Here is a 129,498-nt window from a genome sequence, read left to right on the forward strand (position 1 = left end):
CCAGGCTGTCTTTTTTTGCACAGCTAGTTGCCTCCAGGAGGCCACAAGAGGGAGACAAGGGACTGCAAAATGGAAAATAAGCATCCACCAACTTTACAGACAACTTCTCCTTGCTCCTACAACCTCCATCCTTGCACAGCTTGTTATTCTTCTAGGTAACATAGTAACAAATGCAAATTGCTGCTCTCTTTGTAGGCAAGCAAGGCTTTGTTGCAACTGCAATTCTTACTCCTTCTTGAAATGTAGGGACGACAGTACATTCCATCACATCCATCTAGTGTACACAGGTAGGTCCATTGTGGCGGGCGGGCGGGCGGGCGGGCAGGCGGCTTTAATGGCTGTTTGCTGTTCCCCTACTCCACTCCACTATTTGACTGTGGTGCTGCATCAATCAGTGGCTGGCTCAGGTGCAGCTCTTTAACTTACCTAAAAGGGAGGGCGGAGAGAAGACAAGGAAGGTGAATGAGCTGTTCCAATGTGAAATGCCGGAAACACAGACATACAGACGACACAAAACAAGAGGTGGCAATGTATTCATTAATTGCATTTAATCAATTAGCTCATTATCACTCATGCATTGTCCAACAGGTGTTGAAATAATGGGATTAAAAGGGGAGATCCCTTCAGAAAGACAGAAACAATGGCAAACACAAAAAACACTTTTGGAATCTGATTTTAGTCAACACATAAGGAAAGGGTGCACCGGTCCTGGAAATACTGCAATACCAGGTCAATGCGTGGAGTGGACAGAGCAAGCTCTATTTCCATCTCCCTGTTCTAAAAATCCATTTAATATATGGTCCCCAGATAGGGGACGTATCAGATATTAAACTGATAAGAACAGATTTTTTTTTTTTTTTTTTTTTTTTTTTACTCAGATCACAAGTCTCAAAAACTAAAATCACCATCTTTTTCTCTTCACAGATCTCAAGACTCACGTCATCATCGTAAAAGGTAAGTACATTTATACATTATTTCCCCCTAAATATCTATTCTACACTCCCATTACAGAATTCCATTTCTTTTGCTTCCATTTTTCTTCTGCTTTCTCTATTCCTAGTTCTTTCTTTTCTTTCCAAAAATAGATAAATAAATAATTTAGGCTTAGACGTATGCAATCATCAACAGTTAAAGCATCCCTTTTAAATAGTAAAATATTCCTGGACCTCCATAGCGCCATTTTAACTGATGCTAAGATCAGCCAAACTATTTGAAACTCATTTTCCCCGATTCCAATTCCATAAAATATCATGTTAAAATTAAAATAGTTAACTTTACTCACCATGCTCACCAACTTACTTATCTTTTTCCACACTTTTTGTGCAAAATCACAATTCCAGAAAACATGCATTGTGGTTTCATCATCAATACAACCACTTCTAGGACATTGGCTATTCCGATTCAGTCGTCTTTTATATTGGAAATCCTTTGTTGGTAAACAATCCTTTATCATACACCATAATAGATCTTTGTGATCATTAGACAAACAAAGATGGTTAACACATTTCCAAATGTTTTTAACTACCTGGGGAGTAAACCGTTCAATCGGGCTGCAAATGGTTCTACCCTCTAAGACTTTTAATATTTTTTTATGATTAATAAAAACCTCTTTTCCTTCTTCTGCCAGATTGAACTCTCTTATAATTTTCTCTAAGATTAAATAGTTCTCTGGAGGCAACCACCTATATGGTCTCTTTAGATCTATATTGATCCATTTATACTTCCTTATAAAAAAAACAAAATTATATATTACAAAGGCTCTCAACTTTGATTCAGGTCCACATAGGATACTAATACACTGTGATAAATACTTACAAAATAAAAACTGTCTAAGATCAGGGAAACCCTTACCACCATTTCCTTTTGATTTATATAACTCTACTCTCCTTACTCTCTCCATTTTTGAACCCCAAAAGAAATTAAAACATACCTTAATAATTCTTTTCATCATAATGTTTGAGGGCATAAAAACAGCAGATACATATAAAATCAGAGGCAATAGAACTTGTTTAATCACTAAGATTTTCCCTTCCATTGATAGGCACCTTAGTTTCCAAAAATCCACCTTCTTTTTAACCCTTTCCAAGAGAGATTCCCAATTTTTTATACTTCCACAGTTTTGTGAGAAATGAATACCTAGAATTTTCATATCTACTACAGTTAATAATTTACATTCCCTTTCCAACTTAAGATTCCCTATCAATAAAACCCCTGATTTTTCCCAGTTTATTTTAAAACCAGATGCACCATTAAACCATTCAACTACTCGTAATACCCTATTAAACCCTCTCAAACTTCTAACTAAAACCGTAATGTCATCCATATATGCCACAATTTTAACTCGCTCATTTTTATTCCCTGGTATAAAAACACCATCAATAACTTTATCCCTTCTTATTGCACATAAAAGTGGTTCCACGGCACAAATAAAGAGTATTGGCGACAAAGGACACCCTTGCTTCACTCCACAATTCATTTTAACCTTTTCCGATAAAAAGCCATTCACTGAAATTTTACTGAAACAACTAGAATATAAACTCTTAATACACTTAATAAACATATCAGGACAACCAAGCTTTTTTAAAACCTGAAATAAAAACAAATGGGAAATTCTATCATATGCTTTTTCGAAATCTAATGAGATCAATGCCAAATCCTGATCACGATCTTTAAAATCCCATAATACATCTCTAATCAAGAGTAATGAATCTGTAATTTTTCTCCCTGGCACAGCACATGTCTGATCCTCCTCAATTACCGATGAAATTACTTTTTTCAAACGATTAGCAAATAATTTTGCATAAATTTTATAATCCATGTTTAGTAACGTTATAGGCCTCCAATTCTTTATCATTTCTTTATCCCCTTTCTTAAAAAGTAAAACAATTAACCCTTCAGACCATGATATTGGCATTTTAAAAGAGGATAGCACCCTAAAAATGATATCACAAAAATCCACACCCACCAACTTCCAAAAGACCCTATAGAACTCTATCGGTAAACCATCCAAACCAGGTGTTTTCCCATTTGAAAAGCTATTAACTGTATTATAAATTTCATTTTCAGTAAAATCTTCAGATAAAAGACCTATTTCTTCTTTATTAAAATTTTTATCTAGTTGACTAATAAAGTGGTCCCTTAAAGAACCATCACTCTTTTTTTCAGAAAATAAGTTATCATAAAACTCATGTGCCTTTTTCAATTTACCTTCCAAAACCACCTCTCCCTCCAACTTGTCAATATAATCTCTCTTATTGATGATTTTTTTAAAGAAGAACTTTGAGCATTTTTCATCACATTCCAAAATTTTTACTCTCGAATTAAATATGATTTCCCTTCCTTTTTCATACAAACTTCTATTAATTTGGCTTTTAATGCCTTCAATCTCATCATCCATAATTACACCACTCTTTTTCAAGACATAAAAACACTGGAGTTTCGTATTTAGAGATTCATATAATTCCACTCTCTCTCTCGCCTTTCTTTTACTAATACGAATGAAAAATGTTTTGATCTGAGATTTTACGAACTCCCACCATTCAAAAACATCCTTAAAACTGCTTTTCCTACACTGCAACTTTTTATAGAATGAACCAAATTCCGATTTTACGTTCTCATCTTCTAATAGTTTTGTATTCCATTTCCAATGTGAAGATTTTTTGCTTTCCATTCTCTCACATTCTAACGTACATTTGATCAATCTATGATCGTAAAAACAGTTAAAATCAGTTTTAAAAGATGACCCTTTAAAATGCTCTGATACAAAAAAATAGTCTATTCTAGACCTAGAGTTTTTCCTACTCCATGTACATTCATCTTCTTTCTTTTTGCCACATATTTCCCACATATCTTTTAAATTACTTGATGAGAGAATTCCTTTTAAGCATGATACTGAACCATCTTTCTTATTTTCCAGATGGCAGTTAAAGTCTCCTCCAATTATAATAGGGTCCGAACCTGTAAGGAACAACTGCAGAATTTCAAAGAGCTGGATTCTCTTACTCTTCTCTGTGTATCCATACACACAGAAACATTTGATTTTTTTATTAGTCTTCTTCACTTCTATCATCATTATCCTCCCCGGATAAATCTCTTGAATTTTCTCCACTTTCCACTCCTTACTACATAAAAAACCTACTCCATCGCTCTTTTGCTCATTACCTCCTGAAAAAAAGGCTTTTCCTTTCCAATATTTTTTATAGAACTCATAACACATACTTTTCTCTATATTACATTCTTGTAAAAAAATGAAATCATAAGCTTCATTATTAAAAAAGTCATATAAAGCAACTCTCTTTTTTGAATTTTTTAACCCCTGAACATTCAGGGAAGCTATACTGATCATCTTTTAATGACAATTCCAGGGCTATCTCCCCCGCCCTCATCAGTGGTAGAAGGATACTCGTTTATCCTCAAAGCCTCCGAACTAACAGAGCTTAAGGGTGACACGACTTCCAGAATTTCTATCACTCTTCTTTTTTCACCACTAATGTTTCCACGTTTCGCCTCTGCTTCATCATCTAAACATCTTTTCAAATTACCTAATGTCGTTTCCATTACCTCTTCAGTAAGGCCCTCCTCTTCCACAGGACTATCTGAAGGGGTTTCCCTCACTACAGTGATACCTTCTGTTTGTCCAGATCCCCCAGCTTCAGATCCCTGGGTTATCACTACTTTAGGTATTTTTTCCACTTTTTCTTTTACTTTTTTCTTTTCCTCTTTTTCCTTCCTAGTTTCTTTTTTCTCTTGCCTCTTTTCTTTTCCCTCTCGTCTCTTCTCCTTTCTCTCCTTCTCCTTCCTCTCTTTCTCCGTACACTCTCTTTCCTCCTCCTGAACCTCCTCCTGAACCTCCTCCTGAACCTCCTCCATTACCTCTTCAACTTGCTGTGGTTCAGGTATTTCTTCCTTACGTTTTGGACAATCTGCCTCTTGATGAATACTCATCGGGCAGTCCATACAGCGTTTACAGTTATCATCACTGTGGCCGTATTTCTTGCAACTTCTGCAATAGGGAGGCATCCCTGAAAAAAATAAATATCCTCTACTACGATTTATAAACACCACAGGCGGGGGCCTACAGACTCCTCCTTCTTCCTGTGGATCTTTTTTAAACGTAGCATAATATACTCGCTTTCCATTCCACACTCCGAAATCCGTCATCCCATGTTGCTTTAAGGAGAGTTTTTCACAAAAATTCCAGAGGTATGATTCCACCTCTTGGTCCGTTATAAATGGACTATACATTTGTATGGTTAACAATTTTGCCTGAAATTGAAACAATGGGGCAATTTTTATCCCCTTAAAAACATCTCGCCCCTTATTAGCTTCATAAAGGGTGTATGCCTTTTCGCATAATGCATTTGTTTCCAAAGTCACATCATAAATTCCCCTAGAGAAGAAGGTTTGTATACAAAAGAAGTTCTTCTTCTCCAATTCCATAACTGGTATTAGTATTTTGTCATAAAGGTACCTTAGATTTTTTTCTTGTCGGACTTCTGGGGACACGAAGAACCGAATAGTATCCTTTAAGCCATACTTATCATCAAAGAAGTCAGGCCGATTATCCTGAAATCCTCGCCATTCTCCTGGTGTTCTCCTTCCATAAGCCATATTCCAACGAATTTTTTCTTCCTCCACAGCACGAAAAAAAGCCCTTGAAAAGAGCTCGATCGCCTCCTGATTCCAATGGAAAACACGAAATCCACACGTCCAGCGAAAGAATCCCTCCACGAATAGGTTCCAGATCCTCCAAAGAAAAAGGCACACCAGCTTTCAGCCACCCCTCAATAGCAGCAGTTCGGTCCGAAAACCGAAAAGGCCGAGCAGGTAGGTTTCCACCAGTGCACCTTGCCCTCTGACTTCAACCCACTACAGATCGAAGCCAAAAGGCCGAGAAGCGATAACCAGAACGGGCCGCGCGTTGCCCGAGCCTGCCCGATACTGCTGTTCAGCCCTTGCAGCGATTCAGCCTACTTCTAGGCAATTCCATGGGGCCCTGCAGGCTCACACACTCACAGCTACACGGGAGGTGAATAAAGGCCGGAGAGGAAGCCAGACAGGATTTGCTTCTTTTGCTTGCACCACAATGCAGTGCTGAAAGAGGAGGAATCTACATAAAAACGCCTTCCTGGCAACGCCCAAATGCCCTGCTGCCATGCAGATAAACACTGGCAGCGGCAGCCAGTGCATGCCCACAGCCACCCCTTGTTCCTTCACACCTTGTATCAGCTGTAATCCAGTCCAGTCCAGTGCTGCCTGCTGAGCAGCACTGACCAACACTGCCTGGGCCCAGGCTTTTATCTCTGAGGCCCCATTATGATGTCAGAAAGCTGGCTCTGGCTCCTCAGGGCTCCACTATGACACGTGCAAAGTTCCGTCTGAACTTTATATAAGACGGTGCGGCTCAGTCAGTCACTCAGTGTTGCCTGAGAGGGCAACACTGCAACAGCCGGCCGCCAGGCTGTCTTTTTTTGCACAGGTAGTTGCCTCCAGGAGGCCACAAGAGGGAGACAAGGGACTGCAAAATGGAAAATAAGCATCCACCAACTTTACAGACAACTTCTCCTTGCTCCTACAACCTCCATCCTTGCACAGATTGTTATTCTTCTAGGTAACATAGTAACAAATCCAAATTGCTGCTCTCTTTGTAGGCAAGCAAGGCTTTGTTGCAACTGCAATTCTTACTCCTTCTTGAAATGTAGGGACGACAGTACATTCCATCACATCCATCTAGTGTACACAGGTAGGTCCATTGTGGCGGGCGGGCGGGCGGCTTTAATGGCTGTTTGCTGTTCCCCTACTCCACTCCACTATTTGACTGTGGTGCTGCATCAATCAGTGGCTGGCTCAGGTGCAGCTCTTTAACTTACCTAAAAGGGAGGGCGGAGAGAAGACAAGGAAGGTGAATGAGCTGTTCCAATGTGAAATGCCGGAAACACAGACACACAGACGACACAAAACAAGAGGTGGCAATGTATTCATTAATTGCATTTAATCAATTAGCTCATTATCACTCATGCATTGTCCAACAGGTGTTGAAATAATGGGATTAAAAGGGGAGATCCCTTCAGAAAGACAGAAACAATGGCAAACACAAAAAACACTTTTGGAATCTGATTTTAGTCAACACATAAGGAAAGGGTGCACCGGTCCTGGAAATACTGCAATACCAGGTCAATGCGTGGAGTGGACAGAGCAAGCTCTATTTCCATCTCCCTGTTCTAAAAATCCATTTAATATATGGTCCCCAGATAGGGGACGTATCAGATATTAAACTGATAAGAACAGATTTTTTATTTTTTTTTTATTTTTTTTTTAAAATAACCATTCAGTTAGATACGAAGCGAAAACTTAAGTTTTTCAATCTGAATAATCAAAAAAACGATATCGCTTATATCAATCATCTCTATGGTTACTCTTTAAATTTGTTCTTTTATTTAATTCCAAAAGAAAGACAATGCATTACAGAAATAACAGATGACAAAACAACATTATTTATAGCGGATTAATGCTTTCCACTTTTTGAATTTCCAAATCCCTTCGGAATCAACATTGCCACCACCGCGCTGCTTATCCCATAAATATTTGACATATAACCGGGACAAAAATATCTTAACACAATCATTTACAGACACAACCTTTCTTTTAAATACCAAAAGATTCCTCACATCCCACAGACTTTCCATCACACATACCATTATTAACCATAATATTCTATCTTTAGCTCTACTACATGCACCCATCCCAAACATTGCCACCTTCCAATTCACATATGTTACACCTGCCAACTCTTTACACAAACCCCCTACTCTCTTCCATACTTCATAAGAGAAGTCACAATCCCATATTAGATGGCGTATGCTCTCACTAGCCCCACACCCCTCCCTAGGGCACACTTCATGTCTAATGAGATCCCGCTGCTTTTGGACTTGTCTCACAGGCAGTATATTATGTAATGACATCCACACTACATCCCGTTGGCGATTTGACACCCCTACAATATCCAAATTCTTCCATACTGCATCCGCTTCACCTGACCGCAGCCCATCAATATTACATGCAAGCTCATTCGCCCGCATTCTTTTCATCACACCATTCTTATTCTTGAAATCCACCATAGGTACAGATAGTAAATCATACTTCCTCACAAACCATTCAATCTTCATGTACCACACAGGACATTTAAATGCCACAGGCACTCTTGCATCCCTCTTCACCCAATTTAACCCGAAAAGCGTCCATCCAGCCAAATACCTCATCATATACGCAGTTTTGTTATTCCGCTCAATCAACACCATCACTACCTTCACATAACTCAACCCCAAGAAAACCTCAATATTTGGGAAATTCATTCCACCATGCTCGCACAATTTATATAGATACTCCCGCTTCAACTTTTCCATCCTGCATCCCCAAAAAAAAGTAAAAACCATTTTCTCTGCTTTTTTTATTTTCCTGGTTGAAAAGGGAAAAATCACTGCACAAAAGAGCAGGATTGGCAAAATAACTGACTTAATGATTAAGGTTTTACCAGAAAACGTCAAACTACGCATACGCCAGAAATTCAACTTTCGCTCAATCCGCATACCACATTCATCCCAACTCTCGTTCCCCTTTAAGTTTTCATTGAATAAAATACCCAAAACCCTAATTGCGCCTTGTTCACACTTTACACCATCCATTCTAACATTACTGTCACCAAAACACTTAAAAATGCTTTTACTCCAGTTCACTCTAAAAGCGGACGCACTACAGAAAAGATCTAACACCAATCTAGCCCTAGTCAAACTAGCTAGAGACTCACTCACAATGACCACATCGTCCATATAAGCTAGAGTTTTCACCACCTTACCTCCACTACCAGGTATCAGCAAGCCCCTCATCACCTTCTCTTTCCTAAACATACACAACAAAACTTCAATTACGCTAATAAAAAGAACGGGGGACATCGGACAACCTTGTCTGACTCCCGATTTAATTCTCACTTTACCACTCAAAAACCCATTCACCAAAAATTCGCTCGTCACTCCTCCATACAAGCATCTTACTGCACTCACAAACTTGCTATGAAAACCCATTTTATTCAACACACCAAACATAAATTCATGTGACACGCGGTCAAACGCCTTCTCAAAGTCCACAGCTAGCACCATACACTTTTGCTTTCTGTCCATGCAATCCCCAATCAAATCTTTTAACAGCAACAGGTTGTCAGTCATACGCCTACTTGGTACCGCACACACTTGATCCTCCCCCACTACCTGACCGATCACTTCACGCATTCGATTTGCTAGAATTTTGCTATAGCACTTGTAATCACTATTGAGCAAAGAGATAGGTCTCCAATTACCCAGATTCCTTTTATCACCCTTTTTATGTATTAACACAACAACACCCTCTTTTATAGATTCACTCATTATCCCATTGTCCCACATAAACTGACACACTTCCACTAGGTCTGCTCCCATTATGTCCCACGCTTGCACATACAATTCCACAGGAATACCGTCCTTCCCTGGAGTTTTATTTTTACTAGCACTCTTGACCACTTGCATAACTTCATCCATTGTAATTCCCTCTGATAACATATCAGAATCCTCCTTCCCTAGCACATTCTCTAATTTATTCATGGTATCATTCACCAAATCTCTATCAGTCCATTTGTCACCATACAGCTCGCGATAGAACGACTCCACTTCATTCATCACATCCTCCCCATAAACACAGTCACCCCCACTATTCATAACAACATCCATATCATCCTTCTTCCCACACATCTTTTTGAAGAAAAATCTTGTGCACTTCTCATCCTTTTCCAGATGTTCAATCTTAGATCTATATATGATTTCTTTCCCCCTCTCATCCATCTCTTTCTTAATCTCACTTTTGACCGCACAAAGCAAGTCACCCACATCATACCCAAGCATACTAAGCTTCCTCAACCACTCCATTCTCATATTCAGCTCTTTATATTTATTCCTACGAATTGCAGCTTTTTTATATCCCCATTTTTTAAAGAATTTCCTAACTTCACCCTTCATCCAGTCCCACCATTCTAACATATTCGCAAAATTTCTTTTTTTCCACTTCCATCCCACATACGCACGCTTAAAATCATCCATCACTTTTTTATCTTCAAGCAACCTGATATTCAGCTTCCACACCCCTTTACCATACTTTAATTTTGTATTCCCCTCAAAAAAAGCACTCATACTCACGTGATCAGTAAACATCACATCATCTTGGCGGAAAGATTTACATACCAAATTTTTGAAAAACACCCGGTCAATCCTGGATGTCACCCCACCCCCCTCTGCTCTAAAGGTTGCGGGCGGCGGCTTACCTAAAAACATTTCAGATGCGTCTACAAAAGAAAAATCATTAATTAAATTATTTAACATTTTACCCGACACATCCATCTTAGCCCCTTCGGTAACACAATTGAAGTCCCCCACCCACACAGTAGGGATCCTACCAGGCAAAAAAATACTCAATTTTTCTAACAACTCTACTCTATCCCCTTTACTTGTTGGCCCATACACATTTATTACCCTGACCTTCCACCCTCTATAGCTTATAATTGCAGATAAGCATCTACCCGCCTCCACCACAGTATAACTATCAAATTTATAATCCTTATTCCCCAATAAGATTCCCACACCATCATTTTTATTTTTAACCGAGCCTGACCATATACTTTGGCCATATTGCCATTCTTTTTCATCTAATGCATCAGAGATGCCACATTCTTGCAAGCAAAAAATATCAGCCCCTAGATTTTTAAGGAAATCTAGTGCTGCAATTCTCCTAGGCCTAGATTTAATCAGCCTGACATTCAGGGATAGGACATGACATGTGATTTTGGCAGCCATGTTTTAATCTGGAGATGAAAACGTTGAACAACAAGCCCATCTTTTCCTCAGCCTTTTCCTTCTTGAGGCTGGCAATCCAACGCAAAGATAGAGCCTTCCAGATCCCCTAGAAAAGGAGTGTCAAAAGAAATACTAGTCACAGGATACACGCCGTCCCTCTGTGGACTCGCACTTCCTTCACTTGATGGTGAAAAGTTTGTTCTCTGCCTTTTTGGAGCCATCCCAAACTCCTCTTCACCTGGTCTCACAACAGCTGTTGCAAAATCACCCTGCTCTCCAGCCACCTCATGAGCCTCCTCTGCCTCCTCCCACACAATCACTGGGGTTATGGAGACTGAAGTCTCAACCTCACCTTCACCTTGCAGCCCGGTTTGCTCATCAGAAAGAGGGGGAAGGTCTTCTTCCACAGGTGATATTTCCATCACTCCACCCTCCGCACCTGCAACTACAATTTCCTCAGACAGTGGACTTTCTGCCTGGATAATTGGACCAGCAACCTCAGGATCTTCAGGTCTCCCAGCAGGCCTCTGTCTGGCCATATCTGCATAAGAACGCTTAGGACAATTCCTGAAGGCGTGTCCTGTCTGTGCACAGAGGTTGCAAACGATGGGGTTGGTACAAACCTTTGACTCATGGCCCACCTGGCCGCATTTCCCACACCTTTTTCCTTGATTACAGGACTCCAGTATGTGTCCAAAGATCTTGCAGTTCTTGCAAAAGAGAGGGGGGTTAGGGAAGAAAAGATAGCCCCTGTCCCTGCCAATAGAAAAGTTCAAGGGGGGTCTGCTTAGCCCATCAACCCCTTCTGGATCCCTCTTAAAATTAACAATAAATTTGTACTTGCCACTCCAGATTCCAGCCTCGTTGAGGATCTTGTTGGAAAAGACCACAGACTCACAATGGCGGAGGAGGAAGGCCTCAATGTCCGACCTTGGCACATGGGGATTGTACATGAAGACAACCAAAGGGACATTCCCATCTTCATAGAGGAGAGTGAAAACAAGACCATCCAAAGCAGCATTGTTGCGGTTCTTCTTCAAAGTGTTGTAGAAATTTAGGCAGTCGCTCCTAGAATTAAGCACAAGGGTATAATGACCCACCTTATGTTCCTGGAGGCAGAGGATGGCAGGGCGAGGGATCTTCAGAGCTCCAAAAATAACTTCGTCCACCAGACGTCCAAGAGGAAAGCGATTCTCCAATCCAGCTGTAGCATTGATGCGGATTCCAAACTTGACCCGGAGATCTCCGGTCCTGGGATATACGATCTGAACGCCCATGATCGCCTTCTTTGTCTCCTGGCTCACCCCCTAAAGCAGCAGGTGGCTTAAGCTGGTAAACCAGCGATGCCACAAGGCCAAGGGCGAGCACACAGACGGACCTCCTGACCAACCCCTTGAGATTAGCCAAAAGGCCGAGAAGCGATAACCCGAACGGGCCGCGCGTTGCCCGAGCCTGCCCGATACTGCTGTTCAGCCCTTGCAGCGATTCAGCCTACTTCTAGGCAATTCCATGGGGCCCTGCAGGCTCACACACTCACAGCTACACGGGAGGTGAATAAAGGCCGGAGAGGAAGCCAGACAGGATTTGCTTCTTTTGCTTGCACCACAATGCAGTGCTGAAAGAGGAGGAATCTACATAAAAACGCCTTCCTGGCAACGCCCAAATGCCCTGCTGCCATGCAGATAAACACTGGCAGCGGCAGCAAGTGCATGCCCACAGCCACCCCTTGTTCCTTCACACCTTGTATCAGCTGTAATCCAGTCCAGTCCAGTGCTGCCTGCTGAGCAGCACTGACCAACACTGCCTGGGCCCAGGCTTTTATCTCTGAGGCCCCATTATGATGTCAGAAAGCTGGCTCTGGCTCCTCAGGGCTCCACTATGACACGTGCAAAGTTCCGTCTGAACTTTATATAAGACGGTGCGGCTCAGTCAGTCACTCAGTGTTGCCTGAGAGGGCAACACTGCAACAGCCGGCCGCCAGGCTGTCTTTTTTTGCACAGCTAGTTGCCTCCAGGAGGCCACAAGAGGGAGACAAGGGACTGCAAAATGGAAAATAAGCATCCACCAACTTTACAGACAACTTCTCCTTGCTCCTACAACCTCCATCCTTGCACAGTTTGTTATTCTTCTAGGTAACATAGTAACAAATCCAAATTGCTGCTCTCTTTGTAGGCAAGCAAGGCTTTGTTGCAACTGCAATTCTTACTCCTTCTTGAAATGTAGGGACGACAGTACATTCCATCACATCCATCTAGTGTACACAGGTAGGTCCATTGTGGCGGGCGGGCGGGCGGGCGGCTTTAATGGCTGTTTGCTGTTCCCCTACTCCACTCCACTATTTGACTGTGGTGCTGCATCAATCAGTGGCTGGCTCAGGTGCAGCTCTTTAACTTACCTAAAAGGGAGGGCGGAGAGAAGACAAGGAAGGTGAATGAGCTGTTCCAATGTGAAATGCCGGAAACACAGACACACAGACGACACAAAACAAGAGGTGGCAATGTATTCATTAATTGCATTTAATCAATTAGCTCATTATCACTCATGCATTGTCCAACAGGTGTTGAAATAATGGGATTAAAAGGGGAGATCCCTTCAGAAAGACAGAAACAATGGCAAACACAAAAAACACTTTTGGAATCTGATTTTAGTCAACACATAAGGAAAGGGTGCAACGGTCCTGGAAATACTGCAATACCAGGTCAATGCGTGGAGTGGACAGAGCAAGCTCTATTTCCATCTCCCTGTTCTAAAAATCCATTTAATATATGGTCCTCAGATAGGGGACGTATCAGATATTAAACTGATAAGAACAGATACTACACTTGATCTTAGCCAAAAGGCCGAGAAGCGATAACCCGAACGGGCCGCGCGTTGCCCGAGCCTGCCCGATACTGCTGTTCAGCCCTTGCAGCGATTCAGCCTACTTCTAGGCAATTCCATGGGGCCCTGCAGGCTCACACACTCACAGCTATACGGGAGGTGAATAAAGGCCGGAGAGGAAGCCAGACAGGATTTGCTTCTTTTGCTTGCACCACAATGCAGTGCTGAAAGAGGAGGAATCTACATAAAAACGCCTTCCTGGCAACGCCCAAATGCCCTGCTGCCATGCAGATAAACACTGGCAGCGGCAGCAAGTGCATGCCCACAGCCACCCCTTGTTCCTTCACACCTTGTATCAGCTGTAATCCAGTCCAGTCCAGTGCTGCCTGCTGAGCAGCACAAACCAACACTGCCTGGGCCCAGGCTTTTATCTCTGAAGCCCCATTATGATGTCAGAAAGCTGGCTCTGGCTCCTCAGGGCTCCACTATGACACGTGCAAAGTTCCGTCTGAACTTTATATAAGACGGTGCGGCTCAGTCAGTCACTCAGTGTTGCCTGAGAGGGCAACACTGCAACAGCCGGCCGCCAGGCTGTCTTTTTTTGCACAGCTAGTTGCCTCCAGGAGGCCACAAGAGGGAGACAAGGGACTGCAAAATGGAAAATAAGCATCCACCAACTTTACAGACAACTTCTCCTTGCTCCTACAACCTCCATCCTTGCACAGTTTGTTATTCTTCTAGGTAACATAGTAACAAATCCAAATTGCTGCTCTCTTTGTAGGCAAGCAAGGCTTTGTTGCAACTGCAATTCTTACTCCTTCTTGAAATGTAGGGACGACAGTACATTCCATCACATCCATCTAGTGTACACAGGTAGGTCCATTGTGGCGGGCGGGCGGCTTTAATGGCTGTTTGCTGTTCCCCTACTCCACTCCACTATTTGACTGTGGTGCTGCATCAATCAGTGGCTGGCTCAGGTGCAGCTCTTTAACTTACCTAAAAGGGAGGGCGGAGAGAAGACAAGGAAGGTGAATGAGCTGCTCCAATGTGAAATGCCGGAAACACAGACACACAGACGACACAAAACAAGAGGTGGCAATGTATTCATTAATTGCATTTAATCATTTAGCTCATTATCACTCATGCATTGTCCAACAGGTGTTGAAATAATGGGATTAAAAGGGGAGATCCCTTCAGAAAGACAGAAACAATGGCAAACACAAAAAACACTTTTGGAATCTGATTTTAGTCAACACATAAGGAAAGGGTGCACCGGTCCTGGAAATACTGCAATACCAGGTCAATGCGTGGAGTGGACAGAGCAAGCTCTATTTCCATCTCCCTGTTCTAAAAATCCATTTAATATATGGTCCCCAGATAGGGGACGTATCAGATATTAAACTGATAAGAACAGATTTTTTTTTTTTTTTTTTTTTTTTTTTTTAAAACCATTCAGTTTAACTTAAAGCAACAGTACACAAACCATTTTGCATTTTAAGGCATAAGTTGCCTTAGTCGTACATCATCATGGCTATTTTATTCCAAACAATAATAATCAAGACACAGAAAGGATCATGAAGGACAAAAATAAAACAGAAATAAATCTTATCAATTAGCTATATTTCACCAACCTTCTCCACTTCTTAAATTTCCATACCCCCTCTGCGTCTATACCACCACCGCACTGACTATCCCAACGATAAACTACGTATAGTCTTGACAAAACCATCCTCACACACTCACCAATGGGTACCCACTTATGTTTGAAAACACCTAAATTACGTACATCCCATAAGCTTTCCATTATACACGCCATAATCAACCATAAGATCCTATCACTTACTCTGTTACAAGCCCCTATAGCAAACATCGCAACCTTCCAATCCACAAACTTCAACCCAGCCAACTCCTTACAGACGCCACCCATCCTCCTCCATACCTCATACGAATAATTGCAGTCCCAAAAAAGATGCCTAACAGTCTCCCGTGAATTACACCCAACCCTTGGACACACCTCAAATCTAACTAGCATTCTCCACCTCTGCACATCTCTAACAGGCAATATATCATGCAACGCCATCCACACTATGTCCTTTTGTCTATTGGACATACCTCTCACGCCTAACTTCTTCCAAGTATCCACGACATCCTCTCCTCGCAAACCCACAATATTACACACAACCTCATTCACACACAACCTTTTTAGCACAGCCTTCTTATCCAGAAACCCACCCATAGGCACTGCAATCAAATCATATTTCCTAATGAACCTTTCAATCACAACATACCATACCGGACATACATAAGCAACAGGCACAGTAGCATCTCTCTTAAACCAATTTAACCCATAAAGCATCCAACCGGCCATATACCTTACCATATACGCACTCTTATTTCCTTTCCCCAAGAGCCCCACCACTATTTTAATATAATTCAACCCAAGAAAGACCTCCACATTCGGAAAACCCAAACCTCCATTCTCACAAGACTTATAAACATACTCACGCTTCAACTTTTCCATTTGACTTCCCCACAGAAAAGTAAAAACCATTTTCTCTGACTTTTTGATTTTCCTACTAGCGGAGGGAAAAATACTAGCCACAAAAACCAAAATAGACAAAATCACTGCCTTAATTATCAACACCTTCCCTGATAAAGTCAGGTCTCTAAGTCTCCAAAAATTCAATTTCTTCTCAATCCTCTTGCCACATTCATCCCAACTCTCATTCCCTCTCAAGTCCTCATTAAACTGTATCCCCAACACTTTTACTGCACCCACTTCATTCCTCACTCCCTCCATACTTACCCTCCTATCCCCAAAGCACTTAAAGACACACTTATCCCAATTCACCTTAAAAGCTGATGCCCCACAAAAAAAATCCAACCATAATTTTGCTCTATTCAACCCAACCATACAATCACTCATAACCACAACATCATCCATATAACCCAGAATTTTAACGTATTTACCTCCACTCCCTGGGATCAAAAGACCTTTCACCACTTTATCTTTTCTTACCAAACACATCAAACTTTCGATCACACAAATAAACAAAACTGGGGACATAGGACACCCCTGTCTTACCCCAGATCTCACACATACTTTTGAACTTAAATTACCATTCACCAACACTTCACTTGACACATCCCTATACAAACACTTCACACCTTCCAAAAACCTCACTGGGAAGCCCATCCTAACAAGTACAGCAAACATAAACACATGCGACACTCTATCAAACGCCTTTTCGAAATCTAACGCAAGCATCATACACTTCTGTTTCCTACTCATACAGTCACCAATCAAATCTCTCAGCAAAACCAAATTATCAGACATACTCCTACCTGGCACAGCACAGACTTGATCTTCACCCACAACCTTTCCTACCACCTCACGCATACGGTTAGCCAAAATTTTGCTAAAACATTTATAATCCACATTCAGCAATGAAATCGGTCTCCAATTACCCAAACACTTCTTATCCCCTTTCTTATAAATCAAAACAATCACACCCTCTTTCATAGACTCACACAAAACCCCCTTATCCCATATAAACTTACATACTTCCACCAAATCCAACCCTACTATCTCCCAGGCCTTCACATAAAATTCCACAGGAATACCATCTTTACCAGGTGTTTTATTTTTCCCGGCACTCATTATCACTTTCTTCACTTCTTCAGACGTTACATCCTCATTCAACCCCACACAATCCTCCTCTCTAAGAACATTTTCCAAACCATTCAAAACCTCATCCATCAACCCGATATCAATCCACTTTTTGCCATATAGCTCTGAATAAAACGATTCCACCACTTTTAACACATCCATACCCACTATACGCTCCCCCTTCGCATTAACAATTTCATCCATATCATCTTTCTTACCACACATTTTCTTGAAAAAAAACCTTGTGCATTTTTCATTTTTATCTAAGTACTCCACTTTAGACCTGAAAATAATCTCCTTTCCCTTTCTTTCCAAAACTTGCTTTAACTCGTTCCTTGCCTCCTCTAGCAAATCACTCATATCAATTCCCTTCTCACCCATCTTCCGCAACCATTCTATCCTAATATTCAATTCCTTATACTGGTTACGTTTCCTAGCAGCCTGCTTATATCCCCATCTCACAAAAAAAAATTTAATCTGCCCTTTCATCCAATCCCACCATTTAAGCACATCCACAAAACTATCTTTTTCTCCCTTCCACAAATCATACTTTCGTTTGAACTCATCCATCACTTCAACATCCTCCAATAATCTAATATTCAACTTCCACACCCCTTTCCCAAAACAAAGTTTACTACTTACCTCCACCCATACCCGTAAACATACATGGTCTGAAAAAGGTACCTCATTCTGAACCATCTTATTACACACTAAACCCTTAGATATGCAAATACGATCAATTCTTGACTCAATACCCCCTCTATCTGATTTATATGTTGGCGGTGGTGGTTTACCCAATGACAATTCGGCTGCATCTATAAAAGAAAAATCAGATATAAGTTGGTAAAGCTTTTTCCCAGTTACATCCAGACCATCCCCATCAAAAGAACAATTAAAGTCTCCCAAAAAAAAGGTAGGAATCCTTCCAGGTAAGAACAGACTTAGCTTTTCCAACAGCGCCAGCCTTTTTGCTCTATCTATAGGACAATAAGTATTCACCACCCTAACCCTAACTCCCCTACAACATACCACTGCAATTACACATCTACCTGTTTCCACCACTGTATAACTCTCCAGATCCATACCCATATTTCCTAATAGGATCCCCACCCCATCATTCTTATTGGAAGTAGATCCTGACCAGACATACTGCCCATATGGCCAATCCCCCTCCCCCAGTGACTCAGATATACCACACTCTTGCAGGCATATGATCTCTGCCCCAAGATTCCTAATATAGTCCAGCACAACAGCACGTCTAGGCTTTGATGTAATTTGCCTGACATTCAAGGATAAGACATTAAGTGTAATTTTGGGGTCCATATTTTGATCTTTTTCCGTAGATATCCACCAATACCCCACTGTTTAATCAGCCTACACCTCCTGGTGGCTGACAACCGGACACAAAGATAGCTTTGTCCACGTCTTCTCCTAAAAAAGGAAAGTCCTCAGGAAAATGAGAAATGGGGTAGACTCCCCTATCCGGGCTCACTCCATCTTCACTCAGAGGAGACAACATGGTGCGAAGTCTCTTAGAAGATGAACCTCCTTCCTCCTCCTCAGAAGGCCTCACAAGTGCAGTTGAAAAGTCCCCTTGACCACCTTCACCTTGTTGGTCCACCAGAATTCCTTCCCAGGAAAAGACAGGTGATTTGGATAAAGAACCATCCACCTCCCCATCACCTCTTAACCCAGTCAGGTCGTCAGAGGGGTGAGGCAGGTCTTTCTCAACAGGTGCTACCTCCATTTCATCAGCCAGCGTATTTCCAGACCGATTTAACTCAGGGAGAGTCCCATCAGACACCTGGGCAGGCACCGACTCCTCAGTTCCCTGGGCAGCTGGGCCCTGAATCACATTAGACCTCATACTGCCAGGTTCACCTGCAACTACTTCCGCCAGAGTCCTAACCCTTCTGTTTTTAGCACGCTCTGGACAGTCTTTAAAGGCATGACCCACAATGCTGCACATGTTACACACAATTGGGTTTTTGCAATCCTTGGCCAGGTGACCGTCCTGATTACATTTGTTACATGTAACACCTTCTTGCGTACAATCTTCCTGAACATGGCCATATCTTTTACATTTCCTGCAAAACACAGGAGGCTGGGGAAAAAATAAGTAGCCTTTGTCCCGGCCGATGGCAAAATTCCTAGGAGGGTATTTCACACCCAGAGGCCCTGAAGGATCCTCCTCAAATCTCACAAAGAATTTATGCTTCCCTGTCCAGAGGGATTCAGCATTTAACACCTGGTGAGAATAGCTGACGTAAGAGCAGTACTTCTTTAAGAAGGAAGTAATATCATCCACCATCACATAAGGATTGTACATCAAAACAACCAGTGGAACATCGTTGTTATATAAAACGGTGAAGATAAGTCCATCCAACCCAGGGTTTTGCAAGTTAGCATTAATTGCGGCATACAAGTTGTAACAAGCATTCAAACTTTTAAGAACCAAAGTGAAGCGATTACCTCTGGGATCTTGAAGACAAAGGATGTCGTTCCTACTCACGTTGAGGGTCTTGAAAATGACTTCATTCACCTGGTGTTTCAATGAAAAAAGGTCCTTCTTGTTCAAGGGTACGTCAATGCCAAATCCATTCTTGATCCGGGTTTCCCCGATCCCAGCGTATCGAAGCCTAGCTCCCATGATCGCTCGACAGTTGATCACCCAGCCTACCCCCTTATAGCAGCAGTTGGCTTAAGCCACCGAAGTGGCGATGCCAAAAGGCCAAGGGCATGACATGCTGACCTCCTCTTGACACGGGATCGTGCCAAAAGGCCGAGAAGCGATAACCCGAACGGGCCGCGCGTTGCCCGAGCCTGCCCGATACTGCTGTTCAGCCCTTGCAGCGATTCAGCCTACTTCTAGGCAATTCCATGGGGCCCTGCAGGCTCACACACTCACAGCTACACGGGAGGTGAATAAAGGCCGGAGAGGAAGCCAGACAGGATTTGCTTCTTTTGCTTGCACCACAATGCAGTGCTGAAAGAGGAGGAATCTACATAAAAACGCCTTCCTGGCAACGCCCAAATGCCCTGCTGCCATGCAGATAAACACTGGCAGCGGCAGCAAGTGCATGCCCACAGCCACCCCTTGTTCCTTCACACCTTGTATCAGCTGTAATCCAGTCCAGTCCAGTGCTGCCTGCTGAGCAGCACTGACCAACACTGCCTGGGCCCAGGCTTTTATCTCTGAGGCCCCATTATGATGTCAGAAAGCTGGCTCTGGCTCCTCAGGGCTCCACTATGACACGTGCAAAGTTCCGTCTGAACTTTATATAAGACGGTGCGGCTCAGTCAGTCACTCAGTGTTGCCTGAGAGGGCAACACTGCAACAGCCGGCCGCCAGGCTGTCTTTTTTTGCACAGCTAGTTGCCTCCAGGAGGCCACAAGAGGGAGACAAGGGACTGCAAAATGGAAAATAAGCATCCACCAACTTTACAGACAACTTCTCCTTGCTCCTACAACCTCCATCCTTGCACAGTTTGTTATTCTTCTAGGTAACATAGTAACAAATCCAAATTGCTGCTCTCTTTGTAGGCAAGCAAGGCTTTGTTGCAACTGCAATTCTTACTCCTTGAAATGTAGGGACGACAGTACATTCCATCACATCCATCTAGTGTACACAGGTAGGTCCATTGTGGCGGGCGGGCGGGCGGCTTTAATGGCTGTTTGCTGTTCCCCTACTCCACTCCACTATTTGACTGTGGTGCTGCATCAATCAGTGGCTGGCTCAGGTGCAGCTCTTTAACTTACCTAAAAGGGAGGGCGGAGAGAAGACAAGGAAGGTGAATGAGCTGTTCCAATGTGAAATGCCGGAAACACAGACACACAGACGACACAAAACAAGAGGTGGCAATGTATTCATTAATTGCATTTAATCAATTAGCTCATTATCACTCATGCATTGTCCAACAGGTGTTGAAATAATGGGATTAAAAGGGGAGATCCCTTCAGAAAGACAGAAACAATGGCAAACACAAAAAACACTTTTGGAATCTGATTTTAGTCAACACATAAGGAAAGGGTGCACCGGTCCTGGAAATACTGCAATACCAGGTCAATGCGTGGAGTGGACAGAGCAAGCTCTATTTCCATCTCCCTGTTCTAAAAATCCATTTAATATATGGTCCCCAGATAGGGGACGTATCAGATATTAAACTGATAAGAACAGATACTACACTTGATCTTAGCCAAAAGGCCGAGAAGCGATAACCCGAACGGGCCGCGCGTTGCCCGAGCCTGCCCGATACTGCTGTTCAGCCCTTGCAGCGATTCAGCCTACTTCTAGGCAATTCCATGGGGCCCTGCAGGCTCACACACTCACAGCTACACGGGAGGTGAATAAAGGCCGGAGAGGAAGCCAGACAGGATTTGCTTCTTTTGCTTGCACCACAATGCAGTGCTGAAAGAGGAGGAATCTACATAAAAACGCCTTCCTGGCAACGCCCAAATGCCCTGCTGCCATGCAGATAAACACTGGCAGCGGCAGCAAGTGCATGCCCACAGCCACCCCTTGTTCCTTCACACCTTGTATCAGCTGTAATCCAGTCCAGTCCAGTGCTGCCTGCTGAGCAGCACTGACCAACACTGCCTGGGCCCAGGCTTTTATCTCTGAGGCCCCATTATGATGTCAGAAAGCTGGCTCTGGCTCCTCAGGGCTCCACTATGACACGTGCAAAGTTCCGTCTGAACTTTATATAAGACAGTGCGGCTCAGTCAGTCACTCAGTGTTGCCTGAGAGGGCAACACTGCAACAGCCGGCCGCCAGGCTGTCTTTTTTTGCACAGCTAGTTGCCTCCAGGAGGCCACAAGAGGGAGACAAGGGACTGCAAAATGGAAAATAAGCATCCACCAACTTTACAGACAACTTCTCCTTGCTCCTACAACCTCCATCCTTGCACAGTTTGTTATTCTTCTAGGTAACATAGTAACAAATCCAAATTGCTGCTCTCTTTGTAGGCAAGCAAGGCTTTGTTGCAACTGCAATTCTTACTCCTTCTTGAAATGTAGGGACGACAGTACATTCCATCACATCCATCTAGTGTACACAGGTAGGTCCATTGTGGCGGGCGGGCGGGCGGCTTTAATGGCTGTTTGCTGTTCCCCTACTCCACTCCACTATTTGACTGTGGTGCTGCATCAATAAGTGGCTGGCTCAGGTGCAGCTCTTTAACTTACCTAAAAGGGAGGGCGGACAGTAGACAAGGAAGGTGAATGAGCTGTTCCAATGTGAAATGCCGGAAACACAGACACACAGACGACACAAAACAAGAGGTGGCAATGTATTCAATAATTGCATTTAATCAATTAGCTCATTATCACTCATGCATTGTCCAACAGGTGTTGAAATAATGGGATTAAAAGGGGAGATCCCTTCAGAAAGACAGAAACAATGGCAAACACAAAAAACACTTTTGGAATCTGATTTTAGTCAACACATAAGGAAAGGGTGCACCAGTCCTGGAAATACTGCAATACCAGGTCAATGCGTGGAGTGGACAGAGCAAGCTCTATTTCCATCTCCCTGTTCTAAAAATCCATTTAATATATGGTCCCCAGATAGGGGACGTATCAGATATTAAACTGATAAGAACAGATACTACACTTGATCTTAGCCAAAAGGCCGAGAAGCGATAACCCGAACGGGCCGCGCGTTGCCCGAGCCTGCCCGATACTGCTGTTCAGCCCTTGCAGCGATTCAGCCTACTTCTAGGCAATTCCATGGGGCCCTGCAGGCTCACACACTCACAGCTACACGGGAGGTGAATAAAGGCCGGAGAGGAAGCCAGACAGGATTTGCTTCTTTTGCTTGCACCACAATGCAGTGCTGAAAGAGGAGGAATCTACATAAAAACGCCTTCCTGGCAACGCCCAAATGCCCTGCTGCCATGCAGATAAACACTGGCAGCGGCAGCAAGTGCATGCCCACAGCCACCCCTTGTTCCTTCACACCTTGTATCAGCTGTAATCCAGTCCAGTCCAGTGCTGCCTGCTGAGCAGCACTGACCAACACTGCCTGGGCCCAGGCTTTTATCTCTGAGGCCCCATTATGATGTCAGAAAGCTGGCTCTGGCTCCTCAGGGCTCCACTATGACACGTGCAAAGTTCCGTCTGAACTTTATATAAGACGGTGCGGCTCAGTCAGTCACTCAGTGTTGCCTGAGAGGGCAACACTGCAACAGCCGGCCGCCAGGCTGTCTTTTTTTGCACAGCTAGTTGCCTCCAGGAGGCCACAAGAGGGAGACAAGGGACTGCAAAATGGAAAATAAGCATCCACCAACTTTACAGACAACTTCTCCTTGCTCCTACAACCTCCATCCTTGCACAGTTTGTTATTCTTCTAGGTAACATAGTAACAAATCCAAATTGCTGCTCTCTTTGTAGGCAAGCAAGGCTTTGTTGCAACTGCAATTCTTACTCCTTCTTGAAATGTAGGGACGACAGTACATGCCATCACATCCATCTAGTGTACACAGGTAGGTCCATTGTGGCGGGCGGGCGGGCGGGCGGGCGGGCGGCTTTAATGGCTGTTTGCTGTTCCCCTACTCCACTCCACTATTTGACTGTGGTGCTGCATCAATCAGTGGCTGGCTCAGGTGCAGCTCTTTAACTTACCTAAAAGGGAGGGCGGACAGTAGACAAGGAAGGTGAATGAGCTGTTCCAATGTGAAATGCCGGAAACACAGACACACAGACGACACAAAACAAGAGGTGGCAATGTATTCAATAATTGCATTTAATCAATTAGCTCATTATCACTCATGCATTGTCCAACAGGTGTTGAAATAATGGGATTAAAAGGGGAGATCCCTTCAGAAAGACAGAAACAATGGCAAACACAAAAAACACTTTTGGAATCTGATTTTAGTCAACACATAAGGAAAGGGTGCACCAGTCCTGGAAATACTGCAATACCAGGTCAATGCGTGGAGTGGACAGAGCAAGCTCTATTTCCATCTCCCTGTTCTAAAAATCCATTTAATATATGGTCCCCAGATAGGGGACGTATCAGATATTAAACTGATAAGAACAGATACTACACTTGATCTTAGCCAAAAGGCCGAGAAGCGATAACCCGAACGGGCCGCGCGTTGCCCGAGCCTGCCCGATACTGCTGTTCAGCCCTTGCAGCGATTCAGCCTACTTCTAGGCAATTCCATGGGGCCCTGCAGGCTCACACACTCACAGCTACACGGGAGGTGAATAAAGGCCGGAGAGGAAGCCAGACAGGATTTGCTTCTTTTGCTTGCACCACAATGCAGTGCTGAAAGAGGAGGAATCTACATAAAAACGCCTTCCTGGCAATGCCCAAATGCCCTGCTGCCATGCAGATAAACACTGGCAGCGGCAGCAAGTGCATGCCCACAGCCACCCCTTGTTCCTTCACACCTTGTATCAGCTGTAATCCAGTCCAGTCCAGTGCTGCCTGCTGAGCAGCACTGACCAACACTGCCTGGGCCCAGGCTTTTATCTCTGAGGCCCCATTATGATGTCAGAAAGCTGGCTCTGGCTCCTCAGGGCTCCACTATGACACGTGCAAAGTTCCGTCTGAACTTTATATAAGACGGTGCGGCTCAGTCAGTCACTCAGTGTTGCCTGAGAGGGCAACACTGCAACAGCCGGCCGCCAGGCTGTCTTTTTTTGCACAGCTAGTTGCCTCCAGGAGGCCACAAGAGGGAGACAAGGGACTGCAAAATGGAAAATAAGCATCCACCAACTTTACAGACAACTTCTCCTTGCTCCTACAACCTCCATCCTTGCACAGTTTGTTATTCTTCTAGGTAACATAGTAACAAATCCAAATTGCTGCTCTCTTTGTAGGCAAGCAAGGCTTTGTTGCAACTGCAATTCTTACTCCTTCTTGAAATGTAGGGACGACAGTACATTCCATCACATCCATCTAGTGTACACAGGTAGGTCCATTGTGGCGGGCGGGCGGGCGGGCGGCTTTAATGGCTGTTTGCTGTTCCCCTACTCCACTCCACTATTTGACTGTGGTGCTGCATCAATCAGTGGCTGGCTCAGGTGCAGCTCTTTAACTTACCTAAAAGGGAGGGCGGAGAGAAGACAAGGAAGGTGAATGAGCTGTTCCAATGTGAAATGCCGGAAACACAGACACACAGACAACACAAAACAAGAGGTGGCAATGTATTCATTAATTGCATTTAATCAATTAGCTCATTATCACTCATGCATTGTCCAACAGGTGTTGAAATAATGGGATTAAAAGGGGAGATCCCTTCAGAAAGACAGAAACAATGGCAAACACAAAAAACACTTTTGGAATCTGATTTTAGTCAACACATAAGGAAAGGGTGCACCGGTCCTGGAAATACTGCAATACCAGGTCAATGCGTGGAGTGGACAGAGCAAGCTCTATTTCCATCTCCCTGTTCTAAAAATCCATTTAATATATGGTCCCCAGATAGGGGACGTATCAGATATTAAACTGATAAGAACAGATTTTTTTTTTTTTTTTTTTTTTTTTTTTTTTTTTTTTTTTATTAAACCATTCAGGTTTTTTTGAATAAAACCGAGAACTGTAGTTGTTCAAACCACCTCTCTATTTTTCAAAAAATCTCATCACTCTGGTTCATTATTTTATTTTTCCATCAAATACAAGATAAATCAAACAAATTCCTCAAACTAAATACCTCCATTTCAACATTCGCCATATCCCTTCCGCATCCATACCTCTTTCTAGATCCCATTTATAATAAAAATACAATTTAGCCAATACCATACTAACCACATCCTCCATCTCAAATACTTCTCTTTTATACACATTCAAATTCCTCGTATTCCACAATACTTCTTTCACACAAGTCAGAAAAATCCACAACACTCTATCCTTTTCACTACCCAAACTACACAAACCAAACAAGACAATTTCATACGTCAAAACCTTCAAACCAGTCAATTCTTCACACAACCCACTCAACTTTTTCCAAACATCCTTTGCATGCTTACACGACCAAAACACATGACTCACATCCTCATCATCCCCACAACCTTCTCTCGGACACCTTTCAGATGCAACCAAACCTCTTCTTTTCTGAACACTCCTTACAGGCAACACTCCATGTACCGACATCCATAACAAATCTTTCTGCTTATTTGAGACATTATACGTAACAATCTTCTTCCACACAGACTTAGACTCCTTCGAATTCAAACCATTTACAGAACACATCACATTATTCATACACATACTTCTCACAACATTCTTTTCACTCAGAAATCTCTCCATTCTTACATCCTCTAGCTGGAATTTTTTGATAAATTTTTCTACATACAAATACCACCCTGTGCACTGAAAAGCAATTGGTTTACATAAATTCCGTTTTTCCCACCTTAAACGCTGAATCACCGTTCCAGCTAAATACTTCGACATTCTAGAAGCCTTGGATTCTTTAAATAAAAGCTCAACAAAAAAACGTACACAATTAATTCCAATGAAAATCTCCAAATTTGGGAAATCCAAGCCTCCATTACGTCTGCTTTTCATTAGAATTTCTCTCCTTGCCTTCTCAATCCCGCTCCCCCATAAAAAAAGGAACAAAACTCTATTCACTTTTTTTAACATAGCAACAGCAGGAGGAAAAACCAAAGCAACATATAAAATCATAGGTAGAATAATGCTTTTGACAATTAAAACCTTCCCCGAAAAAGAAAGATCCCTCATTCTCCACATTTCCAACTTTCTCACAATCCTACCACCTAACTCATCCCAACTTTCTCTCCCTTTCAACTCATCATCAAACACAATACCCAAAATTTTCACACCATTCACCTGTTCCATATCAGGATCACTCACCCGTTCATTACTGAAGAAAAATTTAAATTTGCTCTTACCCCAATTTATTTTAAAAGCAGACGCAATACAAAACATATTTACAATCAACTTCACTCTGGACATATCATACACTGAATCACACAATACACAAATATCATCCATATATCCCAAAGCTTTCACACGCTTTCCATCACACCCGGGCACCACCAAACCTTTCACAACCTTATCATTTCTAATCATTTGCAACAATGGTTCAATCGCACAAATAAAAAGGATGGGAGACAACGGACAACCCTGTCGCACACCAGACATAATACTAAATGATTCTGAAAAAAACCCATTCACCTGCACACAACTCTTTGCATTCGCGTATAATTTCTTCAACAAACTCACAAACTGAACCGGAAAACCCATTCTCTCTAACACTTTGAACAAAAACACATGCGCCACACGATCAAACGCTTTCTCAAAATCTAACGCACACACAATCACCTTCTTATTCCGACCCTTACAATCCTCAAGCATGTCCCGCACCAACGCCACATTCTCATGCAATTTCCTTTTCGGTACCGCACATACCTGATCCTCATCAATCACACACCCAATAACATTCCTCATACGATTCGCAATCAGCTTGGCAAAAATTTTATAATCCGTATTAAGCAAAGTAATTGGTCGCCAGTTTTCTAACCGTCTCTTATCTCCTTTTTTATGCAACAAAACTACCATACCCTTCTTCATCACATCACACATATTCATCCCAGAAAACAACACTCTCATAACATCTATAACATCCTTCCCAATTATATCCCAATATTTCCCATAGAACTCAGCTGGTATTCCATCGATCCCTGGAGACTTATTTTTAGCCATACTTCCCACCACATCCTTTACTTCACCATCCATAATCTCACCAAGCAAAGACTCATATTCACTTTCAGGAACAAAATTACCCACAATATCCAAAAACTCCTCATCATCACCCAGATCACACTTCTTCAAATCATACAGTTGTTTATAAAAATCAGACACCACATCAATCACATCCTTACCAAACACCTCTTTATCATCCTTATCCAATAACACATTCATTCCACTTTTCCCACCACACATTTTTTTAAAGAAAAATCTAGTGCACTTCTCGTGATTATCTCTAACCTCCACCTTAGATCTAAATATTATTTCTTTCCCTTTCTCTCGGAACCACTCCTTAATATCTTTTTTTGTTTTTTCCAAATCGTGTCTTACATCCATACCCAAATTTTTACATTGTTGAAGGAACGTCATCCGCATATTAAAGCGTGAATATTCTAATCTTTTCCTTCTCGCTCTTCTATACCCTATCTGTCTAAAGAAACCACCAATCTTTTTTTTCACCCATACCCACCATTCACACACATTAGAGAAAGAACTTTTCTTCCTAACCCAAAACCCATATTTTTTCCCAAACCTAGTTTTCACCCTTTCATCACTCAGAAAACTAACATTCATCTTCCATACCCCTCTACCATAAAAGAAATTATTTATAACAAAAACCCCCAACAAACACTCGTGATCTGAAAACCACACTCTCTCCTGCGCATAATCTACACATTTCATTGCTGAAATAGAAAAAAAGAAAAAGTCCAGACGAGAATCTGTTCTTCCGTCATCGGCATGGTAAGTAAATGGACCTGGTTTCCTGGTGACAGCGTCCTGCAAAGCAAAGTCCTGCAAAATTTTATTCCACAAAACTCCAGTGACATCCACATTAGACTCTGTGGACCCAGCTCGGGCCTGCTTCTCCAGGATACAGTTAATGTCACCAACAATAATTACAGGAACTTTACCATGAAGAAAAAATTTTAAAGAATCAAAAAGTGCCAACCTATCAGTTTTCACAGCATGGCCATAGATATTAATTAGCCTAAACTGCCACCCCTTATAGGATAGTAACACACAGACACATCTTCCTTCCTGTATAATTTGAGTCTGTTTGATGACAAACTCATTATTTTTAAAAAGAATACCAATTCCATCATTCCTATTTGTGGAAGAAAAAGACCAAATTGCTTCCCCAAACTTCCATTCTTCTTTCCTAGGCATTTTTGACAAACCACATTCTTGTACGCAAACAATGTCACTGCCCTTAGAGGCCAAAAAGTCCAGGACTGCAGCACGCTTGTGAGCAGAGGAGAACACCCGTACATTTTGTGAGACAATTTTTAATCTCAAAGACATGCGGGCATAGTATTGTTAGTGCAATGGAAAGCCATGGAAAAAACCAGAACATATCACGTCCCAGGGAAATACATCGCTCTTTCCAAATTTGCCACATTGACTTCACTGAGGAAACCTTCCCCAGGAGAGCTGGGTACTTCTGAGGCCACCTCAGATGACTTAGGGCTAGAACTGGAGTCACTATCCAGCAAAGAAAAAGGATTTGCATGAGCAGAATCTTCCAATAAGCCTATCTTAAGTCTCTTCACCGCCTTTCCAGACTTCCCCCTTTTTGAGACAACTTTATGGAAGATTTCCGCACTAGTGGCACTAGGCATCCTGGCCTCCTTCTCGTCCTCCTCCGATATTGACCACTCCACTTTTGCTGAATCGTCCATTTTTGACTCTGGGCTAGAAAAGGACAAAATTTGCATACTTGCACCGTTATCAGGGTATGCACACCCACTAGGTGGCGCTGTGTCTTTACCTTCCATAGGTATAACCCCAGGTGTCTCATCAACAGTTGGCTCTGCAGGAGGGACCACACCCAACTCCATGCTGTCAGTATGTGAGGTTAGAACCTCTCCTAATCCAGCTTTCCCAGGGTCCTGAGAAGCAGCCACAGAAACATTGCCAGCTGGCTCTGAAATTACCTCAGAAGAGGCAGCAAGGGAACTTGTTGTTCTCACCTGTCTGCCCCATGTTCTTCTCTCTTGTCCTAAGAAAGGAAACACCTTTGGACATTTCCTACAGGTATGACCAGGCAAACCACAAATATCACACCTGGATGGGGAAATACATGCACTAGCCTCATGTCCTGTTTCCTTGCAATTTCTGCAAACTTTGCCTTTGCATGCATCTTTGGTATGCCCGTAGGAAAAACATGATCTACAAAAGCATGGCATATCTTGGTAGTACAGATATCCCTTATTCCCACCAATGGAAAAATTAGCAGGAGGATTCATCACTCCTCCAATACAGCTGGAGTCAGGTTTCAGCCTGACCCAGTACTTGATATCACCATTAAAGACTCCCCATAGGTTCTTCTGCTCCACACCACCTCTAACATGGGTACAGTAATGAGCTAAAAAAGCCCTGACCAGCCTTCTATCCAAAAATGGGTTATACATATGAATTGTTATACATTTCTCCACTGTAGAAAAAAGAGGTTGCACTTCAATGGATGTTAATGCCTCATGCATGTGTTTTTCCTTTAGCAACTGAAAAACGTTTAAACAGTAGGCGGCCTCAAAAAAGGATACATCATATGTAGCAATATTGCTGAAAGCTTGGATACAGAATACCTCTACCAACTTAACTCCAGCCAGGTCCAGAAGGATGTTCTCAATGATATGTCCAGTATCAACTTCGTCTCTCCTCTGCTCATTCACCACGAAACGGATAGTGTTACGCACAGCTGCCATCTTGAAATGGAATGCCCAACGGCACGATGATCGCTCCCAAAAACGTCGGATAGGACTCCACGAAAGACCGAACCCCCGGCCCAGACCAGGCAATAAACCTGATCTGAGCCAAAAGGCCGAGAAGCGATAACCCGAACGGGCCGCGCGTTGCCCGAGCCTGCCCGATACTGCTGTTCAGCCCTTGCAGCGATTCAGCCTACTTCTAGGCAATTCCATGGGGCCCTGCAGGCTCACACACTCACAGCTACACGGGAGGTGAATAAAGGCCGGAGAGGAAGCCAGACAGGATTTGCTTCTTTTGCTTGCACCACAATGCAGTGCTGAAAGAGGAGGAATCTACATAAAAACGCCTTCCTGGCAACGCCCAAATGCCCTGCTGCCATGCAGATAAACACTGGCAGCGGCAGCAAGTGCATGCCCACAGCCACCCCTTGTTCCTTTACACCTTGTATCAGCTGTAATCCGGTCCAGTCCAGTGCTGCCTGCTGAGCAGCACTGACCAACACTGCCTGGGCCCAGGCTTTTATCTCTGAGGCCCCATTATGATGTCAGAAAGCTGGCTCTGGCTCCTCAGGGCTCCACTATGACACGTGCAAAGTTCCGTCTGAACTTTATATAAGACGGTGCGGCTCAGTCAGTCACTCAGTGTTGCCTGAGAGGGCAACACTGCAACAGCCGGCCGCCAGGCTGTCTTTTTTTGCACAGCTAGTTGCCTCCAGGAGGCCACAAGAGGGAGACAAGGGACTGCAAAATGGAAAATAAGCATCCACCAACTTTACAGGGGAACAGCAAACAGCCATTAAAGCCGCCCGCCCGCCCGCCCGCCCGCCACAATGGACCTACCTGTGTACACTAGATGGATGTGATGGCATGTACTGTCGTCCCTACATTTCAAGAAGGAGTAAGACCCCATTTAGTAAAGACACATGACACCGAGGTTGGATGTGAAATGGCCACAGCAGCCGTTTATTAATTTCACAGTTTTATAGAAACAATTTAAATCCGAAACATTCGGATAACTAGTTAGGAATCCACCAGAGAATTCCTCCTAATAATTCACATGACCCAACATGGGTCAGAATCATAAATAACAATTAAACGTTAACATTAACCCGAGCAGAGGAAGTCCTTGAAGCCCCTTCAGATGTTCCTTTCAAGAACACACCGAATTAGCCATCTGCAAACCACCAATTACCTCCAGCCGTAAACCAGCTCGGAAGCACCGTTCACCTCTGCAGATGGCTCCAACCACTAGAAGTCCACTTCAAGGGGATAACACCCGATGAAGCCCTCAAGTGATATACCGACCACTAGAAGTCCACTTCAAAGGGATAACACCCGATGAAGCCTTCAAGTGATATACCTTCTACCAGAAGACCACTTCAAAGGGATAACACCCGATGAAGTCTTCAACCATGTACCTTTTTTGGGGGACGCATACCCCCGATGCGACCCCCCCACCATTTTGTACTGACTGGCCTCAAGGACTCCCCCCGCCACCGCGAAACAGGCCTTGACCACCTTAAGCCTGTGAGTTCCTCCACACCACCACCGCCCTTTCTATGCCTTCTGCTATCGCCAAGCTCCAAAGATCAATGCCAACCTCGGTCAGATGAACCCCGTCACTTCTCCAGAAATTCCCCACTCCTGACTCCAAATCCCTATGCCTCACGCAAATGCCCCCGTTCTTTGCCACAAAACGAGACACCGCCCGGTTAACTTTTATGCGAGCCTTATTGACTCTCTCCACCGATCTAGCTAACCGCCAATGCTTTCTTGGGACTATGTCCGACCACACTACCACCAACTTGGGATAAGATACCCACAAACACAACATATCATGTTTGATATCCCGCACCAACTCACGAAAAGGGCGGACTCCTAAATCATTCCCACCCACGTGCAACACTAGAACCTCCGGAACCCTATCAAGCCGCACATATGTCTGGAATTCCGCCAACACCCTGTTCCAAGACATACCTCTAAAACCCAGCCAATGCACAACCGCATCCTGTCGCGGAATGCGCAACTGGCGACCATCCGGGCGGACGTCCGCCCTCAAAGCCCCCCAGTGCACGTACGAATGACCCATCAACCACACCAGACAAGGAGGCGAATCTGAAACGGAAAACACAGTTAGGCACCACCATATAACATTTTCAAACATAAACAACAAAATTACAACATATGGGGGCGGACATAGGACTTAAACCTCTTAGACTCCCAACGACCAATACGCCTCACCCCCTCGTCATCCAACCCCCAGCGCCCCGCTTCCGTTGCTGCGCCAATCCGGAAGGAATGAGATGAATATGAGCCTGCCGCAACCCCCACTGCCGTCAAACATTTTTTAAATACAGCTCCAAACTGAAACCTGGACAAAAACGACCCGTCCTCATGACGTAACAAAGGCAAATCTGGAGACCCCCTGTTTCTCGTAAAACCCCGCATGCACTCCACTGGACACATGACCGACCCCGGGAGAGCGAACAAAACTATCAGTTTACCCTTCCCTACTTGGTCAGTTTTAGATCTACGCAACCATACCTCCAGCCGATCTGCAAAAAGGCTCACCTCCCCAGATCTCAGCCCCCCTGCCTGTTTAGTACTTGGCGACACCAACTCACCTATTCTAAATGCTCCGAAGAACGCTAACGAAAAAGCCAACCGGAACAGATCCATTTCATCTGAAGAACGACATACCGATGCTAATGAACCCCCCAACGAGCCAAGCAAAGCAAACGACACCGGCCTTCTACTATCCGCCTCCACCCTACCTCTGCGCAACCCCTTCAAAGCCTGCGATACCAGAAATTCCTTCGATACATCCCGCAAGCCCCGCAACTTAAGCCCAAACGCCACAGCAGATATGAACCGGTTCACCTTCGCTACTGAAAACCCCGCCTCCCAGGCATCCCCTAACCAATACAAAAGTGCCACCAACCTGTCTCTATCCGTATTGACGTCACCCAACTCTCTTACCCACTCCTCCCACTGCCTCCAACAAGCAGCATAAGCACTCCACGTCGTGCGCGCCAAAGACCTTTGTAACAGCTGCTCTACGGGACCGATACCAGATCCCAAAGATGCTCCGGACAAGCCAAACCGAGACGTTCCGCTCCCGGGGCCAATTGCCGAAACCGGTCCCACTGCGAGCGAGAAAGAGCATCAGCAATACAATTCCGTACACCCGGGACATGCACCGCCACCACCCACGCGTTCAACGACAAACACACCAACACTAAATGTCGCAACAATTGAACTACCGGAGGAGAAGACGCCGTGATGTTGTTAATGGCAAGCACCACCCCCATGTTGTCGCAGTAAAAACGGACCTTCTTATCCCTGAGCCTGTCCCCCCAAATGGTAGCCGCCACCACGATGGGAAACAGCTCGAGCAGGGCCAGATTCCGCGTGAGTCCACTGGACACCCAGCTAGCCGGCCATTGACCTGCGCACCACGGACCTCCCCCGTAAGCTCCAAAGCCACCCGCCCCAGCCGCATCCGTGAAAATATTCAAATCACTCGTATCCTGCGCTGGGGCCATCCATAGCGAGCGACCATTGTACTGGCCCAAGAAGTCATCCCAAACATGAAGATCAGCTCGGTGCTCCTCCTTGAGCCGCACAAAATGATGCGGCGCACGCACTCCCGCCGTTGCCGCCGCCAACCTTCTACCAAACACCCTTCCCATCGGCATAATCCGGCAAGCGAAATTCAACTTCCCCAGCAGCGACTGAAGCTCCCTCAGCGACATTTTCTTCCTTCTACAAGCCCGTCGAACCTCCAGCCTCAAAGCACCCAACTTATCCGCCGGGAGACGACACTCCATTGCCACCGAGTCTATTTCGATTCCCAAAAAACAAATCGTCGCTACCGGGCCCTCCGTTTTTTCTGGCGCCAAAGGGATCCCAAAATCCCTTGCCACCTTCTGTAGTGCATAAAGCAAATTACCGCAAACCGGCGAACCCCCCGGGCCAACGCACAAAAAATCATCCAAGTAATGGATCAACGAGTCGACCCCGGATGCCCCCCTCGTTACCCACTCCACGAAGCCACTAAACGCCTCGAAGTATGCACAAGAAAGGGAACACCCCATCGGAAGGCACCGATCCACGTAAAAAGCCCCATTCCAAAAACAACCCAACAGCCGTTGGCTTTCTGGATGAACCGGCAACAACCTGAACGCCGCCTCGATGTCAGTTTTTGCTAGCAGCGCCCCAGGACCCGCAGCCCGCACTAACCCCACCGCCTTATCGAATGAGGTATAAACTACGGAACACAACTCGTGATCAATCCCGTCATTTACCGACGAACCTTTGGGATACGATAAATGTTGAATCAAACGAAACTTTCCGGGCTCGCGTTTAGGGACAATACCCAAAGGGGACACAACTAAATCTTTTACCGGCGACTCAACAAATGGCCCCGACATGCGACCCAACGAAACTTCTTTTAACAACTTTTCCGACACGACTTCCGCATGCAAGTAAGCCGATTTTAAATTCCTCCGCGTAACCGGAACCTCATAAGGAGGTGGAGGAATAACAAACCCAACACGAAACCCTTCATAAAGCAACTTAGCCGCCGCCCTATCCGGATACTCATTTAGATAAGGGGCCATCCTTTCCACCCTCACCGGCGACACCCCCTTGACCAGTCCCGTGCTGGTTCCCTGACCTCTTTTTTCGCAGGCATTTTGCCGCCCCGTGTGATGCACCATTACACTCGGAGCACACGTGCTTGAACTTGCACGTGGCCCCGAACTTGCACTGACCTTCATTAAATTGCCAGCAAAACCCCGCCTTTCCCCCGCCGCTTTGTCCACTCTGACTAGACTGGCCTCCCTGGCCACCGCTCCCGGGAAAGGGCTGCCTAACCGGAGCCGTAACCCGTAACCAGAGAGCAATATCCTTCTGGTCCCACCGAATCGCCGGCCGAACCGCCTTCCGCTGACGGAATTGCTCATCATATCGCAGCCACGCCTGACCCCCATACGCCCTATGAGCCTCCCCAATGGCATCAAAATAACAAAACAGCGCCGAACAATTTTCCGGCGCCTTTTCCCCTATCACACTAGCCAATATGGCGAACGCCTGCGACCAATTAACGAACGTCTGCGGGATCAGCCTATACCGCCGCCGTTCCTCCTCGTCCTTTTTACTCTCATCCCGCTTGCTCTTATCCAAATTAAATTTAGCCAGCGGCAAGAGAGAAAAAATTTAAACATATTCGTCTTTCCAGATCCGATCGCGCACCTCCTGCTTTAAATGCGCACCCAACGGACCCTCAAAACAAACATACACCTCCCCCCGAGCACGATCGTCCATACGCACTCGATCGCCGTCCTTCTGTGCCTCGGTCTGTACCGACACCGCGACCGCCTCTCTAACCGCCACCGCAGGACGCGCCTGTAACGATCCCACGTCCCTGGGGCCTTCCCAAACTATCGCAGGAGACACTTCCGTTACTACCGGCGCCGCGGCCCTATCCAGGCGCCCCACCAGCTCCCGTAAGCAACCCACTAAATCTGCCAAACCCGCTCCGTCGCGTCCGCCCGCGCCACTACCAGCCCCCGATGCAATGCTAGCAGCCCCCCCGCCGACACCCGACATAAAAATCGCTGGATAAGACAATGATGGAGTTATACACTCACCGGGCTGCACAGGCGCTGTGTTCCCGTCAGCCGGACCATCCTGACCTCGACGATACACGTCCAGTTCACCTTCCTCCAGTTCTTCTCTCGCCGACGACTGTCCCTCCCAACGACCTCTTCGGAACGGGGATGAGGACGCGCTGACCAATGGGCCGGCAACCTGCCGCCCGACCGCCGGGACCCAGACTTCCGACCGGACCTGTTGCCTCGACGTCGCTGCAGCTCTAGGCGTCCGTCTAGACGATCCTGACGAAGCCTGCCCCCTGGCCGGAACATCACCATGCGGGGCGGCCGTACCTTGTTCTCCACGTCTTCCATCTGATGGGGGAGGGGTGACAGGGAGCCCAGCCTGCGACTCCCTGCTTACCGCCGGACCCCGTCGCGGCCTGGGATTCCTGCCAGGACGCAGGGCCTGGGAAGGGGCGGTCCTCCCAGCTGCCTGGCCTGCAGCGTCCGGGATCGGGCTCCCTCTGCGACGCCGTGTCCGCGGGACTACCTCCGGACTGAGGCGCTCTGGAGGTCGGGACCGCCGAGAGGGACGGGTCGACCCAGCCTGCATCGCCGTCACCCCCGGCACCGCTCTCTGCCTGCCCAGCGCAGGAGCGGTTGTTGCCGACTCCCCCCCCGCCGCCATAGCCATGCTCGTAAGGGTGCCGGGGGAGGGGAGCCTGTCCCTTTCAACAGACCCCGAACGCCGTGCCCGACGTGGCGAAACGGCGTCCGGGATCCTCGTTATTGCAGCCACGGTCTCCTCTAGCCATCCGGGACCGTGGTGCACAGCAGCGGCCCGCAGCCGCTCTAACATAATGGCTTCTGCCATTTCTTAAAACCGGGCAACGGGGAGCTTGCTTACTCTATGTTACTCCTCCCGCTGCTTCCGGCTCAATGCCGAGAAACAGCGGGAAGCGCAGTAACAGCCCCCCCCGTCCCCCTTAACTCCTCCCCGTCCCTCCTTCAGCTCCTTCCAACCCAACTTTCCCTCACCTCATTAACCCTTTCCCTACCAGGACGGTCATGCCGGCTTCCCTTAACCCTGCGGCTGCGTCCAGCCTCTTCTGACAACTTCTCCTTGCTCCTACAACCTCCATCCTTGCACAGTTTGTTATTCTTCTAGGTAACATAGTAACAAATCCAAATTGCTGCTCTCTTTGTAGGCAAGCAAGGCTTTGTTGCAACTGCAATTCTTACTCCTTCTTGAAATGTAGGGACGACAGTACATTCCATCACATCCATCTAGTGTACACAGGTAGGTCCATTGTGGCGGGCGGGCGGGCGGGCGGGCGGGCAGCTTTAATGGCTGTTTGCTGTTCCCCTACTCCACTCCACTATTTGACTGTGGTGCTGCATCAATCAGTGGCTGGCTCAGGTGCAGCTCTTTAACTTACCTAAAAGGGAGGGCGGAGAGAAGACAAGGAAGGTGAATGAGCTGTTCCAATGTGAAATGCCGGAAACACAGACACACAGACGACACAAAACAAGAGGTGGCAATGTATTCATTAATTGCATTTAATCAATTAGCTCATTATCACTCATGCATTGTCCAACAGGTGTTGAAATAATGGGATTAAAAGGGGAGATCCCTTCAGAAAGACAGAAACAATGGCAAACACAAAAAAACACTTTTGGAATCTGATTTTATTCAACACATAAGGAAAGGGTGCACCGGTCCTGGAAATACTGCAATACCAGGTCAATGCGTGGAGTGGACAGAGCAAGCTCTATTTCCATCTCCCTGTTCTAAAAATCCATTTAATATATGGTCCCCAGATAGGGGACGTATCAGATATTAAACTGATAAGAACAGATACTACACTTGATCTTAGCCAAAAGGCCGAGAAGCGATAACCCGAACGGGCCGCGCGTTGCCCGAGCCTGCCCGATACTGCTGTTCAGCCCTTGCAGCGATTCAGCCTACTTCTAGGCAATTCCATGGGGCCCTGCAGGCTCACACACTCACAGCTACACGGGAGGTGAATAAAGGCCGGAGAGGAAGCCAGACAGGATTTGCTTCTTTTGCTTGCACCACAATGCAGTGCTGAAAGAGGAGGAATCTACATAAAAACGCCTTCCTGGCAACGCCCAAATGCCCTGCTGCCATGCAGATAAACACTGGCAGCGGCAGCAAGTGCATGCCCACAGCCACCCCTTGTTCCTTCACACCTTGTATCAGCTGTAATCCAGTCCAGTCCAGTGCTGCCTGCTGAGCAGCACTGACCAACACTGCCTGGGCCCAGGCTTTTATCTCTGAGGCCCCATTATGATGTCAGAAAGCTGGCTCTGGCTCCTCAGGGCTCCACTATGACACGTGCAAAGTTCCGTCTGAACTTTATATAAGACGGTGCGGCTCAGTCAGTCACTCAGTGTTGCCTGAGAGGGCAACACTGCAACAGCCGGCCGCCAGGCTGTCTTTTTTTGCACAGCTAGTTGCCTCCAGGAGGCCACAAGAGGGAGACAAGGGACTGCAAAATGGAAAATAAGCATCCACCAACTTTACAGACAACTTCTCCTTGCTCCTACAACCTCCATCCTTGCACAGTTTGTTATTCTTCTAGGTAACATAGTAACAAATCCAAATTGCTGCTCTCTTTGTAGGCAAGCAAGGCTTTGTTGCAACTGCAATTCTTACTCCTTCTTGAAATGTAGGGACGACAGTACATTCCATCACATCCATCTAGTGTACACAGGTAGGTCCATTGTGGCGGGCGGGCGGGCGGGCGGCTTTAATGGCTGTTTGCTGTTCCCCTACTCCACTCCACTATTTGACTGTGGTGCTGCATCAATCAGTGGCTGGCTCAGGTGCAGCTCTTTAACTTACCTAAAAGGGAGGGCGGAGAGAAGACAAGGAAGGTGAATGAGCTGGTCCAATGTGAAATGCCGGAAACACAGACACACAGACGACACAAAACAAGAGGTGGCAATGTATTCATTAATTGCATTTAATCAATTAGCTCATTATCACTCATGCATTGTCCAACAGGTGTTGAAATAATGGGATTAAAAGGGGAGATCCCTTCATAAAGACAGAAACAATGGCAAACACAAAAAACACTTTTGGAATCTGATTTTAGTCAACACATAAGGAAAGGGTGCACCGGTCCTGGAAATACTGCAATACCAGGTCAATGCGTGGAGTGGACAGAGCAAGCTCTATTTCCATCTCCCTGTTCTAAAAATCCATTTAATATATGGTCCCCAGATAGGGGACGTATCAGATATTAAACTGATAAGAACAGATAAGGTTTCAACAAAGTTTTTTATTGGCAAAAATAATATATTTTACAGACTTTTTTTTAAAATTGAAACCACAAGATAAAATCAACAGCATAATACATGAATATTCATACATTTAAATGAATACAAAAGTAATAATAATAAGACCAGTAATACAGATGTTATAATAAAAGTACAGAACAATAGCAGGATAAAATTTATACAGGGCATAAAAGACATAAAAGAATAAAACCATTTTTATTTACAATGTTATGGTATTCCACATTTGCAAACACCACATGGATGTTGCTTCTTTTACCCCTAGCTGCTTTTTGTCCCTAAGATAATAAATATACATTTCACTTAGGGCATATTTCACACAATTTTTAACGTCAATAAAATCATGTTTAAAAAGCAGAATGTTCCTAACCTTCCAGATGGCATTCTTAAAACAGTTTAAAATGATCCAACAGACCATTTGCTGTTTAAAACTTGGGCAGTTAAAAAGACCATAAAACACGTATTCAAATTTAAGATCTTTAAGACCGCAGGCCCATTTCAGCAATGGGCCTACCTTCCTCCAAACCTCCTGTGCATATGGGCAGTTCCAAAACAGGTGCATTACCGTCTCGTCGTCACCACACCTGTCTCTCGGGCACTTGGCTCTCGCCACCAGTCCTCGCCTATGCTGGAATTCACGAGTAGGGAGGCACTGGTGAACGATTGCCCAGGCAAGGTCCTTGTGCACATTTGCCATAAATTTCCCGAAAACGTTCCGCCACACCACCTTGGACCTTGCCTGTGAGAAATTTGAAACTGCCAGTGTATCCTCCTGCCGCCTACAGGAGAGTGACACTTTTTTCTGGTCCCCCAATATGCCAGGCTCCAATTCTTGGAGACCTAGGAGCCTGACAGTTTTTTCGAGCACCGCATATTGTTTTGGGGGACACAGAAGCACAGGAGAATTCAAAGGGACACGAAACCATCGTTTAAAAATCATGCCCGTAGCGTACTTTAAAAAGTAGCTAAAAATACCATCAGAATTATACATTTTAAAACAGAAGCAAAAGTATTTAATGTAAAAGAAGTTAAAAAGGTTAGGAACATCTCTCCCGCCATTGTCCTTACATCTGTACATAAAATCACGTTTTAGTTTTTCCATTTTGGAACCCCATAAAAACATAAAACAGATCCTGGTCACTTTTTTAATATATAAAATTGTTGGAGGGAAAACCATAGCTACATAAAGCATTATGGGTAATAAAACAGATTTAATTATTAAAACTTTTCCCTCCATGGTGAGATTTCTCAAATTCCACATTAAAACCTTTTTTTCCATTTTGGCAATTACTGAATCCCAATTGGGTCTCCCATCGTTTTCTTGATTAAAAACAATTCCTAAAATTTTTATCTGATCCTGCTGCATGTTAACTCCTGGTGTCACAGAAGAATCCCATACACCAGTATAAAAACAGTCACACTTATCAACGTTTAATTTAAAACCAGAGGCTTCACAAAAAAAGCCGGTGTTCCTCAATGCCCGTCTCATAGAAGCGGCGTCTGGGCATAGGACGGTGGCGTCATCCATATAGCCTAGGATTTTTACCTGGTTCCCCCTTCCTCCAGGTATGGGCACGCCTCTGATGACTTTATCATCTCTTATTAGGGTGAACAGAGGTTCTATGGCACAAATAAAAAGGAGCGGAGACAACGGGCACCCCTGTTTCACCCCTGATAAAAGAGGAACACCTTTAGTTAAAAATCCGTTGATAGAAATTTGGCTAAAACAGGATCGATATAAAAGCTTAATACGTGTTAAAATAATTTCAGGAACAGCCATCTTTTTAAGAACCATAAAAAGATATTCATGGGAGACCCGGTCAAAAGCCTTCTCGAAATCTAAGGATAAAATAGCAAGGCTTTGACCCCTTTCTTTAAAATACCAAATGATGTCACGTAAAATATTCAGGGACTCAGTAATTGACCTCCCAGGTACCCCACATACCTGGTTTGGATGGATTAATTTATGAATAAAAGGTTTAAAACGGATTGTTATTAGTTTAGCTAAAATTTTACAATCAACGTTTAAAAGAGTAATAGGGCGCCAGTTTTTTAACTGGTCCCTCTCACCTTTTTTAAAAATTAAGGACACAATCCCCCTCCTCCAGGAAGGGGGCAGCTCTTCAGTAATAAAAACTTCCTTATACAATAAAAACATGTCATTCTTTAAAATTTCCCAAAAAGCATGATAAAATTCGATGGGCAGACCATCTTCCCCAGGAGCTTTCCCATTAGAAAAACTTTTAAAAGCAAATAAAAGTTCCTCCAAGGTAATATTACGGGATAAAACTTCCTGGTCTAAAATATCTAGCTTGGCATCAAGGGAATTAAGAACATGTTCTAAAAAGGAAGGATCAATATTTTTCTTGTTAAAAAGAGATTGGTAGAAATTAAAAGCAGAATTTAAAATGCCGACCATAGTGGTTTCTCCTTCAAGGTTTAAAATGACATCTCGTTTATCCATTACCTTTTTGAAGAAGAACCGGGAACACTTCTCGCCATCCTCGAGGTGCTTTACATGTGAATTAAAAATTATTTGTTTCCCTTTCTCTTCTATGGCATGTTTTATTTCAGCTTTAAGATTTAAGATATCATCATCAACATCCATACCAATCTCCTTCAATTTAAAAAGTACATGTAAACGTTTATTAAGAACATAAAACCATTGTTTTTTCTCTTTTGCTTTCTTCTTACCTGCTCGAATAAAAAAAGCTCTGATTTTGGGTTTAATGCCCTCCCACCAGTGTAGCATAGGCTGACTGGGCGCTCTATGGGACTGCCAACACTGGTAGGTCCGCACAAACTCCTCTTTAATGATGGGGTCCTCCAGGAGTGTGGTGTTTAGTCTCCAGGGACCCCTACAAGCTTTTTGCTCTCCCTCTAGCTCCAGGTGCACTGAAAGGAGCTTGTGATCAGATAAAATATTTGTTAAAAGCAAACATTTTTTGGGAATAAAACTATTAGAAGTGAAAATAAAATCAATTCTGGAGCTCACTCTTCCATTGGACCAGGTGGGGCCTGGGTCCGCAGGCAAGAGTTCCCTCCAGCAATCTTTCAATTTAAAATCACCAATAAAATTCTTGAGCAGGTAAGAAGTACGGTCAATTTTTCGATTAAAATCCCCACCCTGCCGGTGTTCTCCATCTCGCACACAGTTAAAATCACCACCCACCAGCAGGGGGGTAGACCCAACACAAAACAATGGTAAAATCTCTAATAGTTCTGCCCTCTCCTGTTTGGTAGGAGGGGCATAAACGTTTAAAACACGAATTAAAATTCCATTAAAAAGCAAATGTATTAAAATAGCTCTGCCGGGCATGATTTCAGTCACTGTTTGGATGGAGATAAAACGACCTCGGCAGAGCAATCCAACCCCCGCAGAGCGACAGTCATTTCCACCAGACCAGACTGAGGGGCCTAGTTTCCAGTCCATCTTTAGATCTTGATATTCCAAGTCATTAGGGATTCCACATTCTTGAAGCAGGCAAAGGTCAAAGTCCACAGTCTCTAAAAATGAAAATAAAGCAGTCCTGCGGACAGGGCTCTTTAGGGACCTCACATTTAGTGAGGCGACTTTGATAGGAACCAACATAGTCTTAGTTGAGGTCAGAATCCGAACCAGAAGAGTCGTACTCGGAGATCAGCTGCGAGTCTGGACCCCCTTTTTGAGGGGTCAATAAATCTTGGATGTTGGTAGGGTCAGAGCCAGATACGTGGGCGGCTCCAACCCCCACACTGCTCTCATCCGAACTCCGATAGGCAGCTTTCCTCCGAACTCCGGACTCCTCTTCCTCTCGCTGTCTCTTTGCAGAATGGCTCCTATCCATCTCCTCGAAGTCGCTCTCACCCATCTCTGGCCCCTGGCTGAAGATATCGCTGATGTCCTTCCTGGGCAGCTGCACAGGGGCCTGTGAGGTCCCATCACTCTTGGCAACCTTTGCCTGCTTACGGGGAGCCTTCATCGCAAGCCCCTCCACAACCGCAGTGGAGGAACTTTGCTCCGACCCCCCCGTTGACCGGAAATGGTCAAAACGAGGCTCCAATCCAGCATATTTTAGGGTTTTCTTAATGGAGCCCTCGTCTGACACAGAGTGTCTCCGCTCCATGCCCACACTCTTGGGACAGGCGTCAGGTCCTACTGCAGAACCTACGGAGCCACGACGCCTGTCGCTAACCACTGCCTCAACAGGGTCCACTGCAGGCGGAGCAGAGGACCTGTTTGCAGAGGTGCCGGTCAACTTATGTCCAGCAGAGTCAGAATTCCTCCTGCTCTGCCTGGACCCGGTGGAATCCCTATGGCCGTCCCTCGAGGCTGACATCGGTGGGCCCCCCGATGGAGCTGTGAAGGACTTTGGCCTGGACCCCTCAGTCGTCAATGCTCGTTTTGGGGCATTACCAGCGGCGTCTGCACATGTTGCAAACTGCCGCTCTGGCCCTGGTCTGGGTGGCCCAGATTTCGCTCTGCGGGGGCAATCTTTAAAAGCATGCCCAGTCATGCCGCACAGATTGCACAACACCTCGGAACTGCATTTTGCCGCTACGTGTCCAACCTGGCCACACCTGTTACACTGCACCACATGGGGCCGGTCACAATGCTCTCTGGTGTGGCCATATCTCAAGCAGTTCCGGCAGGCTATTGGCATCTGGGGGTAAAATAGGAATCCTCGATTCTTCCCAATGGCAAAGTTCTGGGGTGGGTGATGTAAGCCTCCAATGCCATTGGGATCCTGGCGGAACTTCACCCAATATTTTCTTTTGCCATTCCAGAAGCTCTGGGTGTTCAAGATTTTATGTGAGAAGCGGACCTCCCTGCAGTAACGACTGAGGAAGGTTTCAATGTCACACTCTGAGACAAATGGACTGAACATGCACATCACGAGCGGGACTTCTTCCTCCCCGTAGAGGAATAAAAAGTTCAGTCCATTTAGCCGCTCCTCACTCTGGTCCGCATCAGACAATCTTTTGTGCATGTTGTCGCAACATGCCGCGGCCGTAAAGGATACGGTGTACCGACCGCGGCTTTCCTGGTCGTTGAGACACAGGATGTCCGCCCGCTTGAGCCCCAGGAAGTCCAGCAGAATCACCTCCACAATGAAGCGAAGGTTCTTCCGCTGGCGATGGCCTTCTTCCACCTCGATGCGGACGGACTGGCGCAACCGGGTGTCCCCGGATGCAAATCCAAATGTGAATGGCATTTTCAGTGCCTGGGGGCTAAGCCTGTCCCTTATAGCAGCAAGGGCTCAGATTCCACAATTAAGTGGAACCCTCCCCCAAGGCCAAGGATTAGGGTACCCCAGACACCTACGAAGCCCGATAAACGCCCTCGGAACGCTCTTAGAAAAAACGCCTCAAGGCCGGTTGACCTCTTGGGTAAGGCGCGATCGCAACTCGTTGTCCGGGGGCTAAGCCCACTCCCCAAATAGCAGCAAGGGGGTGAAGTCTCTCTGTGAAAAGAGACGATCCCCCAAGGCCAAGGAGCAGGGTACCCCGGACACCTCCCAACAAAACCAGATGCAGAAATACTACACCTGATCTTGCCAAAAGGCCGAGAAGCGATAATCCGAACGGGCCGCGCGTTGCCCGAGCCTGCCCGATACTGCTGTTCAGCCCTTGCAGCGATTCAGCCTACTTCTAGGCAATTCCATGGGGCCCTGCAGGCTCACACACTCACAGCTACACGGGAGGTGAATAAAGGCCGGAGAGGAAGCCAGACAGGATTTGCTTCTTTTGCTTGCACCACAATGCAGTGCTGAAAGAGGAGGAATCTACATAAAATCGCCTTCCTGGCAACGCCCAAATGCCCTGCTGCCATGCAGATAAACACTGGCAGCGGCAGCAAGTGCATGCCCACAGCCACCCCTTGTTCCTTCACACCTTGTATCAGCTGTAATCCAGTCCAGTCCAGTGCTGCCTGCTGAGCAGCACTGACCAACACTGCCTGGGCCCAGGCTTTTATCTCTGAGGCCCCATTATGATGTCAGAAAGCTGGCTCTGGCTCCTCAGGGCTCCACTATGACACGTGCAAAGTTCCGTCTGAACTTTATATAAGACGGTGCGGCTCAGTCAGTCACTCAGTGTTGCCTGAGAGGGCAACACTGCAACAGCCGGCCGCCAGGCTGTCTTTTTTTGCACAGCTAGTTGCCTCCAGGAGGCCACAAGAGGGAGACAAGGGACTGCAAAATGGAAAATAAGCATCCACCAACTTTACAGACAACTTCTCCTTGCTCCTACAACCTCCATCCTTGCACAGTTTGTTATTCTTCTAGGTAACATAGTAACAAATCCAAATTGCTGCTCTCTTTGTAGGCAAGCAAGGCTTTGTTGCAACTGCAATTCTTACTCCTTCTTGAAATGTAGGGACGACAGTACATTCCATCACATCCATCTAGTGTACACAGGTAGGTCCATTGTGGCGGGCGGGCGGGCGGGCGGCTTTAATGGCTGTTTGCTGTTCCCCTACTCCACTCCACTATTTGACTGTGGTGCTGCATCAATCAGTGGCTGGCTCAGGTGCAGCTCTTTAACTTACCTAAAAGGGAGGGCGGAGAGAAGACAAGGAAGGTGAATGAGCTGTTCCAATGTGAAATGCCGGAAACACAGACACACAGACGACACAAAACAAGAGGTGGCAATGTATTCATTAATTGCATTTAATCAATTAGCTCATTATCACTCATGCATTGTCCAACAGGTGTTGAAATAATGGGATTAAAAGGGGAGATCCCTTCAGAAAGACAGAAACAATGGCAAACACAAAAAACACTTTTGGAATCTGATTTTAGTCAACACATAAGGAAAGGGTGCACCGGTCCTGGAAATACTGCAATACCAGGTCAATGCGTGGAGTGGACAGAGCAAGCTCTATTTCCATCTCCCTGTTCTAAAAATCCATTTAATATATGGTCCCCAGATAGGGGACGTATCAGATATTAAACTGATAAGAACAGATTTTTTTTTTTTCATTCAGATCACGTCTTAAAAATCATAAAATTCAAAATAAAAAAGACTTAGATCATCACAATGAAAACTGAAAACGTATAATTAACTTTTGTTTTCCTCTTTCCTTTTTTCCTTTTAAGAAATCAAAAAAACATTCCTTTTTTAACAGCAATAGTTCCTAACATATCCACTAAATGTTCCTGCAAATCATTACCATCCCATTCACAGTTTACAATGCACGCTAACCACGTTGGCACACCATACCGTTCAAGAAACCCTGGTAAATTTTCTCTTACACAGAGCCGCACCCTTCTCCGCATTTTTTCAAAATTAATTTTACTACGTAACTGCTCTACTTCTTCCAGTAACCTGTCTCTTTCTGCTCTTTCCTCTTCTGAAATGACACTTTTTTTCTTTCTCTCTGCTTTTTTCCTTTTTTTCTCATCACTTTGCCCACTTCCTTCCAATTTCTGAAGCTTTCCTTCTTCCAAACTAACTTCCGCTTCCTTTCTTTTGACTATCTTCTTATTTTCCTCTTGTACCTCACGTTTGCTTTTCTTTGGGCATGATTTGAATATGTGCCCCTCCTCTCCACACATATTACATACTTTCCCTTTCTGACATTCATTATACTTATGCCCCTCTTGCAGACATTTTGTACACATTACTTTCTCACACGTTTCTCTCTCATGACCATAATCTTTACAATTCAAACAAAACATATCCATTCCCAAAAAAAATAAATTTCCACATGCACTTCCAATCTTAAACCGCGCTGGAGGAAACAATAGGTTTCTAGATTCACCAATTCTCACAAATTTACAAAGAAATTTCCATTTCCCAGTCCAAAATCCAAAGGGGTTAAACACTTTCCCCTTTCCCACCACCTCCTCACAAAACTTAGTGAGAAATGACTTAATGTCCTCTTCCTCCACGTAAGGCGAAAACATCTTTACGACCACCAACTTCTTGTTTGGCACAAAATGTGGTGTTACCTTCACACCCACAAGTCTTGGGTCCCTTTTACCTTCCTTCAAGCGTTCCAAAAAATCTGAATAAATTTCTTCTGTAGCGAAGGTAACGTCAAAGCACCCTCTCCTCGGATAGTCCATCACCGCCAAAATGCACGATCTCTCCAGCTGAAAGAAATCCAACAAAAGGACCTTCGTGATGTACTCCAAATCCTTCCTTTGCCTCTCAGATTCCTCCACGAAAAACCGGACCGCATTCCTGGTTCGCATATGTTCGGGAATTTCCTCCATCCTGCTCCAAAAGAATTCCAGCAATCTCCAAAGAAATACCTTCAGTACCGGAGTACCAGGCAGGTGATCGCTCCCCGTTGCCCTGGACTAATCCTCCTCCCCAATAGCAGCAGAGGGGTGAAGTCTCTCCTAAGAGAAACGATCCCCCCAGGCCAAGGAAAAGGGTACCAGGGCACCTCCTGACCAAGAAACAAGGCAATACCCTAAAGTACTACACTTGATCTTAGCCAAAAGGCCGAGAAGCGATAATCCGAACGGGCCGCGCGTTGCCCGAGCCTGCCCGATACTGCTGTTCAGCCCTTGCAGCGATTCAGCCTACTTCTAGGCAATTCCATGGGGCCCTGCAGGCTCACACACTCACAGCTACACGGGAGGTGAATAAAGGCCGGAGAGGAAGCCAGACAGGATTTGCTTCTTTTGCTTGCACCACAATGCAGTGCTGAAAGAGGAGGAATCTACATAAAAACGCCTTCCTGGCAACGCCCAAATGCCCTGCTGCCATGCAGATAAACACTGGCAGCGGCAGCAAGTGCATGCCCACAGCCACCCCTTGTTCCTTCACACCTTGTATCAGCTGTAATCCAGTCCAGTCCAGTGCTGCCTGCTGAGCAGCACTGACCAACACTGCCTGGGCCCAGGCTTTTATCTCTGAGGCCCCATTATGATGTCAGAAAGCTGGCTCTGGCTCCTCAGGGCTCCACTATGACACGTGCAAAGTTCCGTCTGAACTTTATATAAGACGGTGCGGCTCAGTCAGTCACTCAGTGTTGCCTGAGAGGGCAACACTGCAACAGCCGGCCGCCAGGCTGTCTTTTTTTGCACAGCTAGTTGCCTCCAGGAGGCCACAAGAGGGAGACAAGGGACTGCAAAATGGAAAATAAGCATCCACCAACTTTACAGACAACTTCTCCTTGCTCCTACAACCTCCATCCTTGCACAGTTTGTTATTCTTCTAGGTAACATAGTAACAAATCCAAATTGCTGCTCTCTTTGTAGGCAAGCAAGGCTTTGTTGCAACTGCAATTCTTACTCCTTCTTGAAATGTAGGGACGACAGTACATTCCATCACATCCATCTAGTGTACACAGGTAGGTCCATTGTGGCGGGCGGGCGGGCGGCTTTAATGGCTGTTTGCTGTTCCCCTACTCCACTCCACTATTTGACTGTGGTGCTGCATCAATCAGTGGCTGGCTCAGGTGCAGCTCTTTAACTTACCTAAAAGGGAGGGCGGAGAGAAGACAAGGAAGGTGAATGAGCTGTTCCAATGTGAAATGCCGGAAACACAGACACACAGACGACACAAAACAAGAGGTGGCAATGTATTCATTAATTGCATTTAATCAATTAGCTCATTATCACTCATGCATTGTCCAACAGGTGTTGAAATAATGGGATTAAAAGGGGAGATCCCTTCAGAAAGACAGAAACAATGGCAAACACAAAAAACACTTTTGGAATCTGATTTTAGTCAACACATAAGGAAAGGGTGCACCGGTCCTGGAAATACTGCAATACCAGGTCAATGCGTGGAGTGGACAGAGCAAGTTCTATTTCCATCTCCCTGTTCTAAAAATCCATTTAATATATGGTCCCCAGATAGGGGACGTATCAGATATTAAACTGATAAGAACAGATTTTTTTTTTTTTTTTTTTTTTTTTTCATTCAGATCACGTCTTAAAAATCATAAAATTCAAAATAAAAAAGACTTAGATCATCACAATGAAAACTGAAAACGTACAATTAATTTTTGTTTTCCTCTTTCCTTTTTTTTTCTTAAGAAATCAAAAAAACATTCCTTTTTTAACAGCAATAGTTCCTAACATATCCACTAGATGTTCCTGCAAATCATTACCATCCCACTCACAGTTTACAATGCACGTTAACCACGTTGGCACACCATACCTTTCAAGAAACCCTGGTAAATTTTCTCTTACACAGAGCCGCACCCTCCTCCGCATTTTTTCAAAATTAATTTTACTACGTAACTGCTCTACTTCTTCCAATAACCTGTCTCTTTCTGCTCTTTCCTCTTCTGAAATGACACTTTTTTTCTTTCTCTCTGCTTTTTTCCTTTTTTTCTCATCACTTTGCCCACTTCCTTCCAATTTGTGAAGCTTGCCTTCTTCCAAACTAACTTCCGCTTCCTTTCTTTTGACTATCTTCTTATTTTCCTCTTGTACCTCACGTTTGCTTTTCTTTGGGCACGATTTGAATATGTGCCCCTCCTCTCCACACATATTACATACTTTCCCTTTCTGACATTCATTATACTTATGTCCCTCTTGCAGACATTTTGTACACATTACTTTCTCACAGGCTTCTCTCTCATGACCATACTCTTTACAATTCAAACAAAACATATCCATTCCAAGAAAAAATAAATTTCCACACGCACTTCCAATCTTGAACCGCGCTGGAGGAAACAATAGGTTTCTAGATTCACCAATTCTCACAAATTTACAAAGAAATTTCCACTTCCCAGTCCAAAATCCAAAAGGGTTAAACACTTTCCCCTTTCCCACCACCTCCTCACAAAACTTATTGAGAAATAACTTAATGTCCTCTTCATCCACGTAAGGCGAAAACATTTTTACAACCACCAACTTTTTGTTTGGCACAAAATGTGGTGTTACCTTCACACCCACAAGTCTTGGGTCCCTTTTACCTTCCTTCAAGCGTTCTAAAAAGACAGCATAAATTTCTTCTGTGGCGAAGGTAACGTCAAAGCACCCTCTCCTCGGATAGTCCATCACCGCCAAAATGCATGATCTCTCCAGCTGAAAGAAATCCAACAAAAGAACCTTTGTGATGAACTCCAGATCCTTCCTTTGTCGCTCAGATTCCTCCACGAAAAACCGGACAGCATTCCTGGTACGCATATATTCGGGAATTTCCTCCATCCTGCTCCAAACGAATTCCAGCAATCTCCAAAGAATACCTTCAGTACCGAAGTACCAGGCAGGTGATCGCTCCCCGTTGCCCTGGACTAATCCTCCTCCCCAATAGCAGCAGAGGGGTGAAGTCTCTCCTAAGAGAAACGATCCCCCCAGGCCAAGGAAAAGGGTACCAGGGCACCTCCTGACCAAGAAACAAGGCAATACCCTAAAGTACTACACTTGATCTTAGCCAAAAGGCCGAGAAGCGATAACCCGAACGGGCCGCGCGTTGCCCGAGCCTGCCCGATACTGCTGTTCAGCCCTTGCAGCGATTCAGCCTACTTCTAGGCAATTCCATGGGGCCCTGCAGGCTCACACACTCACAGCTACACGGGAGGTGAATAAAGGCCGGAGAGGAAGCCAGACAGGATTTGCTTCTTTTGCTTGCACCACAATGCAGTGCTGAAAGAGGAGGAATCTACATAAAAACGCCTTCCTGGCAACGCCCAAATGCCCTGCTGCCATGCAGATAAACACTGGCAGCGGCAGCAAGTGCATACCCACAGCCACCCCTTGTTCCTTCACACCTTGTATCAGCTGTAATCCAGTCCAGTCCAGTGCTGCCTGCTGAGCAGCACTGACCAACACTGCCTGGGCCCAGGCTTTTATCTCTGAGGCCCCATTATGATGTCAGAAAGCTGGCTCTGGCTCCTCAGGGCTCCACTATGACACGTGCAAAGTTCCGTCTGAACTTTATATAAGACGGTGCGGCTCAGTCAGTCACTCAGTGTTGCCTGAGAGGGCAACACTGCAACAGCCGGCCGCCAGGCTGTCTTTTTTTGCACAGCTAGTTGCCTCCAGGAGGCCACAAGAGGGAGACAAGGGACTGCAAAATGGAAAATAAGCATCCACCAACTTTACAGACAACTTCTCCTTGCTCCTACAACCTCCATCCTTGCACAGTTTGTTATTCTTCTAGGTAACATAGTAACAAATCCAAATTGCTGCTCTCTTTGTAGGCAAGCAAGGCTTTGTTGCAACTGCAATTCTTACTCCTTCTTGAAATGTAGGGACGACAGTACATTCCATCACATCCATCTAGTGTACACAGGTAGGTCCATTGTGGCGGGCGGGCGGGCGGGCGGGCGGGCGGCTTTAATGGCTGTTTGCTGTTCCCCTACTCCACTCCACTATTTGACTGTGGTGCTGCATCAATCAGTGGCTGGCTCAGGTGCAGCTCTTTAACTTACCTAAAAGGGAGGGCGGAGAGAAGACAAGGAAGGTGAATGAGCTGTTCCAATGTGAAATGCCGGAAACACAGACACACAGACGACACAAAACAAGAGGTGGCAATGTATTCATTAATTGCATTTAATCAATTAGCTCATTATCACTCATGCATTGTCCAACAGGTGTTGAAATAATGGGATTAAAAGGGGAGATCCCTTCAGAAAGACAGAAACAATGGCAAACACAAAAAACACTTTTGGAATCTGATTTTAGTCAACACATAAGGAAAGGGTGCACCGGTCCTGGAAATACTGCAATACCAGGTCAATGCGTGGAGTGGACAGAGCAAGCTCTATTTCCATCTCCCTGTTCTAAAAATCCATTTAATATATGGTCCCCAGATAGGGGACGTATCAGATATTAAACTGATAAGAACAGATACTACACTTGATCTTAGCCAAAAGGCCGAGAAGCGATAACCCGAACGGGCCGCGCGTTGCCCGAGCCTGCCCGATACTGCTGTTCAGCCCTTGCAGCGATTCAGCCTACTTCTAGGCAATTCCATGGGGCCCTGCAGGCTCACACACTCACAGCTACACGGGAGGTGAATAAAGGCCGGAGAGGAAGCCAGACAGGATTTGCTTCTTTTGCTTGCACCACAATGCAGTGCTGAAAGAGGAGGAATCTACATAAAAACTCCTTCCTGGCAACGCCCAAATGCCCTGCTGCCATGCAGATAAACACTGGCAGCGGCAGCAAGTGCATGCCCACAGCCACCCCTTGTTCCTTCACACCTTGTATCAGCTGTAATCCAGTCCAGTCCAGTGCTGCCTGCTGAGCAGCACTGACCAACACTGCCTGGGCCCAGGCTTTTATCTCTGAGGCCCCATTATGATGTCAGAAAGCTGGCTCTGGCTCCTCAGGGCTCCACTATGACACGTGCAAAGTTCCGTCTGAACTTTATATAAGACGGTGCGGCTCAGTCAGTCACTCAGTGTTGCCTGAGAGGGCAACACTGCAACAGCCGGCCGCCAGGCTGTCTTTTTTTGCACAGCTAGTTGCCTCCAGGAGGCCACAAGAGGGAGACAAGGGACTGCAAAATGGAAAATAAGCATCCACCAACTTTACAGACAACTTCTCCTTGCTCCTACAACCTCCATCCTTGCACAGTTTGTTATTCTTCTAGGTAACATAGTAACAAATCCAAATTGCTGCTCTCTTTGTAGGCAAGCAAGGCTTTGTTGCAACTGCAATTCTTACTCCTTCTTGAAATGTAGGGACGACAGTACATTCCATCACATCCATCTAGTGTACACAGGTAGGTCCATTGTGGCGGGCGGGCGGGCGGGCGGGCGGCTTTAATGGCTGTTTGCTGTTCCCCTACTCCACTCCACTATTTGACTGTGGTGCTGCATCAATCAGTGGCTGGCTCAGGTGCAGCTCTTTAACTTACCTAAAAGGGAGGGCGGAGAGAAGACAAGGAAGGTGAATGAGCTGTTCCAATGTGAAATGCCGGAAACACAGACACACAGACGACACAAAACAAGAGGTGGCAATGTATTCATTAATTGCATTTAATCAATTAGCTCATTATCACTCATGCATTGTCCAACAGGTGTTGAAATAATGGGATTAAAAGGGGAGATCCCTTCAGAAAGACAGAAACAATGGCAAACACAAAAAACACTTTTGGAATCTGATTTTAGTCAACACATAAGGAAAGGGTGCACCGGTCCTGGAAATACTGCAATACCAGGTCAATGCGTGGAGTGGACAGAGCAAGATCTATTTCCATCTCCCTGTTCTAAAAATCCATTTAATATATGGTCCCCAGATAGGGGACGTATCAGATATTAAACTGATAAGAACAGATACTACACTTGATCTTAGCCAAAAGGCCGAGAAGCGATAACCCGAACGGGCCGCGCGTTGCCCGAGCCTGCCCGATACTGCTGTTCAGCCCTTGCAGCGATTCAGCCTACTTCTAGGCAATTCCATGGGGCCCTGCAGGCTCACACACTCACAGCTACACGGGAGGTGAATAAAGGCCGGAGAGGAAGCCAGACAGGATTTGCTTCTTTTGCTTGCACCACAATGCAGTGCTGAAAGAGGAGGAATCTACATAAAAACGCCTTCCTGGCAACGCCCAAATGCCCTGCTGCCATGCAGATAAACACTGGCAGCGGCAGCAAGTGCATGCCCACAGCCACCCCTTGTTCCTTCACACCTTGTATCAGCTGTAATCCAGTCCAGTCCAGTGCTGCCTGCTGAGCAGCACTGACCAACACTGCCTGGGCCCAGGCTTTTATCTCTGAGGCCCCATTATGATGTCAGAAAGCTGGCTCTGGCTCCTCAGGGCTCCACTATGACACGTGCAAAGTTCCGTCTGAACTTTATATAAGACGGTGCGGCTCAGTCAGTCACTCAGTGTTGCCTGAGAGGGCAACACTGCAACAGCCGGCCGACAGGCTGTCTTTTTTTGCACAGCTAGTTGCCTCCAGGAGGCCACAAGAGGGAGACAAGGGACTGCAAAATGGAAAATAAGCATCCACCAACTTTACAGACAACTTCTCCTTGCTCCTACAACCTCCATCCTTGCACAGTTTGTTATTCTTCTAGGTAACATAGTAACAAATCCAAATTGCTGCTCTCTTTGTAGGCAAGCAAGGCTTTGTTGCAACTGCAATTCTTACTCCTTCTTGAAATGTAGGGACGACAGTACATTCCATCACATCCATCTAGTGTACACAGGTAGGTCCATTGTGGCGGGCGGGCGGGCGGGCGGCTTTAATGGCTGTTTGCTGTTCCCCTACTCCACTCCACTATTTGACTGTGGTGCTGCATCAATCAGTGGCTGGCTCAGGTGCAGCTCTTTAACTTACCTAAAAGGGAGGGCGGAGAGAAGACAAGGAAGGTGAATGAGCTGTTCCAATGTGAAATGCCGGAAACACAGACACACAGACGACACAAAACAAGAGGTGGCAATGTATTCATTAATTGCATTTAATCAATTAGCTCATTATCACTCATGCATTGTCCAACAGGTGTTGAAATAATGGGATTAAAAGGGGAGATCCCTTCAGAAAGACAGAAACAATGGCAAACACAAAAAACACTTTTGGAATCTGATTTTAGTCAACACATAAGGAAAGGGTGCACCGGTCCTGGAAATACTGCAATACCAGGTCAATGCGTGGAGTGGACAGAGCAAGCTCTATTTCCATCTCCCTGTTCTAAAAATCCATTTAATATATGGTCCCCAGATAGGGGACGTATCAGATATTAAACTGATAAGAACAGATACTACACTTGATCATAGCCAAAAGGCCGAGAAGCGATAACCCGAACGGGCCGCGCGTTGCCCGAGCCTGCCCGATACTGCTGTTCAGCCCTTGCAGCGATTCAGCCTACTTCTAGGCAATTCCATGGGGCCCTGCAGGCTCACACACTCACAGCTACACGGGAGGTGAATAAAGGCTGGAGAGGAAGCCAGACAGGATTTGCTTCTTTTGCTTGCACCACAATGCAGTGCTGAAAGAGGAGGAATCTACATAAAAACGCCTTCCTGGCAACGCCCAAATGCCCTGCTGCCATGCAGATAAACACTGGCAGCGGCAGCAAGTGCATGCCCACAGCCACCCCTTGTTCCATCACACCTTGTATCAGCTGTAATCCAGTCCAGTCCAGTGCTGCCTGCTGAGCAGCACTGACCAACACTGCCTGGGCCCAGGCTTTTATCTCTGAGGCCCCATTATGATGTCAGAAAGCTGGCTCTGGCTCCTCAGGGCTCCACTATGACACGTGCAAAGTTCCGTCTGAACATTATATAAGACGGTGCGGCTCAGTCAGTCACTCAGTGTTGCCTGAGAGGGCAACACTGCAACAGCCGGCCGCCAGGCTGTCTTTTTTTGCACAGCTAGTTGCCTCCAGGAGGCCACAAGAGGGAGACAAGGGACTGCAAAATGGAAAATAAGCATCCACCAACTTTACAGACAACTTCTCCTTGCTCCTACAACCTCCATCCTTGCACAGTTTGTTATTCTTCTAGGTAACATAGTAACAAATCCAAATTGCTGCTCTCTTTGTAGGCAAGCAAGGCTTTGTTGCAACTGCAATTCTTACTCCTTCTTGAAATGTAGGGACGACAGTACATTCCATCACATCCATCTAGTGTACACAGGTAGGTCCATTGTGGCGGGCGGCTTTAATGGCTGTTTGCTGTTCCCCTACTCCACTCCACTATTTGACTGTGGTGCTGCATCAATCAGTGGCTGGCTCAGGTGCAGCTCTTTAACTTACCTAAAAGGGAGGGCGGAGAGAAGACAAGGAATGTGAATGAGCTGTTCCAATGTGAAATGCCGGAAACACAGACACACAGACGACCCAAAACAAGAGGTGGCAATGTATTCATTAATTGCATTTAATCAATTAGCTCATTATCACTCATGCATTGTCCAACAGGTGTTGAAATAATGGGATTAAAAGGGGAGATCCCTTCATAAAGACAGAAACAATGGCAAACACAAAAAACACTTTTGGAATCTGATTTTAGTCAACACATAAGGAAAGGGTGCACCGGTCCTGGAAATACTGCAATACCAGGTCAATTCGTGGAGTGGACAGAGCAAGCTCTATTTCCATCTCCGTGTTCTAAAAATCCATTTAATATATGGTCCCCAGATAGGGGACGTATTAGATATTAAACTGATAAGAACAGATACTACACTTGATCTTAGCCAAAAGGCCGAGAAGCGATAACCCGAACGGGCCGCGCGTTGCCCGAGCCTGCCCGATACTGCTGTTCAGCCCTTGCAGCGATTCAGCCTACTTCTAGGCAATTCCATGGGGCCCTGCAGGCTCACACACTCACAGCTACACGGGAGGTGAATAAAGGCCGGAGAGGAAGCCAGACAGGATTTGCTTCTTTTGCTTGCACCACAATGCAGTGCTGAAAGAGGAGGAATCTACATAAAAACGCCTTCCTGGCAACGCCCAAATGCCCTGCTGCCATGCAGATAAACACTGGCAGCGGCAGCAAGTGCATGCCCACAGCCACCCCTTGTTCCTTCACACCTTGTATCAGCTGTAATCCAGTCCAGTCCAGTGCTGCCTGCTGAGCAGCACTGACCAACACTGCCTGGGCCCAGGCTTTTATCTCTGAGGCCCCATTATGATGTCAGAAAGCTGGCTCTGGCTCCTCAGGGCTCCACTATGACACGTGCAAAGTTCCGTCTGAACTTTATATAAGACGGTGCGGCTCAGTCAGTCACTCAGTGTTGCCTGAGAGGGCAACACTGCAACAGCCGGCCGCCAGGCTGTCTTTTTTTGCACAGCTAGTTGCCTCCAGGAGGCCACAAGAGGGAGACAAGGGACTGCAAAATGGAAAATAAGCATCCACCAACTTTACAGACAACTTCTCCTTGCTCCTACAACCTCCATCCTTGCACAGTTTGTTATTCTTCTAGGTAACATAGTAACAAATCCAAATTGCTGCTCTCTTTGTAGGCAAGCAAGGCTTTGTTGCAACTGCAATTCTTACTCCTTCTTGAAATGTAGGGACGACAGTACATTCCATCACATCCATCTAGTGTACACAGGTAGGTCCATTGTGGCGGGCGGGCGGGCGGGCGGGCGGCTTTAATGGCTGTTTGCTGTTCCCCTACTCCACTCCACTATTTGACTGTGGTGCTGCATCAATCAGTGGCTGGCTCAGGTGCAGCTCTTTAACTTACCTAAAAGGGAGGGCGGAGAGAAGACAAGGAAGGTGAATGAGCTGTTCCAATGTGAAATGCCAGAAACACAGACACACAGACGACACAAAACAAGAGGTGGCAATGTATTCATTAATTGCATTTAATCAATTAGCTCATTATCACTCATGCATTGTCCAACAGGTGTTGAAATAATGGGATTAAAAGGGGAGATCCCTTCAGAAAGACAGAAACAATGGCAAACACAAAAAACACTTTTGGAATCTGATTTTAGTCAACACATAAGGAAAGGGTGCACCGGTCCTGGAAATACTGCAATACCAGGTCAATGCGTGGAGTGGACAGAGCAAGCTCTATTTCCATCTCCCTGTTCTTAAAATCCATTTAATATATGGTCCCCAGATATGGGACGTATCAGATATTAAACTGATAAGAACAGATAAAGGTTTCAACAAAATTTTATTGACAAATATTCACATACATAGAATGCAATTTTTACAGAATAAAATTCAGTAATAAAATGCTGTTAAATAAAATTCCGTAATAATAAATTTGTTTATACATTCAATTGTCCAATAAGATTTGTAATAAAACGTTTTTAATACATTTCATTAAAAAACCTTTTTATAGCATAAAATTCGGTACTAAAAATGTTTATTTTTAATACATTTCATTAAAACGATAAAGGCAATATATTTTCAACGAGAAGAAGGTTTCTTTAAAAGTATGACAATGGCAGGATAAAACATCATAAAACAAGCAATAAAATCACAATTATAAATACATGGATAATTTACATAATAATTGTGTTCCATAGAGACAGACACCACATGGATGCCGCCTCTTTTGCTCCGAGATGTTTTTTGTCTCTTAGATAGTATACATATAATTCACTCAACGCGATTTTAACACAATCTTTAATATCAATAAACTCACGTTTAAAAAGAAGAATGTTCCTAACCTTCCAGATGGCATTTTTAAAACAATTAATAATCATCCAGCAGATCATCTGCTGTCTGAATGATGGGCAGGTAAAAAGGCCATAAAAAACGTACTCGTATTTAAAATCGTTAAGACCGCAAATCCATTTTAATAAAAGGCCAGCCTTCCTCCAAATCTCCTGTGCATAGTGGCAGTTCCAGAATAAGTGCATTACCGTCTCATCATTTCTGCACATATCTCTCGGGCACTTGGCTCTCGCCACCAGTCCTCGCCTGTGTTGGAACTCACGTGTAGGGAGGCACTGGTGCACGATCGCCCAGGCAAGGTCCTTATGCACATTTGCAAGGTATTTCCCAAAAACATTCCGCCACACTTGCTTGGACCTTGCCTGTGAGAGATTGGAAACTGCCACCATTTCTTCTCTGTGTCTACACGCCACTGACACCTTCCTCTGGTCCCCCAATATATCAGGCTCCAACTCATGGAGGCTCAGGAGCCTGACAGTCTTCTCCAGCACCACGTAGTGTTCTGGGGGACACAGGAGCACAGGAGAATTTAGGGAGATACGAGACCAACGCTTAAAAACCATGCCCGCTGCATATTTTAAAAAGCAGCTAAAAATGCCATCGGATTTAAACATTTTAAAACAGAAGCAGAAATATTTGATATAAAAAAATGTAAAAAGGTTAGGAACATCTCTCCCGCCATTGTCCTTACATTTATACATAAAATCACGTTTTAATTTTTCCATCTTGGAGCCCCACAGAAACATAAAACAAATGCGTGTTAGCTTTTTAATATATAAAATGGACGGAGGGAAAACCATGGCAACATAAAGCATTATTGGGATTAAAACCATTTTTATAATTAAAATTTTCCCCTCCATCGTGAGGCTCCTAAGATTCCACATTAAAACCTTCTTCTCTATTTTTGCTATCACTGAGTCCCAGTTAGAGGTCCCATTGTTCGCCTGATTAAAAACAATGCCTAAAATTTTAATCTGGTCCTTCTGCATTCTGACTCTTGGGGTCAGGGAGGAATCCCAGCCTCCTATATTAAAACAATCACATTTATCAATGTTTAGTTTAAAACCAGAAGCCTCGCAGAAAAAGGTGGTGTTCCTCAGCGCCCTCCTCATGGATGTTGAATCAGGGCATAAAATTGTTACGTCATCCATGTAGCCCAATACCTTTATTTGGTTACCCCTCCCACCAGGTATCGGGGCGCCTCTGACTACTTTGTCACTTCTGAGCATAGCTAACAGGGGCTCCATTGCGCATATAAATAGTAGGGGAGACAATGGGCACCCTTGCTTGACTCCAGATAAAAGAGGAACACCTTTAGTTAAAAATCCATTTACAGAAATTTCACTAAAACAGGACCGATATAAAAGCATAACACGACTTATCATAAAATCAGGCACCGCCATCTTTTTAAGAACCATAAAAAGGAACTCATGGGACACTCTATCAAAGGCCTTTTCAAAGTCTAGTGATAAAATAGCAAGATTTTGGCTTCGATCTTTAAAATACCAAATAACATCTCTTAAAATATTAAGGGACTCAGTGATAGATCTACCAGGTACCCCACAGACCTGGTTTGGGTGGATTAGCTTACTGATAAAAGGTTTAAAACGGACCGCTATCAATTTGGCTAAAATCTTGTAGTCTACATTTAAAAGTGTAATGGGACGCCAATTTTTCAGTTGGTCCTTTTCACCTTTTTTAAAAATTAAAGACACGATCCCCCTTCTCCAGGAAGGGGGCAGCTCTTCAGTGATAAAAACCTCTTTGTACAGTAAAGTCATATCCTCTTTTAAAACATCCCAAAAAGTTAGATAAAATTCAATAGGCAACCCATCCTCCCCAGGGGCCTTTCCCGCTGAAAAACTTTTAAAAACAGATAAAAGTTCCTCTAAATTAAGATCTCGGGATAAAACCTCCTGGTCTAAAATATCTAACTTAAAATCAAGGGAGTTAAGAGCATGATTTAAAAAGGATTTATCAATAGCTTTTTTACTAAAAAGGAGTTGGTAAAAGTTAAAAGCTGCATTCAACATTCCTCCCATAGAAGTCTCCCCTTCTAGGTTTAAAATAGCATCTCGCCTACCATTTACCTTTTTAAAAAAGAATCGGGAGCACTTCTCATCTTCTTCAAGGTGTTTTACATGGGAGTTAAAAATGATTTGTTTGCCTTTATCATCGAAACATTTTTTTATTTCAGCTTTTAAATTTAAAATATCCGAATCCACCTCAAACCCAACATCCTTTAGTTTAAAAAGCACATGCAAACGCTTATTAAGAACATAAAACCACTGTTTCTTTTCTCTAGCTTTCTTCCTACCTGCTCGGATAAAAAATAATTTAATTTTGGGTTTAATGCCCTCCCACCAGTGCAGCATAGTCTCGTGGGGCTTTTTCTGTGATTGCCAGCACTGGTAGGTCCGCACAAACTCACTTTTGTTTTCAGGGTCCTCTAGGAGCGTGGTGTTTAACCTCCAGAGGCCCTTACTCACTTTTTGCTCTCCCTTCAGCTCCAGGGACACACTAAGGAGCTTATGGTCTGAAAATATATTTGTTAAAATCATACATTTTTGAGGGATAAAATCATGGGAGGCAAAAATAAAATCGATTCTGGAGCTCACTCTTCCATTAGACCATGTGGCACCTGCGTCTCCTGGCAAGAGTTCCCTCCAGCAATCGCGCAATTTAAAATCTTCAATAAAATTTTTGAGCAGGTAGGTAGTGCGGTCTTTTCTATTTGCATCCCCACCCTGCCGGCCTTCTCCTTCTCTTGTGCAGTTAAAATCACCTCCTACCAGCAGGGGGGTAGACCCAACACAAAACAGTGGTAAAATATTAAAAAGCTCTGCCCGCTCCTGTTTATCAGGAGGGGCATAGACATTTAAAATACGTATTAAAAGTCCATTAATGTGCAGGTGGGTTAAAATAGCTCTGCCAGGCATAATCTCAGTGACGGTTTGTATCGAAATAGAATGGCCACGGCAGAGCAATCCCACACCTGAAGAACGACAGTCATTAGCACCCGACCACACCGATCTTTTTTCAAGTCCATATAGTCCATGCTGTTAGGGATTCCACACTCCTGCAGTAGGCAAAAATCAAAGTCCATAGTCTGTAGAAAAGAGAATAAAGCAGCCCTGCGAACAGGGCTCTTTAGGGACCTCACATTTAGCGAGGCAACTTTCAGGGGAATACAAGGCATAGTTATTGTTAGGCGTCAGTGTCCACCTCCGAGGAATCCGACTCCGATATAAATTGGGAGCCAGACTCCCCTGTATCAGGGGATGCAAACTCCAGGATTTTCCCAGGGTCAGAGCCAGATATATGAATCGACCCGACTCTTCCCCTGAACTCACTCTCATCCGAGCTGCGGCATATTGTCTTCCTCTTTATGGTGGGCACATCTTCTTCTCTTAGCCTTTTCCCCGTACTCGTCAGGTCCATCCTTGATTCCTCCTCCCCGTCACTGGATGTCACCTCCGACTCCTGGCTGTTGTCATCACCATCGCGAACTCCGGCCGCTGCTACCTCCGGTACGGCTGCAGGTATCTCCGGGTCACTCATCTGCTCAGGGCGCTCAGGAGCCTGTGAGGTCCCCTCCTTCTCTCTCGTCATCTTGCCTACTGCACCTGAAGCCGTCAATGCCCGACCCCCTGTTGGCGTAATAAGAGGGTCAGACTCGGGCTTCTCAGTCGGTCGGAGGCAGCTGGTGGCAGGGAGGTCCAGCGTGGAGCCCCTCCTTCTAGATCCCTTAATTGGATCATCACCAGCCACCACCTCTGCCCAGTCCTCCTTTGACGGCACCGAGGACCGGCGAGATTTCCTACCAACCGACTCAGGTATGGAGCTCGGGGCCTTCATCGCAGAACCAGAACAGCCCTGCTCCGGCCCTTTGGAATCCCCAGGACCACCCTCCACTCGTGACTTGGAGGGTCTTGGTCCTGGCCCTTCGGCGGGTGCCGTTTCCGGGGCATTACCAGCAGAGTCCGCACCTGTTGTGGACTGCTGCCCTGGCCCCGGACGGGATGGACCAGGCCTAGGCCCACCCCTCAATGACTGCGTTCTTTTAGGACAGTCTTTATACATGTGACCTGCCTCCCCACACAGGTTACATGTTGCTCTGGAACTGCACTTGGAGGCCACGTGCCCCAGGCCTCCACATTTGTTACAGCGAACAACACGGTTTTCACTGCATGACTCTTTTGTGTGCCCATATTTTTGGCAGTTCCAGCAAAACCGGGGCATCTGGGGGTAAAACAGGTATCCCCGGTTCTTCCCAATGGCAAAATTCGCTGGAGGGTGCACAAAGCCACGTATGCCATTGGGGTCTTGAAAGAACTTGACAAAGTACTTTCTCTTTCCGTTCCAAAATCCCTCAGCATTTTTTACTTCATGCGAGAAGTGAATTTCCTTGCAATAGCGCCCTAGGAATGTGTCAATGTCCTTGGCGGGGACAAAGGGGCTATGCATTACCACGACCAGTGGAATAGACTCTTCTCCGTAGAGGAGAGAAAAATGAAGCCCATCTAGGCGCTCATCTGTCTGGTCGGAACCAGACAGGGCTGCACAGATCGTATCGCAGCAGGCCGCGGTGCAGAAGGAGATGGTATACCGACCGCGGCCTTCCTGGTCATTCAGACACAGGATATTTTCCCGTCTGAGGCCGAAGGAGCCAAGCAGGATTTCCCTACTATGAATTTCAGGTTCTTCCGCTGGCGATGTTCCTCTCCGACCTCGATCCGGATGGTTTGTCGTAACTGGGTCTCCCCAGTTACAAACCCATAGGTGAACGGCATTCCTGCTTGTCCCAACAAGTTTTTCCGCCCTTCTAGGCCGTCCAGCGCAAGCTGTCCGCCTAGCGATCCTTTCCCGTTGCCTGAGGACTAGTCCGACTACCCAATAGCTGCAGGGGGGTGAAGTCAAGGCGATAAACCAGTGACGATCCCCCCAGGCCAAGTAGCCGGGTACCCCAGGCACCTTCTGACTGAAACCTCCTGTACGAATACACTTGATCTTAGCCAAAAGGCCGAGAAGCGACAACCCGAACGGGCCGCGCGTTGCCCGAGCCTGCCCGATACTGCTGTTCAGCCCTTGCAGCGATTCAGCCTACTTCTAGGCAATTCCATGGGGCCCTGCAGGCTCACACACTCACAGCTACACGGGAGGTGAATAAAGGCCGGAGAGGAAGCCAGACAGGATTTGCTTCTTTTGCTTGCACCACAATGCAGTGCTGAAAGAGGAGGAATCTACATAAAAACGCCTTCCTGGCAACGCCCAAATGCCCTGCTGCCATGCAGATAAACACTGGCAGCGGCAGCAAGTGCATGCCCACAGCAACCCCTTGTTCCTTCACACCTTGTATCAGCTGTAATCCAGTGCTGCCTGCTGAGCAGCACTGACCAACACTGCCTGGGCCCAGGCTTTTATCTCTGAGGCCCCATTATGATGTCAGAAAGCTGGCTCTGGCTCCTCAGGGCTCCACTATGACACGTGCAAAGTTCCGTCTGAACTTTATATAAGACGGTGCGGCTCAGTCAGTCACTCAGTGTTGCCTGAGAGGGCAACACTGCAACAGCCGGCCGCCAGGCTGTCTTTTTTTGCACAGCTAGTTGCCTCCAGGAGGCCACAAGAGGGAGACAAGGGACTGCAAAATGGAAAATAAGCATCCACCAACTTTACAGACAACTTCTCCTTGCTCCTACAACCTCCATCCTTGCACAGTTTGTTATTCTTCTAGGTAACATAGTAACAAATCCAAATTGCTGCTCTCTTTGTAGGCAAGCAAGGCTTTGTTGCAACTGCAATTCTTACTCCTTCTTGAAATGTAGGGACGACAGTACATTCCATCACATCCATCTAGTGTACACAGGTAGGTCCATTGTGGCGGGCGGGCGGGCGGGCGGCTTTAATGGCTGTTTGCTGTTCCCCTACTCCACTCCACTATTTGACTGTGGTGCTGCATCAATCAGTGGCTGGCTCAGGTGCAGCTCTTTAACTTACCTAAAAGGGAGGGCGGAGAAAAGACAAGGAAGGTGAATGAGCTGTTCCAATGTGAAATGCCGGAAACACAGACACACAGACGACACAAAACAAGAGGTGGCAATGTATTCATTAATTGCATTTAATCAATTAGCTCATTATCACTCATGCATTGTCCAACAGGTGTTGAAATAATGGGATTAAAAGGGGAGATCCCTTCAGAAAGACAGAAACAATGGCAAACACAAAAAACACTTTTGGAATCTGATTTTAGTCAACACATAAGGAAAGGGTGCACCGGTCCTGGAAATACTGCAATACCAGGTCAATGCGTGGAGTGGACAGAGCAAGCTCTATTTCCATCTCCCTGTTCTAAAAATCCATTTAATATATGGTCCCCAGATAGGGGACGTATCAGATATTAAACTGATAAGAACAGATACTACACTTGATCTTAGCCAAAAGGCCGAGAAGCGATAACCCGAACGGGCCGCGCGTTGCCCGAGCCTGCCCGATACTGCTGTTCAGCCCTTGCAGCGATTCAGCCTACTTCTAGGCAATTCCATGGGGCCCTGCAGGCTCACACACTCACAGCTACACGGGAGGTGAATAAAGGCCGGAGAGGAAGCCAGACAGGATTTGCTTCTTTTGCTTGCACCACAATGCAGTGCTGAAAGAGGAGGAATCTACATAAAAACGCCTTCCTGGCAACGCCCAAATGCCCTGCTGCCATGCAGATAAACACTGGCAGCGGCAGCAAGTGCATGCCCACAGCCACCCCTTGTTCCTTCACACCTTGTATCAGCTGTAATCCAGTCCAGTCCAGTGCTGCCTGCTGAGCAGCACTGACCAACACTGCCTGGGCCCAGGCTTTTATCTCTGAGGCCCCATTATGATGTCAGAAAGCTGGCTCTGGCTCCTCAGGGCTCCACTATGACACGTGCAAAGTTCCGTCTGAACTTTATATAAGACGGTGCGGCTCAGTCAGTCACTCAGTGTTGCCTGAGAGGGAAACACTGCAACAGCCGGCCGCCAGGCTGTCTTTTTTTGCACAGCTAGTTGCCTCCAGGAGGCCACAAGAGGGAGACAAGGGACTGCAAAATGGAAAATAAGCATCCACCAACTTTACAGACAACTTCTCCTTGCTCCTACAACCTCCATCCTTGCACAGTTTGTTATTCTTCTAGGTAACATAGTAACAAATCCAAATTGCTGCTCTCTTTGTAGGCAAGCAAGGCTTTGTTGCAACTGCAATTCTTACTCCTTCTTGAAATGTAGGGACGACAGTACATTCCATCACATCCATCTAGTGTACACAGGTAGGTCCATTGTGGCGGGCGGGCGGCTTTAATGGCTGTTTGCTGTTCCCCTACTCCACTCCACTATTTGACTGTGGTGCTGCATCAATCAGTGGCTGGCTCAGGTGCAGCTCTTTAACTTACCTAAAAGGGAGGGCGGAGAGAAGACAAGGAAGGTGAATGAGCTGTTCCAATGTGAAATGCCGGAAACACAGACACACAGACGACACAAAACAAGAGGTGGCAATGTATTCATTAATTGCATTTAATCAATTAGCTCATTATCACTCATGCATTGTCCAACAGGTGTTGAAATAATGGGATTAAAAGGGGAGATCCCTTCAGAAAGACAGAAACAATGGCAAACACAAAAAACACTTTTGGAATCTGATTTTAGTCAACACATAAGGAAAAGGTGCACCGGTCCTGGAAATACTGCAATACCAGGTCAATGCGTGGAGTGGACAGAGCAAGCTCTATTTCCATCTCCCTGTTCTTAAAATCCATTTAATATATGGTCCCCAGATAGGGGACGTATCAGATATTAAACTGATAAGAACAGATACTTGATCTTAGCCAAAAGGCCGAGAAGCGATAACCCGAACGGGCCGCGCGTTGCCCGAGCCTGCCCGATACTGCTGTTCAGCCCTTGCAGCGATTCAGCCTACTTCTAGGCAATTCCATGGGGCCCTGCAGGCTCACACACTCACAGCTACACGGGAGGTGAATAGAGGCCGGAGAGGAAGCCAGACAGGATTTGCTTCTTTTGCTTGCACCACAATGCAGTGCTGAAAGAGGAGGAATCTACATAAAAACGCCTTCCTGGCAACGCCCAAATGCCCTGCTGCCATGCAGATAAACACTGGCAGCGGCAGCAAGTGCATGCCCACAGCCACCCCTTGTTCCTTCACACCTTGTATCAGCTGTAATCCAGTCCAGTCCAGTGCTGCCTGCTGAGCAGCACTGACCAACACTGCCTGGGCCCAGGCTTTTATCTCTGAGGCCCCATTATGATGTCAGAAAGCTGGCTCTGGCTCCTCAGGGCTCCACTATGACACGTGCAAAGTTCCGTCTGAACTTTATATAAGACGGTGCGGCTCAGTCAGTCACTCAGTGTTGCCTGAGAGGGCAACACTGCAACAGCCGGCCGCCAGGCTGTCTTTTTTTGCACAGCTAGTTGCCTCCAGGAGGCCACAAGAGGGAGACAAGGGACTGCAAAATGGAAAATAAGCATCCACCAACTTTACAGACAACTTCTCCTTGCTCCTACAACCTCCATCCTTGCACAGTTTGTTATTCTTCTAGGTAACATAGTAACAAATCCAAATTGCTGCTCTCTTTGTAGGCAAGCAAGGCTTTGTTGCAACTGCAATTCTTACTCCTTGAAATGTAGGGACGACAGTACATTCCATCACATCCATCTAGTGTACACAGGTAGGTCCATTGTGGCGGGCGGGCGGGCGGCTTTAATGGCTGTTTGCTGTTCCCCTACTCCACTCCACTATTTGACTGTGGTGCTGCATCAATCAGTGGCTGGCTCAGGTGCAGCTCTTTAACTTACCTAAAAGGGAGGGCGGAGAGAAGACAAGGAAGGTGAATGAGCTGTTCCAATGTGAAATGCCGGAAACACAGACACACAGACGACACAAAACAAGAGGTGGCAATGTATTCATTAATTGCATTTAATCAATTAGCTCATTATCACTCATGCATTGTCCAACAGGTGTTGAAATAATGGGATTAAAAGGGGAGATCCCTTCAGAAAGACAGAAACAATGGCAAACACAAAAAACACTTTTGGAATCTGATTTTAGTCAACACATAAGGAAAGGGTGCACCGGTCCTGGAAATACTGCAATACCAGGTCAATGCGTGGAGTGGACAGAGCAAGCTCTATTTCCATCTCCCTGTTCTAAAAATCCATTTAATATATGGTCCCCAGATAGGGGACGTATCAGATATTAAACTGATAAGAACAGATACTACACTTGATCTTAGCCAAAAGGCCGAGAAGCGATAACCCGAACGGGCCGCGCGTTGCCCGAGCCTGCCCGATACTGCTGTTCAGCCCTTGCAGCGATTCAGCCTACTTCTAGGCAATTCCATGGGGCCCTGCAGGCTCACACACTCACAGCTACACGGGAGGTGAATAAAGGCCGGAGAGGAAGCCAGACAGGATTTGCTTCTTTTGCTTGCACCACAATGCAGTGCTGAAAGAGGAGGAATCTACATAAAAACGCCTTCCTGGCAACGCCCAAATGCCCTGCTGCCATGCAGATAAACACTGGCAGCGGCAGCAAGTGCATGCCCACAGCCACCCCTTGTTCCTTCACACCTTGTATCAGCTGTAATCCAGTCCAGTCCAGTGCTGCCTGCTGAGCAGCACTGACCAACACTGCCTGGGCCCAGGCTTTTATCTCTGAGGCCCCATTATGATGTCAGAAAGCTGGCTCTGGCTCCTCAGGGCTCCACTATGACACGTGCAAAGTTCCGTCTGAACTTTATATAAGACGGTGCGGCTCAGTCAGTCACTCAGTGTTGCCTGAGAGGGCAACACTGCAACAGCCGGCCGCCAGGCTGTCTTTTTTTGCACAGCTAGTTGCCTCCAGGAGGCCACAAGAGGGAGACAAGGGACTGCAAAATGGAAAATAAGCATCCACCAACTTTACAGACAACTTCTCCTTGCTCCTACAACCTCCATCCTTGCACAGTTTGTTATTCTTCTAGGTAACATAGTAACAAATCCAAATTGCTGCTCTCTTTGTAGGCAAGCAAGGCTTTGTTGCAACTGCAATTCTTACTCCTTCTTGAAATGTAGGGACGACAGTACATTCCATCACATCCATCTAGTGTACACAGGTAGGTCCATTGTGGCGGGCGGGCGGGCGGGCGGCTTTAATGGCTGTTTGCTGTTCCCCTACTCCACTCCACTATTTGACTGTGGTGCTGCATCAATCAGTGGCTGGCTCAGGTGCAGCTCTTTAACTTACCTAAAAGGGAGGGCGGAGAGAAGACAAGGAAGGTGAATGAGCTGTTCCAATGTGAAATGCCGGAAACACAGACACACAGACGACACAAAACAAGAGGTGGCAATGTATTCATTAATTGCATTTAATCAATTAGCTCATTATCACTCATGCATTGTCCAACAGGTGTTGAAATAATGGGATTAAAAGCGGAGATCCCTTCAGAAAGACAGAAACAATGGCAAACACAAAAAACACTTTTGGAATCTGATTTTAGTCAACACATAAGGAAAGGGTGCACCGGTCCTGGAAATACTGCAATACCAGGTCAATGCGTGGAGTGGACAGAGCAAGCTCTATTTCCATCTCCCTGTTCTAAAAATCCATTTAATATATGGTCCCCAGATAGGGGACGTATCAGATATTAAACTGATAAGAACAGATACTACACTTGATCTTAGCCAAAAGGCCGAGAAGCGATAACCCGAACGGGCCGCGCGTTGCCCGAGCCTGCCCGATACTGCTGTTCAGCCCTTGCAGCGATTCAGCCTACTTCTAGGCAATTCCATGGGGCCCTGCAGGCTCACACACTCACAGCTACACGGGAGGTGAATAAAGGCCGGAGAGGAAGCCAGACAGGATTTGCTTCTTTTGCTTGCACCACAATGCAGTGCTGAAAGAGGAGGAATCTACATAAAAACGCCTTCCTGGCAACGCCCAAATGCCCTGCTGCCATGCAGATAAACACTGGCAGCGGCAGCAAGTGCATGCCCACAGCCACCCCTTGTTCCTTCACACCTTGTATCAGCTGTAATCCAGTCCAGTCCAGTGCTGCCTGCTGAGCAGCACTGACCAACACTGCCTGGGCCCAGGCTTTTATCTCTGAGGCCCCATTATGATGTCAGAAAGCTGGCTCTGGCTCCTCAGGGCTCCACTATGACACGTGCAAAGTTCCGTCTGAACTTTATATAAGACGGTGCGGCTCAGTCAGTCACTCAGTGTTGCCTGAGAGGGCAACACTGCAACAGCCGGCCGCCAGGCTGTCTTTTTTTGCACAGCTAGTTGCCTCCAGGAGGCCACAAGAGGGAGACAAGGGACTGCAAAATGGAAAATAAGCATCCACCAACTTTACAGACAACTTCTCCTTGCTCCTACAACCTCCATCCTTGCACAGTTTGTTATTCTTCTAGGTAACATAGTAACAAATCCAAATTGCTGCTCTCTTTGTAGGCAAGCAAGGCTTTGTTGCAACTGCAATTCTTACTCCTTCTTGAAATGTAGGGACGACAGTACATTCCATCACATCCATCTAGTGTACACAGGTAGGTCCATTGTGGCGGGCGGGCGGGCGGCTTTAATGGCTGTTTGCTGTTCCCCTACTCCACTCCACTATTTGACTGTGGTGCTGCATCAATCAGTGGCTGGCTCAGGTGCAGCTCTTTAACTTACCTAAAAGGGAGGGCGGAGAGAAGACAAGGAAGGTGAATGAGCTGTTCCAATGTGAAATGCCGGAAACACAGACACACAGACGACACAAAACAAGAGGTGGCAATGTATTCATTAATTGCATTTAATCAATTTGCTCATTATCACTCATGCATTGTCCAACAGGTGTTGAAATAATGGGATTAAAAGGGGAGATCCCTTCAGAAAGACAGAAACAATGGCAAACACAAAAAACACTTTTGGAATCTGATTTTAGTCAACACATAAGGAAAGGGTGCACCGGTCCTGGAAATACTGCAATACCAGGTCAATGCGTGGAGTGGACAGAGCAAGCTCTATTTCCATCTCCCTGTTCTAAAAATCCATTTAATATATGGTCCCCAGATAGGGGACGTATCAGATATTAAACTGATAAGAACAGATACTACACTTGATCTTAGCCAAAAGGCTGAGAAGCGATAACCCGAACGGGCCGCGCGTTGCCCGAGCCTGCCCGATACTGCTGTTCAGCCCTTGCAGCGATTCAACCTACTTCTAGGCAATTCCATGGGGCCCTGCAGGCTCACACACTCACAGCTACACGGGAGGTGAATAAAGGCCGGAGAGGAAGCCAGACAGGATTTGCTTCTTTTGCTTGCACCACAATGCAGTGCTGAAAGAGGAGGAATCTACATAAAAACGCCTTCCTGGCAACGCCCAAATGCCCTGCTGCCATGCAGATAAACACTGGCAGCGGCAGCAAGTGCATGCCCACAGCCACCCCTTGTTCCTTCACACCTTGTATCAGCTGTAATCCAGTCCAGTCCAGTGCTGCCTGCTGAGCAGCACTGACCAACACTGCCTGGGCCCAGGCTTTTATCTCTGAGGCCCCATTATGATGTCAGAAAGCTGGCTCTGGCTCCTCAGGGCTCCACTATGACACGTGCAAAGTTCCGTCTGAACTTTATATAAGACGGTGCGGCTCAGTCAGTCACTCAGTGTTGCCTGAGAGGGCAACACTGCAACAGCCGGCCGACAGGCTGTCTTTTTTTGCACAGCTAGTTGCCTCCAGGAGGCCACAAGAGGGAGACAAGGGACTGCAAAATGGAAAATAAGCATCCACCAACTTTACAGACAACTTCTCCTTGCTCCTACAACCTCCATCCTTGCACAGTTTGTTATTCTTCTAGGTAACATAGTAACAAATCCAAATTGCTGCTCTCTTTGTAGGCAAGCAAGGCTTTGTTGCAACTGCAATTCTTACTCCTTCTTGAAATGTAGGGACGACAGTACATTCCATCACATCCATCTAGTGTACACAGGTAGGTCCATTGTGGCGGGCGGGCGGGCGGCTTTAATGGCTGTTTGCTGTTCCCCTACTCCACTCCACTATTTGACTGTGGTGCTGCATCAATCAGTGGCTGGCTCAGGTGCAGCTCTTTAACTTACCTAAAAGGGAGGGCGGAGAGAAGACAAGGAAGGTGAATGAGCTGTTCCAATGTGAAATGCCGGAAACACAGACACACAGACGACACAAAACAAGAGGTGGCAATGTATTCATTAATTGCATTTAATCAATTTGCTCATTATCACTCATGCATTGTCCAACAGGTGTTGAAATAATGGGATTAAAAGGGGAGATCCCTTCTGAAAGAAAGAAACAATGGCAAACACAAAAAACACTTTTGGAATCTGATTTTAGTCAACACATAAGGAAAGGGTGCACCGGTCCTGGAAATACTGCAATACCAGGTCAATGCGTGGAGTGGACAGAGCAAGCTCTATTTCCATCTCCCTGTTCTAAAAATCCATTTAATATATGGTCCCCAGATAGGGGACGTATCAGATATTAAACTGATAAGAACAGATTTTTTTTTTTTTTTTTAAAACCTTCAGGTTTGGATTGATTATTTTTAAAAACACTCGTTCATATCCTGTCGATACTTACTATCAGTATCCAAGACATTCTGAACGATTCCATCCAATCATCATCAGGCTTTTTCATTTTAGTTTTTTAAATTTTCATATAACACAAAGCAAATACAGAAACAATATCAAAAATTCCACCCCTCCACTACACTCTCACCATATACCTCCACTTCAAAACCTTCCAAATCCCTTCTGCATCCACCTCCCCCAACCTTTCCTTATCTACCAAATACACTGTATACATCCTATCCAATACCATTCTCAAACATCCTTCCACAGTTACATCTTTCTTTCTAAACACATACAGGTTCCTAACATCCCACAAAACCTCTTTTATAATTGCTAACATGACAAATAATACCCTTTGATTTTTCTGACTTACACTCGCAAGCCCAAACAAAACTATTTCCATACATAACCTATTAATCCCAACCAACTCCTTAAGTAACGGACCCATACCCCTCCAAACTCCCTGTGCCACCCCACAATTCCAAAACAGATGAACTATACTTTCACTCCCACCACACTTCTCTCTCGGACACAAATCACTCCTCACAACTCCACGATTTTTCTGAAACTCTCTAACTGACAACCCACCATGCAAACTCTGCCATACAATCTCTCTCTGTCTATTTGTAATACCATCTGTCCTCAACCCCTTCCACACCTTACCAACACACTGACCTCTTACCATATTTATATTACATTGGACTTCCATATCTTTTATACACTTAAACACACTCTTCTTATCTTTCAAACATTCTTTCTTCACCGCTGTCAATCCAAACTTCCTCATAAAATTCTCAATAAACTCATACCATTTAGGACTCACAAACGCATACGGCTTCCTTAAATCTCTTTTCATCCATCCTATTTTTCCCAACACCTTCCCACCCAAAAATCTCACCATGCATGCAAATTTCCAATCACCTCCCAGCATCCTCTTCACTGCAAACATCACATTCACCCCTAAATACACTTCAATATTAGGAAAATTCATACCCCCATTCACCCAGTCCTTCAACACAGTCTCTCTTTTCACTCTCTCCATTGTCGTTCCCCAAAAAAACACAAACACAATTCTATTCAATTTCCTTACAACCATATACCCCGGAGGAAACACCACAGCAAGATACAGAAAAATCGGCAAAATCACACTTTTTATCACCATTATCTTTCCTTCAAACGTCAACTCTCTCAAACTCCAAAATCTCAACTTCCTACTCACTCTTTTCTCCACATCTACCCAACTCTCACTTCCATCCAATTTTTCATCCATTTTAACCCCCAAAATTTGAATCGCTCCGTCCACTCTTTTCACACCCAAGTCCTCATTCATACCTGAACTTCCAAACCTCTTATACTCACTTTTCTTCCAATTTACCCTAAAAGCTGACGCACCACAAAACAAAGACACCAATAATTTCGCCCTCCTCAAAACTGCAAAAGAATCACACAGCACACACACATCGTCCATATACGCCAACACTTTCAGCTCTTTCCCACCACTCCCTGGAATCTGCACCCCTCTCATACACTTATCCTTCCTAATCATCTCTAATAATGGTTCTAAAGCACACACAAAGACTATAGGGGACAAAGGGCATCCCTGTCTTACACCCGAACACACCTTCACTTCTTCGCTCACCCATCCGTTTATCAAAACCTTACTGCCCACACCCTTATACAACATCCTCACTATATTCACAAACTCTCCAGGAAACCCCATCCTCACCAACACTTTAAACAGAAAATCATGCGACAACCTATCAAATGCTTTTTCAAAATCAATAGACAACACACTAACCTCTTGCTTTCTCTCCCTTGCATCCCACAACACATCTCTCAACAAACAAAGATTCTCCCCAATCCTTCTCCCAGGAATTCCACACACTTGATCCTCCCCAATCACCTGATCTATCACATCTCTCATTCTATTGGCAATCATTTTAGCAAAAATCTTATAATCCACATTCAACAAAGTTATAGGTCTCCAATTCCTTACATCCTTCTCATCCCCTTTCTTATAAATCAGCACAACCACTCCACTCTTCATACTCTCCGCCAATCTACACTTTTCCCGCATAAAAACATATATCTCAATCATATCCAGCTTAATCACATCCCACATTCTCTTATAAAACTCCACTGGCAACCCATCCTCTCCCGGTGTTCTATTCACTGACATGCTTTCAATAGCTGATTTAACCTCTTCCTCCCCAACTCCTCTCATCAGCCTATCACACTCCATTCTCTCCACCTGCTTCTCAATCACAGCCACCACCTCAGACTCCAAATCTCTATCACACTCCTTTACTGCATACAATTCTCTGTAAAACTCTTCAACCACTCCTAACACCACTTTCCCTTTTACCAGATTCCCATCCTTATCATACACACATACCAAATCCTCTTTCTTCCCAATCACTTTTTTAAAAAAATATCTCGAACATTTCTCATTCTTTTCTAACTTATCCAATCTTGCTTGATACATAATTTCCTTACCCTTTTTCACCATCCATTCTTTCATATTCTTCTTAACTTCCTCAATCTTCTCATCCACCTCCCAACCATTCTTCTTCAAACTTCTCAAAAACCCCAATCTTTTATACAAGCACTCATACTTTCTCCTTCTACCAGCCGCTCTTCTATAACCAGCTTTCTTAAAATATACTTTTGTCTTTTCCTTCACCCAATCCCACCACTCTAACACATCTACAAACTCATTCTTCCTTCTACACCAACTCCCATACAAATTAACATATTTCCCATACACCTCCTCATCTTCTAACAAATTAACATTTAATTTCCATAAACCCCTCCCACTTATACATTCCACATCCAAAACCAGTTCACACATCACACACTCATGATCTGAATATATTACCCTCATTTGCATATAGTTTTTACCCATCACACCTTTCGACACAAAACACATATCTAGTCTTGAACTATAAATACCCCTGTCTGAAAAATATGTATCTTGGGGGTCTACCCCACATAATTTTATCACATCCTTCAACTGAAAATCAAACAATATATTTTTAACCACATTACCAGACACATCCACATTTTTTCCATCAATCTCACAATTAAAGTCCCCTATCCACACAACCGGATCCTTCCCAGGCAAAAACATTTTCACTTTTTCAAACAGTTCCACTCTTTCATTCTTATTAACTGGAGCATATATATTAATTATACGAACATTCACTCTATTAAATCTCACCACCACCATCACACACCTTCCCTCCTCAATAACAGTATGACTACAAATTTCTATTTTTTTGTTTTTGAATAGAATCCCCACACCATCATTTCTATTTTTGTTTGACACTGACCATATTGCAGGCCCGTGCACCCACTCCTCCTGCCCCACCACAAAATCCAATCCACACTCTTGAACACAAATGACATCAACATTTTGATTTGCTAATATGTCTAGTATAAGAGCTCTTCTGGCTCTACTCCTAAACATACGCACATTGGATGACAAAAACTTCAAAGACATAATCTAAAACAACCCAAAGGAAGAAAATTTAGCAACGCCATTATTTTAAGATTTTCCTCTGGAGTACTTTGGAAGAACTTTCTCCGCCAGAGCCTGTATCCATATGGGCCTCAAATAAAGATTCGAATGGGTTCTCCAACGAAATCGCCTCTTTTTTTGATTGAAAATTGCTTTATTGACAATCAATCGTCATCATACAAACATTACTGCGACGCAGCGCAAGCCATGAAGCAGCAAATAATAAATAATAACAGTCGTCAAACATAACATGACAGTATAATACACAGTACAGGCTAGCCTATGCTATACATTACACCACATGCTACACTAACATTCTTGCATTCACTAAAGCCAAACAACAAAGCATTACAGACAAGTGATGGGATAGGGGAGTGGGTAGGAGGGGATAGGGAAGGGGGAAATCACAGGCCCGAAGCTTTATTGAAAGACAACACACAAGAAGGGAGAGTGGGGGGAAGGGGAGTATCAGTCCTCTTCCTCATCGACGTCCGGGCTGTCCCAGGTGGAATAGTCTCTGAGCAGGCTGTGGATCAGCCTGCGGCAGTCCTGGACGGACACACTCTCTCTCCGCAAAATCAGACGGTTCCTGGCGAACCATATAGCGTCCTTAAAGCAGTTCATAAGGCGCCAGGCTTCCTGGATTGCTCCATCCGTGGTATTCCCAGGAAATAGTCCATAAAGTACCGAGCGGTACGACAGTCTGTTCCTGGGTACTGAGTCCTTGAGTTCATGTTCCAAGGCTTTCAACAGACCCTGTGCAAAGGGGCACTGCCAGAAAATGTGCAAAGATGTTTCCTCCGTGAAGGGGCACCTGGGGCAGTACCGGGTCTTGCACAGGTTGCGGGCATGCATGAATGACCTAAGAGGCAGTCCTCCCTGGATGGCCATCCATGAAATGTCCTTGTGCCCGTTGGTCAACCTGCCAGATGACACGTTAGTCCAAACAGTCTCCAACGTGTCGGCATGAAGCCCTGGAACAGACTCCAGTGAGTCCTTTGCTCTGATGTGCTTGTGGATCGTCTTAGGTTTCCACAAGTCGGGCTTAAGACCCTCCAGTTGATGCTCCCTCACAAACCGGACGACATCTCCGTAGAACCAGGGAGCGTGCCAGTTGTAAGGGAAGGAGCTGTCCCACTTGTCCCAGCCAAAACCTCGCCAGAGGGGAAGGAGGAAGTAGCGGGACATGGCCTTGCCCGCAGAGCCGTTTGCTGTCCTCAGAGTCCTACGAACACAGTCACATACAAAAGCGATCCGCAGCAGAGTGGGAATGTCGGGTATACCCTTCCCACCTTTGCGGGGCTCCTTGTACATAACAGTCCGCTTTACTCTGTCCATTTTCGAGCCCCAGATGAAGTGAAACACAGTCCTGGTAATGGCCCTCGAGACGGTGGCAAGAGGGGGCCATGCCTGTGCAGTGTATTGTAGCACAGGCAAGACTTCGTTACGCAGGACCATTGCTTTGCCCTCAATAGTGAGTTGTCTGAGGCTCCACAGTCCGATCCTTTGGTTGACTTTGGCCAAGCGTTCTTCCCACGACTTTAGGGCTGCACCTTCCTTACCGAACCAGACTCCCAGAATTTTGATGAAGTCCGGCTTGATAGTAAACGGGAAGGAGGCAGGAGAAGGCAGGTACCACTTTCCGAAGAGCATGGCTTCCGACTTCCCGCAGTTGACTTTTGCCCCTGACGCGCGTCCGAACTCCTCACAGGTCTGGACGAGTGCAGTCACCGAACTCTGGTCAGCGCAGAAGACGGTCACGTCGTCCATGTACAGCGAGCATTTGACCTCGAAGTGTCCTGGACCTGGTGCGGTGATCCCTCTGATCTCTCCATTCTGCCGGATAGCCTCTGCGAAGAGCTCTATAACACAAACAAAAAGGAGAGGTGAAAGAGGACAGCCTTGTCTAACCCCCGACGATACAGGAAAGGGGTCAGTCTTCCAGCCGTTCACCAGCACCGAGCTGTAAATGTCGCAATACATCAGGTTAACATACAAACAGAACAACCTGCCAAGCCGCAGCCTACGCAGAGCCTTACCCATGAATTCGTGAGAGACCCGGTCAAAAGCCTTCTCCTGATCCAGACTGACCAGGGCCGCGTGTGTACGGCGGCTTTGCATGTAATGCACCGTGTCCCTCACCAGGGCAAGACTGTCGGCCACCCTACGGCCAGGAATGCCGCAGGTTTGGTCCGATCCGATGATCTGTCCGATGACAACCTTCAGTCTGTTGGTCAATACTTTGGCGAGGATCTTGTAGTCCACGTTCAGGAGAGAGATGGGACGCCAGTTTTTCAGGTCACATCTCTCCCCCTTCCGCTTATACAAGATCGTGATCATGCCTTCTCTCAAGGACGGTGGCATTCTACCCTCCACCACCATCTCCTCATAGAGCTCCAGCAGGTCCGGACAGATCAAGTCCCCCAGCGCTACATAGAGCTCTGCTGGGAGACCATCACTGCCCGGGGTCCTGCCGGGTCTGAAGGATTTAGCGGCAGAGAGCAGTTCCTCCACCGTCAGGGGTACGTCCATAGCCTCCGTACCTGCAGGATCAAGATGATTAGTGATACCTGACAGGAATTTATCGGCGGCTTCGGGGTCAGTGGTTTTCCGGGAGTAGAGGCTTCGGTAGTAGTCTGTGACGACTCCCATCACCTCCTTCTTCCCAGAATGCATGTTTCCGGTCTCATCTCGGAGTTCCTTCAGGGGCGTGTGGCCGGCATGGAGTTTCCTGAAAAAGAACGAGTTACATTTCTCACCCTTCTCCAGGTTCTCCACCTTGGACCGAAAGATAATTCGCTTGGATTCCTCCTCAAAGTGCCTTTTCAGGCCCTTTTTGGCTTCCTCCAGCTCCTTCCTGACGTCCCAGCCGCATTGAAGGAGGTCTTGCAGGGATCGCAGCTGACGCTGCATCTCTCTGAAGTCTCTCTTCCTCTCACACGCCTGTTGACGACTTTTTGCCTGAAAGAAACAACGAAATTCAACTTTAACATATTCCCACCAGTCACAGGTTTTGTCAAAGAAAACTTTATCATTCCTCCAAACAATATAGGCGTCTCTAAGTTCCGCCAGTACCTCCTCTCTTTCCAGCAGGGCACAATTCAGCTTCCAGGAGCCAGGGCCGGGAGGAAAACCGTGGCCGATGGCACCCTGGAAGAGAATGGCCCTGTGGTCAGAGAAGAAGCAGGGGATCATGGAGTGCCCATGCTGCTTGACTGCCCGGGAGGTGAACACAAAGTCAATCCGAGAACGAAGTGAGCCATCGGGTCGGCTCCATGAATAGTTCACAGAGCCGATCCCCATGGAGCCCACAACGTCCTGCAAGGATGCTTCGGTTACCATCTCGATAAGCAGTTTGGAACTGACATCCAGCTTGATTGAAGTGCCGGAACTTCGTCCATCCTCTTCGATGGGGCAGTTGAAGTCCCCGGCCATCACCACTGCCCTAGTGGTGGCGAGCTGGGTCCGCAGGGTCTGGAATAGTTCCAGGCGCTCAGCCTTCATAGGGGGAGCGTACACGTTGATGAGCCTAATCGGCTCTCCCGCCCAGGAACCGTCTACGACCAACAAGCGGCCGCAGACGAGCTCCTGGACAGAGTCAACAGTAAATACGCTTCCCCTAATCAGGATGGCAACCCCTGCAGACTTACAGTCGCCCCCACCAGACCAGTAGGACGGGCCATGGGTCCACTGCCTGGCCAGGTGATGATATGACCTGGAAGAGGGGAGAGTACATTCCTGCAGCATAAATATATCACTCGACTGCTTGGAAAGAAAAGTTAGCACCATCTGACATCTAGTCCTATCTCTAACACTCCTCACATTGAGGCTAAAGATGTTAAGTTTAGCAGCCATGGGGGAGAATAAAGAAGGTTAGTGCAAACGATACACCTTAGTTACCAGTCCGGTCGGGCGGATCCTCCTCGCTTGGTGGGTCCGAAAGATCCAGCAGGCCCTCTGACAAAAATTGTTCCAGGATTGTAGCCACCTGGATGTCTGTTGTGAAGTCGATGACCTCAGGTTCAGACACGAGTTCCTCCACCATCTGCTCCATTTCCTCCTGCTGCGCAAGGGAATCTTCGCAGATTTCCACGACTTGTCGCTTTGAGGACTCAGCCGCTGGGCTGTCCCTCACCTTTCTCTTCCTCTGGATGGCACCTGAGGAGACAAGAGGGGGAAAATCCTCCAGGGAGAGGACTCCAGCAGCTGGAGAGGAAGATGTTAGTGCTGCTGGAGCTGGGGAGAAGGGAGGCTGGGTTGGGAGAGGTGCAGGTGACAGGACCACTGAGATGGGTGGGTAGGAGAAGGTGAGAGCCTCAGTGGGGGTGACAGGGGTTGGGGACGGGGGGGTGGGGAGGGCCGGGCGAGGGAGGGTGGGAAGGGTAGGGCGAGGGAGGGCCGGGAGAGGGGGGGGAGGGACTGTCGTCTTCTTACCATCCTTCTTTTTCCCGGTCTTCTGTGCCGCTGGAGCTCTGGCTGGGGCGGGGTTCCCTCTGGCTGGAGCTTTCGCTGCTACAGTTGCCCAGGATCGATCCCTCTTCGGGCAGTCCTTGTAAGAGTGGGCTGCTTGTCCGCAGAGGTTGCACATTGTCCGTTTCGGGCAGTCTTTGGTCTCGTGTCCTGTTACCCGGCAGTTCTTGCAGGCGTCCTCCTTGCAGTCCTTCATCGAATGACCCTTCTTGCTGCATCTCCTGCAGATCTGCGGCATGTCCGGGTAGTAGATGAGGCCGTAGGAGTTGCCCAGCGAGAATGACTGGGGCAGGTGCTGGAGGCCGTCTTCCGCGCTTGAATCCTTGTTGAGTCGGACGATTACCGACCACTTGCCAGTCCAGAAGCCGAGTCCGTTCAGGATGTGGGTGGGTTCCCTCACCACTGTGCAGAACCGCTTCAGGAGCGTGGTGATGTCTTTGCCGGGGGTGTGTGGGTTCCGCATTGAGACCGTCACCCGCCTTTCCTCTCTTTGGACAGGGCAGTTGCCCACAAAGCGAGAGAAAGGGGATTCAGGCCTCGCCGCTTTCACCATCTCCCAGTACCTTCTGCAGATGTTGATCGAAGCGAAGGTCACGAAGAACATCCCGGTCATGAAGGCCTGGATGCTGATGGTCTCCGGCTTAGCGAAGCCCTGGTCCAGGAGCATCTTCTGGCAGAACACTTCTTCCGTCATGTCCGGCACTCTCCCGTCCACCTCCTTCAGCTTCAGGGCCACCGTCTGCTTCATCCAGGGCTCCAGGGTTGGAGCAGCCTGGTTCGGCTTCCTGGTGGCCTGTCCGCTTGAGGAGGCTTCAGGAGGAGATGTCCTGGCCTGGGCCGGCTCACCTGGTCCATCAGCCTTCTCCTTCTGGGTGGCAGGGTTGCTGGTTGAGGCCATGGCTTCTTCCAGCTGTTCCTGTCGCTTGGGGAGGATCTTCGATAGCTCTTTCCCGAAGGGGGCGGAGCTATGCAAATCTTCTCCTTGCTGGCCGAGGTTCTTCCACGAAATTTCTTCCGCAGCGGTTCCTCGTCGAGCTTCTTCTTCTGCGGCCGAGCTTCTTCGAAGATCCCCTTCAGCAGCGGCTCTTCTCCGAAGTTCTCCTTCTTCTTCCCGGCAGCGATCTCCCGGAGCTTCTTCCTCGATGGCGGCTTCTCCCTTCTGGATCGTCGTCTTCGCTGGTTCTTCTCCGCAGTTCGTCGCCGGCTTCGTCTGGAACGCTCTTGGATCGCTAAGCTAGTGTTTATAGCCCCCAGTGGTTCTCCGAGCTATCTATCCTTACAAGGACTGATAAGAACAGATACTACACTTGATCTTAGCCAAAAGGCCGAGAAGCGATAACCCGAACGGGCCGCGAAAATCATGCGACAACCTATCAAATGCTTTTTCAAAATCAATAGACAACACACTAACCTCTTGCTTTCTCTCCCTTGCATCCCACAACACATCTCTCAACAAACAAAGATTCTCCCCAATCCTTCTCCCAGGAATTCCACACACTTGATCCTCCCCAATCACCTGATCTATCACATCTCTCATTCTATTGGCAATCATTTTAGCAAAAATCTTATAATCCACATTCAACAAAGTTATAGGTCTCCAATTCCTTACATCCTTCTCATCCCCTTTCTTATAAATCAGCACAACCACTCCACTCTTCATACTCTCCGCCAATCTACACTTTTCCCGCATAAAAACATATATCTCAATCATATCCAGCTTAATCACATCCCACATTCTCTTATAAAACTCCACTGGCAACCCATCCTCTCCCGGTGTTCTATTCACTGACATGCTTTCAATAGCTGATTTAACCTCTTCCTCCCCAACTCCTCTCATCAGCCTATCACACTCCATTCTCTCCACCTGCTTCTCAATCACAGCCACCACCTCAGACTCCAAATCTCTATCACACTCCTTTACTGCATACAATTCTCTGTAAAACTCTTCAACCACTCCTAACACCACTTTCCCTTTTACCAGATTCCCATCCTTATCATACACACATACCAAATCCTCTTTCTTCCCAATCACTTTTTTAAAAAAATATCTCGAACATTTCTCATTCTTTTCTAACTTATCCAATCTTGCTTGATACATAATTTCCTTACCCTTTTTCACCATCCATTCTTTCATATTCTTCTTAACTTCCTCAATCTTCTCATCCACCTCCCAACCATTCTTCTTCAAACTTCTCAAAAACCCCAATCTTTTATACAAGCACTCATACTTTCTCCTTCTACCAGCCGCTCTTCTATAACCAGCTTTCTTAAAATATACTTTTGTCTTTTCCTTCACCCAATCCCACCACTCTAACACATCTACAAACTCATTCTTCCTTCTACACCAACTCCCATACAAATTAACATATTTCCCATACACCTCCTCATCTTCTAACAAATTAACATTTAATTTCCATAAACCCCTCCCACTTATACATTCCACATCCAAAACCAGTTCACACATCACACACTCATGATCTGAATATATTACCCTCATTTGCATATAGTTTTTACCCATCACACCTTTCGACACAAAACACATATCTAGTCTTGAACTATAAATACCCCTGTCTGAAAAATATGTATCTTGGGAGTCTACCCCACATAATTTTATCACATCCTTCAACTGAAAATCAAACAATATATTTTTAACCACATTACCAGACACATCCACATTTTTTCCATCAATCTCACAATTAAAGTCCCCTATCCACACAACCGGATCCTTCCCAGGCAAAAACATTTTCACTTTTTCAAACAGTTCCACTCTTTCATTCTTATTAACTGGAGCATATATATTAATTATACGAACATTCACTCTATTAAATCTCACCACCACCATCACACACCTTCCCTCCTCAATAACAGTATGACTACAAATTTCTATTTTTTTGTTTTTGAATAGAATCCCCACACCATCATTTCTATTTTTGTTTGACACTGACCATATTGCAGGCCCGTGCACCCACTCCTCCTGCCCCACCACAAAATCCAATCCACACTCTTGAACACAAATGACATCAACATTTTGATTTGCTAATATGTCTAGTATAAGAGCTCTTCTGGCTCTACTCCTAAACATACGCACATTGGATGACAAAAACTTCAAAGACATAATCTAAAACAACCCAAAGGAAGAAAATTTAGCAACGCCATTATTTTAAGATTTTCCTCTGGAGTACTTTGGAAGAACTTTCTCCGCCAGAGCCTGTATCCATATGGGCCTCAAATAAAGATTCGAATGGGTTCTCCAACGAAATCGCCTCTTCTTCCACCTTCTCAAAACGTGGCTTTTTTGCCGTTTTCCTGGGGGGACGAAAACATTCTGCACCTGTGACAGTCACTTCCCCCCCAGGAGGTTCATCTTCCTCAGAGAGAGACCAGTCTATTCTTGCTGACTCATCCATCAAAAGGCTCATGGGAGATTCCACAGCTGGGCTAATCAACCCCTCCCCCATCTCCACCTGCTGCTGGTCTTGCACAGCTTCATTTTGTCTTTTTTCAGCCTCCTCAGACATCCTCAAGATTCTTGCTCCTTCCTCCCTCTTCCTATCAAGATCCATTTGATTCCTTTGCTTCCTAGCCTCCTCCTGCTTCTTCCTTTCTTCCCTCCTCTTTACCACTTCAGGACAGTCTCTGTACATATGTCCAGTCAATCCACATAAATCACAGGCTCTAGGCTGTGGACACGCCCCAGCCTCATGTCCAGGATTTTTACAGTTCCTGCACAGTTTAACCCCTGGGCAATCCTCCTTTAAATGGCCAAATTTAAAACAGTTCCTGCAAAAGGATGGCTGTCCTTGGTAATACAGGTAGCCTCTGTTTCCAGCCACAGAAAAATTGGCAGGTGGGTGTCTCACTCCCCCAATACAGCTTTCATCAGGTCTTAATTTCACCCAGAATTTATATGTTCCATTAAAGATGTTAAGGATACTTTTCTGCCTTACCCCTCCTTTCACACTTAAACAGTACTGTCCAAGAAAGTTCTTTAGGATATTAACATCCGTGAAAGGGTTAAATACATGGATAAAGACAGTTTTTTCCTCTAGTTCAAACAGTGGAACAAATGTGACATTCCTCAGTACCTGGTTAGATGCATTAGTCTTCAGGCATTCATAAAAGAGCAGGCAGGTCCCATCCACATAAAAGGAAATGTCATAGATACCTTGTTTTTTTGATTCTTGAATACAAAATACATCATTTTCCAGGGAAATACCCGCCATCTTCTCCACAATTTCGTGTCCAACATATGAGATGCTGTTCTTCACGCTGTCAGAGATCTCCACCTTCAGCCGGACTGTCTTCTGGATACCTGAGGAAAATTCCATACCTGCCATCTTTTCAGCCTATCGGTCCAGGACCATAGGAGGATCGCCACTCAAAAGGTCTCCTGCTACCACAGGAACACTCGCACCCCCGACCCAGACCAGAGCAATAAACTCTGATCTGAGCCAAAAGGCCGAGAAGCGATAACCCGAACGGGCCGCGCGTTGCCCGAGCCTGCCCGATACTGCTGTTCAGCCCTTGCAGCGATTCAGCCTACTTCTAGGCAATTCCATGGGGCCCTGCAGGCTCACACACTCACAGCTACACGGGAGGTGAATAAAGGCCGGAGAGGAAGCCAGACAGGATTTGCTTCTTTTGCTTGCACCACAATGCAGTGCTGAAAGAGGAGGAATCTACATAAAAACGCCTTCCTGGCAACGCCCAAATGCCCTGCTGCCATGCAGATAAACACTGGCAGCGGCAGCAAGTGCATGCCCACAGCCACCCCTTGTTCCATCACACCTTGTATCAGCTGTAATCCAGTCCAGTCCAGTGCTGCCTGCTGAGCAGCACTGACCAACACTGCCTGGGCCCAGGCTTTTATCTCTGAGGCCCCATTATGATGTCAGAAAGCTGGCTCTGGCTCCTCAGGGCTCCACTATGACACGTGCAAAGTTCTGTCTGAACTTTATATAAGACGGTGCGGCACAGTCAGTCACTCAGTGTTGCCTGAGAGGGCAACACTGCAACAGCCGGCCGCCAGGCTGTCTTTTTTTGCACAGCTAGTTGCCTCCAGGAGGCCACAAGAGGGAGACAAGGGACTGCAAAATGGAAAATAAGCATCCACCAACTTTACAGACAACTTCTCCTTGCTCCTACAACCTCCATCCTTGCACAGTTTGTTATTCTTCTAGGTAACATAGTAACAAATCCAAATTGCTGCTCTCTTTGTAGGCAAGCAAGGCTTTGTTGCAACTGCAATTCTTACTCCTTCTTGAAATGTAGGGACGACAGTACATTCCATCACATCCATCTAGTGTACACAGGTAGGTCCATTGTGGCGGGCGGGCGGGCGGCTTTAATGGCTGTTTGCTGTTCCCCTACTCCACTCCACTATTTGACTGTGGTGCTGCATCAATCAGTGGCTGGCTCAGGTGCAGCTCTTTAACTTACCTAAAAGGGAGGGCGGAGAGAAGACAAGGAAGGTGAATGAGCTGTTCCAATGTGAAATGCCGGAAACACAGACACACAGACGACACAAAACAAGAGGTGGCAATGTATTCATTAATTGCATTTAATCAATTTGCTCATTATCACTCATGCATTGTCCAACAGGTGTTGAAATAATGGGATTAAAAGGGGAGATCCCTTCAGAAAGACAGAAACAATGGCAAACACAAAAAACACTTTTGGAATCTGATTTTAGTCAACACATAAGGAAAGGGTGCACCGGTCCTGGAAATACTGCAATACCAGGTCAATGCGTGGAGTGGACAGAGCAAGCTCTATTTCCATCTCCCTGTTCTAAAAATCCATTTAATATATGGTCCCCAGATAGGGGACGTATCAGATATTAAACTGATAAGAACAGATTTTTTTTTTTTTTTTTTTTTTTTTTTTTTTTTAACCCTCAGAGGTAAAAATATAAGTTCATTATATTTTTTGCACCTCAAACACTTTCACCAAACGTACACTCTGTATTTAGTGCGTTTCTTTAAGCTCATCATCGGGTCAATGATTTTTCTTTTTTAAACATATTTATTTACATTTACAATTAAACAAAAAAGGCATACAATCCCATCACCTTAGTCTAAACCCTTCACTCCACCCACCATTTATACTTTAACTACATACCTCCACTTCAAAAATTTCCAAATACCCTCTGCATCTGCTTCCCCAAACCTTTTCTTGTCCGACAAATATACTACATACATTCTATCCAAAATCATCCTCAAACACCCTTCTACCGTCACTTCCTTTCTTCTAAAGACATACAAATTCCTTACATCCCACAAAACTTCTTTAATGATTGCTAACATAATACACCACACCCTCTGTTTTTTCCTATCTAACATTCCCAACCCAAACATTATTACCTCAAACGTCAGTTTTTTAACCCCAACCACCTCTTTACACAAAGGACTCACACCCTTCCACACTTCCTGAGCCACATCACAATTCCAGAATAAATGTAAAATACTTTCACACCCTCCACACCCCACTCTTGGACATGCTTCGCTCCTCCCAATCCCACGATTTCTTTGAAACTCTCTCACAGGCAACGCTCCATGCATACTTTGCCATATAATCTCTTTCTGTCTATTTGTTATCCCATCCATTTCCAAACTCTTCCATACTCTCCCTACATTCGCCCTTCTCACCATATTTATAGGACACTGCACTTCTTTTCCTTCAATACATCTCAACATCTCTTTTTTATTTCTCAACACATCACCCTTCCCCAACAACTCATAGCTTTTCAAGAACTTTTCCACATACAGATACCACTTTGGACATATAAGTGCATACGGCACTCTTAAATCTCTCCCTATCCATCCTAATCTGCATAACACACTCCCACTCAGATATCTTACCATACATGCAAATTTCCAATCACCTCCCATCATCCTTCTTACTGCAAACACACTATTCACTCCCAAATATACCTCAATATTAGGAAACCCCATTCCCCCATTCTTTACACTTTTCCTCACAGTCTCTCTCTTCACTCTCTCCATCTTAGAACCCCAAAAAAATACCATCAGCACTCTATTCAATCTTCTCAGCATCATATACCCTGGCGGAAAGACAAAAGCAACATACAACAAAATTGGTAAAATCACACTTTTAATTATAAGAATCTTCCCAGCAAAAGACAATTCTCTCAAACGCCAGAAATTCATTTTCTTAATAATCTTTTTACCAACATCCTCCCAACTTTCATTCCCATCCAATTTTTCATCAAATTTCACCCCCAAAATCTGAATCGCTCCTTCCACACATTTTACACCTAAATCTTCTCTCCTCCCAATGTTCCCAAACCTCTTACATTCACTCTTATCCCAATTTACTCTAAATGCAGATGCCCCACAGAACAAAGCAGCTAACAATTTTGCACGCCTTACCGCAGCATCGGATTCACAGATCACACACACATCATCCATGTATGCTAATACTCTTACTTCTTTCCCACCACAACCAGGAATCTTCACACCTCTCATACATTTATCCTTCCGAAACATCTGTAATAAAGGCTCAATCGCACAAATAAAGGCAATCGGAGACAGGGGACACCCCTGCCTCACACCGGAACCCACACTTATCTCACCACCAACCCATCCATTAATGAGAATCTTACTATACACATTCTTATACAACACTCTTACAACATTCACAAAGTCACTAGGAAAACCCATTCTTACCAAAACTCTAAATAAAAAATCATGCGCCAAACGATCAAAAGCCTTTTCAAAATCAATTGACAGAACATTCAATACTTGTTTCCTCTCCATGCTATCCCATATCACATCTCTCAGCAAACACAAATTCTCACTAATCCTCCTCCCCGGCACTCCACACACTTGCTCCTCCCCAACCACCTGACCAATCACATCTCTCATCCTATTTGCAATCAGCTTAGCAAACACCTTATAGTCCACATTCAACAAAGTAATCGGCCTCCAATTTTTAACATCATTCACATCCCCTTTCTTATAAATCAAAACCACCACCCCACTTTTCATACTTTCAACCATCCTACCATTCTCCCACATAAATTTATAAACTTGCACCACATCATCCTTAATCACATCCCACATTTTTATGTAAAATTCCATCGGTAACCCATCATCCCCTGGAGTCTTATTCACAGCCATACTATCCAACACTCTCTTTACTTCATCCTCCTCAATGTTTCTCATCAAATTTGCATATTCAATTACTTCCACCCTATTTTCAATCATACTCACCACTTCAGCCTCCAAGTCCCTATCAATCTCTTTCACTGCATACAATTCTTTATAAAAACTTTCAACCACAGGAAACACTGCTTTTCCTTTCACCACCCTTCCATTTTTATCATACACTCTCACCAAATCCTCCTTTTTCCCCACTACTTTTTTGAAAAAATACCTAGAACATTTTTCCCCCTTTTCCAATTTATCTAATTTTGACTGATACATAATCTTTCTACCTTTTTCTAACAACCATTCCCTCATCTCATTTTTCACACAATCAATATCCTCATCCACACTCCAACCTCTCTTTTTAACCTTCTGGAGAAAATTCAACCTTATATTATAACATTCATACCTCTTCCTTCTCTCCACAGCTTTCCTATAACCAACCTTTCTAAAAAACACACGTGTTCTTTCTTTAACCCAATCCCACCATGTTATTATATCCACAAAATCACCTTTTTTCTCACACCAAAACCTATATGTATCCACATATTTTCCACAAACACTCTCATCATCCAACAAACTCACATTCAATTTCCATAAACCCCTCCCACTCCCACAATCCTCATCCCAGACCAACTCACACTTAATGCACTCGTGATCAGAATATCCTACCTTCATTTGCATATATCCCTTACCCATCACCCCCTTAGAAACAAAAATCATATCAATTCTACTACTGTGTCTCCCACTATCCGCATAATAAGTATCTACTATAGGGTTAACACCACACAGGTGCACTACATCCCTCAATCCAAAATCAGTGAGTACAGACTTTAGCACATTCCCAGACACATCCAAATCCCCTCTAGTATCACAGTTAAAATCCCCCACCCACACAATATGTTCCCTACCTGGCAAAAACAGTTTAATTCTCTCAAACAACTCCACTCTCTCTTCCTTTTTTGCAGACGCATACACATTAATTACACGCACATTCGCACCACATACTTTTATAACCACTAACAGGCACCGCCCCTCCTCAATCACTGTGTAGCTACAAACCTCCACCCTGCTACTCCTAACCAAAACCCCCACACCATCATTTCTATTGTGACTAGAACATGACCATATTGCTGCACCAAAACCCCACTCCTCCTGCTTAACTATATACTCTATCCCACACTCCTGCACACAAATTAAATCTGCTCCACTGAAAGACAATTCCTCCAAAATGGCTGCTCTCCTGGCCCGGTTTTTAAACACCCGGACATTGGAAGACAAAATTTTAAACGACATTTTATAACTGCCCTAGGCAGAAAAAGGTGAAAAAACACAAAGCAGAACCCTCAAACTTTCCGGGTTAAAGGCCCGGGAGAGTTTTCTTCACTAGTCTCATACTCCATGTTCGGCTCAAACAATAACTGAAAGGCATTCGCCGTCTCCACACTTTGCGTCTCCACCACTTCAATTCTCTGTTTTTTTGGAAAGTTCCCCACTCTCTGTGGGCGAAAAGACATCTCCACTTCTCTCACTGGACTCAACACTCCAGAGGAAGACCATTCTGATATCCTCTGAGATTCTTCTACCACAGGGCTTGGCATGTCCTCAATGAAAGTTTCCTCAATTGCCTGCACCTGCGTGCTATCTCGCTCAGCCTCAGCCAATATTGCATCAAGGATTTCTTTCTGCCTTTGCTCCTCCACCTCCCTTTCTATCCTTAACCTCTCATTGGCTTCCTCTTGCTTCTGGATATTCTTCTGTCTCTGTGCCTCTCTTTCCTTTTCCTCTTTCTCCTTTCTCTTCTTGCCCACTGGGCAATCTCTATACAGGTGCCCCACTTCACCACACAAATCACACGATCGGGGTTCCGTACATGCACCTGCCTCATGTCCAGCCATCTTACAATTCCTGCACACCTTCACCCCAGGGCAGCATTCCTTAGTGTGACCAAACTGGTGACAGAACCGGCAAAATTTTGGCATATTTTGATAATACAAATATCCTCTATAGCCAGCAATGGAAAAGGACAATGGAGGGCTCTTAACTCCACCAATACAATCCGGGTCCAGCTTAAACTGGACGAAAAATTTATAAGTTCCATTAAACACTTTCAATGAGCTGGTCATTTTGGTTCCCCCTTTCACACTGGTGCAATATAAACTCAAAAAGTTCTTGATTAAATCCAGCTGGGTAAATGGGTTGAAGACATGTACAAATAGTACCCTCTCTCCCATAGCAAATAGAGGCACAAAAGAGACATTTTTCAAAACCTCACAGTTAGCATTCACTTTTAAGGCTTCATAGAAATTTAAACAGTCATTTTCTTCTTGAAAGGACACATCATACAATCCTTGCTTTCTGTTTTCTTGCACACAGAATAATTTATAAAGAGGGATACCTGCCATGTCGACCACCAGCTTCCTTCCAACAAATTCAATGGTGTTCTTACCAGAATCACTTGGGTCTACCTTAATTCGAATGGTTCTCTCCACTGGTGTTGTCCTTGCTGCATCCATGCTGACTATACCTGCCGATCCACGATCACAGAACGATCACCACTCTGGTTCCTCCCAAGGGAAAACCCGCACCCCCTGACCAAGACCAGAGCAATAAACTCTGATCTTAGCCAAAAGGCCGAGAAGCGATAACCCGAACGGGCCACGCGTTGCCCGAGCCTGCCCGATACTGCTGTTCAGCCCTTGCAGCGATTCAGCCTACTTCTAGGCAATTCCATGGGGCCCTGCAGGCTCACACACTCACAGCTACACGGGAGGTGAATAAAGGCCGGAGAGGAAGCCAGACAGGATTTGCTTCTTTTGCTTGCACCACAATGCAGTGCTGAAAGAGGAGGAATCTACATAAAAACGCCTTCCTGGCAACGCCCAAATGCCCTGCTGCCATGCAGATAAACACTGGCAGCGGCAGCAAGTGCATGCCCACAGCCACCCCTTGTTCCATCACACCTTGTATCAGCTGTAATCCAGTCCAGTCCAGTGCTGCCTGCTGAGCAGCACTGACCAACACTGCCTGGGCCCAGGCTTTTATCTCTGAGGCCCCATTATGATGTCAGAAAGCTGGCTCTGGCTCCTCAGGGCTCCACTATGACACGTGCAAAGTTCCGTCTGAACTTTATATAAGACGGTGCGGCTCAGTCAGTCACTCAGTGTTGCCTGAGAGGGCAACACTGCAACAGCCGGCCGCCAGGCTGTCTTTTTTTGCACAGCTAGTTGCCTCCAGGAGGCCACAAGAGGGAGACAAGGGACTGCAAAATGGAAAATAAGCATCCACCAACTTTACAGACAACTTCTCCTTGCTCCTACAACCTCCATCCTTGCACAGTTTGTTATTCTTCTAGGTAACATAGTAACAAATCCAAATTGCTGCTCTCTTTGTAGGCAAGCAAGGCTTTGTTGCAACTGCAATTCTTACTCCTTCTTGAAATGTAGGGACGACAGTACATTCCATCACATCCATCTAGTGTACACAGGTAGGTCCATTGTGGCGGGCGGGCGGGCGGCTTTAATGGCTGTTTGCTGTTCCCCTACACCACTCCACTATTTGACTGTGGTGCTGCATCAATCAGTGGCTGGCTCAGGTGCAGCTCTTTAACTTACCTAAAAGGGAGGGCGGAGAGAAGACAAGGAAGGTGAATGAGCTGTTCCAATGTGAAATGCCGGAAACACAGACACACAGACGACACAAAACAAGAGGTGGCAATGTATTCATTAATTGCATTTAATCAATTTGCTCATTATCACTCATGCATTGTCCAACAGGTGTTGAAATAATGGGATTAAAAGGGGAGATCCCTTCAGAAAGACAGAAACAATGGCAAACACAAAAAACACTTTTGGAATCTGATTTTAGTCAACACATAAGGAAATACTGCAATACCAGGTCAATGCGTGGAGTGGACAGAGCAAGCTCTATTTCCATCTCCCTGTTCTAAAAATCCATTTAATATATGGTCCCCAGATAGGGGACGTATCAGATATTAAACTGATAAGAACAGATTTTTTTTTTTTTTTTTTTTTTTTTTTTTAAAACCTTCAGGTTTGGATTGATTATTTTTAAAAACACTCGTTCATATCCTGTCGATACTTACTATCAGTATCCAAGACATTCTGAACGATTCCATCCAATCATCATCAGGCTTTTTCATTTTAGTTTTTTAAATTTTCATATAACACAAAGCAAATACAGAAACAATATCAAAAATTCCACCCCTCCACTACACTCTCACCATATACCTCCACTTCAAAACCTTCCAAATCCCTTCTGCATCCACCTCCCCCAACCTTTCCTTATCTACCAAATACACTGTATACATCCTATCCAATACCATTCTCAAACATCCTTCCACAGTTACATCTTTCTTTCTAAACACATACAGGTTCCTAACATCCCACAAAACCTCTTTTATAATTGCTAACATGACAAATAATACCCTTTGATTTTTCTGACTTACACTCGCAAGCCCAAACAAAACTATTTCCATACATAACCTATTAATCCCAACCAACTCCTTAAGTAACGGACCCATACCCCTCCAAACTCCCTGTGCCACCCCACAATTCCAAAACAGATGAACTATACTTTCACTCCCACCACACTTCTCTCTCGGACACAAATCACTCCTCACAACTCCACGATTTTTCTGAAACTCTCTAACTGACAACCCACCATGCAAACTCTGCCATACAATCTCTCTCTGTCTATTTGTAATACCATCTGTCCTCAACCCCTTCCACACCTTACCAACACACTGACCTCTTACCATATTTATATTACATTGGACTTCCATATCTTTTATACACTTAAACACACTCTTCTTATCTTTCAAACATTCTTTCTTCACCGCTGTCAATCCAAACTTCCTCATAAAATTCTCAATAAACTCATACCATTTAGGACTCACAAACGCATACGGCTTCCTTAAATCTCTTTTCATCCATCCTATTTTTCCCAACACCTTCCCACCCAAAAATCTCACCATGCATGCAAATTTCCAATCACCTCCCAGCATCCTCTTCACTGCAAACATCACATTCACCCCTAAATACACTTCAATATTAGGAAAATTCATACCCCCATTCACCCAGTCCTTCAACACAGTCTCTCTTTTCACTCTCTCCATTGTCGTTCCCCAAAAAAACACAAACACAATTCTATTCAATCTCCTTACAACCATATACCCCGGAGGAAACACCACAGCAAGATACAGAAAAATCGGCAAAATCACACTTTTTATCACCATTATCTTTCCTTCAAACGTCAACTCTCTCAAACTCCAAAATCTCAACTTCCTACTCACTCTTTTCTCCACATCTACCCAACTCTCACTTCCATCCAATTTTTCATCCATTTTAACCCCCAAAATTTGAATCGCTCCGTCCACTCTTTTCACACCCAAGTCCTCATTCATACCTGAACTTCCAAACCTCTTATACTCACTTTTCTTCCAATTTACCCTAAAAGCTGACGCACCACAAAACAAAGACACCAATAATTTCGCCCTCCTCAAAACTGCAAAAGAATCACACAGCACACACACATCGTCCATATACGCCAACACTTTCAGCTCTTTCCCACCACTCCCTGGAATCTGCACCCCTCTCATACACTTATCCTTCCTAATCATCTCTAATAATGGTTCTAAAGCACACACAAAGACTATAGGGGACAAAGGGCATCCCTGTCTTACACCCGAACACACCTTCACTTCTTCGCTCACCCATCCGTTTATCAAAACCTTACTGCCCACACCCTTATACAACATCCTCACTATATTCACAAACTCTCCAGGAAACCCCATCCTCACCAACACTTTAAACAGAAAATCATGCGACAACCTATCAAATGCTTTTTCAAAATCAATAGACAACACACTAACCTCTTGCTTTCTCTCCCTTGCATCCCACAACACATCTCTCAACAAACAAAGATTCTCCCCAATCCTTCTCCCAGGAATTCCACACACTTGATCCTCCCCAATCACCTGATCTATCACATCTCTCATTCTATTGGCAATCATTTTAGCAAAAATCTTATAATCCACATTCAACAAAGTTATAGGTCTCCAATTCCTTACATCCTTCTCATCCCCTTTCTTATAAATCAGCACAACCACTCCACTCTTCATACTCTCCGCCAATCTACACTTTTCCCGCATAAAAACATATATCTCAATCATATCCAGCTTAATCACATCCCACATTCTCTTATAAAACTCCACTGGCAACCCATCCTCTCCCGGTGTTCTATTCACTGACATGCTTTCAATAGCTGATTTAACCTCTTCCTCCCCAACTCCTCTCATCAGCCTATCACACTCCATTCTCTCCACCTGCTTCTCAATCACAGCCACCACCTCAGACTCCAAATCTCTATCACACTCCTTTACTGCATACAATTCTCTGTAAAACTCTTCAACCACTCCTAACACCACTTTCCCTTTTACCAGATTCCCATCCTTATCATACACACATACCAAATCCTCTTTCTTCCCAATCACTTTTTTAAAAAAATATCTCGAACATTTCTCATTCTTTTCTAACTTATCCAATCTTGCTTGATACATAATTTCCTTACCCTTTTTCACCATCCATTCTTTCATATTCTTCTTAACTTCCTCAATCTTCTCATCCACCTCCCAACCATTCTTCTTCAAACTTCTCAAAAACCCCAATCTTTTATACAAGCACTCATACTTTCTCCTTCTACCAGCCGCTCTTCTATAACCAGCTTTCTTAAAATATACTTTTGTCTTTTCCTTCACCCAATCCCACCACTCTAACACATCTACAAACTCATTCTTCCTTCTACACCAACTCCCATACAAATTAACATATTTCCCATACACCTCCTCATCTTCTAACAAATTAACATTTAATTTCCATAAACCCCTCCCACTTATACATTCCACATCCAAAACCAGTTCACACATCACACACTCATGATCTGAATATATTACCCTCATTTGCATATAGTTTTTACCCATCACACCTTTCGACACAAAACACATATCTAGTCTTGAACTATAAATACCCCTGTCTGAAAAATATGTATCTTGGGAGTCTACCCCACATAATTTTATCACATCCTTCAACTGAAAATCAAACAATATATTTTTAACCACATTACCAGACACATCCACATTTTTTCCATCAATCTCACAATTAAAGTCCCCTATCCACACAACCGGATCCTTCCCAGGCAAAAACATTTTCACTTTTTCAAACAGTTCCACTCTTTCATTCTTATTAACTGGAGCATATATATTAATTATACGAACATTCACTCTATTAAATCTCACCACCACCATCACACACCTTCCCTCCTCAATAACAGTATGACTACAAATTTCTATTTTTTTGTTTTTGAATAGAATCCCCACACCATCATTTCTATTTTTGTTTGACACTGACCATATTGCAGGCCCGTGCACCCACTCCTCCTGCCCCACCACAAAATCCAATCCACACTCTTGAACACAAATGACATCAACATTTTGATTTGCTAATATGTCTAGTATAAGAGCTCTTCTGGCTCTACTCCTAAACATACGCACATTGGATGACAAAAACTTCAAAGACATAATCTAAAACAACCCAAAGGAAGAAAATTTAGCAACGCCATTATTTTAAGATTTTCCTCTGGAGTACTTTGGAAGAACTTTCTCCGCCAGAGCCTGTATCCATATGGGCCTCAAATAAAGATTCGAATGGGTTCTCCAACGAAATCGCCTCTTCTTCCACCTTCTCAAAACGTGGCTTTTTTGCCGTTTTCCTGGGGGGACGAAAACATTCTGCACCTGTGACAGTCACTTCCCCCCCAGGAGGTTCATCTTCCTCAGAGAGAGACCAGTCTATTCTTGCTGACTCATCCATCAAAAGGCTCATGGGAGATTCCACAGCTGGGCTAATCAACCCCTCCCCCATCTCCACCTGCTGCTGGTCTTGCACAGCTTCATTTTGTCTTTTTTCAGCCTCCTCAGACATCCTCAAGATTCTTGCTCCTTCCTCCCTCTTCCTATCAAGATCCATTTGATTCCTTTGCTTCCTAGCCTCCTCCTGCTTCTTCCTTTCTTCCCTCCTCTTTACCACTTCAGGACAGTCTCTGTACATATGTCCAGTCAATCCACATAAATCACAGGCTCTAGGCTGTGGACACGCCCCAGCCTCATGTCCAGGATTTTTACAGTTCCTGCACAGTTTAACCCCTGGGCAATCCTCCTTTAAATGGCCAAATTTAAAACAGTTCCTGCAAAAGGATGGCTGTCCTTGGTAATACAGGTAGCCTCTGTTTCCAGCCACAGAAAAATTGGCAGGTGGGTGTCTCACTCCCCCAATACAGCTTTCATCAGGTCTTAATTTCACCCAGAATTTATATGTTCCATTAAAGATGTTAAGGATACTTTTCTGCCTTACCCCTCCTTTCACACTTAAACAGTACTGTCCAAGAAAGTTCTTTAGGATATTAACATCCGTGAAAGGGTTAAATACATGGATAAAGACAGTTTTTTCCTCTAGTTCAAACAGTGGAACAAATGTGACATTCCTCAGTACCTGGTTAGATGCATTAGTCTTCAGGCTTTCATAAAAGAGCAGGCAGGTCCCATCCACATAAAAGGAAATGTCATAGATACCTTGTTTTTTTGATTCTTGAATACAAAATACATCATTTTCCAGGGAAATACCCGCCATCTTCTCCACAATTTCGTGTCCAACATATGAGATGCTGTTCTTCACGCTGTCAGAGATCTCCACCTTCAGCCGGACTGTCTTCTGGATACCTGAGGAAAATTCCATACCTGCCATCTTTTCAGCCTATCGGTCCAGGACCATAGGAGGATCGCCACTCAAAAGGTCTCCTGCTACCACAGGAACACTCGCACCCCCGACCCAGACCAGAGCAATAAACTCTGATCTGAGCCAAAAGGCCGAGAAGCGATAACCCGAACGGGCCGCGCGTTGCCCGAGCCTGCCCGATACTGCTGTTCAGCCCTTGCAGCGATTCAGCCTACTTCTAGGCAATTCCATGGGGCCCTGCAGGCTCACACACTCACAGCTACACGGGAGGTGAATAAAGGCCGGAGAGGAAGCCAGACAGGATTTGCTTCTTTTGCTTGCACCACAATGCAGTGCTGAAAGAGGAGGAATCTACATAAAAACGCCTTCCTGGCAACGCCCAAATGCCCTGCTGCCATGCAGATAAACATTGGCAGCGGCAGCAAGTGCATGCCCACAGCCACCCCTTGTTCCTTCACACCTTGTATCAGCTGTAATCCAGTCCAGTCCAGTGCTGCCTGCTGAGCAGCACTGACCAACACTGCCTGGGCCCAGGCTTTTATCTCTGAGGCCCCATTATGGTGTCAGAAAGCTGGCTCTGGCTCCTCAGGGCTCCACTATGACACGTGCAAAGTTCCGTCTGAACTTTATATAAGACGGTGCGGCTCAGTCAGTCACTCAGTGTTGCCTGAGAGGGCAACACTGCAACAGCCGGCCGCCAGGCTGTCTTTTTTTGCACAGCTAGTTGCCTCCAGGAGGCCACAAGAGGGAGACAAGGGACTGCAAAATGGAAAATAAGCATCCACCAACTTTACAGACAACTTCTCCTTGCTCCTACAACCTCCATCCTTGCACAGTTTGTTATTCTTCTAGGTAACATAGTAACAAATCCAAATTGCTGCTCTCTTTGTAGGCAAGCAAGGCTTTGTTGCAACTGCAATTCTTACTCCTTCTTGAAATGTAGGGACGACAGTACATTCCATCACATCCATCTAGTGTACACAGGTAGGTCTATTGTGGCGGGCGGGCGGGCGGGCGGGCGGCTTTAATGGCTGTTTGCTGTTCCCCTACTCCACTCCACTATTTGACTGTGGTGCTGCATCAATCAGTGGCTGGCTCAGGTGCAGCTCTTTAACTTACCTAAAAGGGAGGGCGGAGAGAAGACAAGGAAGGTGAATGAGCTGTTCCAATGTGAAATGCCGGAAACACAGACACACAGACGACACAAAACAAGAGGTGGCAATGTATTCATTAATTGCATTTAATCAATTAGCTCATTATCACTCATGCATTGTCCAACAGGTGTTGAAATAATGGGATTAAAAGGGGAGATCCCTTCAGAAAGACAGAAACAATGGCAAACACAAAAAACACTTTTGGAATCTGATTTTAGTCAACACATAAGGAAAGGGTGCACCGGTCCTGGAAATACTGCAATACCAGGTCAATGCGTGGAGTGGACAGAGCAAGCTCTATTTCCATCTCCCTGTTCTAAAAATCCATTTAATATATGGTCCCCAGATAGGGGACGTATCAGATATTAAACTGATAAGAACAGATACTACACTTGATCTTAGCCAAAAGGCCGAGAAGCGATAACCCGAACGGGCCGCGCGTTGCCCGAGCCTGCCCAATACTGCTGTTCAGCCCTTGCAGCGATTCAGCCTACTTCTAGGCAATTCCATGGGGCCCTGCAGGCTCACACACTCACAGCTACACGGGAGGTGAATAAAGGCCGGAGAGGAAGCCAGACAGGATTTGCTTCTTTTGCTTGCACCACAATGCAGTGCTGAAAGAGGAGGAATCTACATAAAAACGCCTTCCTGGCAACGCCCAAATGCCCTGCTTCCATGCAGATAAACACTGGCAGCGGCAGCAAGTGCATGCCCACAGCCACCCCTTGTTCCTTCACACCTTGTATCAGCTGTAATCCAGTCCAGTCCAGTGCTGCCTGCTGAGCAGCACTGACCAACACTGCCTGGGCCCAGGCTTTTATCTCTGAGGCCCCATTATGGTGTCAGAAAGCTGGCTCTGGCTCCTCAGGGCTCCACTATGACACGTGCAAAGTTCCGTCTGAACTTTATATAAGACGGTGCGGCTCAGTCAGTCACTCAGTGTTGCCTGAGAGGGCAACACTGCAACAGCCGGCCGCCAGGCTGTCTTTTTTTGCACAGCTAGTTGCCTCCAGGAGGCCACAAGAGGGAGACAAGGGACTGCAAAATGGAAAATAAGCATCCACCAACTTTACAGACAACTTCTCCTTGCTCCTACAACCTCCATCCTTGCACAGTTTGTTATTCTTCTAGGTAACATAGTAACAAATCCAAATTGCTGCTCTCTTTGTAGGCAAGCAAGGCTTTGTTGCAACTGCAATTCTTACTCCTTCTTGAAATGTAGGGACGACAGTACATTCCATCACATCCATCTAGTGTACACAGGTAGGTCTATTGTGGCGGGCGGGCGGGCGGGCGGGCGGCTTTAATGGCTGTTTGCTGTTCCCCTACTCCACTCCACTATTTGACTGTGGTGCTGCATCAATCAGTGGCTGGCTCAGGTGCAGCTCTTTAACTTACCTAAAAGGGAGGGCGGAGAGAAGACAAGGAAGGTGAATGAGCTGTTCCAATGTGAAATGCCGGAAACACAGACACACAGACGACACAAAACAAGAGGTGGCAATGTATTCATTAATTGCATTTAATCAATTAGCTCATTATCACTCATGCATTGTCCAACAGGTGTTGAAATAATGGGATTAAAAGGGGAGATCCCTTCAGAAAGACAGAAACAATGGCAAACACAAAAAACACTTTTGGAATCTGATTTTAGTCAACACATAAGGAAAGGGTGCACCGGTCCTGGAAATACTGCAATACCAGGTCAATGCGTGGAGTGGACAGAGCAAGCTCTATTTCCATCTCCCTGTTCTAAAAATCCATTTAATATATGGTCCCCAGATAGGGGACGTATCAGATATTAAACTGATAAGAACAGATACTACACTTGATCTTAGCCAAAAGGCCGAGAAGCGATAACCCGAACGGGCCGCGCGTTGCCCGAGCCTGCCCAATACTGCTGTTCAGCCCTTGCAGCGATTCAGCCTACTTCTAGGCAATTCCATGGGGCCCTGCAGGCTCACACACTCACAGCTACACGGGAGGTGAATAAAGGCCGGAGAGGAAGCCAGACAGGATTTGCTTCTTTTGCTTGCACCACAATGCAGTGCTGAAAGAGGAGGAATCTACATAAAAACGCCTTCCTGGCAACGCCCAAATGCCCTGCTTCCATGCAGATAAACACTGGCAGCGGCAGCAAGTGCATGCCCACAGCCACCCCTTGTTCCTTCACACCTTGTATCAGCTGTAATCCAGTCCAGTCCAGTGCTGCCTGCTGAGCAGCACTGACCAACACTGCCTGGGCCCAGGCTTTTATCTCTGAGGCCCCATTATGATGTCAGAAAGCTGGCTCTGGCTCCTCAGGGCTCCACTATGACACGTGCAAAGTTCCGTCTGAACTTTATATAAGACGGTGCGGCTCAGTCAGTCACTCAGTGTTGCCTGAGAGGGCAACACTGCAACAGCCGGCCGCCAGGCTGTCTTTTTTTGCACAGCTAGTTGCCTCCAGGAGGCCACAAGAGGGAGACAAGGGACTGCAAAATGGAAAATAAGCATCCACCAACTTTACAGACAACTTCTCCTTGCTCCTACAACCTCCATCCTTGCACAGTTTGTTATTCTTCTAGGTAACATAGTAACAAATCCAAATTGCTGCTCTCTTTGTAGGCAAGCAAGGCTTTGTTGCAACTGCAATTCTTACTCCTTCTTGAAATGTAGGGACGACAGTACATTCCATCACATCCATCTAGTGTACACAGGTTGGTCCATTGTGGGTTTGGCTTTAATGGCTGTTTGCTGTTCCCCTACTCCACTCCACTATTTGACTGTGGTGCTGCATCAATCAGTGGCTGGCTCAGGTGCAGCTATTTAACTTACCTAAAAGGGAGGGCGGAGAGAAGACAAGGAAGGTGAATGAGCTGTTCCAATGTGAAATGCCGGAAACACAGACACACAGACGACACAAAACAAGAGGTGGCAATGTATTCATTAATTGCATTTAATCAATTAGCTCATTATCACTCATGCATTGTCCAACAGGTGTTGAAATAATGGGATTAAAAGGGGAGATCCCTTCAGAAAGACAGAAACAATGGCAAACACAAAAAACACTTTTGGAATCTGATTTTAGTCAACACATAAGGAAAGGGTGCACCGGTCCTGGAAATACTGCAATACCAGGTCAATGCGTGGAGTGGACAGAGCAAGCTCTATTTCCATCTCCCTGTTCTAAAAATCCATTTAATATATGGTCCCCAGATAGGGGACGTATCAGATATTAAACTGATAAGAACAGATTTTTTATTTTTTTTTTATTTTTTTTTTTAAATAACCATTCAGTTAGATACGAAGCGAAAACTTAAGTTTTTCAATCTGAATAATCAAAAAAACGATATCGCTTATATCAATCATCTCTATGGTTACTCTTTAAATTTGTTCTTTTATTTAATTCCAAAAGAAAGACAATGCATTACAGAAATAACAGATGACAAAACAACATTATTTATAGCGGATTAATGCTTTCCACTTTTTGAATTTCCAAATCCCTTCGGAATCAACATTGCCACCACCGCGCTGCTTATCCCATAAATATTTGACATATAACCGGGACAAAAATATCTTAACACAATCATTTACAGACACAACCTTTCTTTTAAATACCAAAAGATTCCTCACATCCCACAGACTTTCCATCACACATACCATTATTAACCATAATATTCTATCTTTAGCTCTACTACATGCACCCATCCCAAACATTGCCACCTTCCAATTCACATATGTTACACCTGCCAACTCTTTACACAAACCCCCTACTCTCTTCCATACTTCATAAGAGAAGTCACAATCCCATATTAGATGGCGTATGCTCTCACTAGCCCCACACCCCTCCCTAGGGCACACTTCATGTCTAATGAGATCCCGCTGCTTTTGGACTTGTCTCACAGGCAGTATATTATGTAATGACATCCACACTACATCCCGTTGGCGATTTGACACCCCTACAATATCCAAATTCTTCCATACTGCATCCGCTTCACCTGACCGCAGCCCATCAATATTACATGCAAGCTCATTCGCCCGCATTCTTTTCATCACACCATTCTTATTCTTGAAATCCACCATAGGTACAGATAGTAAATCATACTTCCTCACAAACCATTCAATCTTCATGTACCACACAGGACATTTAAATGCCACAGGCACTCTTGCATCCCTCTTCACCCAATTTAACCCGAAAAGCGTCCATCCAGCCAAATACCTCATCATATACGCAGTTTTGTTATTCCGCTCAATCAACACCGTCACTACCTTCACATAACTCAACCCCAAGAAAACCTCAATATTTGGGAAATTCATTCCACCATGCTCGCACAATTTATATAGATACTCCCGCTTCAACTTTTCCATCCTGCATCCCCAAAAAAAAGTAAAAACCATTTTCTCTGCTTTTTTTATTTTCCTGGTTGAAAAGGGAAAAATCACTGCACAAAAGAGCAGGATTGGCAAAATAACTGACTTAATGATTAAGGTTTTACCAGAAAACGTCAAACTACGCATACGCCAGAAATTCAACTTTCGCTCAATCCGCATACCACATTCATCCCAACTCTCGTTCCCCTTTAAGTTTCCATTGAATAAAATACCCAAAACCCTAATTGCGCCTTGTTCACACTTTACACCATCCATTCTAACATTACTGTCACCAAAACACTTAAAAATGCTTTTACTCCAGTTCACTCTAAAAGCGGACGCACTACAGAAAAGATCTAACACCAATCTAGCCCTAGTCAAACTAGCTAGAGACTCACTCACAATGACCACATCGTCCATATAAGCTAGAGTTTTCACCACCTTACCTCCACTACCAGGTATCAGCAAGCCCCTCATCACCTTCTCTTTCCTAAACATACACAACAAAACTTCAATTACGCTAATAAAAAGAACGGGGGACATCGGACAACCTTGTCTGACTCCCGATTTAATTCTCACTTTACCACTCAAAAACCCATTCACCAAAAATTCGCTCGTCACTCCTCCATACAAGCATCTTACTGCACTCACAAACTTGCTATGAAAACCCATTTTATTCAACACACCAAACATAAATTCATGTGACACGCGGTCAAACGCCTTCTCAAAGTCCACAGCTAGCACCATACACTTTTGCTTTCTGTCCATGCAATCCCCAATCAAATCTTTTAACAGCAACAGGTTGTCAGTCATACGCCTACTTGGTACCGCACACACTTGATCCTCCCCCACTACCTGACCGATCACTTCACGCATTCGATTTGCTAGAATTTTGCTATAGCACTTGTAATCACTATTGAGCAAAGAGATAGGTCTCCAATTACCCAGATTCCTTTTATCACCCTTTTTATGTATTAACACAACAACACCCTCTTTCATAGATTCACTCATTATCCCATTGTCCCACATAAACTGACACACTTCCACTAGGTCTGCTCCCATTATGTCCCACGCTTGCACATACAATTCCACAGGAATACCGTCCTTCCCTGGAGTTTTATTTTTACTAGCACTCTTGACCACTTGCATAACTTCATCCATTGTAATTCCCTCTGATAACATATCAGAATCCTCCTTCCCTAGCACATTCTCTAATTTATTCATGGTATCATTCACCAAATCTCTATCAGTCCATTTGTCACCATACAGCTCGCGATAGAACGACTCCACTTCATTCATCACATCCTCCCCATAAACACAGTCACCCCCACTATTCATAACAACATCCATATCATCCTTCTTCCCACACATCTTTTTGAAGAAAAATCTTGTGCACTTCTCATCCTTTTCCAGATGTTCAATCTTAGATCTATATATGATTTCTTTCCCCCTCTCATCCATCTCTTTCTTAATCTCACTTTTGACCGCACAAAGCAAGTCACCCACATCATACCCAAGCATACTAAGCTTCCTCAACCACTCCATTCTCATATTCAGCTCTTTATATTTATTCCTACGAATTGCAGCTTTTTTATATCCCCATTTTTTAAAGAATTTCCTAACTTCACCCTTCATCCAGTCCCACCATTCTAACATATTCGCAAAATTTCTTTTTTTCCACTTCCATCCCACATACGCACGCTTAAAATCATCCATCACTTTTTTATCTTCAAGCAACCTGATATTCAGCTTCCACACCCCTTTACCATACTTTAATTTTGTATTCCCCTCAAAAAAAGCACTCATACTCACGTGATCAGTAAACATCACATCATCTTGGCGGAAAGATTTACATACCAAATTTTTGAAAAACACCCGGTCAATCCTGGATGTCACCCCACCCCCCTCTGCTCTAAAGGTTGCGGGTGGCGGCTTACCTAAAAACATTTCAGATGAATCTACAAAAGAAAAATCATTAATTAAATGATTTAACATTTTACCCGACACATCCATCTTAGCCCCTTCGGTAACACAATTGAAGTCCCCCACCCACACAGTAGGGATCCTACCAGGCAAAAAAATACTCAATTTTTCTAACAACTCTACTCTATCCCCTTTACTTGTTGGCCCATACACATTTATTACCCTGACCTTCCACCCTCTATAGCTTATAATTGCAGATAAGCATCTACCCGCCTCCACCACAGTATAACTATCAAATTTATAATCCTTATTCCCCAATAAGATTCCCACACCATCATTTTTATTTTTAACCGAGCCTGACCATATACTTTGGCCATATTGCCATTCTTTTTCATCTAATGCATCAGAGATGCCACATTCTTGCAAGCAAAAAATATCAGCCCCTAGATTTTTAAGGAAATCTAGTGCTGCAATTCTCCTAGGCCTAGATTTAATCAGCCTGACATTCAGGGATAGGACATGACATGTGATTTTGGCAGCCATGTTTTAATCTGGAGATGAAAACGTTGAACAACAAGCCCATCTTTTCCTCAGCCTTTTCCTTCTTGAGGCTGGCAATCCAACGCAAAGATAGAGCCTTCCAGATCCCCTAAAAAAGGAGTGTCAAAAGAAATACTAGTCACAGGATACACGCCGTCCCTCTGTGGACTCGCACTTCCTTCACTTGATGGTGAAAAGTTTGTTCTCTGCCTTTTTGGAGCCATCCCAAACTCCTCTTCACCTGGTCTCACAACAGCTGTTGCAAAATCACCCTGCTCTCCAGCCACCTCATGAGCCTCCTCTGCCTCCTCCCACACAATCACTGGGGTTATGGAGACTGAAGTCTCAACCTCACCTTCACCTTGCAGCCCGGTTTGCTCATCAGAAAGAGGGGGAAGGTCTTCTTCCACAGGTGATATTTCCATCACTCCACCCTCCGCACCTGCAACTGCAATTTCCTCAGACAGTGGACTTTCTGCCTGGATAATTGGACCAGCAACCTCAGGATCTTCAGGTCTCCCAGCAGGCCTCTATCTGGCCATATCTGCATAAGAACGCTTAGGACAATTCCTGAAGGCGTGTCCTGTCTGTGCACAGAGGTTGCAAACGATGGGGTTGGTACAAACCTTTGACTCATGGCCCACCTGGCCGCATTTCCCACACCTTTTTCCTTGATTACAGGACTCCAGTATGTGTCCAAAGATCTTGCAGTTCTTGCAAAAGAGAGGGGGGTTAGGGAAGAAAAGATAGCCCCTGTCCCTGCCAATAGAAAAGTTCAAGGGGGGTCTGCTTAGCCCATCAACCCCTTCTGGATCCCTCTTAAAATTAACAATAAATTTGTACTTGCCACTCCAGATTCCAGCCTCGTTGAGGATCTTGTTGGAAAAGACCACAGACTCACAATGGCGGAGGCGGAAGGCCTCAATGTCCGACCTTGGCACATGGGGATTGTACATGAAGACAACCAAAGGGACATTCCCATCTTCATAGAGGAGAGTGAAAACAAGACCATCCAAAGCAGCATTGTTGCGGTTCTTCTTCAAAGTGTTGTAGAAATTTAGGCAGTCGCTCCTAGAATTAAGCACAAGGGTATAATGACCCACCTTATGTTCCTGGAGGCAGAGGATGGCAGGGCGAGGGATCTTCAGAGCTCCAAAAATAACTTCGTCCACCAGACGTCCAAGAGGAAAGCGATTCTCCAATCCAGCTGTAGCATTGATGCGGATTCCAAACTTGACCCGGAGATCTCCGGTCCTGGGATATACGATCTGAACGCCCATGATCGCCTTCTTTGTCTCCTGGCTCACCCCCTAAAGCAGCAGGTGGCTTAAGCTGGTAAACCAGCGATGCCACAAGGCCAAGGGCGAGCACACAGACGGACCTCCTGACCAACCCCTTGAGATTAGCCAAAAGGCCGAGAAGCGATAACCCGAACGGGCCGCGCGTTGCCCGAGCCTGCCCGATACTGCTGTTCAGCCCTTGCAGCGATTCAGCCTACTTCTAGGCAATTCCATGGGGCCCTGCAGGCTCACACACTCACAGCTACACGGGAGGTGAATAAAGGCCGGAGAGGAAGCCAGACAGGATTTGCTTCTTTTGCTTGCACCACAATGCAGTGCTGAAAGAGGAGGAATCTACATAAAAACGCCTTCCTGGCAACGCCCAAATGCCCTGCTGCCATGCAGATAAACACTGGCAGCGGCAGCAAGTGCATGCCCACAGCCACCCCTTGTTCCTTCACACCTTGTATCAGCTGTAATCCAGTCCAGTCCAGTGCTGCCTGCTGAGCAGCACTGACCAACACTGCCTGGGCCCAGGCTTTTATCTCTGAGGCCCCATTATGATGTCAGAAAGCTGGCTCTGGCTCCTCAGGGCTCCACTATGACACGTGCAAAGTTCCGTCTGAACTTTATATAAGAAGGTGCGGCTCAGTCAGTCACTCAGTGTTGCCTGATAGGGCAACACTGCAACAGCCGGCCGCCAGGCTGTCTTTTTTTGCACAGCTAGTTGCCTCCAGGAGGCCACAAGAGGGAGACAAGGGACTGCAAAATGGAAAATAAGCATCCACCAACTTTACAGACAACTTCTCCTTGCTCCTACAACCTCCATCCTTGCACAGTTTGTTATTCTTCTAGGTAACATAGTAACAAATCCAAATTGCTGCTCTCTTTGTAGGCAAGCAAGGCTTTGTTGCAACTGCAATTCTTACTCCTTCTTGAAATGTAGGGACGACAGTACATTCCATCACATCCATCTAGTGTACACAGGTAGGTCCATTGTGGCGGGCGGGCGGGCGGGCGGGCGGGCGGGCGGCTTTAATGGCTGTTTGCTGTTCCCCTACTCCACTCCACTATTTGACTGTGGTGCTGCATCAATCAGTGGCTGGCTCAGGTGCAGCTCTTTAACTTACCTAAAAGGGAGGGCGGAGAGAAGACAAGGAAGGTGAATGAGCTGTTCCAATGTGAAATGCCGGAAACACAGACACACAGACGACACAAAACAAGAGGTGGCAATGTATTCATTAATTGCATTTAATCAATTAGCTCATTATCACTCATGCATTGTCCAACAGGTGTTGAAATAATGGGATTAAAAGGGGAGATCCCTTCAGAAAGACAGAAACAATGGCAAACACAAAAAACACTTTTGGAATCTGATTTTAGTCAACACATAAGGAAAGGGTGCACCGGTCCTGGAAATACTGCAATACCAGGTCAATGCGTGGAGTGGACAGAGCAAGCTCTATTTCCATCTCCCTGTTCTAAAAATCCATTTAATATATGGTCCCCAGATAGGGGACGTATCAGATATTAAACTGATAAGAACAGATACTACACTTGATCTTAGCCAAAAGGCCGAGAAGCGATAACCCGAACGGGCCGCGCTTTGCCCGAGCCTGCCCGATACTGCTGTTCAGCCCTTGCAGCGATTCAGCCTACTTCTAGGCAATTCCATGGGGCCCTGCAGGCTCACACACTCACAGCTACACGGGAGGTGAATAAAGGCCGGAGAGGAAGCCAGACAGGATTTGCTTCTTTTGCTTGCACCACAATGCAGTGCTGAAAGAGGAGGAATCTACATAAAAACGCCTTCCTGGCAACGCCCAAATGCCCTGCTGCCATGCAGATAAATACTGGCAGCGGCAGCAAGTGCATGCCCACAGCCACCCCTTGTTCCTTCACACCTTGTATCAGCTGTAATCCAGTCCAGTCCAGTGCTGCCTGCTGAGCAGCACTGACCAACACTGCCTGGGCCCAGGCTTTTATCTCTGAGGCCCCATTATGATGTCAGAAAGCTGGCTCTGGCTCCTCAGGGCTCCACTATGACACGTGCAAAGTTCCGTCTGAACTTTATATAAGACGGTGCGGCTCAGTCAGTCACTCAGTGTTGCCTGAGAGGGCAACACTGCAACAGCCGGCCGCCAGGCTGTCTTTTTTTGCACAGCTAGTTGCCTCCAGGAGGCCACAAGAGGGAGACAAGGGACTGCAAAATGGAAAATAAGCATCCACCCCTTGCTCCTACAACCTCCATCCTTGCACAGTTTGTTATTCTTCTAGGTAACATAGTAACAAATCCAAATTGCTGCTCTCTTTGTAGGCAAGCAAGGCTTTGTTGCAACTGCAATTCTTACTCCTTCTTGAAATGTAGGGACGACAGTACATTCCATCACATCCATCTAGTGTACACAGGTAGGTCCATTGTGGCGGGCGGGCGGGCGGGCGGCTTTAATGGCTGTTTGCTGTTCCCCTACTCCACTCCACTATTTGACTGTGGTGCTGCATCAATCAGTGGCTGGCTCAGGTGCAGCTCTTTAACTTACCTAAAAGGGAGGGCGGAGAGAAGACAAGGAAGGTGAATGAGCTGTTCCAATGTGAAATGCCGGAAACACAGACACACAGACGACACAAAACAAGAGGTGGCAATGTATTCATTAATTGCATTTAATCAATTAGCTCATTATCACTCATGCATTGTCCAACTGGTGTTGAAATAATGGGATTAAAAGGGGAGATCCCTTCAGAAAGACAGAAACAATGGCAAACACAAAAAACACTTTTGGAATCTGATTTTAGTCAACACATAAGGAAAGGGTGCACCGGTCCTGGAAATACTGCAATACCAGGTCAATGCGTGGAGTGGACAGAGCAAGCTCTATTTCCATCTCCCTGTTCTAAAAATCCATTTAATATATGGTCCCCAGATAGGGGACGTATCAGATATTAAACTGATAAGAACAGATTTTTACGTTTAAATTAATATGATTCAGTCAAAACTAATATTTCAAGAATAAAGTCTAGAATAACATCTTCCACATTTTAAAGTGCCACATGCTCAGTGCTTTCTTCTTTCCAAGATGCTTTTTGTCCAACAGGTAGTACAAATAAAGTTCACTTAATGCCAGTTTGATACATTCTCGTTCACTAATAAAGTCTTTTTTGAAGAGTAGTATATTCCTCGTCTTCCACAGTGCATTTTTAATACAGTTCATAGTACACCATAATACTTTCTCTTTTTCTTTTGGTAGGGTTCGATGGATTCCATACAGGACAACTTCATGATTCAAATGGTTAAGACCAGTAAAAAAATTTAAAATCTCCCCGCATTCTTTCCATACTGTTTGTGCAAATTGGCAGTTCCAAAATATATGCAAAGTTGACTCATCGTAGCAGCATTGTCTCCTAGGGCAAGTCTGTGTATTGCACAAGCCCCTTCTGTACTGGAAGCTACTCGATGGAACACAATCATGAACTATCATCCAGGCGATGTCTTTATGCTGATTGGTAAGATAAGGTGCATTTACTTTTTCCCATATCATAGCACATCTGTCAAAGGTATAATTAGAAATTTGAGTCATAGTGTCCTTCTTTTTTATTTCGAACCTGAGCTTTCTAGAGTTTTTCAAAGTCTCTACCCCATAAGACTCTAATTGGTACATTCTTATTGTTTTTTCCACAATCACATATTGTTTGGGGGGGACAATTAACACTGGACTGGAAAGTGATGTTGTTATCCATTTTCGCCTTCTAAAAATATGCCCAGCGGCGTATCTTAAAAAGTAGGACCAATTATTTGACAGTGACACATTTTTAAAACAGAGGCTAAAAAATGAAGAATATAAAAACAATTTGATGTTTGGCACATCCTTACCGCCTACATTAAGTGTCTTGTGCATGATTTGTCTGCTCAGTTTCTCAAACTTGGAACTCCACACAAACTCGAATAACAATCTTTGTATTCTTTTTGCAGTGAGATCACTTGGAGGGAAAACACAATTTAGGTATAACATAACAGGAAGTAACAACGCCTTAATAATAAGAACTTTTCCGCTCAAGGTAAGTTGCCTAAGTTTCCAGAAGTCAATTTTCTTTTGTAGCTTTTCTTTGACTATTTCCCAGCTTTGTGCACCATTATTTTGCTCATCAAAAATCACTCCTAGTATTTTGATTTTGTCAGACTGGGTTCTAAGGTCAGGTACAGAGAGGCCAGGCCAATTCCCAATTGTATAGCAACTGCACTTGTCCAGATTGAGTTTAAATGCTGATGCATGGCAGAAGAATTCTGTGGTCCTAATTGCTCTCTGAAGAGCCACCTGTGACGTGCAGAGAATGGAAATATCGTCCATGTAACCCATGACCTTGACTTCATTTCCTCGACCGCCAGGTATAGGAACGCCTCTAACTATTTTCTCCTTTCTCATCATAGATAAAAGAGGTTCAATTGAGCAAATAAATAAAATTGGTGACAAGGGGCACCCTTGCTTGACTCCTGAGTGCAGATAGACTTCTTTTGTTAAAGAGCCATTAACCAAAATTTTGCTGAAAGCATTCCTGTATAAAAGTGCGATTTGTTGAATAAAAACGTCAGGAAAACACATCTTCTTTAAAACTGACCATAAGAACTTATGCGACACTCGGTCTAATGCCTTTTGAAAGTCCAGCGAAAGTATGGCTAGGTTTTGTTTCCTTTCTTTTTGATACCATATTGCATCTCTGATGGTATTAAGACACTCTGAGACACTTCTTCCAGGAACTGCACATACTTGTTCCGGCTGTATGACTTGACTTTAAACCCCCTTAAAACGATTTACTAAAATTTTGGACATTATCTTGTAGTCTGCATTAAGAAGCGTGATCGGTCTCCAGTTCTCTAAATTGGATCTTTCTCCTTTTTTATATAATAAGGATACCAGGCCACTCCTCCAGGATACAGGTAGCTGACTACACTTAAAGGCTTCTTTGATGACACAATAAAAATCAGCACTTAAAATGTCCCAAAATTCCCTATAAAATTCGATCGGTAAACCATCGGTTCCTGGGGTTTTCCCACACAGAAAACTTTTAACAGCAGCATTAAGTTCATCAACAGTAGTTTCCCTACATAGCAGCATTTGGTCAGTTTTTGATAAAGTGCAATCAAGTGAATTTAAAACATCTTCAGTAAAAGAAGCATCAATAGGCTTTTCGTTAAACAGGTCTTGATAAAATGTCTGAGCTTTGGATAGCATACCGTCAGATGAAGTTTCGCCATCTAGTTCTATGATCATTTCTTTAGCTTCGACGTTTTTTTTAAAGAAGAATCTAGAACATTTTTCATTTTTTTCTAGTATCTCAATTTTTGAGTTGAATATTATTTCTTTACCTTTACTCTCGATTTCTTTTGCAATTTGTTCCTTTAGGTTGGTGATTAAATCTTCCATTTCAACACCAGCACTCCTGAGTTTATAATATGTCTGCAGCTTGGTGTTAAGCGTTTTGAACCATTTCGTTTTTTCCCTGGCTCTGATGATGCTTTTTTGGATGAAAAACGCTTTGATCTTGGCTTTGCTGTGCTCCCACCATTCTAACATGGAAGAAAAATCTTTCTGTAAATTTTTGAGTTGGTTGAAAAGAATCTTAAAATCTGCTCTTATTTCAGGGTTTTGTAGCAATGTGACGTTGAGTCTCCAAACTCCTCTAGCTTTGACAAGTTTGGATATCTGCAATTGTGCTTGGATCATTTTATGGTCTGAAAAAATATTTGCGTTTAGTGACACAGACTGCGGTGCAATTTGACCTGAAGTGAAGAGAAAGTCAATTCTGGATTTGACGTTAGCATTTTCCCAGGTGTATCCGGGGTCATCTCTATGTATGTCTCTCCAAACATCTTTTAACCTGAAGTCTGTCATCAGATCTTTTAATTGTTTCTCTGTCTTATCCCTTCTAGGTTCTCCAGAGCTCCCCTCTCGACTTTCTCCAGATATAATACAATTGAAGTCTCCACTTACTATCAGCGGAGAAGAACCAGGCAAGTAGTACTGTATGGTCTCTAATAACTGTGATCTTTCCTCTTTGATGGGCGAGGCATATATGTTCAAAAGTCTTAAGTCTACACCATGATAGCTCACGTTGACAAATAAAGCTCTTCCCGGTATGACTTCTCTGAACGAAGTGATTTTAAAGTCCATAGATTTGAACAAAATCCCTACTCCTGTAGATCTTACCTCATTATCTCCAGACCAGATGGAGCTGCCCAGAGACCAATCTTGTCTTAGGACAGAATAGTTGGGGTCATGATCTATACCACATTCCTGTAGAAAAAAAATGTCCGAATTTACTGTAGACAGGTATGAAAATAAAGCAGCCCTTCTGGATGGGCCCTTCAAGCTCCTCACATTCAGTGAAGAGATTTGGATATTATTTGTCATCAACCTTGGATATTTTTAGGCCGAACTACTCTCAGAATCCAACATAAATCCCACTAGTGGGCTGGGAGTTGTGGCGACATCTGAATCCGAGAACTCGATGTTAGCTGGGTCAGAATCAGAAGGTGGCGGTTTCGCCGGAGGCGGTTCAGCATTTGGCTCTACCGGCTTATGCCTGTAGCGAGGGAAATCTGATCTTTTGACACAGACACCTGGGTCATCATCAACTGGTTTCCTTTTCCTCTGTACTTGATCTTGTTGGGAATGTCAATGTTCGTGAAAACCTCGGTAACAGTGATCATAATATAGTTACATTTTACCTATACTGTAAAAAACAAACGCAGGCTGGGAGGGCAAAAACATTTAATTTTAAGAAAGCCAATTTCCCCAGGATGAGGGCTGCAATTCAGGATATAGACTGGGAAGAACTAATGTCAAATAATGGAACAAATGATAAATGGGAGATTTTCAAATCTACTTTGAGTTATTATAGTGCAAAATTTATTCCTACAGGTAATAAGTATAAACGACTCAAATTAAACCCCACATGGCTTACACCTTCTGTGAAAGGGGCAATACATGACAAAAAAAGGGCATTTAAAAAATACAAATCTGAGGGTACAGCTGTAGCCTTTGTAAAATATAAAGAGCTTAATAAAATCTGTAAAAATGTAATAAAATTAGCAAAAATACAAAATGAAAGGCAGGTGGCCAAGGATAGTAAAACAAATCCTAAAAAATTCTTCAAGCATATAAATGCAAAAAAGCCAAGGTCTGAACATGTAGGACCCCTAGATAATGGTAATGGGGAGTTGATCACAGGGGATCAAGAGAAGGCAGAGTTACTAAATGGGTTCTTTAGCTCTGTATATACAACAGAAGAAAGAGCAGCTGATGTAGCCGGTGCCAGTGCTGTTAATATATCAGTTGATATACTGAATTGGATGAATGTAGAGATGGTCCAAGCTAAATTAAATAAAATAAATGTGCACAAGGCTCCGGGACCAGATGGGTTACACCCTAGAATTCTTAAAGAGCTTAGTTCAGTTATTTCTGTCCCCCTTTTCATAATATTCAGAGAATCTCTAGTGACTGGTATAGTGCCAAGGGACTGGCGCAGGGCAAATGTGGTGCCTATTTTCAAAAAGGGCTCTAGGTCTTCCCCGGGTAATTATAGACCAGTAAGCTTAACATCCATCGTGGGGAAAATGTTTGAGGGGCTATTGAGGGACTATATACAGGATTATGTGACAATAAATAGCATTATAAGTGACAGCCAGCACGGTTTTACTAAGGACAGAAGTTGTCAAACTAACCTAATCTGTTTTTATGAAGAGGTGAGCAGAAGTCTAGACAGAGGGGCCGCTGTGGATTTAGTGTTTTTGGACTTTGCAAAGGCATTTGACACTGTCCCCCATAGACGCCTAATGGGTAAATTAAGGACTATAGGTTTAGAAAATATAGTTTGTAATTGGATTGAGAATTGGCTCAAGGACCGTATCCAGAGGGTTGTGGTCAATGATTCCTTCTCTGAATGGTCCCCGGTAATAAGTGGTGTACCCCAGGGTTCAGTGTTGGGACCACTATTATTCAACTTATTTATTAATGATATAGAGGAAGGGATTAATAGCACTATTTCTATTTTTGCAGATGACACCAAGCTATGTAATATAGTTCAGACTATGGAAGATGTTCATGAATTACAGGCAGATTTAAACAAACTAAGTGTTTGGGCGTCCACTTGGCAAATGAAGTTTAATGTAGATAAATGTAAAGTTATGCATCTTGGTACCAACAACCTGCATGCATCATATGTCCTAGGGGGCGCTACACTGGCGGATTCACTTGTTGAGAGGGATCTGGGTGTACTTGTAAATCATAAACTCAATAACAGCATGCAGTGTCAATCAGCTGCTTCAAAGGCCAGCAGGATATTGTCGTGTATTAAAAGAGGCATGGACTCGCGGGACAGGGATGTAATAATGCCACTTTACAAAGCATTAGTGAGGCCTCATCTAGAATATGCAGTTCAGTTCTGGGCTCCAGTTCATAGAAAGGATGCCCTGGAGTTGGAAAAAATACAAAGAAGAGCAACGAAGCTAATAAGGGGCATGGAGAATTTAAGTTATGAGGAAAGATTGAAAGAATTAAACCTATTTAGCCTTGAAAAAAGAAGACTAAGGGGGGACATGATTAACTTATATAAATATATTAATGGCACATACAAAAAATATGGTGAAATCCTGTTCCTTGTAAAACCCCCTCAAAAAACAAGGGGGCACTCCCTCCGTCTGGAGAAAAAAAGGTTCAAGCTGCAGAGGCGACAAGGCTTCTTTACAGTGAGAACTGTGAATTTATGGAATAGCCTACCGCAGGAGCTGGTCACAGCAGGGACAGTAGATGGCTTTAAAAAAGGGTTAGATAATTTCCTAGAACAAAAAAATATTAGCTCCTATGTGTAGAAATTTTTCCTTCCCTTTTCCCTTCCCATGGTTGAACTTGATGGACATGTGTCTTTTTTCAGCCGTACTAACTATGTAACTATGTAACTTCCAGATGCATAACATCTTCATCCAATTTTGGATCCTGGGCCACTGCGGAAGGTTTTTTCACCGCTTTCACCCCAGATCCAGCAGTTTCCATGGACTCAGCTTCATCCGGACCAAAAGGACACTCTGACCAGTCAGTTGAAGCACCAGCAACAGGCAATTTTCCCTCTGACGGAGGATCAGCTTTAGGCCTCTGCTCAGCTGTTGAGGGAGGTTTGTCAGAAGCCGGCTGCCTCCTCACTGCTTCAGCATACGAGCTGATCTTCTTCAAGGGACAGTCTCTAAAGGTGTGCCCCGGCACCAGGCAGATGTTGCATGTGACCTGATTAGAGCAGCTGGCAGTAGCATGCCCTTTTTGGAAGCACTTCCTGCAGGTCGCTATTTCTTCAGGGCACATGTCAGCGACATGTCCGAACCCCATGCATTTGCGACAGTACCTTGGCATATTCCGGTAAAACAAACGACCTCTGTTGTTGCCTATGTTAAATGTTGAGGGAGGATGATGGAATCCCTCAATGCCATGTTCAGAACTGTCCTCTTTAAATTTGACGGAAATTCTGTACTTCCCTGTCCACAGCTGTTCTTCGTTGAGGATTTTACGAGGTTCTCGGACAGAAGCAAAATGTCTCTGCAGAAATTGGGCTATGTGCTCCAGGGGCACATGCGGATTGCTCATATGAACAACAAGAGATGTTTCACCTTCTGAGTACAAGGCCACAATGAGGAGTCCTTTAAGATCTTCATGACTCAAGTTCTTTCGGATGCTTCCATATAGCTCTTGGCAGGCTTGCTCGTTCTCCAAGGTAAGGGTGTAGCGTCCAGGGGCATCCTGAAGCGCAAGAATATTCTCCCTCTTCACCTTCAGAACGTCAATCAGGACTGTCCTCACGAAAAACCTCAGCGAAAATTTCTCCTTCTCCTGCTCTCCGAACTCGAACTTGAAGGTGTTCTTTATCCTCTGATCAGCTGGGCCTGCGAAGCGCACCGAAGCCGCCATGGTAGTCGTATTCGCCATAACCTCCCCGGGCAAGGTTGGTCGCCTTCTTTGTCCCCTGGCTCAGCCCCTAAAGCAGCAGGTGGCTTAAGCTGGTAAACCAGCGATGCCACAAGGCCAAGGGCGAGCACACAGACGGACCTAGTGACTAACCCCTTGAGATTAGCCAAAAGGCCGAGAAGCGATAACCCGAACGGGCCGCGCGTTGCCCGAGCCTGCCCGATACTGCTGTTTAGCCCTTGCAGCGATTCAGCCTACTTCTAGGCAATTCCATGGGGCCCTGCAGGCTCACACACTCACAGCTACACGGGAGGTGAATAAAGGCCGGAGAGGAAGCCAGACAGGATTTGCTTCTTTTGCTTGCACCACAATGCAGTGCTGAAAGAGGAGGAATCTACATAAAAACGCTTTCCTGGCAACGCCCAAATGCCCTGCTGCCATGCAGATAAACACTGGCAGCGGCAGCAAGTGCATGCCCACAGCCACCCCTTGTTCCTTCACACCTTGTATCAGCTGTAATCCAGTCCAGTCCAGTGCTGCCTGCTGAGCAGCACTGACCAACACTGCCTGGGCCCAGGCTTTTATCTCTGAGGCCCCATTATGATGTCAGAAAGCTGGCTCTGGCTCCTCAGGGCTCCACTATGACACGTGCAAAGTTCCGTCTGAACTTTATATAAGACGGTGCGGCTCAGTCAGTCACTCAGTGTTGCCTGAGAGGGCAACACTGCAACAGCCGGCCGCCAGGCTGTCTTTTTTTGCACAGCTAGTTGTCTCCAGGAGGCCACAAGAGGGAGACAAGGGACTGCAAAATGGAAAATAAGCATCCACCAACTTTACAGACAACTTCTCCTTGCTCCTACAACCTCCATCCTTGCACAGTTTGTTATTCTTCTAGGTAACATAGTAACAAATCCAAATTGCTGCTCTCTTTGTAGGCAAGCAAGGCTTTGTTGCAACTGCAATTCTTACTCCTTCTTGAAATGTAGGGACAACAGTACATTCCATCACATCCATCTAGTGTACACAGGTAGGTCCATTGTGGCGGGCGGGCGGCTTTAATGGCTGTTTGCTGTTCCCCTACTCCACTCCACTATTTGACTGTGGTGCTGCATCAATCAGTGGCTGGCTCAGGTGCAGCTCTTTAACTTACCTAAAAGGGAGGGCGGAGAGAAGACAAGGAAGGTGAATGAGCTGTTCCAATGTGAAATGCCGGAAACACAGACACACAGACGACACAAAACAAGAGGTGGCAATGTATTCATTAATTGCATTTAATCAATTAGCTCATTATCACTCATGCATTGTCCAACAGGTGTTGAAATAATGGGATTAAAAGGGGAGATCCCTTCAGAAAGACAGAAACAATGGCAAACACAAAAAACACTTTTGGAATCTGATTTTAGTCAACACATAAGGAAAGGGTGCACCGGTCCTGGAAATACTGCAATACCAGGTCAATGCGTGGAGTGGACAGAGCAAGCTCTATTTCCATCTCCCTGTTCTAAAAATCCATTTAATATATGGTCCCCAGATAGGGGACGTATCAGATATTAAACTGATAAGAACAGATTTTTTTTTTTTTTTTTTTTTTTAACCCTCAGAGGTAAAAATATAAGTTCATTATATTTTTTGCACCTCAAACACTTTCACCAAACTTACACTCTGTATTTAGTGCGTTTCTTTAAGCTCATCATCGGGTCAATGATTTTTCTTTTTTTAAACATATTTATTTACATTTACAATTAAACAAAAAAGGCATACAATCCCATCACCTTAGTCTAAACCCTTCACTCCACCCACCATTTATACTTTAACTACATACCTCCACTTCAAAAATTTCCAAATACCCTCTGCATCTGCTTCCCCAAACCTTTTCTTGTCCGACAAATATACCACATACATTCTATCCAAAATCATCCTCAAACACCCTTCTACCGTCACTTCCTTTCTTCTAAAGACATACAAATTCCTTACATCCCACAAAACTTCTTTAATGATTGCTAACATAATACACCACACCCTCTGTTTTTTCCTATCTAACATTCCCAACCCAAACATTATTACCTCAAACGTCAGTTTTTTAACCCCAACCACCTCTTTACACAAAGGACTCACACCCTTCCACACTTCCTGAGCCACATCACAATTCCAGAATAAATGTAAAATACTTTCACACCCTCCACACCCCACTCTTGGACATGCTTCACTCCTCCCAATCCCACGATTTCTTTGAAACTCTCTCACAGGCAACGCTCCATGCATACTTTGCCATACAATCTCTTTCTGTCTATTTGTTATCCCATCCGTTTCCAAACTCTTCCATACTCTCCCTACATTCACCCTTCTCACCATATTTATAGGACACTGCACTTCTTTTCCTTCAATACATCTCAACATCTCTTTTTTATTTCTCAACACATCACCCTTCCCCAACAACTCATAGCTTTTCAAAAACTTTTCCACATACAGATACCACTTTGGACATATAAGTGCATACGGCACTCTTAAATCTCTCCCTATCCATCCTAATCTGCATAACACACTCCCACTCAGATATCTTACCATACATGCAAATTTCCAATCACCTCCCATCATCCTTCTTACTGCAAACACACTATTCACTCCCAAATATACCTCAATATTAGGAAACCCCATTCCCCCATTCTTTACACTTTTCCTCACAGTCTCTCTCTTCACTCTCTCCATCTTAGAACCCCAAAAAAATACCATCAACACTCTATTCAATCTTCTCAGCATCATAGACCCTGGCGGAAAGACAAAAGCAACATACAACAAAATTGGTAAAATCACACTTTTAATCACAAGAATCTTCCCAGCAAAAGACAATTCTCTCAAACGCCAGAAATTCATTTTCTTAATAATCTTTTTACCAACATCCTCCCAACTTTCATTCCCATCCAATTTTTCATCAAATTTCACCCCCAAAATCTGAATCGCTCCTTCCACACATTTTACACCTAAATCTTCTCTCCTCCCAATGTTCCCAAACCTCTTACATTCACTCTTATCCCAATTTACTCTAAATGCAGATGCCCCACAGAACAAAGCAACTAACAATTTTGCACGCCTTACCGCAGCATCGGATTCACAAATCACACACACATCATCCATGTATGCTAATACTTTTACTTCTTTCTCACCACAACCAGGAATCTTCACACTTCTCATACATTTATCCTTCCGAAACATCTGTAATAAAGGCTCAATCGCACAAATAAAGGCAATCGGAGACAGGGGACACCCCTGCCTCACACCGGAACCCACACTTATCTCACCACCAACCCATCCATTAATGAGAATCTTACTATACACATTTTTATACAACACTCTTACAACATTCACAAAGTCACTAGGAAAACCCATTCTTACCAAAACTCTAAATAAAAAATCATGCGCCAAACTATCAAAAGCCTTTTCAAAATCAATTGACAGAACATTCAATACTTGTTTCCTCTCCATGCTATCCCATATCACATCTCTCAGCAAACACAAATTCTCACTAATCCTCCTCCCCAACCACCTGACCAATCACATCTCTCATCCTATTTGCAATCAGCTTAGCAAACACCTTATAGTCCACATTCAACAAAGTAATCGGCCTCCAATTTTTAACATCATTCACATCCCCTTTCTTATAAATCAAAACCACCACCCCACTTTTCATACTTTCAACCATCCTACCATTCTCCCACATAAATTTATAAACTTGCACCATATCATCCTTAATCACATCCCACATTTTTATGTAAAATTCCATCGGTAACCCATCATCCCCTGGGGTCTTATTCACAGCCATACTATCCAACACTCTCTTTACTTCATCCTCCTCAATGTTTCTCATCAAATTTGCATATTCAATTACTTCCACCCTATTTTCAATCATACTCACCACTTCAGCCTCCAAGTCCCTATCAATCTCTTTCACTGCATACAATTCTTTATAAAAACTTTCAACCACAGAAAACACTGCTTTTCCTTTCACCACCCTTCCATTTTTATCATACACTCTCACCAAATCCTCCTTTTTCCCCACTACTTTTTTGAAAAAATACCTAGAACATTTTTCCCCCTTTTCCAATTTATCTAATTTTGACTGATACATAATCTTTCTACCTTTTTCTAACAACCATTCCCTCATCTCATTTTTCACACAATCAATCTCCTCATCCACACTCCAACCTCTCTTTTTAACCTTCTGGAGAAAATTCAACCTTATATTATAACATTCATACCTCTTCCTCCTCTCCACAGCTTTCCTATAACCAACCTTTCTAAAAAACACACGTGTTCTTTCTTTAACCCAATCCCACCATGTTATTATATCCACAAAATCACCTTTTTTCTCACACCAAAACCTATATGTATCCACATATTTTCCACAAACACTCTCATCATCCAACAAACTCACATTCAATTTCCATAAACCCCTCCCACTCCCACAATCCTCATCCCAGACCAACTCACACTTAATGCACTCGTGATCAGAATATCCTACCTTCATTTGCATATATCCCTTACCCATCACCCCCTTAGAAACAAAAATCATATCAATTCTACTGCTGTGTCTCCCACTATCCGCATAATAAGTATCTACTATAGGGTTAACACCACACAGGTGCACTACATCCCTCAATCCAAAATCAGTGAGTACAGACTTTAGCACATTCCCAGACACATCCAAATCCCCTCTAGTATCACAGTTAAAATCCCCCACCCACACAATATGTTCCCTACCTGGCAAAAACAGTTTAATTCTCTCAAACAACTCCACTCTCTCTTCCTTTTTTGCAGACGCATACACATTAATTACACGCACATTCACACCACATACTTTTATAACCACTAACAGGCACCGCCCCTCCTCAATCACTGTGTAGCTACAAACCTCCACCCTGCTACTCCTAACCAACACCCCAACACCATCATTTCTATTGTGACTAGAACATGACCATATTGCTGCACCAAAACCCCACTCCTCCTGCTTAACTATATACTCTATCCCACACTCCTGCACACAAATTAAATCTGCTCCACTGAAAGACAATTCCTCCAAAATGGCTGCTCTCCTGGCCCGGTTTTTAAACACCCGGACATTGGAAGACAAAATTTTAAACGACATTTTATAACTGCCCTAGGCAGAAAAAGGTGAAAAAACACAAAGCAGAACCCTCAAACTTTCCGGGTTAAAGGCCCGGGAGAGTTTTCTTCACTAGTCTCATACTCCATGTTCGGCTCAAACAATGCCTGAAAGGCGTTCGCCGTCTCCACACTTTGCGTCTCCACCACTTCAATTCTCTGTTTTTTTGGAAAGTCCCCCACTCTCTGTGGGCGAAAAGACATCTCCACTTCTCTCACTGGACTCAACACTCCAGAGGAAGACCATTCTGATATCCTCTGAGATTCTTCTACCACAGGGCTTGGCATGTCCTCAATGAAAGTTTCCTCAATTGCCTGCACCTGCGTGCTATCTCTCTCAGCCTCAGCCAATATTGCATCAAGGATTTCTTTCTGCCTTTGCTCCTCCACCTCCCTTTCTATCCTTAACCTCTCATTGGCTTCCTCTTGCTTCTGGATATTCTTCTGTCTCTGTGCCTCTCTTTCCTTTTCCTCTTTCTCCTTTCTCTTCTTGCCCACTGGGCAATCTCTATACAGGTGCCCCACTTCACCACACAAATCACACGCTCGGGATTCCGTACATGCACCTGCCTCATGTCCAGCCATCTTACAATTCCTGCACACCTTCACCCCAGGGCAGCACTCCTTAGTGTGACCAAACTGGTGACAGAACCGGCAAAATTTTGGCATATTTTGATAATACAAATATCCTCTATAGCCAGCAATGGAAAAGGACAATGGAGGGCTCTTAACTCCACCAATACAATCCGGGTCCAGCTTAAACTGGAAGAAAAATTTATAAGTTCCATTGAACACTTTCAATGAGCTGGTCATTTTGGTTCCCCCTTTCACACTGGTGCAATATAAACTCAAAAAGTTCTTGATTAAGTCCAGCTGGGTAAATGGGTTGAAGACATGTACAAATAGTACCCTCTCTCCCATAGCAAATAGAGGCACAAAAGAGACATTTTTCAAAACCTCACAGTTAGCATTCACTTTTAAGGCTTCATAGAAATTTAAACAGTCATTTTCTTCTTGAAAGGACACATCATACAATCCTTGCTTTCTGTTTTCTTGCACGCAGAATAATTTATAAAGAGGGATACCTGCCATGTCAACCACCAGCTTCCTTCCAACAAATTCAACGGTGTTCTTACCAGAATCACTTGGGTCTACCTTAATTCGAATGGTTCTCTCCACCGGTGTTGTCCTTGCTGCATCCATGCTGACTATACCTGCCGATCCACGATCACAGAACGATCACCACTCTGGTTCCTCCCAAGGGAAAACCCGCACCCCCTGACCAAGACCAGAGCAATAAACTCTGATCTTAGCCAAAAGGCCGAGAAGCGATAACCCGAACGGGCCGCGCGTTGCCCGAGCCTGCCCGATACTGCTGTTCAGCCCTTGCAGCGATTCAGCCTACTTCTAGGCAATTCCATGGGGCCCTGCAGGCTCACACACTCACAGCTACACGGGAGGTGAATAAAGGCCGGAGAGGAAGCCAGACAGGATTTGCTTCTTTTGCTTGCACCACAATGCAGTGCTGAAAGAGGAGGAATCTACATAAAAACGCCTTCCTGGCAACGCCCAAATGCCCTGCTGCCATGCAGATAAACACTGGCAGCGGCAGCAAGTGCATGCCCACAGCCACCCCTTGTTCCTTCACACCTTGTATCAGCTGTAATCCAGTCCAGTCCAGTGCTGCCTGCTGAGCAGCACTGACCAACACTGCCTGGGCCCAGCCTTTTATCTCTGAGGCCCCATTATGATGTCAGAAAGCTGGCTCTGGCTCCTCAGGGCTCCACTATGACACGTGCAAAGTTCCGTCTGAACTTTATATAAGACGGTGCGGCTCAGTCAGTCACTCAGTGTTGCCTGAGAGGGCAACACTGCAACAGCCGGCCACCAGGCTGTCTTTTTTTGCACAGCTAGTTGCCTCCAGGAGGCCACAAGAGGGAGACAAGGGACTGCAAAATGGAAAATAAGCATCCACCAACTTTACAGACAACTTCTCCTTGCTCCTACAACCTCCATCCTTGCACAGTTTGTTATTCTTCTAGGTAACATAGTAACAAATCCAAATTGCTGCTCTCTTTGTAGGCAAGCAAGGCTTTGTTGCAACTGCAATTCTTACTCCTTCTTGAAATGTAGGGACGACAGTACATTCCATCACATCCATCTAGTGTACACAGGTAGGTCCATTGTGGCGGGCGGGCGGGCGGGCGGCTTTAATGGCTGTTTGCTGTTCCCCTACTCCACTCCACTATTTGACTGTGGTGCTGCATCAATCAGTGGCTGGCTCAGGTGCAGCTCTTTAACTTACCTAAAAGGGAGGGCGGAGAGAAGACAAGGAAGGTGAATGAGCTTTTCCAATGTGAAATGCCGGAAACACAGACACACAGACGACACAAAACAAGAGGTGGCAATGTATTCATTAATTGCATTTAATCAATTAGCTCATTATCACTCATGCATTGTCCAACAGGTGTTGAAATAATGGGATTAAAAGGGGAGATCCCTTCAGAAAGACAGAAACAATGGCAAACACAAAAAACACTTTTGGAATCTGATTTTAGTCAACACATAAGGAAAGGGTGCACCGGTCCTGGAAATACTGCAATACCAGGTCAATGCGTGGAGTGGACAGAGCAAGCTCTATTTCCATCTCCCTGTTCTAAAAATCCATTTAATATATGGTCCCCAGATAGGGGACGTATCAGATATTAAACTGATAAGAACAGATTTTTTTTTTCAGTTGGCTACCCCCTCGCGGGGGTGTCAATGATTTATTATAAAAAAGTACAATTTACAATAATTTCCACTTTTTACATTGAATAAAAACAACAAGAAAAATTCAATTTACATTAAAATCCATAAAAGGGACATGGTGGTGAAACATTAGATATTGGAGTTCCAGTCTCTCACAAACCATTTTCTTGAAAGGGTGGCATTCCTTTTTTTATCTAATAAATAGTACATATACATATCACTAAAACAAAGTCCTAAAACGTCATCAATTGCTAAAACATCATGCTTAAAAATCAGGATGTTCCTGGCCTTCCAAAGAGCTTCTTTTGCGCAGTTCATCGTCTTCCATGCTATACTTTTTTGATCCGGGGTAGGGCATCCAAAAAGTCCATATAAAATGTTATCATAGCTTAAGTCCTTCAGGTCCGCCATCTTCACCAACAAAGGGAATATTTTTATCCAAAATTCCTGTGCAAAGTTGCAAGTCCAAAAAATGTGTCGAACCGTCTCTTCCGCCTGGCAGCCTTCCCTCGGGCAGATGGCAGACCTCGCAAATCCTCGTCTGTGTTGGAATGCCCTGCATGGAAGACATTGATGAACGCAGCTCCAGGCCAGGTCCATCTGTGTGTTAAAAAGATAAAACACATTAATAAACTTCCAAATAAAAGCACAACGTTCTTCACTAAAATGTTCAATACTGCAGACTAGTTCTTTGTCTCTTAGGTCCTTTATTAATTTTTTGCTGTTTTTAAGTTCTGACACACTTTTCCCTCTTAAATTGAACAAGGTCACTATTTTCTCTAAAATTTCATAGTTGGCTGGTAAATTAAAAGCATAGGGGGAAGTTAAATTAATATCAAACCACCCCAGCCTCCTCATAAAAAAACCAGTGTTAAAACGTAGGAAATAAGACCAGTGATGTTCTTTAAAAAGGGAATTAAAACAATAACTAAAGAACTTTATTAAAAGGAACCTATTAAAATCAGGAAAATCTTTGCCACCCTTTGGTTTGGATTTCATGACAGTTTCTCGTCTCAATTTCTCCATTCTGGAACTCCAAAAGAAGGTAAAACACGTTTTTATTATTTTACGTAATAAAACAGTTGGGGGAGGAAACACCATGCTTACGTATAAAAGAAGGGGTAAAATGACCATTTTGATAATTAAAACCTTTCCCTCCATGGTTAGTTTCCTCATATTCCACATACATATTTTTTTGTTTACCTTCTGCGCCACCATGTCCCAACTTATAAAACCATTGTCGCACTCACTGAAGGAGATACCTAAAATAGTAACAGAATCTGACACAGGTACCGGTATATCTCTAAAAACCATGCTTCCTATGTTTAAAATGTTACTTTTTCTGAAATTCACCTTAAAACCGGAAGCACAGCAATAAAACTCTATTTGTCTGAGGGCTCTCTGAAGCGACACGGTGTCCCTGCATAAAACCGCAACATGTACCCCACTGCTTTGGCCTCTATGCCGCCTCCCCCCGGAAGGGGAGCTCCACAAATTAATTTGTCGCGGCGAATCGCACACAGTAAAGGCTCCAACGCGCAAATAAAAAGCAGTGGGGACAAGGGACACCCCTGCTTCACCCCCGAGTTTAAAATTACCTCCTGTGTCTTAAAACCATTTACTAAAATTTTGCTAGTGCAGTTTTTATAAAAGGCTTTAAGTGATAATAAAAATCCTTCAGGAATACCCATCCGCTCTAAAACCTTAAAAAGATAAAAATGAGAAACACGGTCAAACGCCTTTTCAAAGTCTATGGATAAAATTGCAAGTTTACATCTTCTAGACCTCGTGTTCTCAATTACGTCCTTAATAAGATTTAGATTATCCCAGATGCTGCGGCCTGGCACCCCACACACCTGGTTAGGGTGTATGATGTGGGGTACTATGGCTTTCAGACGGTTTGCACATATTTTTGCCATAATTTTGTAGTCGCAGTTAAGAAGGGTTATTGGTCTCCAGTTTTCCAAAGCCGCGATGTCACCTTTCTTATATATTAGGGAGACCTCACCCCTCTGCCAGGACTTAGGCAGCATCTTGGAATTAAAAACATCAGAAAAAAGGCTAAAAAGGTCCTCTTTTAAAATGTCATAAAATTTTACATAAAACTCACTGGGTATCCCATCCGGACCAGGAACTTTACCTGCTTTAAAGCTCTTTACTGTTTCTAAAATCTCCTTCTCCGTCAGCTCCTGTAATAAAAATTGCTGCGAGACAGGATCTAAAACAGTAGTAATCTCCTTCAGTGAGTCACGCATAAAATCACGATCCACAGTTTTAACATTAAAAAGGTCAGTGTAAAACTCATGAACTTTACTTAAAAGACCCTGTACATCCGACACCCCATCAATGTTTCTAATGACAGCCTTTTTATTATTGATTTTCTTAAAAAAGTACCTGGAGCAGGTCTCGTTCTCTTCTACATGTTGCATTTTTGAACGGAAAATGATCTCTTTACCTCTCTGCTCCAGGCACTGGGCTATCTCTTTCTTTAAACTGATGATGTCGGATTTTACCTCTATTCCATGTTCTCTCATTTTGTACAGGGTCTGCAGGCGGGTGTTGAGGGTATTAAAAAACTCTTTTTTCTCCTTGGCTTTCGCCACGCTCTTTTTAATAAAAAAATCTTTGATTTTTGTTTTCATCTTCTCCCACCAAGCCTTGATGGGAGTACGCACATCTCTCACCCGCCTGTTCATTCTGTAAAATTCAATAAAATCTGCTAAAACCTGTGGATCGTCTAAAAGGGAAACGTTAAACTTCCAGGACTTTTTACCAACCGAGTTGTTAAGATCATGCTTTATTAAAAACGATAAAAGCCTATGATCAGAAAAAACATTGGTTAAAACATCACAACTAAAAGGCAGTAAATTTTTAGGACAAAAAATAAAATCAATCCTGGAGCTACAGGTGGCATTGCTCCAGGTGACGCCGGCTTCCTCTGGACTATTTCTGTTACTTTCTTTATAAACATCACTTAAATTAAAATCATTCACGATATCCTTGAGCATTCCAGAGGTCTTATCATAATTTCTGCTCGTACTGTTGGTCAGCCGGCGCTCTCCTCTCATAACACAGTTAAAATCACCTGCGAGGATGAAAGGCTCAGATGTATTGATAAAAAGTGGTAAAATCTCTAACATCCTCGCTCTTTCATTTTTTTCTGGTGATCCGTAAAAATTTAAAAACTGCCATTTTGTGCCATCAATAAAAGCTTTAACCATTAAGATACGTCCTGGTAAAATTTCTTGAATAAAATCAACTAAAACGTTTCCCTTAAAAAGAATGGCGACCCCTGCTGATCTGGACTCGTTAGATCCAGACCAGATGGATGGACCACACTTCCAATCCTCTTTGTATTTTTGGTAAGACATTGTGTGGGGGATACCGCACTCCTGCAGGAAAAAAACAGAGGCTGCCAGGCAAGATAAATAATTGAAAAGAGCAACCCTTCTCACTTTTGTCTTTGCGCCCCTCACGTTGAGGGAGATTCCCTTTATCTCAGACATTGTAACTATAGGGAGAAAAAATTGTCTTGATTTTAAAATTATAAATAATATTGGTAATTAAAATCAGACTGTCTCTCCACCAGCAACACCAGATATCTCACTTGAACTCGTATACCCGCCCCCATCCAAGCTTAGCGTCTGAAGGGATGACACGGGAGAGGAACTACCTTCAGAGAGGGTATTGCCAACAACCCCGGCCTCGTACACAGGGAGCCCAAACTCATTCAGCCTTACCTGGGTCTCATATGGCGCTCTACTGAGGTCCATGTCTGGTGGGTCCCCCCAGGGCCCCGCCACTCCCCCCTGGGGCTGTGATGGCCTTTCTGGAGGGGGAGGTTGTGCACAAGGCGGGGTGTCAGTATTCTCGGAGGGAGCAGTGCCCGCCCTCCTCACCAGTCGCGGCGAGGAGGGGGTCCTAGGAGGAGCCGCATCTTTCTTCACTGATATATCCATCTGCTCCTCCCCTGACTCCCTCCTACCGACTCGGCCTTGTCTTCCCTTTTTACGGGGACCCACCGGTAGCTCATCATCCTCATCCGAGTCGGACGTTAGAGACCCAGGCTTTGGAGCAGGCCCAGCATCCCCCTGGCTACCAGCCTTCTGGGGCGCCTCCGATTTTTTCCCGGCCTGCTCCATATCGGCCTTCCGCTTTGACTGCCGCTTTTCCTTTGCACTGGGCTCCCTTTTTTCCTCTGGGGTTGCTGGCCTCGAGGTACCTGCTTTGGCTCCCGTACTTCGCACCTTGGAAGCCCAGGTACCTCGCTCCTCTATCTGAGTGCTGGTCTGTTCCTCTCCTTGGGGACGGGCCTGGTCTGCTGGCGGAGCACGTGGGGGCGCTTCGGGTTGCTCTTCTTCTCCTCGGTACCTATGAGGGCAGGAAAAATACAGGTGACCAGTTTTTTGACAAAAATTACATCGCTTTTCTTCTGTGCATTCTCTCATGGTGTGATTTTTACTTCCACAGTTCCTACAGGTGACATCGCAGCTAAAACTGGTGTGCCCATAGGTACCGCAGGTCCTGCAGAAGTTTGGCATCCCTGAAAAGTAGAGGTCGCCATTCACATTCCCTATTTTAAAACGAGCCGGTGGTAATCTCGTATTTTGGGTGGAGGGGTCCTTTATCAGCGTCACAATAAATTTCCACTTGACAGTCCACACTCCGCACTCGTTCATTACTCTCCCCAACAGTTTAACGTTTCTGAAGTAAGCAGCTAAGAACGCCGCCACTTCCTGATCCTTTACGTATGGGGAGTACATTTTAATCACTACGAGTTTGGTAACTTCAAATGCATGTTCGATTACCTTGACGCCCGAAGACGTGAGTTGAGCTTTCTCCCTCTCAGCTTTTTCCATGGCATCACGGAGGATTCCTTCTCCCATAAATGTAACATCAAAAACTCCACGCTTCGGGTAGTCCTGGATCGCCATAATCTCATGCTTGCGGACTGCCAGTAGTTTCTCAAGGATATCAAGTACCAAAAACTTAATCCCACGTGGACCGCCTCCACCCTCTGTCAAGACGAATCTTGCAGAGTTTTTCAGCCGGGCATATACCGGCACCGCATCTGGTTCGCCCGCCATCGCCTAGCCGGGTCGAACCGCGCAGCTTGCGCTGCTCCCTA

General features: G+C 44.9%; 27 non-coding genes and 8 pseudogenes across 27 annotated transcripts; all 35 read right to left on the reverse strand.

Moving 5' to 3' along the window:
• Positions 1–692: 692 nt before the first annotated feature.
• LOC142728464 (U2 spliceosomal RNA) lies at positions 693–899 on the reverse strand (annotated as a pseudogene).
• Positions 900–7,135: 6,236 nt separating this feature from the next.
• Positions 7,136–7,327, reverse strand: LOC142728458 (U2 spliceosomal RNA). The gene has a single exon (XR_012877601.1). It is a non-coding gene; the product is annotated as a U2 spliceosomal RNA (small nuclear RNA).
• A 6,205-nt stretch (positions 7,328–13,532) lies between these two features.
• Positions 13,533–13,723, reverse strand: LOC142728454 (U2 spliceosomal RNA). The gene has a single exon (XR_012877598.1). It is a non-coding gene; the product is annotated as a U2 spliceosomal RNA (small nuclear RNA).
• A 1,230-nt stretch (positions 13,724–14,953) lies between these two features.
• Positions 14,954–15,143, reverse strand: LOC142728469 (U2 spliceosomal RNA). Its single transcript, XR_012877608.1, has one exon. It is a non-coding gene; the product is annotated as a U2 spliceosomal RNA (small nuclear RNA).
• A 6,243-nt stretch (positions 15,144–21,386) lies between these two features.
• Positions 21,387–21,577, reverse strand: LOC142728453 (U2 spliceosomal RNA). Its single transcript, XR_012877597.1, has one exon. It is a non-coding gene; the product is annotated as a U2 spliceosomal RNA (small nuclear RNA).
• A 1,234-nt stretch (positions 21,578–22,811) lies between these two features.
• On the reverse strand, positions 22,812–23,002 carry LOC142728449 (U2 spliceosomal RNA). Its single transcript, XR_012877593.1, has one exon. It is a non-coding gene; the product is annotated as a U2 spliceosomal RNA (small nuclear RNA).
• A 1,246-nt stretch (positions 23,003–24,248) lies between these two features.
• Positions 24,249–24,439, reverse strand: LOC142728450 (U2 spliceosomal RNA). Its single transcript, XR_012877594.1, has one exon. It is a non-coding gene; the product is annotated as a U2 spliceosomal RNA (small nuclear RNA).
• A 1,238-nt stretch (positions 24,440–25,677) lies between these two features.
• LOC142728480 (U2 spliceosomal RNA) lies at positions 25,678–25,880 on the reverse strand (annotated as a pseudogene).
• Positions 25,881–38,095: 12,215 nt separating this feature from the next.
• LOC142728465 (U2 spliceosomal RNA) lies at positions 38,096–38,286 on the reverse strand. The gene has a single exon (XR_012877607.1). It is a non-coding gene; the product is annotated as a U2 spliceosomal RNA (small nuclear RNA).
• Positions 38,287–39,524: 1,238 nt separating this feature from the next.
• LOC142728460 (U2 spliceosomal RNA) lies at positions 39,525–39,716 on the reverse strand. Its single transcript, XR_012877603.1, has one exon. It is a non-coding gene; the product is annotated as a U2 spliceosomal RNA (small nuclear RNA).
• A 6,792-nt stretch (positions 39,717–46,508) lies between these two features.
• LOC142728463 (U2 spliceosomal RNA) lies at positions 46,509–46,699 on the reverse strand. Its single transcript, XR_012877606.1, has one exon. It is a non-coding gene; the product is annotated as a U2 spliceosomal RNA (small nuclear RNA).
• Positions 46,700–48,050: 1,351 nt separating this feature from the next.
• LOC142728484 (U2 spliceosomal RNA) lies at positions 48,051–48,161 on the reverse strand (annotated as a pseudogene).
• Positions 48,162–49,395: 1,234 nt separating this feature from the next.
• Positions 49,396–49,600, reverse strand: LOC142728479 (U2 spliceosomal RNA; annotated as a pseudogene).
• Positions 49,601–50,950: 1,350 nt separating this feature from the next.
• Positions 50,951–51,061, reverse strand: LOC142728485 (U2 spliceosomal RNA; annotated as a pseudogene).
• Positions 51,062–52,307: 1,246 nt separating this feature from the next.
• LOC142728478 (U2 spliceosomal RNA) lies at positions 52,308–52,498 on the reverse strand. The gene has a single exon (XR_012877612.1). It is a non-coding gene; the product is annotated as a U2 spliceosomal RNA (small nuclear RNA).
• Positions 52,499–53,740: 1,242 nt separating this feature from the next.
• On the reverse strand, positions 53,741–53,931 carry LOC142728452 (U2 spliceosomal RNA). Its single transcript, XR_012877596.1, has one exon. It is a non-coding gene; the product is annotated as a U2 spliceosomal RNA (small nuclear RNA).
• Positions 53,932–55,169: 1,238 nt separating this feature from the next.
• LOC142728451 (U2 spliceosomal RNA) lies at positions 55,170–55,360 on the reverse strand. The gene has a single exon (XR_012877595.1). It is a non-coding gene; the product is annotated as a U2 spliceosomal RNA (small nuclear RNA).
• Positions 55,361–56,586: 1,226 nt separating this feature from the next.
• Positions 56,587–56,777, reverse strand: LOC142728456 (U2 spliceosomal RNA). The gene has a single exon (XR_012877599.1). It is a non-coding gene; the product is annotated as a U2 spliceosomal RNA (small nuclear RNA).
• A 1,242-nt stretch (positions 56,778–58,019) lies between these two features.
• On the reverse strand, positions 58,020–58,205 carry LOC142728476 (U2 spliceosomal RNA). Its single transcript, XR_012877611.1, has one exon. It is a non-coding gene; the product is annotated as a U2 spliceosomal RNA (small nuclear RNA).
• Positions 58,206–64,963: 6,758 nt separating this feature from the next.
• LOC142728489 (U2 spliceosomal RNA) lies at positions 64,964–65,154 on the reverse strand. Its single transcript, XR_012877615.1, has one exon. It is a non-coding gene; the product is annotated as a U2 spliceosomal RNA (small nuclear RNA).
• Positions 65,155–66,384: 1,230 nt separating this feature from the next.
• LOC142728457 (U2 spliceosomal RNA) lies at positions 66,385–66,570 on the reverse strand. The gene has a single exon (XR_012877600.1). It is a non-coding gene; the product is annotated as a U2 spliceosomal RNA (small nuclear RNA).
• Positions 66,571–67,801: 1,231 nt separating this feature from the next.
• Positions 67,802–67,992, reverse strand: LOC142728442 (U2 spliceosomal RNA). The gene has a single exon (XR_012877587.1). It is a non-coding gene; the product is annotated as a U2 spliceosomal RNA (small nuclear RNA).
• A 1,238-nt stretch (positions 67,993–69,230) lies between these two features.
• LOC142728443 (U2 spliceosomal RNA) lies at positions 69,231–69,421 on the reverse strand. The gene has a single exon (XR_012877588.1). It is a non-coding gene; the product is annotated as a U2 spliceosomal RNA (small nuclear RNA).
• A 1,234-nt stretch (positions 69,422–70,655) lies between these two features.
• On the reverse strand, positions 70,656–70,846 carry LOC142728448 (U2 spliceosomal RNA). Its single transcript, XR_012877592.1, has one exon. It is a non-coding gene; the product is annotated as a U2 spliceosomal RNA (small nuclear RNA).
• A 1,234-nt stretch (positions 70,847–72,080) lies between these two features.
• LOC142728471 (U2 spliceosomal RNA) lies at positions 72,081–72,259 on the reverse strand (annotated as a pseudogene).
• A 9,269-nt stretch (positions 72,260–81,528) lies between these two features.
• Positions 81,529–81,630, reverse strand: LOC142728483 (U2 spliceosomal RNA; annotated as a pseudogene).
• A 4,368-nt stretch (positions 81,631–85,998) lies between these two features.
• Positions 85,999–86,205, reverse strand: LOC142728468 (U2 spliceosomal RNA; annotated as a pseudogene).
• A 6,116-nt stretch (positions 86,206–92,321) lies between these two features.
• On the reverse strand, positions 92,322–92,512 carry LOC142728482 (U2 spliceosomal RNA). The gene has a single exon (XR_012877614.1). It is a non-coding gene; the product is annotated as a U2 spliceosomal RNA (small nuclear RNA).
• A 6,144-nt stretch (positions 92,513–98,656) lies between these two features.
• Positions 98,657–98,847, reverse strand: LOC142728445 (U2 spliceosomal RNA). Its single transcript, XR_012877589.1, has one exon. It is a non-coding gene; the product is annotated as a U2 spliceosomal RNA (small nuclear RNA).
• Positions 98,848–100,089: 1,242 nt separating this feature from the next.
• Positions 100,090–100,280, reverse strand: LOC142728446 (U2 spliceosomal RNA). Its single transcript, XR_012877590.1, has one exon. It is a non-coding gene; the product is annotated as a U2 spliceosomal RNA (small nuclear RNA).
• A 1,225-nt stretch (positions 100,281–101,505) lies between these two features.
• On the reverse strand, positions 101,506–101,697 carry LOC142728459 (U2 spliceosomal RNA). The gene has a single exon (XR_012877602.1). It is a non-coding gene; the product is annotated as a U2 spliceosomal RNA (small nuclear RNA).
• Positions 101,698–107,914: 6,217 nt separating this feature from the next.
• Positions 107,915–108,105, reverse strand: LOC142728447 (U2 spliceosomal RNA). The gene has a single exon (XR_012877591.1). It is a non-coding gene; the product is annotated as a U2 spliceosomal RNA (small nuclear RNA).
• Positions 108,106–109,324: 1,219 nt separating this feature from the next.
• Positions 109,325–109,509, reverse strand: LOC142728462 (U2 spliceosomal RNA). The gene has a single exon (XR_012877605.1). It is a non-coding gene; the product is annotated as a U2 spliceosomal RNA (small nuclear RNA).
• An 8,369-nt stretch (positions 109,510–117,878) lies between these two features.
• LOC142728461 (U2 spliceosomal RNA) lies at positions 117,879–118,075 on the reverse strand. The gene has a single exon (XR_012877604.1). It is a non-coding gene; the product is annotated as a U2 spliceosomal RNA (small nuclear RNA).
• A 6,115-nt stretch (positions 118,076–124,190) lies between these two features.
• Positions 124,191–124,387, reverse strand: LOC142728475 (U2 spliceosomal RNA). Its single transcript, XR_012877610.1, has one exon. It is a non-coding gene; the product is annotated as a U2 spliceosomal RNA (small nuclear RNA).
• Between the last annotated feature and the right edge of the window lie 5,111 nt (positions 124,388–129,498).

Source organism: Rhinoderma darwinii, unplaced genomic scaffold (assembly GCF_050947455.1).
Source record: "Rhinoderma darwinii isolate aRhiDar2 unplaced genomic scaffold, aRhiDar2.hap1 Scaffold_677, whole genome shotgun sequence".
In the NCBI taxonomy this organism is placed as follows: Eukaryota; Metazoa; Chordata; class Amphibia; order Anura; family Rhinodermatidae; genus Rhinoderma; species Rhinoderma darwinii.